The 144179-nt window shown below is 37.0% G+C and overlaps 3 protein-coding genes across 9 annotated transcripts in view; 2 read left to right on the top strand and 1 right to left on the bottom strand.

Annotated features, from left to right (window-relative positions):
* Window positions 1-21020: 21020 nt before the first annotated feature.
* On the bottom strand, window positions 21021-64197 carry pdgfc (platelet derived growth factor C). The gene is made up of 6 exons (XM_014469348.2): window positions 63297-64197; window positions 34335-34527; window positions 30306-30486; window positions 22971-23178; window positions 22532-22749; window positions 21021-22078 (listed from the first exon to the last, which is right to left on the bottom strand). The coding sequence occupies exons 1-6, from the start codon at window positions 63466-63468 to the stop codon at window positions 21965-21967; spliced, it is 1086 nt and encodes a 361-aa protein (XP_014324834.1). The 5' UTR covers window positions 63469-64197; the 3' UTR covers window positions 21021-21964.
* A 9334-nt stretch (window positions 64198-73531) lies between these two features.
* Window positions 73532-97745, top strand: glrb (glycine receptor beta). The gene is made up of 10 exons (XM_005800589.2): window positions 73532-73937; window positions 77670-77801; window positions 80135-80241; window positions 83882-83949; window positions 87166-87392; window positions 87726-87808; window positions 87990-88130; window positions 89341-89493; window positions 94931-95223; window positions 96721-97745. The coding sequence occupies exons 2-10, from the start codon at window positions 77680-77682 to the stop codon at window positions 97012-97014; spliced, it is 1488 nt and encodes a 495-aa protein (XP_005800646.1). The 5' UTR covers window positions 73532-73937; window positions 77670-77679; the 3' UTR covers window positions 97015-97745.
* A 9171-nt stretch (window positions 97746-106916) lies between these two features.
* gria2 (glutamate ionotropic receptor AMPA type subunit 2) overlaps window positions 106917-144179 on the top strand; it is a 49536-nt gene continuing 12273 nt past the window's right edge. For 4 of the 7 annotated variants that reach the window (XM_005800588.2, XM_005800586.2, XM_005800585.2 and 1 more), the window contains exons 1-7: window positions 106918-107404; window positions 107540-107680; window positions 131445-131684; window positions 138789-138985; window positions 140158-140211; window positions 140343-140501; window positions 141753-141920. In XM_005800588.2, the coding sequence (XP_005800645.1) occupies window positions 107320-107404; window positions 107540-107680; window positions 131445-131684; window positions 138789-138985; window positions 140158-140211; window positions 140343-140501; window positions 141753-141920 (1044 nt within the window). In that variant the 5' untranslated portion in view covers window positions 106918-107319. Of the gene's footprint in view, window positions 107405-107539; window positions 107681-131444; window positions 131685-138788; window positions 138986-140157; window positions 140212-140342; window positions 140502-141752; window positions 141921-144179 lie in introns of all 7 variants that reach the window. The other 3 variants (XM_023328657.1, XM_005800584.3, XM_005800583.3) reach the window with 3 other exon arrangements.

A 144179-nucleotide genomic window follows, 5' to 3' on the forward strand; every position in this document is an offset into this window, starting at 1 on the left:
ATTGGTTTCAGAGTCGCTGCAGGAACACGGCCCTGAACACTGACTCTTCACACCTCTCCATGGACATTTTGAATTCAGTAACCAGGTAAACGGAACCACAGCAACAGAAGCAGAAACACCAGACTGGAACAACTTTCTGGCTCAGGCTGGTAAATTCCAAATTTCTTTTAGGATGATGCACTTATCATTATTGCACCGATTTTCTATTTATAATGTATTTAATGATATTAAAAGAAATGTTTTAGAGTCCAGAGAAAACTGTCCTTTTATTGTATATTGCAAAACAATAAAAAACTTTCATACATACACTTTTTTTTCTGTAAATGTTATATTTTTTTAAAACTTGAAAGATGTTCATATCACAAATTATTTGGTCATTATGGGAGGATTAGAAGTCACTTCACCAAAACAAAACATGCAACACAAAAATATTTCTCTGCAAAGGTTTTAGTGACACAAAACAAAAGCTGTGGTAGAAAGCAGATTTACCAACAGCAGACAAAAAGCCAAGTTTTGTTTTTTTGGCTTTATTTCATCCAGCACAAAATGGCTGCAAGAAAAAGAAATTAATAAATGCAGGCTGTTGTGAACAAGTCTACCCTCTAGATGGCAGTATTTCCATTTTAATTTAGCTTTATTCTCTCCTGGTAATGATTGGATGAAAACACATTCCTCATCTCCATCACTGGCACCAGGCTTTATTTTTCACTGGGGACTCGGCAGAACATGACTGTATTAGTATAAATCAAAGTGTTTGGCTCGTTAGGATCATCTGAAAGCTGCTGGTGTCACAAGGAGAACTTAAACTTCAGCTTAAATCATTATTTTAACTCTATTACCCTCTCATGGTGCATCACAGACTTAGTCTGATTTAATAATGGCACATTTAATTGGATATAAATAATGACAACCGCAGTTAAAGGGACCAAGCACTGTCAGTGAGAGCATAAAATCAGCCTTTGATCAGAATGAAAAGCTAAGGTGTTCCCTTGCTGAAGGGCGTGTTAGCAAGACATAAACAAGGTTCCTGTAATGCAGATCATATCTCATCTCCAAAAAGCCATGAGAACATGAAGCTGTAGGCAAAGAAAATCAGCTCTTTCCAGCATTGTTCTTGTTTTATTCAGTAAGGGCAGTTGTTTCACAGAAATTTCACGTTTAAGATAAGCAAACAGGATTATGCTGAACAGCTCCTGGCCAACAGGAAACGAGGAAGGAAATAAAAGCAGCAAGCTCAAAGTGAAGATAAATAATTACAAAGCTTTCCTATAATTAACATAAATATACCTAATTTGGCATGTTTCAATCCACCGCATTGATTAAAACAAGCAAAGCAAAACAAATACAAGCACTTTATATATGATGTGTTATATTGTATTTATAGCTATTGCAACATTAGTTGCAGTTAGTTTGCCAATTCACTGTGAAACTGCAACATTTTCTAAATAAATTGGATCAAAAAATAAATAAAAAAATTGCAGTCGAAATAAACTTTCTAAAATGTAAAGAAAGAAAGTTAGAGCCATGGTGACATTTTCCTCAGAAACAGAAATGCCTTGCATGCCTCCCTGTTGATTTCAGGGAAAATACCATTAATAATTACATTTTATCCCAGGGAGGATTTTTGTGAAGCTCTTTGTTTATTAATTCCAAACAAACCAAAATCACACTGATTGATTAAGTAAACATTTCTTATGATGATTTGGGATTTAAGTGACTTATTTTTGAAAATTTTTTCATCAAACAGTCTTATCTTAGGTTTATTCACAGCTCATTGATCATCACCAACATCTTAAGTCCCCAAGGCAGTGCTGGAACATGTAAATCACTTTTAATATTTAGTTTCATGTTAGTAACACATTTACCTTTAATATGTATAATTTCCATGCAAGAAAGAGAAAAAATTATTACCTTTTACCCAGTTAAGGAATTTGTAATATTTCCAGATTATGATCTGACCCAGGTAAAGGGGTTTCATTTACGAAGATTGTGTCCAAAACTGAAAGTAGTTTCATAGTCCATGATTCAGCGGCATCTGGAGAGGGAGAGGAGGCGACACATGAAGTGAAGGACAAATAGATGAATCTGAAAATATGAAGGATGAATTAAGATGCTGTAGTGTTCCAAAAATTGAATAAAAAAGGTCAGGAAAGTAAGAAATAGACAGTATGTCATAGCTGCTATAAAATATCATAAAAGAGAAGAAAAGTAGCAGTTACTGATGTCATCAGTTCTCTAGAATTAAAGATTTTGTGCAGGAAAATTATTTTTTATTTTCAGTCTGCTGTAAATATCAATTTCAATACTTATTTATTTGATCAGTGATTAGATATTATATTTAAATAAAACATGAAAGCTTCAGATTTAATAATTATTTCACAGCAGTTGTAGCACAGGTGCACCCCCACACACACATGCGCACACACCCCTATATCTCAACATGAACTCTTTCTCTGAGCATGTGAATTACTGTCATGCATAAGAATCACCTTGCTGTTTCTTATGCAAGTAAAATATAATTACACACTGACTTCAGCAACACAAAGCAATCAGTCATGACTACATAAGTGCCACAGGAACACCTACCATTCTGTCATTGCTACTTAGTCTCTGTTTCTCATCTCTCAGGTAATCATTCACCCATGGGTGGAGACATTTATGCTGCATGGTCACTATTTTGCCTGTTGCATAGCTGAGCACAGGTAATCCTTTGATTTGAAACCTTGGGTTTTGGGAAGCGGCTGTGTTCTCAGCATCTTCTCTGCCTCAGGCGGTGCTTGAGTTCTATTATTTATCACTGAGAATGGCGGGGAGCTGAAGGGAAGACGGAGGGGAAAACACGGTTCATACTCACAAAGAAGGCAGAGAATCTGAGAGAATCCAAATGTCAGGTGACTTTTAATTGAAATATCATTCCTTTCCCGTCATTTTGTCTCAAACAGTGCAATTCTTTAAGGGGATCTTAGTTGATATTTAACTACTTGCATTCCAATTTCAAGTGGTACAATGAGATTGTTGTTAAGCACCATAAGGTGCTTTATTTAGCTGTGGTAGATTACAGAATATTCTGAATGTAATCAATTATTTTCCCTCCGTTTATTAACTTGTGTTAAGAAATTTAGTAATCCCATGCCCAGCAGTGTTCCCCAAATAAAGCTGTTTTTCTTGTTTTGAAGGGCAGTTACTGATTGATGCCCTAAAAGTGGAGCTGTTAGATCACACCTTCACAATGCCAGTCGCACGCTGATGACATCAGGCCATGTCTCACTCAAAACCCTTTCTGCTTACCTTTCATTTTGGTTTTCTTCAAATATTTGTTGGATTAAACTGTCAGCATAACTGATGAATTGCAATGTTTTTTAAAATACTCTTTCTAAAAGGATTATTGTAACTGATGAAAAATTTCAAAAGAAAAATGGTTATAATGAATTCAGAATTCCAAACCTCTCTCCAGACGCTGGACTGAACTGAACTGGTCCAAAGGTCAAATTCCTCCAACTAGACTTTTAACCCTGGATCATCCATGTTCTTGGAAATTAATACATACCATGTCCTTATGTAAACTGAAAATAATAATAATGTTTGCTTGCATTGTAAAACCTTAAAAGCAAACAAATCAAAATATTATTTGCAAAAAATCCACAGGTCTGTAATTCTCCAGGGCTGAACAAATGCAGACCTGCATGCTCTATCATGTATTTCCTGTCTACAGGAAACCAAAGATTTGCTACTTAATTAATTTTAAATTGTGATATACATGCCCTGGATGCCAGTTCCTAATTGTTGTAGAAAAAACTATAGGAAACATAAATGTGACTCAGTCCATTAGTATCAGCATCTTTCTCCTGAAACACAAGTAATTAACTAATTACCTCCTAATTTCCAACAGAATCTGAGGCAGAAGAGTTTGTTGACTAATTGAAACTGCTTTGTGCCTAAATAAAAGTTAAATGATAAACTATTGATTTTACAACCTGACTGTACATGTGAATATTATCAGAATGCTTGCTAGGAGAATCAATGCGCTGTCTAACTTAACCATGCTGCCTGCACCTCTGCATGTCAGCCTCCACCCACACTAAAGTATAATAAGCATGGGTCTCTTGTCTCTGAGCTGAAGTTAAACTGAATCTATCCCTCACTCTGACCCCCATGTTGATTGTGCTATTTCCTCCCTGGTAGCCTAAAAATGTATGAGCAAATTGCAAAATAAGTTTAGTACTTTTAAGTAAGTGAACAAATAGAAAAACCACCAGCTGTAAATGCATTCTGTAATCCATATGCATCCAGGTATAATTATTCTCCAGAGTCGGCAGTAATGACTCGGGTTTAGAACGTAAATAAGTCTTGCGGTGTGCTGACAAAGACAAATGACACAGTCTTTATCCAACTCTTAGCCCTTATGCTTTGTTCCTCTGTTCTCCTCTGGGTCTCCAGCTGAGCCACTACATTATATTTTCTCAAGCTCAAGTCCAAGATTTCTGTCTGGAGCCTGTGATAGAGGAGAGGCAAAGAGAGCTCACAGAGAAAAAAGCTGCTCTAATTGTCTAATTGGCCTCTTGTGTTCTCCAGTGTGTGGAAATATCCTGGTAAGATCTTGGTTTCTCTCACACAGGTGCTCCCCCAGCGGAATGAAGGAACTTCATCTTAGTTTTCCTTCAGAGGTCATTTGTGTTTTCCTCTTATATTAAGCTTTAAATCTTGCCCAAGTGGTTTTTGCTGTTGCTTCGCTTTAATTAGAATAACATCGTTCTATCATAATTTTAATAACGTATGTCAAACTTAACACTGTTTGATTTCTGTTATTCAATTAAAGCACAATTTTTTAAACAACCCTTAGGCCCCGTCTACACAGAGATAATTTTAGTTGTAACGTTTTTTTAATCTGAATCTTCACAGATTCATCGTCATAAGGGAACAAAAACGTTCGGTCTTGAAATCGGGTTCCATTGTGGATAAATTTCAAAACGCCGGGTTCATGTTCCCTTGTGTTGATGCGAGCCTAGTCTTTTTTATTTGTATTTTTTTTCCACAGAAAAAAAACATATTCAGAAAGCATCTACAAAAATCATAAATGTTATTTACAAGTAGGCAAAATCTGATTGTGATTGTGCATGTACACACATTTTTATTCTACTTTGGTTTGAAAGATGTCTTCATAGTGAGTTTTTATCTGCCAAGTAATACAAGAAAAAGAAGACAGCATAGAATGACAAGTTAAAATGCTCTCAGACATCTCTCAGAAGCTGATGCTCTGGAAGCAGACAGAAATATACTTGAGATGAATATCAATGTGAAGTCAAACAAGTCCTCTGCACTCAGGTGTCAGAGACCTCAACAGATCAGTCAGTTCAGCACAGAGGAGTATGAAACACTGTATAAACTGACAGACTTAATATAAAAATCTGCAACTAAGTAAAATTTGTTTTATTATTACTAATAGATATACAGTAATAGTCAGCCATAAGCTACATAAACAAATTATCTGGGCTCATTTTCTGACAACAGAAGTTTGACTTCACATTAAATGTTACAAGGGGCAATAAGCTTAAAATGTTTAGCAACAAAATTGGTTTGCTGGTCTGAAATGGTTATGAAACTTTTGCAGGGGAGTTTTTTTCTTTTATTGCACATATGTTTTTTCACTTCTGACTAAAATGATTTCAGTAATTGCTAATATGGTTATCTTCCAATTTAAGCTATTTTGTTTTAATAGTTAGTGTTTGTTTGTGTCCTGGGTTATATTTACTAATGTCAATAAACCACTAAAGCACAGACAGCTACTGTATTCTATTAAAAAGTCATACTCATCTCTTTTCTGTGTTGTTAGCCATTTTCCATTTTATTTAACAAGCTTGTTCTGTTAATTAGTCTGCATCCCTCAGTTTCCCTGCTCCTCACTCTTCCTCAGCTTTTCTGCATTCCTCTAACAAGATGCACCTGACTTCATTGCCAGTCTTTATTCTTCAGTATTTAGGGACTTTGGTTTCCATTGTTGACTGCTGGTTTCTTCTGTTGTCTTCACCATGGTTTCATATCCTGTTTTCTTAATGCCAAGATCTGTATTTTTTCTTTAATTTTAAATATTAAGTCTTTCCCTTCACAATGGTTTTCCCAAGTTCTTCTCTGTATTTAGGTTCTGGACCAACACAACACAATTTAACAAATACATTTATGTGTAAAATCTGTAATTTCCAAAGACTTTTAATTGAATCCAACTCAGGTAATTGACTGTGCTGTTCCAGCTGTATTACTTTCTTTGTCTGAAACCGTTTAAGAGGCTGTGTGTTTGGGACTATTTCACAGTCATTTCACCAGCAGATTCTTATGAAGAATGTCTTGGTAAATTTCTCCATTCATCCTTCTTTCAGTTGTATAAAGCCTGACAGAAACAGATGCTATACATCAGCCCAAATCATGATGTTCCCACCTGCTAACAGTGTTCTGTTTTGATCCATTCTTCCTCCAACCACAGTCTCTGTGTGTAACCACACAGAAAAAGGTCAGCTTTGACCTCATTTGACCAGACTATATTCTCCCAGCATTTCATTGGGTTGTCCAAATCTCCCGCAGCAAACTTCAAACAAGCTTCATACTTGTGCAATAAGGATAGAGGCCATTTGTGGTTTAGTTCATTGCTTAGTTTTTCCATGGAAAAAGAGGATCTAATATTTTCAGATCTTCCTGAAAATCCTCTGAGAGTGCTCCTTGGCTCTTGGAAAACTTTTCATTGTCCTTTTGACTCCTGACATAAGTGCCTTATACATGATGAAATGATATTGTTTCAATTCAGGTTCCAGCGGGATTCAGTGGAACATACATAAGTTTAGAAATTCAGCAGGAATCATTGCCATTAGAAGGTTTTGCAGGTTTTTTATGAGGGTCATACTCATAAGCAAATGAGTAAGCAAAGAAGCTTTTGCTTACCTACTGTTGCTGTAGCTGACTGATTTACACATAGCAGAAATGCTTTCAAAGTGCTGACCAATGTCAGCTGGTTTCTTGGTAAAATAGGTTGAAAATGTGCTTCAGACAGTGCTAGCATTATTTGTTTACTGTGTCATTAACTGATCCTTTCTGAAGTGAAGAATTATTCAAGACCTGAGGAAATGTCGCCTTGTGTTTGAGCTTAACAAACTGAGATAACTCACAGCAGGAAGGTTACAGAAGAAGTTCATTACTTTACCGAAAATAAGTCAGTAACACATGATGCATTTTAAAATAATTTTTACTACTTTTTATTTGTGATTTTATGAGCCCTTAGCATCTCCAGCTGTAAGAGTTGTCTCTGTGTACTTTTTAGATTATAAATATTCCACCTCGTTTCAGTCAGACAGGTTACCACAATTTCCAAATTCTCTACTAGCCATAATCCCCCATGGCTATAAACCAGTTGGATTACAGTCAGTTACTGTTGGATTACTTTCTGTTACTGCATAGAGCTCCAAGAATCCTCTACTCATTTAGTATTACTGTTACAGTGTGGCAGAACATCTATTGCTGTGAATGCTTGGAAAACATGCCAAAGTCAGTCTATGTTGCATTTTCTCTGTTCACTGCAGACACTTAGAAAAGGCTCTAACCATTTCTTTAAAGTTTAAGTAATCTGCTGAATCTAAAAACAAAATCCACTGATACATTTAAGACAGCTAGTATATAATTTAAGAGATTACTATAAAAATGTTATTATATAAGTATGCAACAATTTCTTTGTATTAAGTTCAGTCAATATATGACCATCAGCAACACAGAACCAGATCAGTGGCCTGATATCCAATCCAACATCAGTATCGGTTCTGGAGCCAACAATGGACCTGATTGGTTCTGTTACCTGCAAAATAAGAGCACTATTCCATCTTTTTATGACTGTGGCAATCTACTCAGATATGTTAGTGATATCTGTGCAGAAAGAGGGGTTCAGAAGCAAGTAAAAAGACGTGTACATAATGTATCATATCTAAGCTGCTGAAGGCAAAAATATATCATAGATAAAACATCAATGAGCAAGGACTATGAAACTAGTGCATGTAAGTAGACAGACTCTTCCATTTTTAAATGCATTTAGAGTTTCTGAGTTGGTAATGTGAAGGATTAAAAAGGAAAGAGTGAGAGAAGTGCAATAAAGAAATGAACATGAAAAACAGTCTAAATGTGACTGAGTCCAGAAGAGTCCAGTAGGGTGACATAAAAACTCTGCAGCCTTCGGCGTATCTGTAAATCATCTGACTGCTTTTATGCTGAAACCTCTTGGTAAGCACAGCCATAAAGGATCCAAAGAGGAAAATACAGACAGAAAGTTGGTGTGGGAGGAAATTTATCTCCAGACCAGACAGCAGATATTCAACAAGGTCTCAATCACATCCAGGCATTTTAATGGACACAGTCACCCACAGGCAGAACTTTTGTAATGTCAGAGCTTGATGCAGGAGAAAAACTTAAATGTGTGATAGCATCATGCAGATTGAGTAGATTTCTTTTCTGCTGTTTCTCTGGTTGAACTTGTTTTTATTTTTAGCCATGTTTTATGTTTCTTACATGGAATTCCTCATTTTGTTTGGATGGCTTCCTGTTTGATCTCTCTGGGCAGAAAGATATTGTAGAAAAGACATCAGTGCCATTTTCCTCTGGAAAATGTTTCCTCTTGGAGTTTATCTCTATTAAACTGGCTCTCAAATGCTCCAACTCTGGCATATTATATTCACATTACTCCAAAGAGGTTAAAACACACCACTAGTTCAATTCATGCAAAACTGCTTTGATATCCTCATACTTTTAATCCATATCTGCCTTTGGTCTTGTGGTAAATTTGTCAAAGCTGTGGAGAAATGGATTTCAGAGTATTTTAAATAATGTGAATAGTACAGTAGGGTCACATTTAACCTTAAAGTTAAACCATAAAATATCCTCAACCACTATAGACACTGTGTGGTAAAGACAAAATGCTATCTGTCTGTCTGTTCTGTTCTGTCACTTAGTGATCCTGCTAAGCTATGCAATTTCTCTGTCTGCACTGATGAAGTTTCACTCACATCGGCATGCTGAGAGCTTGAAGTGGCCATCACTTCAAGCTACATCAGTAGGGGAGTTGACTGTTTGGTAACTGATTCAACTGTTAAGTGTTAAGCAGAGAACTTCAGCAGATGGAAATTGTTCAATGTCCTGGATAAAAGAGCCAGAACAAATAAGTTTGTTTTTTCCCCAGAGAAATAACATAACTTTCACATTCAACATAGTCTAGCTAAAAACATCCATCAGTTGCCACATACATATTTCATATACATGACAGGATTAACATTATGGAGGATGATATTCCGCAAAATGTTTTTTTAGCTTTTTTCTTATTAAAACTGCTGAAGTTGAAACATTCTTTTACCTTTCCTGAAGTGTTTCATGCTTATTCTGCACTGTGTTTGGCCACTTATTCATCTTCAGTTTCTCTATTCTGCTCTACGCTCCTTAAAAATGAGAGAGGATGTTTAATCCCTTTAGTCGGGTCTTGGGTCATCATTTCACCTGACATGTTTAGTGTTACATATTTTATGGTTTCTTGATGTATGACTTTTTTTTATCCTTTCCAGATGCTACATTCCTAAAAGACAGAAGAAGCCAAGATGTGCTGTTTACTGCTGCATCTTCTCTGTCACCATACCATGAGCTCTAGAGTAAATCCCTCAGTGTATGATGGCAGTGAGATCCCTTCTAACCGCTGCACCTCCAGGCAGCTTTTCTGTCATTTATGCTCCGCCTGTGGGTGATCTTCACATTCACAGACTCTGCTTTTAGAGAGTTTCTCCTTGTGTACTTGCCAGGATGCATATTACCATAGCAACACAATCTCTCACAGAGCCAGAGGAGAGCTTTCAACAAACAAGAAGTCTGTTGCAGCAATCCCTCCAGTCATTTGCAGAAATACCGGATCAGTGGCAGAGAAATCACTTTTTTCGATTATGGGCCTTTAGAAAATGGGGGTGTATATTGTATTACAATACTATATTTAGTTACATAGTTCACTTTTGTGTGAAAGCCTTTAAAAACGTCTTTCCAGCTGAGTTATATAGAAACCATTGAGTCTTATGTGATATATGAAATTAACTGTTTGGAAAAAAAGCATTTCTTTTTGAAATTTTCTCAGCATTAAGAAGGACATTTTTGCTTATTTTCCTTTCAAAGTTGCACAGATGTGGCCATGCAGTGGTCAGCGCTCCAGTGGTCAAAGGTGTGGAAAGAGTTTGTTTTAATATGTCCATTTGGAAAATCCTCGGGGGAAATATCACAGATTCTGCTGCAGATGTTTCACTCTGTTTGTATGCTTGGAATTGGGGTTTGGCCCTTTTGATCTAAGAAAAAAAAAACGTACCGCAGGGGTTTGCTGCACTGATGAGTCAAAGTTCTGTTTGGAGCGAATTAGAAACCCTTCCCACCTCCGGATTTTCCCAGTTTCCCTGCAGAGTGTACCTTCTGTGATCAGGGATGTGGGAATACCGCAGCCCATCGCCTTGATCCATCTCTGTCTTGGCACAACCTGTGACCATTTGGCATCTCCAGTGGAAACACTCTGTCTGTGCCAACAGTGACAGACCACCAACCTGCATGCTTCCTCCCACAGAGTTCATTTTTATTTTGTCTCTGCTCTATAATCAGTCTGTTATGCCTGTGTTGTTTAACCACACACAAAATCTTTAACAATAACAGATCCTTGCATTTCAGGCAATGGATATGAATATCTGTATGAGGGAAATGGGCAGAGAAGCATAAACTGAACACACAAGTTGAACAGATTGGTCAGTTAAAGCTGCAGTATGTAACTTTCAGATTGTTTTTTTATGTATTTGTTGAAACTGTCACTATGTCATGACAATGTAATATGAGACAGATAATCTGTGATATAATCGAGCTCCTTCCGAATTCTCTACTCCAATCAGTCAAAGCCATCAGTCTGAAGCAATCAGTCAAAGCCAGGAGGAGGGTCTTAGTGTTGTCAATCACGCTCATGTACGCAACGCTAACCCCCTTGCTCTCTGCTATGTTACAGCTTCTTCCTGATAGCAGAGTCTGCAGGGAATGGAATGGCTAGTTATCATAGCCAGTGATATGGTGGCTAAAAGGTTTTCCTGGAACAGTAAGTTGTTTCTCTGTCATTAATACATTGGGCAATGCATACACAAGCTTGATAGACAATGCTAAGAACCTCTTGGTGTAACTGCATAGTAAAATGCAGCTACATCAGTTTTCAGAGTTGGGATGTGAACTTCTGGTGTCAAAAATGTGCTGCTGTCCTTTTTTCACACTGGAGAGTCAGAACTGTTTTGAGCATGGCCAAACTTCCAAAGGGAGGTCATGATGGTTTATTATCATGGAGCAGCAGTGGCAGCTTATCCCTCAGGTCTGATGTCTGCACCCTAGCATCACTACAAAACACCTGCACCAAACTTTAAGAGGTTCTTGAAGGTAAGAAAAGTTCCGGCTCTGTTAACTGTTTGAAACGCAGTTATCATAGTGTCACTACAAAAACAGAGCAGACTGACATTCCTTTGTTTGTTAAGAGGGCCTTGCTCAGGAGATATTCCCATGGGAAACTCAGTGATTGAAAAGGAGACCCCACAGGGCACATCTCTCCCGCCTTCAAGGATAATGTCTGCAAAGGAGTGTGTTTGAGATGGTGTGCATAGCAGCATTCACATGCATGCTGCATTATGTTTTCATATCTCCAAGCTTTGAACTTTAGCTTTTTGTAGATGTGTATAACCTTTGCCTCATGAATCTATCGATTTATTGCTGAAAATTACATTTTATTTTAAATCTGTCACTACAACACAAACATTTTCAAGCACTGACCGTGTGAAAGCAATTCACGCTGCAGCTGATTGACTGAGTGAGTCACTGTTTCTCTTCTCACATCTTTAAAAGGCAAACCAGAACTTATCTCATCCATAATATATTTCTTCAGTAAATAAAGCCTCTTACCGCACATCCACTAGGATGTGAATTAGTCTGCCAAGTTGGAACCTTTTTAAATGAAAACTGAAATTACCTTTACCACAGTTATGTTAAGGATGTCTATTAGCAGGGTCTATGTGTGTGAGATACTGAAACCTCAGGCATCATTAGACATTGCAAGGACCCCAAACACATCTGGCGGTAAAGGTTTTATCAGCTACAGAGAATAAATAATTGTTTTGTGGGTAAAATAATTACAAACTGACTCATTCACCACAGAAGCTGAGAGTCCAGACCTCACAAGCTCTTTAACTCTACAGGCCATGGTTGCTTGAGCTAAACCCAGCGTGAGCTTAACACTAAGGAGCCAATAAAAGCAGCCTCATTTAGGCTGCTGCTCTTTGCTGTTCAGTGCACTTGCAGATGAAAATGAGCCTCTCTGCTCTGTCAAAGTTATGTGGTTCTTTGTGACAACCGGCCAGATGAACCTAGAAAAATATATGTTTTTTTTAAAAATTTACATTCCTGCCAATTAAACGGCTTAAAAATACAGTTTACCAACTCCAAGTGTAACCTTTTTTAACCTTATTTTGAAAGTCTCTTAAAGGGGAGCGGCAAAAGTAAATGAGGTGGATTAGCAATGCTGAAAGTAACTTATGGTGTCTTAATGGACAGGCATTGAGCTGTTAGCATGTCACAAGGCTGTCATACAACAACAGTCTTCAGTCAGAGGTCTCTTAGGATTGTTACAAGACTGACTACTACTGGAGAGTCTTCCTTCCCACAACATCGCCATCCTCAATGACTGAAAATGCTTGAATGGTATTAGTTATGACCTTTAATTTCTCATTGAAATAAAATATTAGAATTTTAAGTAGAATTGAAAAGCCTGATCTGAATTTATTTAGCTCAGGATAAAATGTTACAAAGGAGAGGCAGTAAAAGCATCCTGTCATTCTGATTGAATAACAGGATGCTTTAAAAAAAACAGCGGTGCTTGAAATCTTTCTTCTTTTGTCAGTTGTCATCACCACTAAGATTTCATCACTGCTTTTCATCAAAAAGGGTTTTACAGAAAAGAAAATTGCTACTGTTAATGTCACACCCAAATCATTTATTTATCAAATCATCAAGGGTGCCAGAGAAAATCCCAAGACTTTCTCCTTAAGAGGACTCAAAGAGAAAAACAGTACACAGATTGGTCAGGAATGGAAAAAAGTTGGAAATGTGTTGCAAGCGAGCAGTTTGAGATTTTTAGAAGTTGTTCTGGTAGCTGGAAGGACAACAAGAAGCAACTTCTTGGAAAAAACATGGAAGTCTGACATTCTGCAAGACGTACCAGGATTTTACTGCAGATCTGGAAAGAGGAAAGTAGAAAATGAATGCTTGCATGAGTCCAGTGTCAGTGAAGCAGTGTGGGTCTGTTTATTGTTCAAGGAAATGAGTTTGATCTGAAATCTGCATACATTAAGTGCTGCCCATTGAAAGGAGCAGTTTGTGATCCAGAAAGAAAACAGCAATGAACAAAGTATGATGCAGTTCCACGTCTTTCAGCAAAAGTGACCAAATTGTGGCTCATGGAGTAAAACACAGACTTTTCATTAATGTCCTGATAACTTCCTGGTTCACAATCTGTCCAGAAACTGTTGAAGATGCAAAACAAAAAACAACAAAACAAAAGGACAACCTCCAATCAGTGGTAAACCTCCTGTATGAAGATGCATTGGTATGGCAGGGCCTGTTTACTAAAGTAAAAAGTTTACTTTTCTCCTTTTTCTCTACAATCTTTTTCATTGCTTTTTATTTTATTAGAGTGTTAAGATGCTGTTTGTCTGTCTGTTTGTTTGGGCTGCGCTCATTAGCTGTTGTCTTGACTTTAAACACTGTGATTAGGCTCAGCTCCCGAGCTGATATAAGTTTAATGGCCTTTTATACCATCAGCTGTCTACAGCTGGTTGAAAATGGTCTGACTGAATTCATTATAAACAAAATTCTTGTTTTCAAAGATTAGTTGTTTGATGTAACCAACTTCTTGTCTAACAGCAGAAGCACATCACAGAGCTAGAGGTTGTGTTGTACAGCTTGAACCTTTTTTGAGACGATACCTAAGGGAGACTTTTTCAGACAAAAGAGCAAATATGTATCCTTGTCTTTTTGGTGCATTCTCTATTTAAGTATTTTAAAGTTTTATAATATTTGATGTTTTCCAAGTGAATCTTCAAAAGTATTTTATCCAAAAACTTTCTCATGATAAAGTCGAGGCGGACCTTTAGATTCAGGGCCACTGTTATCATTTAAAGATCAAAGATAATTGTACAGCAGAAAGATGTGAAAGCAAACCAGAACACAATGTGATGTGACAAATGTGGCCAAGGAACAAGGAAAGACTGGCCTGGGATGAAAGACTGCATGGAACTACTGACAAAAAAACCCCAAAAAACAGAAAATGATGCAAGTGTTACAGAAACCTTTGCATGAATTGCAGTAACAGAATTTTCTGTTTCATTTGTAGTCTATGTGCTTTGTAATATATTCTGGTCCATTTTACTTAAAAATACTTTAAATGTTGATTTACTGCTTAAGACTCACAATTGACCTTCCTAATAAAGCAAGATATGAGAAGGATCAGCTTGGAGAGCAATTTGGTGCAAGAAGTTAATCTGACAATATTGGGATGAAGATTGCTGGAGTACCTGGTGAACAGCTATGGATGCAAGGAGACAACAGATGAACTCCATGCAGAAAGAGTCCAGGAGCTTCTGGCTGCAAGGCAGCAGTGCTAAGAAGTACCAGGATTGGACTGCAGATCTGGAAAGAGGAAAGTAGAAAATGAATGCTTGCATGAGTCCAGTATCAATGAAGCAGTGTGGGTCTGTGTTTAAAAAATAATTTTTCTCTGAGCATATAGCTGCTAGTTACAGCTGTTGGCTCCTGTCAGGATTAGTCTCTGCAGTGGTACCAAACATTAAAGACAATGGCAAGAATGTGTAAAGCAAGAAGAATAATGCAGATGAAATTCAAAAGATGACAGAGATTTGGCTTGTGTGATTTCCCAGCTTTCATGTTGCTAAGCATCTGATTTTAGAAGAAACATGTTCAAACATTGGTTTTCCTTCCCTTAATGATAGACTATTGTTTGTAAGATTATGTGATTTGAAAGTTTATTTTACCATTACTCAGGATTTATTTAAAATATGTCTAGATTTTTGAGAAGCAACCAGAGAAAAGTCCATTTCCACCTTCCTAAATGAAACTGTCAGTAACAGCTGTCTCTAATAGTTTGTGTTGTTTGCTTGACTGATTTTACTCAAAGCTGTGCTTGAACTCGTGATGTTGGGTGTTCCTCTTTAATGTACCTTGCATAATTATGAGTGATGTTTCTTTTGAGGTTTTCCAGAAACTGAATGACTGGAAAGTGTGCAGGAAAGAAACAGGCTCATGTCATCCTCTGTGGCTGGTTCTCTAAGTTTGCAGACCTCTCTTACTAGTGAGTAAACTGACCCCGGTTGTTGTGATTCCCCCCCCCCCCCATGACCACATCAGTCACACCGATCTTTTAAGATCTACCCCGGCAGCGCCTCGACATGAATGAGACATTTAGTGGAGTCCTGACTGGGACCTGTGTTGAGCCTCCCTTGTGGTCTGTGACCCTCGTTTCAAACGGTGCAGGAAGAAAAGAAAACAGGATGTGTGAACCATTCCACTCAGCCTATTTGTCCGGGTGACTCAAAATGCAGTGATGAGGCAGATGCAGGCTTTCAAAAAGGAGAATAATTTATTAATACCTAAAATATTAGAAATTACCAGGCTTTTATGCAATGTTTTATTTCTTTACCACCTCTTCTTTTCACTAGCACAGTTTCATAATAATACACACCATCAGAAATAACTTCTCTGTCCTCAAAATGATTCAGCGATATTTAATTTTGAAGGGGAAATTATTTATTTAAATTCACAGAATGTTTTTTGGAAAACTTTAAGATAAAATTTCTGACCTATTTGTGTTTTGTAGCTGTCCAGATAACACTGTTTATGTAGCGTTTTTCCCCTATTTTCATCACTTTATATCTGTTTATGCGATAACAATATACTTTTAGCAGTAAGAAAGATTGCAATAATCTTTCTAGGGCAGCTGCACTTTGCTGATAATCCACTTATATCATGGTTTTTCCCCCTGATTGTAATTTTTTCTGCAACTTTTTAGAAAAAGCTACATCAATTTTGCACAGATTGCAACAGATGAGGCTGCAGTCAGCATCATTGTTAAATACACTTTTAACACAAAGAAAGCAAACTTTACTTTCAGACTTAATGAAGACAGAAGGGCTATAAAGTTCTGGAGAACTTTATAGTAAACATTAGACATGGTCAGTTTACTCTGTTTTGTTTTTGTGTCATTTTATCAGTTTTTCTCTGTTTCTCAGTAAGAGCTGGAATTTTCTTTTAATTCATCTTAATTCTTTTTCAAGTGTGCCACTTTGGTCCCATATGAAGTTGCTTTTATAATTAAATCTGAACTGGATTGAATGAAACTGATGAGCAGCTGAAAGACAAGACAAAGCACATCCATGAAGTTCAACACTAAAGACCAACACATGCACCTCAGTTCAACCACTGCTCCTCTGAACTTCAAACTTTTATCTTATGAACTGTTACAAGGTAAGAAGGACAAGTTGCATAGAAATATTCCACGTTTCCATTGTGGTATTTTAAATACTGTTCAATACAAACAGATTAGTTTTCTTTTGGAATTGCCTTAAACATTTTACTTGGTTCTTTCCCATCATTTTCATTGGAAAAAGCTTCAGAGTTTTAAACATCACATTTCAAAATATTAATTGTACTCTTTGTTTTTTCATGTTCAGGATTTATCTAGAGCCCGAATTATAGATGGCAAAGTTTCTTGGCTCCAGAAACCAGAATTTTTCAGTCCAGAATCTTTCAGTCACCATGTTTCCCAAATGTCATAAACAAAATGATAACATGCTGTTTCCATACAAAAACCTCTCATTTAAAACATAAACCTCTGTGGATGATATTTGAGAAACAGACCATGGCGTTCCATTTAAGCAGCTAAAGCAACTCTTAAACTCCAGCCCATTTTCATTCCCAAGGCTTTGCAAGCTACTTATTCTTCAAAGCGAGTAATCTCTGAAACCGCACAGTGTGTCCTTTGGCTCTGAAGACATGATCACATCAGGTGCAGCAACATTTGACATTGATTTAAAATTTTCATTTGGAGGCTGAAGAGCTGGAAGCAAAGTGAATTGCAGGACTTTAATCTTGGATATGGTGAAATGTTCTTGTTTGACTGTCGCTCTCTGGATTTCTATTCCCTTGAAAAATGATAGTTTGTTTCTTCCTTGGAAATGTACGCCAGAAATGTATGGTTCTGCCTCAGAACTGTAGCTGCTTATATTTTGAAAATAAATTCTGCATTACTCATTTTCAAGACTTTAACCTTTTTGTGTCATGAATGCTGTTTAAAATAACTCTACAGAGTAGCAAGTTCCATGGCCATTACAAGTTTAAAACCACACCTTTCTTTATAAGGTAAACAGTTTTGATGAAATAATTATAAGACATTAAATATTGTATACAATTATTCATTTTTATTTCATACAAGGTTCTGGACGGAACCTTTGCATTCTGTTATGCCCGTAACTCTGATGCACAAGCAACATCTACAAAGCTGCTTCTCTTTCCACACTGTAGGTTCATTTTTATTTTTAAAAAAAGAATCTAATTGGACGCTGGAAAGGACTATTGTTGTGTGCAAGTTGTGTAAAAGTACTTAGTCTATCAGCAAAGCTATTCAAACCTAAAATACCATCTCAGTGCAAAACCTGTTGCAGCAGCACAGACGTCCCCAGCACTAATGTCAGCGTCCACAGTCTGCAAAGAAGATTTTTTTTTTTCTAAAATGTTCCATGGATGATCAAGGATTTCCTGAAGGCTGAATGGGTAAAGTAGCACTTTGCACTAATCTGGTGGCTGACTAAACTTAAATAACAGATTAAAAACAATGGTTATCTCCTGTGTTGAGCTCAAATGTTTATTCAAATATTTAGCAGCAAAAAGATTGAGAATGTTGTTTATTTTGTTAATACATGATTTTTGATTAAAATCTGATACAATTAACTGGACTCTAAAATTAACTGGATAAAAAAATTATTTAGTCCTGTAGATTTGATCTAAAGGTTGCCCTCTGAGCTCAATACCACACACAGATGCAAAGACAATAATATTTTAAAGTAGTGATGAAAAGAGTAAAAAGATTTTGTCACTGGTAAAAATAAAATTGCATTTTCTTCGTGACAAATTTGACAGTTTATTGATGATATGAATCATTGCTCTGGATGCTCATCTCCATAAAAAAAATCCACCACAACAATTTCAGCAATTCTATTTAAAATGAAGAGGAGAAAATGAAGAAGAGAAGTTTCCTGACATTCCCATCACCAATGTGTCACAAAGACTGTGGAGAGATACAGTATCTGTCTGTAATCACTGAAGAGTGAGGATCCAAATCTCTTGGGGCCAAAGGAAGCTCAAAGGTGAATGATTATCTACAGATGTCTTAAAGATTATTGTAACATTTTACCTCCTCTGCTCTTCCAGGAAGAAAGAAGGACACACATGCATGTCATCTATGAAGTCAGAACACGTCACTCCTGCCCATGGTGTGTCTATATTAATATGCACGTAATATGCAGAGAATAGATGATTTCCAGAGAGAAATGTATAATAAGTTTCAGTTGTTCTTCAAAGATGTAGCACTTTTAAATGACCTCCAGAGGAGATTGACTCTGAACTTGTTGCCAGTATAAGGAAATTTCTGCAAACACAGGAGAACTGCAGAGACTGTAGTAAAGAGGATTGTGATAATAATTAAACAGCTGAAAGAAAAAGTTGGAGAAATGAAACTAGTAATCCATGTCAATAAGTTTGTATTACAGGTGACTGAATTTGGTCTTCAGGAACAATGGCTCTTGCTCAGGTATTTTGAGCTTTTAAAGTATTAGACCTCAACCACAAAATACGTATTATAGTCATATTTTGCAGTAAAATTTTTCTCCAGTGTAAAAAAACCCTTTTAGGTTCATTTTTGTTTTTTAAAGGAACTTTGTAGTGCATGAAAGAAAACATCTGAAAACGAGTTATTCTTTAATGCTGGTATACTCTGGTGAAAACAATCATCCTACATGATAGTTTTGTTTGTGCAAAATCTTTTGCAGCCTGAGGCAACAGTAGAATTTTATACAGCATCCACTGAGTCATATTTAGAAATATAAAGGACATGATGAATCGATTCCTGTGGGCTATACAGCAGACAGAGATTGGAAGCTTTTTTATCCATACCAGAAATGTTCACACTGAGTGAAAACTAAAGAGCAAACGACAAAATGTTCCATCCACATGAAGCACATGAATTTACACATATGATTTACAGAATGTTGCACCAAAGAACAGGTTTATGTTCTTACTTTATGTTCTTACTGCTTTATAATGGAGTTGCTGCAGATTCAGACCTTCAACTTTGCATAAGTTAATTGTTTCATTTCAGAAGTATTTCTGAGAATCAGTATAGAAATGAAAACATGACTCATCTGTGGAGGAGGCTGGAAGTCCAAGGGCTTTTGCGAAACTTCTTGTTATGTGGCGTTTATAATACCATTAATTAATTCAATGTACCCACTTTAATGACTGCACGCTCCAAAGCATAGTATTTTTTATCCTTGCAGCAAGTCTAAAATGAAAAATGTTCAGAAATATGCAGCATGTGTGTATATTCTAGCCTGCAGCTGATTGGTCCTCAACTGAGAAGCAAAGACAGAGGAAGCCTGGAAGTGTCAACTGTTGGAATACAGCTACAAACTTCCTCACACACTTATAAATCCACAAACACTGTCCAGAGCCAAACCAACTGACCACGAAGTGTCGCATCCTGCGCCAATGCAGTGAGGTTTCCTTTGCAAAGTAACACTGCTGCAGCCAAGGAAGGCCGCCTGTTTAATGTCCGAAAAGCCACAGTGGGAGCCGGCGGGCTTATGCAGTAGCATCTGGCCTCGCCTCAGATGCCTGCCAGGATGGACATTATATGAGAATAATTGGCCAGGACAGCAATGTGTGAGATGGACAAATGAGTACCTCCTCCTGGGTGACCTGATGGCCAAAAGAAAAGGGAGCAACGCTTCTCTGGGTGTTTTAAAGCACTTTAGCAACAGACTGGTTGAATTAACACATACAGAACATTTATAATCATGATTATAAATGTGCAAAAATCTCATCTGATTTTCCGTAGATGTTTCTAAGTATTCGAACAATTCATTCTTTGACTGTTTTTAATTCGAATCATCTGCACAAAGCCATAATTGTTAGCCAAGTCATAAGGTCTACTGAGAATAATGATGACAAAACTCTGCAGTAACACTCAGCTTTTAGTTTTTAGAAGAATGTGAAAACGTACAGCTTGTTCAGGGGTTTCAGAAAACACAGAAATTTTAAACTAATTCAGTCATTAATCACACAATAGAATAAACTTTGTCTCTAAAAAATGCTTTATCTTCCCCTTAAAAAAGGGTCGTACTGAATACACACATGGGAAAGAGAAATTTCTGGACCCTTTGTCCTCTGAGTTCCTAATTGTGAGAATGTTATATTCTCTCATTACAATGCACAGACCTAAACCAAACCCTTTCATTCATAAAGTCCTGAAAAAAAATTACTGGTGTTAAACTTTGGAAATCCTTTATTTTCTTCTGAAACTCATTGACCTTAGTGTTGGAAATTTTGATCCCATATACTATATAATATATTATTAAACATTTTTTGCTATTAAACTCAAGAAAACACAAGCAGAGGTCTCAACAATTGCTTGGATCAGTGAGTGCCTGACAGACTGACTTCAGTTTGGGAAACCGAGGGACTGTGTGTGTAAGCAGGTGATCAGCAGCAGGAGCGCCACAGGGCTCTGTACTCTCACCGTTCCTTTTCACTCCGTACACATTCGACATCCAGCACGAGTCAGACTCCTGTCTGTCTGTTAAAGTTTAATTTAGAGGAGCCACAAGAAGTTCAAATTCAAGCAGAAATTGAAAAATTTATTCTTTAAGCTCAGTATTAGAAAATACACAAACAGTTAAATAATTATGTTGTTCAAATAAAAAACAACCTCAATGAAATTTCAAAGTAAAAATGACTAAAAATAGAAAATGAAAACTAATTCTACTGTACAGCAAAAATGTAGCAAATAAGGCACATTGTATCTAAATTCCCTTTCATTAGAAATAAATATTTATTATCAACAATCAGCAAAAACAACAAAATGCAATATATTCCTCAAGCAAGCAGAGTTGATATCGCTGATATGGATCACAGAAATGTTTCTAGACAATGTCCAGCTGGTTCAAAATTCGCAACAATCCGTCCTGGAAAATCTTTGGTATAAAAAACAAAACTGAAAAAATATTTACACATAATGTGATTGTATGACACTGCAGTTTGCCACTGACAAATCTGTAGCAAAGCTCAACGATAGTAAAGGAAAGTAGCCAGACACAACCGCTTCTCTTTGACTCAATGGTGAAAAACATGAACCATGAAACTGTGGGAGTTAAGCAGCTGGAGGAAGCTCACTTACAGAGACTAGAAGCCCTTAAAGAAGACGCTCCCGTAAATGTAACAGTCCACACTGAACGAAAACTTTTTCCGGATGAGTAGACAACGTCTCTGAGTTATCTCCGTCTCTGGAACTGTTTGGTAATAGTCCACCTTTGCTCCAGTGATTTTCCTTTCCGCTAAAATACAATCAGAGCACACTATTTGTATTCCCCAATGGTCACATCCATACCAAAGATTTATTAGATTCCAGTCTGTTCTGCTTCATCCAATTAGTGAAAGGACAAGCGTATGAAAGAAGAATCTTGTTAGCTCCCCAGTGGAAGTGGATGAGATTCAGAACGGCTGCAGAGTTCATGTCTGATGTCCTGGTGCTGCTGTTGGCAGCTTCTATTCAGATCTGAGGTCAGTCCTGGTCGTCTTTACAGACACAGGAACACTCTTCATGATGCTCCAAGGCCACATCCGTCATGGACTTCTGCAGGCTTCTCCCTCCGCCTCGATGTCTCAACAGAAGAACCTGTTGAGAAGACGGCGCATGAGCTGATCAGTGCAGAAAACCTTTCTTTTTTTATCCACTTACAAATATGTACATAATCATTTCTAAACCATATGGAGTGAATAAAATACATATCATTTCAGAGAAAAACAATGGTGGATAAATAAATTCCTTTCCTTCATTTTGGATTTTCTTACTGTACTAAAAAAAAAGATTACAAACTTAGATTTGATTATTGATCAGAGGTGCTTTAGTTGAATACAATTAAAAACATGAATTGAAAATGAAAAAAATTGGTTGAATAAGTTGGCACATAAAAAATTATCAATAAGAGTTTTCTTGTATGCAGCTTTGACTTGATCAATGTTGTTATTCTGGTACGGTGTGTGAACCATCCCATACATTCCTTTTTGGTTCACAAGATTAAAAAAAGGTGGATAAGTTTTAAAGTTTAATCTCTGAAGTGATGATTACCTCATGGTATTTCTTTGTGACCCTTGCTGGCACGCACTGGCAGTCTACACAGCGATGAGAGCAGCAGGCACAGTTTCCACCACAGCGCTTTACAAGGAGGCAGCTGGGCCAGAAAATGACATCTGTCCTTTTCAGCTCCTCTCGCAAAGACACTGAGTAGTTGCGTGGTGTGCAGCTGTACAGCCGAACTTCCTCCCTCAGCAGATTGAGATCAGCTCCTTCTCAATGACACAGAAGAAGTTCAGAATTACCTCAGTGCCAAATATTTATCTTTATAGTTTTAAAGCAGAGTGGAAACTTATGGTAAAGTTTACAGAGCTTACATTCAGTTCCTGTTTTAGTTTTTGTTCTTTTCACGTATTTATTTAGTTTTATTTTATCAAGCTTTTAAACATGTTTCTAGAGCAGAAATTGAAATCTAGAAGATGAAGTGCTCTACCTCTGGCCTTCCTGTTGAGGATGAACGACTTCCCCAACACGTGCCACGTGGGTTTGTACAGCTCCTCCATATCCAGCTGCCATCGCTCCGGTTCCAGATACTTCATGACGTCCTCCACTGTGCTGAGCACCGCCACCGCCTCCAACAGCTCCTCAACACCCTGCAGGGACGGAGGGGGCTGCGTGGTGGCCTCTGGCTCTGATGCAGTCTGCACAAAGAATAATAAAATAAATCAGTCTACTCCATATCCATGATGACTCAGTGACAATCTTTAACAGGTAAAACAATCTCACCCCACCTTCTATAAGTTGTCTACCAAATATGATTATCCTTTCATGTAAAAATTAATAAAAATGTGAAAAGCATTAAAAATTTTGATATTTTAGTATTTGTCAATTGTTGTCATTGTCAGTTCCTTTACGATTGCTTTTATTTTATCCTGGTCAGAATATTCCGTTATTGGTTCCTTGTTCCTAACTCGTGTGTATTATGTATTACTAGTCCTGAGTTTTTTAAAGCTTTTAAATCACTTTTTTAAGTGAAACTGTTGATTTTCACCCACCTGCCTTTGGGTTCTGCTCATCCCTGTTCTATGACATCAACACAAATTGATGTTTCTTGGTTTTTACAAATCTGAAAATGTTTTATGATTGAGAATTAATTTTCTTTTCATGAAGTCAGTGAAAAGCAAGTAATACTGTGAGGTGAACTTATGCTGCAATTTACTCAGTTTGTGCTAGCAAAACTGCATAAAACGTAAAGATAATTTATATAATTTTGTGTCAGTGACATCACCATCAGTCCCTGAGCAATACATTTTCTGCTTCTTGCACTCAGAAAGGTTATAGATGCAGAAGCAAGAATGGGAAAGAATGTGTTGTGAAGGATTCTGTATACTCTAATCAAACACGTTAGAGGTCTGAAGGAATGTAAAATTTCTCTACAAATCATAACTGTTGTTGCTTCACATTAGATACAAATGTGAAGAACTTCAAATGAAAAGCAGAGAGAATTTAAACATAAATCTCTGATTCGTCTGTTTCCCTTTGAATTAATACATGAGGTCGAGATCTGAAGAGTTTTCTCTGGCATGTAGAAACCTGATGTTTTGGATATCTAAGAGAAAATGGGAGAATAAAATAGTGTTCAAAATAGAAAAATATGTTTGCTGTGAAAAATCCACAGCAAGGTGCTGATTTAAATGACATTTAAACATATATGTATGTTTAATGTTTAACATATATTTTTAAACATAAAAGTATGTTTAATGTTTCCTTTAAATATTAAACAAAGATGTGTTTAATGTTTCCTTTAAACTCTAAACATAGAGATGTTTAATGTTTAAAAACAGAAACTCAATATAACCTAAACCCAAAAAGTTACACAATCTTTGTGAGTCACACATTTTAATAAACAAAAGTTCTGCTGTGATACTTTATACTTTTATACAACTTCATCAGACCTACTGTTTTGGTTAACTTTTTACTAGATTATCACGTGTAATGTCCACCTTAAAATATAATTTTAGAAAATGATTGTAAAGCATTAAAATGTAAATCATTAAATGGCTATTTTTTTCATAAGACCACAGATATTATTTATCAGAGCTTCAGATGATTTTTTTTCTTCTTTTATTAGCACTTATTCTGTGGTTAAAAAAAAAATCTAAAAGTTTCTGTGACTAAAATTAGCAACCAGTCAGAACTGGTACAGATTATTCAGAAACAGACATTGTGGAAGTTTTTTTCTTTTTTAAGGTTTTGTTGGCTCTAGTGGCCTTTATTTTTGAAAGTAGTTTGACAGGAAAGAGGGAGAAGACATGCAGCAAATGTCGAACCTGCGACCACCGGCACGAGGACTAAGGCCTCAGGATGTGGGTGGTGCGATGCCCCTGCGCCACCACAGGATATTGTGGACCTTTAAACAAGTTTTCCAGCTATAAAGAAACTTTCTGACTGGAATATTTCTCAGCCAGGTTCATTTTGAAGTCTGAAACATTTGAATATTTGACAGAGGCAGTCTCATCATTATCTCTCACAGAATTGGTCATTTTATAAACCTTTTTATGTCATGTGTTTACAAAACATACAAGAACTTTCCCCTTGATAATTGAGGAACTTTATATTCTTAACACTTTATTTTTATCTGATTATTGGATATTAAATATTATTTATTTCACAAGTTACATTCTCCCTGACAAAAAAGACATTCAGAATATTTCTAGTAGATGCTTATAGTTGTGACTATATTCAAAATACTGTAACCTCCGAAGACAGGACAGCAATATGAAATAACGGCAGACTTTTATTAAGCTGTCAAATGTCATTACATCTCTTTCACCTCCTCTGCCCACTTTGCATAGCAGCTTGTTGTTGTGCCTCTGAATGGATGACAGTGTTATTTGTTTCCAGCTCTCAGTTCTCCTGGCTGCAACACTCTCACACAAAAGATTGATAAAGTGGCTTTGGTCCTCCCACAACAGAAGAGACTGATTTCAGTCCTGTTCAAGCAAAATGTCAAATCGCTGGCTTCTTTTCTCTTATCTGACTGACATCTAAAAGGAAACATTGTCACAAGTACTTAAGACACTCCTTGCAGCTGTGCCTAAAAGCTTTTGGAAAGGAAAGGAAAAAAAAAATCTTTTAAGGGGATTGAAAAGACATTTCTGGGAACCAATATGCCCTCTAAATAATTCATACAGTTAAATTAGTAATGAAGAAATGCTGCTTGGAGATGTACAAGTTTAAAATAAAAAAGTGTAGATATTTGTGGATTTATCTCTATTCAATATGAAAATTACAAACTAATACTTGAGTCAGTCTAGGCATGAAATAAAAAAAACCCAGTGTGTTCAGTCAGAGGTTTCTTTAAGACCTCTGTAATGCTGGTAGCTACAGGAGCTTTTAGAGATTAACAAAATATTGCAGAATTGAACTGGATTAAGTTGAAATACATAAGACTTATTAAAAAAAACACTGCATGAGAATTTTGCACTATAAACTGTATTTATGCTAAAATTGTATTTGTATTTTTCTGTCTTCTGGGAAAAGAACTTGTGATATGACATGACAAGTAGTAACAAGTAAGGAAGGGCTAAGGCCATCTGCAGCTTGTGAATGGCAATGATGCAACCACAGCATGCTCCAGGATTAGCTTCAGAGAGCGGTCCTTTAAAAAACGTCAGTTTCATTAGAAAATCAAAAGACGCATTTGATAAATTTGAAATGCCTCATTTTCAGCTATGACCTTTAAAATCAGTCAGTGTTGCATCTATGGGAACAACAGAAAATTAAAATCAAGACAAAAAGCAACACAAGACAAACAGTACAGACTGAAGTAAGGTGAGTGAAATAACCTTTAACTTTGGCTTGGAGCAGATTCAAAAACAGCAAGCTGATTTGACTTTACAAGCAGAGGTGACAGATGTACACGGACCCACTGGCCCAGCAGTCAGCTGAGGGTGTCAAAGGTCAAATGAAATACAGACTAAACTCAATGGAAGAACATGCTTGCTTAATTTTGTCAAAAGAAGACACTTTAGATATAAAAGTCTTGGAGTAACCAATCAGGTATATTATATTACTAATTCAATTAGATTGGCCCATTTCACAACAAATGTTTCCTTGAGGCTTTTAAAAAATAATAATTTGATGTTTCGTAATCTGCCAGTGTAATAAATCGGTACTAAAAAGCCTTAAAGACTGATAGCAGGGATATTTTTGTGGTTTAGTTTGTGTGTGTTGGTTGTAAAAAGTGGAATGTTTTCTTTTATCGGGCCAGAATGAAAGTGGAACAGTTTGCCCCCTGTCCCCACAGAACAGGCCCGTTTCCAAGTGGTGTTGCACACTCAGTGTTCTTCTCACGCGAAAGCACATAATCGTATTCCTGGTAGCTAAAATGAAAGGTTCAACTGACCATGTTGAGATGACAATTCTGAAATAGCATCCTGGGAGAGCTCTTCAAAACAATATATTCTTCTTTCACATGCAGCTGCAAACCACTTCCTTGCACAAGAAAACTTTGAGTAAGCATCAAGGTTTTCTGTGCACGAAAAAGTATTTTACTTTCATTCACTACACATAATTAACTGCAATTAAGGTCAGTGTAAAAACAGACCTTAGTTTAATCATGGCAAAGAAGACTCCTGCATTGATTTTTAACCAAGATTCACTTCAGCTTCTCCGAAAGCTTCTGTGTTTGTTTTTTTACTCGAGTATAGATCTTATGAGCCCTGCGCAGCATGCGTCGCTTTTTAAACAAACATGAGTTTGTTCCGTCTCTGCTGCGTACAACTGCTTTCTATCCTTTAAAAAACAAGCCAGTTGAGTGATCTTTTGGGCCAGCGGATCAGTGCTGCTCAGTTCTGGATTGAGACCTCAGCACCCCAAGACAATGATGTATATTTTGTTTGCTCCCTTAACCCACAACGCCCACCACTCAGCGCCCGTCACGCTCCATTCAACAGGCCCCTTCTCCTCTGTGTTTTAACAACCTTTTCGCCTCGACTGTTTCTTTTTCTTCTTAAAATCTCTTCCTGCGGATTACAGACTGGGTTTTATTTTTTCCCCTCTTCTCATTCCATGGAAGTGGTAGGGTGGAATCATTGCTTGTTTAAATATAAACTACAGAGCTGGCCTCTGCATGGCATGAGGTTCCAGTAGCTGCTGGTTGACCACAGAGGAAACACAGAGAGCTGCTGTTCAGTGAGCTCCTCCTCTGTCGGACACGGGTTCAAAGGCGAGACAAACTGAGCATTCGAAGCCCAAAGCTTTCCTTTTCTCCCAAATGGTTTCCTGCACCTTTAACGGTTTGACTGTGAAAGAAAAACTTTGTCCCAAATGACGGAGCTATTCACTATTTTAATGCCATTTTACTAATGGAGATAAATCATTTGAAATTGTCCATAGATTGTTCGTGTAGCTGTTATTTTGGTTTTTTTTGTTGAAGATTTTGGTGAATCATTTTGATGAATAATTTTTACGTGGCTCTAAGCATGAAGAAAGGAAGCAGATTTTGTAAAGCATCAGGTCCAATCATGCAAAATGTTAAAGGTTTAAAAACATGGATGTTTTATTCATTTTTGCTTTTAGTAATTGCTTTGAACCATTCTGTTTTGATACAAAAGATAATAAAACATCTAGTGAATTTTAAAAGCAAAAGGTGGAATTTAGTGGGGATATTCTCTAATCCACTCAGGTTTATAGTTATACAACTTTTAACCATACTTAATAAATTTTCAGTGGGGTTGAGTGAATAGAGAAGCTGAATATTTGTCTGTTTTATCTATTCCAAAACCAGCTTTGATGCCTGTTTAGGATCATTTATGTGGAGGAAAAATCAACTACATCCAAGTTCAAACTATCTTGGTGCTCAGGTGGATGGAAGAAGAAAAGATGAGTTCATCTGATGACAGAATACATGTTCACATCCTACATTTGCATCTTTGATTCTTTTTGCATATTTAATAATTTGCTTGGACGTTTATTGCTCTGTACACCGTCTTTGAGTGCCACTTGATTCACTGAAGGAATCAGAAAATAGTTCAGACTTTTCTGAACTATTTTCAGAAATAGTTCAGATGATGATTTTGGTGCTTTATCACCAAAATCATTCCACATGCTGAGGTAAATGAGTCTTCGTCCCAGCAGAGTTCCTTGTGTGACTCTGGATGAGTTTGATTAATGTTCTGATATTACTGAGATTTGAGTTGCACCTGCTATAGCTGTGTTGCAGGTTTTGTCTTTTCAGATCATAATTCTGCCACAAAAATCTGCAATCATGAATAACTTATTTTGATTAATACATCAACTTTCTGTAGAGCTTGAAAGCAGTGAGAAGTACATTTCTGGATTAATTCTCAAGTGCTCAAACTTTTGACCCAACAAACAGGCAAGTCCATCAAAAGATAGTCTGTTACTAAATCCTCACTGTAGCAAGAAGTAACAGTGCAGGTTTTTATCTTTTTCTGCTGAAAGTTTCAATTCCCTGCACTTTTATCAGTGTGAAGTACACCATGACCTCTGTATCTTTTTTATAATATCCACAAATTCCTTCTTAGTTCATGTTCCTGTTATAAATCTTGATGTGGGATTTAATGTAGAAAGACTGCTGAGGCGACAATAAAAGAAATCATAAGAAGCAGAATAAAAGTTACATAAGTATTAAAATGCACTTCCAGTAACCCTATCTACTTATGCTTGATTCAACCAATAGGGATTAATGCATAACTTTATTTACATAAAGCAGGTAAACAGAGCAGAACAGGTTGAAACGTGGCCGTTGTCTCTTAGGTTTATCTCTGGGTTTAAACCGGGACAAAAGGACCTAGAGCATGCATCGATGTGTGTGGTCTGCAGTACGGAGGGAAAACAAATTGCAGAGGAACAAAAATAAATGCAAAGATGATAGATGAAGACAAAAATCAATTGATCACTCAAAATGTTCAAATTGTGTCTAATGTTTTCTTCTTTTTTTCATTTTATTTAAACATTTTTACATTCTTTGTGAAATTACAAAGTAAAATTCACACACCCACTACCCACTTTAAAAGTGGGCATGTGCACCCCGACCGAGTTCACAAACTCAAATTAACTGAGTTTGTCAGATAGTTTGAATTGTATGAAATATAAAGTATTTCACCAAAGGGGTGAATTACTTTGTATTCAACTTTGACAAAGGCTACGATAATAGAGTAAATGTAATTTCTCTTCAGTAAAATTACATATGGATAAAACGTATAACACCCAATACCTTTTATTTCAGTCCGCTGGATAAATTCCCCCAAGAGTCTATGACTTGCATCAGAATTTGTTTTGTTAAAAGAAATCCTTGATAAAGTTGTTGACTCTGCTTTCAAAACTATGCAGTAGACCAAAACAACATAAACTTCAGCGTATTAGTCATATAGGTAATTTCAGGGTCTAGCATCTAAAAACCAATTGTCAAGTAAATTGTTATCACTAATTGCCTTGCAGCCATTGTTGGCATTGTTTTATTTATTTAACTGTGCTTCTGTAAATGTGTGTGCAGTGCTGTGCAGTCTGGTAATCTTTACAGCTGTAATAAATGGAAGTACATGTACCAGATGTTGCTACATTCCAACATAACTTAAACATAATTTCTCCCCAATGATACATAAAACCTTGGGACCAGAGAGTCAGAAATAGATTATTGCAAATCAAGGCACCATTTGGGGTATACCAAGCAGATGATTTTTCACTGTGCATACACAGAGTGACATCGCTTATTGTCAGGTGAATTCCCCGTCTGGGCATAAACGGTTTAGGTGCCCACAATGATCATTCTTCAACTCCTGTTCACTAATATTTTACCTACCACAGGGAGTAGAGAGTAGTGGAGGCAGAATCCAGGCTCAGAGGGGAAGTATTCATCTGATATGAAACGAACAATAACTTGGCTGCCTTTGGATTTTTGACTTGATGGTGCAGATTGTGACCCACACCAACGACCCAGGATCGTCTTCTCAGTGGGATCCTCTATTTCCACAAAGTCATACCTAGGAGAGTGGGGCAGAAAATAGTAGAAAGTCATAATACTGTTCTTGACAATAACCAGTAAGTTCAGGAAATATAACAAATCAGTTCCATCAAAGTTCCAGAAATGTCCCAGGAAAGTTCTAGAAAAGTTTGCAGTAGGTTCTGGAAATAGACTGGCGTGTTCTGAAAAGTAACCTTTTAAGTTCTGTGGCAGCACATATGAAGTTAAAACTGTCTAGAAATGTTCAGGAAGGTTCCAAGAAAGTACATGGTAAGTTTCAAAGTACCTAATAAAGTCCCCAAAAATATCTTTCTTTTCAGTTTGGATAAATTTCAACAAAGTTACACAAAGTATCTGGTAACTTTGGGAAAGGCTCTGTAGAATAACCTCAAGGCTCCCGGAAAGCATTGACTGTTTTGGTATTTTGGGTAGCATCAATAAAAAAAGATTTTTTTGTTTGTTTGTTTGTTTGATGAATTGCTTTGATTCATTGGAACTTGATTAATAAGTGCTGGCAAATTTGACATTTTCTTTAAACAAAAACTAAGCTAAAAGTATTTCAGTAATAAATTCAGTAATAAAGGTTGCTTTTTACTTAAAGTGAAACATAACTTCTACAAAGTGAGGACTATTATGTAGTCCTCACTAGAGGTTGAACCAACATTTGGCGTCAAACAAAGTCCTGTACACAGACAAATATATATATAGATATATCTATCTATATAGATAGATATATCTATATATATATAGATATATACTGTATATATATGATGTAAGTAAAACATCTCTTGGAATTTTTGAATGCCAAAAGATGGCATTCAAAAATTCTAGAGCAACCAAGGAAAGCAGGATTTCCTTGGTTGCTCTGTAAAACTTTGTCACCTTGTATTTTTTACAGAGATTTCTCTCCACTGGCCAACCTGTCAAACCCATAAATCCATTAAAAATTATAAGGTGCAGATGCTCTTAGCCCCAGTCCAGTTTCCTTTGTTGTGTTAGTGCCAATACTGAGTGTTTCCAGTTTTTGTAAACTGCAGTTCAGGAGTTCAGCATTTTATTATTTATACGCGTGTGGAGGTTGCACTGCCTCCACTTCAGCCGTCTCTGACTCCTAATCACTTTGCCATTTGCATCAACAGAAGCGCTAACCTCTCATTTACTGCTGCCAATTTGGATGTTTAGATTTCAGGAACACTGTTTATTTTTCCAGCAGGTTGACGGTTCAGTTCAAAATTATTTTTACAAAGAAACTTGTTCTGACATGAGCAAAGCTGTAACTGAGTTTTCTTTGAAGGTGAATGTTTTAATTTCCACTTTTTTAGCTGAGGATTTGCATATACTGCAAGCTGTTGTCTGAACAAACAAAACTATCAGAAAAACTCATGTTGCAAATGATCCTTTGCAAAATATATACATTTTCACATAATCTGAAATCCATCAATTTATGCTTTTTTCCGTTTTATACATTGTGAGAGGTTCCTGAAGGAAAGCTTTTCTCTAAAATTTGCCACTCTGACAAATCCATGGTTCTGACAGATGGCTTATCAATTATGCAGAATTGCCTGATCATTACACATCGCCATGTGTTCAGACTCACCATGTTAAACAGTAGTTTTTTCTCAAATTAACTAGAGCACTGACAAACTGTATATACCAAACTTCATAAACTCTTGAGAACCAAAAAATCTATTAAATTGAAATTTAAAATGAAAACTATGCTTTATGTACACAGCAGTGTGCAATAAACTGTACTTAATATTCAAAAAGCTTTCTCCTACACTGTTTTCACCTTGTCAATTATTAATAGACAAAATATCCACCATGGCAATGACGCAGAACATTAGCAGAACAAACACATTTTTTTTAGTCCTCTCTTTTCAGACTGAAGACAGAGGGCACAAATGCATTTCTGGAAACAGTCGTGTCTGGGAGCTGACAAGCACGACTCTGCTGCCATGCCAACCAGCAGCGAGAGCAATCCCTCTTCAATATGCCTCTCCTCCAGTGGATTTGGTAAGAATGCTTTTCATCTCGCCACAGACAAACAGAATAGCAGATGAGGATCTCAACTATACAGCCCCTCTCTCACATCTTAACACAGAGATCTTGCTCCAGGCTTGCAACCAGAGCTGAACACGTCTCCCACTGCTTGTTTGCTTTAGCCCTGTCATTGCTGTGGATCACTGCATAGGACACAGCACGCTTGTTTATTTGAATCACAGAGCAGTGACACGAAGGTAAATGCCTGGCATGAATAGCTTTGTGTTAGTTTTTTGTTTTTTTTTTCACTGACAGCCGTGTTAGGAATGTCTGAGGGGAAAAAAATGTGAATTAATTTTTAAACACAGATATAAAAGAAGAAACGGCCAGGAGGATATATTTGTGTGTATGTTTGAGTGTGGGGTAGAAATGAAGAGTGTTTAAGGAGAAAAACTGAGCGAATGTAAGAAAAAACGCACTGATATATGTTTGCAAATGTACATCCTTTCCTGTACATTCATTAAGTCTGCCAACGCTGCCAGGAGTCTGCATCTTGAAATCTGTCAAAAACCTGTTGGGTTGAGGGGGAGAAAGGTGAAAAATTCTCCACCTGATAGTGAGGTCCTGACTTCTCTGGACTTGGAAAAGGATGTTATTGTCTCTTACAATGGTCTCCAAAATCTATGACATGTTCAGGGACAGCACAAAAGCTGTTAGTCTGCACTCTGAATCATGGAGCAACTTTCACTCTCAGGGATTTGACGGCAAGGCTGATGTCTTGTGTAAACAGAGACTCAGAACTACACAGGTGTGTGGATACAGAGCTGTGCGGGTTCCTTCAGTCAGCAGCAAATAAACACATAAAAATGCAAAGTGATGTTGAGCTAAAGGCTGAGTCCACAGTGAAATCTCGCAGCAAATTTAACAAGACTGGATCAAGACCAGAACGGGAATAAAAAACACCTCCTCTTATCGGCTATATTTTGAGGACATGCTTTTTTAAAGCTTCATAGTATTTATTTCACCTTGGTGAATTGCTTTATTATAGGACCTGACAACTTTTAAAGCTCTGAGGGAAGCAGTAGTTCCATTTATCATCCATTAGAGGGCTCTCCAGGTATTTTAACAGAGCTCTCCATCCTCCTGTCGTCTGCTCCTTTCCTTAACTGACCTCCACTTCTCCAACCAGTGATTTACAGACATCCTGGCACTGAGTATTATGCAGACCAAATAAATCGATCATTAGGAATTGGGAAGTCCATTTAAACTGAATGGCAACAGAGGTGAAGCCCACCAATAATTGAAAGTCAATAAAGCGGATGATATACTGTGGTATGTAGTTGTGTAATTGTGTTTATATGTTTTCATTCAGAGGGAAGGGCATGTCATTCAAACTATTTAGTAAGCAGCTGAAACTATCAACCTCATCATGTGAAATATGATGGTCTGATCAACGTCATCGTGGGTTTCGGGCAAAACAAATCACTCTGCTGTGGGAGTTTTTGATATTCAGGACCCGATGTGGCAGGCCAAAGGCAATTTCACAAATGGCCACACACCAACTTTAAATCTTTAAAGATGGACAACAATCCAGATGGGACATGCTTCTCTTTTTTTCACCAACCAACATGCATCTGACATGCCTTTGGGGAAAGCCACTATGTGATGGTCGCTGACCAAAACTGTTAATTTTTTATTAACAGATGTGTCATGTGGTCTTTTATGTTAAGAATAGCTATATTTATTATTATTTTTTCTTAAAGATTGATGGTAAAGATTAAAGTTTCAATTTTGAACTCAGAAGTAACATCATTGGATGGATTATTTGATGTAAAGTTCAGGGACCCTTTTAAATATCACATCATGCAGATGTCTTTATTGTCTTACTTGCATATTCCATCTTCAGGATCCTCCAGACCAAAGTTTTCATCAAATGTGAGCTGGATCCTCATGTTGTCGGCCGCCACCAGTCTCCAGACCAGCATGGTATCCCTGGGATACGTGTGTGGGAAGTCTGGGCTGTGGATCATTCCCTCTCCAGACACAGTTAAGACTTTTTCCTGAACGGACTCCTGAACTCCTGAAATGGAAAGCAAATATTTGATTTATGTTGGCTTTTAACAAATTCTGGTTTGACTGACAGATCAGATCAGATAACAGGGAACCTCTGCTACCATCATGTATGGTGCCCTGTAAAGTATTCACACTCTTAAACCCTTATAAAGACAAACTTCGGTGAATTTTAGTCACTGTAAGTGACAGAGCAAATAAAACGCTACCAAGTGTGAGATCCATACTTGAATAAATATGCAAACTGTACTTTTCCGATTGTTTACTTAAAAAAGTATCTTATTTTCATTTATTTTATTTCTATTTTATATCTCACCTGCTATTGATTGTGACTCCCTTGATAATGTATTTTTAAATTTGCATATTTTATTATAACTCAAACATGTTAATATGTTTCTCAACCCTCCCTCAGGAAGCCCAGAATATTAACTAAAATACGTGTTTCTCATATTAAACTATGCAAGCACAGACACCATGAAATTATTGGTGGCTTACATGTATGTTTGTCTTTAACCATACATTATTAGCAAATTACTTGGCTACTTAGTAAATTAAATGTAGCATAGTCTGCTGGATTTAATAAAGCATACTTTATCTGCTGTGGGCTTTTAATCACTCAGTCTGCCAGGGATTCATAGCAAAGCAGCTGAAAGGATATTTCCATCTGAAAGCCCTGCTGGTAGAAACACAACTGCACTGATAAAATTGAGTTTGTATGTAGTGTCCGTGTGGGTTTCTTTCAAGGAGCCCAAGAAAAGCACGTGGGTGTGTGTGTGTGTGTGTGTGTTTTATCTCTTTACTATGGACCTTTTATGTGTCTGGAAAAAAGATATGATGATGAAGAAGATAATGATAATGAAGATTATGATGATATTAATTAAATTCATTGTGAGTGTAATTATGTCCTGTTGTCTGTCTCCTTTGCGTTAGAAGTTAACTTAAGAGAGTGGAAATTTTCTTGTATCTGTTAAGATGAACTTATTTAATCTTATGAATGGCATGGCATGTTGAAGACATATATACAGTATGTACAAACCAGAGAAAATGGAAGTCATGGAGGAAATGTGTTACTAATTAAATGTTCACAAAAACTTTCATTTAAAACAGCTGAAGAATTAAATAAAGCTTGTCTGTTGCTCCTGTGTTATAGGAAACATTACAGGCACAACAAAATAAATGTAATAAATTAAAGATTGTGAGATTCCACTGCTTCCATAAATGATAAATTGATTTGTAGTTTTTTTTAACACATCTTTAAGTTTAGAGGGTGGTATAACTGATTATTATGTGAAATGCACATAATCCGTTTTAAAGTTGACTATTATTTGAAGTTTTGGTGATTATAGAAAGACTATTATTTTAATTTTTAGCACCTTTGTCCAAAAACTCTGGTGAAATTAGCATGAAGAACAATAATTGATCACGTTCTAATAATAATGTTGTTAAATGTAGTTTATAAGAAAAATCTGGTCAGTAAAGCAATGTTAAATTTCCATTTGAATTACTTTATTTAGATTTTCTACTGCTGTAAAAAGTTGTATCTATGTCCCTCAAACAGTTGTCAATTTAGCTTAAAAATAAAAGCTATTTTTTTCACTGGTTGCTGCTTTTATTAAAGAAGTTGTTTACTTGCTTTATGTATGACAGATCCCTGTTAAGATGAATGTGTTGTGTGTCTCTAATGAGCGTTCAGTATTCTCCCAGGAGTCTAATACATGAGATGATCAGGAGGACCAGGAGGAGGTTAATGGGCTCAAGCGAGGGATTGTTCTCCTGGACAGTTGACAGCATAATAAATGGATGAGTAACCTTTTCCCCCTGTGCAATAAAGACACTTTTTGCTCGAGATGCATATTGAGACCAGTCTGTCTTTAATTTAATATGAACTTGATGTTGTTACTTATAAGAGAATTAAAAACACATTCAGGTTCGGTTTTCTAAATATTTTATATACCATTTTGTTGGATAATTCAAAGCACAACAGAAATTTAAACTTATTTAGTGTTCCTAACAATTTACGCTTTTATTTAAACAACTTGAAACAGTTATGAGAAAAATGAAAACTTAAACTTCAACAGGAAAACAGATGAAGTGTGATTACTACTATTTGTAGATCTATCAAGAAAATATGACAGTAATATCTGAGTTCATATTAAAAGATCTGTTTGTTTTGTTCACTTGAGCTCTTGTCTGTGTTGTTCTAGTCCTAATCTAAAATTGAAAGATCAGCCATTCACTGATTAAACAGTTCTCCTAAAAACACTAACTCTAGATCCCACTAGCTTCTCTTTGCATCACATCTTCTCCCAGATGTCACAGGCGTAGATTTTACCAAATGAGAAATGCTCAATCAAATGTCATCAATCTAAATGGACAAATACTGAACATACTGCGAATTAAATATATGTTTGCCTTACATATTGTTTTAGTCATAAGAGAAAAAGATTATGCTGAAACATATCTGTTATCACCCTGTTTCTCATCTTGCTCCTTATGTTAACAAATTTAAAAAGGCATCTAAGAGGGTCTTGAATGGGTCAATGAAATGAAATACATTTTGTGGAACATCAAGTCCAGTCATGTTTTTGACATGTTTGTCCTATGATCCACCTTGATTCTGGGATGAATGGTGTATGGCATAAAGCAGGCTTCTTACTTTTTTAATACATATTAATCTGGAGGTGAATGTTCAATGCCTTAACAAGAGTCTAATAATGTCTCCAATTGGTTAAAAATATTAGTGTAAATAGAACGTGGGCCAGTTTGAGCTGCTCTGGACATTCAGCATGCCGAGGTGAGCAACTCCTACACAGGTGGTCTTTATGCAATATGATGAGATTAGTTGGCATTTGCATTGATTTTATAGGAGTAGTGCAGGACTTATGGCATCAAAACTTTTCAACTGGTTGAGATTTTTCATAGTCAGGGATAACCTGATCACCAGAAACTAAAAGTCCAATCCAATTAATAGAATACACTTTCTACAAATGCTCCCAAATGATCAAATAGTCATTAGTTTAATTAACCACAAATTATGGTACAGTGGGTTAACTGGGGCTTCACCAAGCATTAACATGCCAACGTGAGTATTGGTGTGATGTGACAAAATGTCTGTGATGTGGTCAGATGTCTAAAGCATTCTGTACAACCTGCAGACGATCCAGTAATGCTTTAGCAGGAGAAAAATAAATCACAGTAATCTAATCTTGAAGAAACCAGTGCATAGATAAGAATTTCAATCTTGTGTTGTCAGATATTAAGGAGCTTAGCAATTTTTCACAACTGATAAAAATTCATGACTAGAGACTGAAAATAACCAGATAAAGTTAAACCAGTCTAATTTTCATCCAGGCTCCTAATGGAAGATTTTGCAAAAGAGGCTGAAGGACCAAGAGTCACATTATGTTTTTCTGGAGCATAAAGAAGAATTTCAGATTTGTCTTCTTTTAGTTGGGAGAAAAGATAACCATATAACATTTTACACAGTCTAAACACTTGTGTGTTTTTTAAAGCCTACAGTTTTGATGCCTACAGGAGTTGTACAGTTGAATATCATCTGCATAGCAGGATATGAGAAGATTACTGGTGAAACACTAGAGTCACTCAGGCGGTTTCTGAGAATCAGTAAACAGACTTTGTAGGAAATGCAAAACAGAGAATTCTGATGGTTTTGAAACTGTAACTGTTTAACAACTTGGCTTGGTATACCTGAGAAATAAAAAATATATAAATTAAAAGATAAACTAATGCTTTGTCGAGTCAGCAACATTCAAAGCTCTTAAACTGGAGTGTTACAGCGATCTGTGGACAATATCTTGATTTATGAAGAAATTCCCAAAAACCTGTATTAACCTGTTACAGTCGGTAAAGAAGAAATCAACATTCAGCAAAGGGATTATAGAGACAGATATGGGTAATTAAAAGTAAATATGAAGTATATTTTATATTATTTCAAGCTTTATTTTAAGAGTACAACAAACAGTCTTATAACTAAATTTCATACAGTGACTTTGACTGAAATGATGAAGCTCTTTTTGATCCTCACTTGGAATTTCTTCTGACATTTTTGAGAAAAAAAAAGTGAGATAGCTGAGGCATGAAATAAATGATTCCTGAAAAATGAACCAATTCTTCTTTATTGAAAGTATATCTTTGATGTTTTCATTTGTTTGGTGATGATCCAGGAGGGAACAAGCTGAATGTGCCAGATGCAGAGAAAAACAAAGCCCAGGCATGACTTCTCAATGAACAGGCTCTTTCATAACTGTGAGGAGTTTGGTCTGTAGTACAAAAGGTCTCACCAAATACACGCTACCATTTTGTGCAGAAGAACAAGCTTACCTCTAGGCTACAAAATAGATATCCAATAGCTTTTTTTTTTAAAATCCCACTTTGTCTATCAAAGATGCTGCAATTTTTTATGCTGTTAATGTATTTATTGATGCAGTGATGGTAAAAGGATTCTGTTAAAATGTAATTTTTAAAAAACATATTTTTTGACTATGGTGCATAAACTTTCAACATAAAAAAAATTGATTGACAGTTTTTACACGCTTTGCTGGATGAGGAGGAAAGAAGCCGATAGCTTTCATGTGATTAAAGCTTGGCCCTCCATCACAGCGACATGTTTTTAATTACATCTTTATTACGGTTGGCCCTAGCAAACAATCTCCCTATGAATAATGTGAAAAGTATATGATTCTTTAATGTGTGACTCCAGAGACAGATGGTATGAATAAAAAGGAGGTGGGAATTCCTTGTATCATTCTGAAAACATGCAGGACATTATTCCTTATTTGGCAAAATGATAAATGCTGACCAGAAAGTCTGTTTTATAAGATTCTAAAAGAGCCATGAAGTGAAACACTTAGGACACTGTTGAAGAGGAAAAAGAATGCATTATGTCTCAATGAATAGACATTCCAGGCTACTTTATGGATGAAGCAATGCCTAATCCAAAAGTTCTGTTAGTGTGCAGCATAATCCCCACAAGCTTAACACAAATAGTTACATTAGCTTCGTCTTTGCCATTGATCATTCAGCACAAATCTCAAGAATATCTTCCAACAGATTTCTCATGGTGGATCTTTTGTTCACCTTCATCAAAGCAGAAAGTTCTTAAAAGTGACCTTCATCTGAGCACAGCGGCGGAAAACAAACACTGATTAAAGCTGGAGGTTGAAATAAACTTCTGATTTCTTGTAAGCATTAATCATGTCTTTCTTTTCAAGCTGTTCTTCTCACTGATCGCCTTCGTTTGATTTATTCTGTACACGATAAAATGTCTCAGACACGCTACCAGTCAGGAAGGATTCTGGGTGTAACATTGCCTTGAATATGACCTCACTCTTAGGGTTAACCAGTGTCATCTAATGATCACAGAAGCAGTCCCCTCGAGTGAATTACCTCAAACATGACTTTTCCTTGACCTACTTTCTTCCCCTGTCAGGAAAGTCGAGCCGACTATTGAGGGAGGAAGTGACTCTGAATAAATACGAGCCTATACAGTGCAGCCATTGTGCTTTGTTCACACGTTAGTGGCTGAACCAACCATGCTGTTAAACATTAACCTTTCCCCTGCCAAAACTAAACAGGGATGTGTATGCAGAGAGCCACAGATTGGTGACTATACCGTTGCCCAACAATCACGCATGCTCACCCCGACTCACAGGTCTGACCCAAACACAGTGATTTGTTTTCCTGCGTACCTGAACTTTAATAAATGGTCAAATAGCTTTAAGCAAAGATTAACTGATTCTGACCTCTTTGTCCAGACAGCTCCTAAACAACTCAAGGGAGAAATAACAACCTTTCCGAATGGCACTCATTAGACTCAGGAAATTCACAATGTGTTTCATGCACTGTGGCTGACAACATTGATTCACAGGTTTATGGTTTATCCAGCACTGAAGAACGTAATAAAGAAAACAATAGAATCTATTTCTGAATGGTAGAAATATGAGGATCCACTAATTAGCATTGTTATTATTAGCAAGTTTATAAAATTGATTTTGCGCATTACGAGGTTAATATTTGCCCATCTAATACACCAGGTTTTCTCACCAGCCTCGCCGATCAAACATAAGAGCTTCTGACAGCTATTTCCTGTTCTGTAATTGACAACCAGGTCAGTGTGACACCAAATCCAAATTGCTTTTAATTTCAGGCTCGTACTCCCTCATCAAACTGAATGGGAAACTCAGAGCGGTTTATGGCTGAAAGAGCTCTGCTCAGGTGGTGAAACTGTACCTAACAAAGAATTTCCTTCTTTTAAGAGTGTGTATTTGGGCCTTCATTCAAGTGCCCCGCCATCTGCAGCTTATTAAGACCATGCAGTGGATACTGCAGGTGCAGTAAATTCCCAACCATGCTTAGGATATTTATTGCTTTTAGGTTTACAGTAGGTCAGGCAAGGAAGGGAGCTGAAACACACCAGAGGAATTCTATACCATTAAAAAATAATTTGGCTGCATGGGAGCCTTTCAGTTGCTCTTTGATCTGCTGAGCATATGGTGCTGCATGTTTGACCAAAGAAGGAGTGGTTGGGAATACAAATGCTGGGTGATGTTGCCAATAATGGAAAACAAAAACAAAAGAATGTAATGAATTGTTGTTTGAAGAAGAGAGAATAAAGCAAAATATCCTCAAGATGCTTCACGTCTGGGCAGAAATTAGATGTCATCAGAACATTAACCGATGATATTGTTCTCCATATTTCACAGCAGCCTAAAACGCTGCACAGATTCTGCTCTGATCGTGATACAAAAGTAAAAATACGTATGTTCATTTTCTATATTAAAGAATTGTCTGATTTAATATAGAGCTCCTTCACTATTATAGAGGTTCAGTAAAGGTTCACCATCCCTTCCTATTGATTTGGTTTAAAGGTATGTTAGTTTTCAATATTAGAAAAAGAAAATAGTGAGAATAAATCTTATCAGTCAGTCACAGGTTTACCACGGCTCCCAAGATTCACAAATAAAATGACTCCACAGAGGTGTAACATCTCAGGGAGCAGCAGACCCTGCATGCATTTAGCCATGAGACATTCCAGTTAGTAACAAAAACTGGAAAACTAAAAGTTCTGTCATTTATTTTTGAGGTCCAAGTTCTCCTTGTCATGCGTGACTCTGCCCCTTATTGTTACCGTCCCTTATGGAGATAGACTTTGAGATAAACCTGTAATAGTTGGAGCTAATTTAATGTTCAGATACATTCCATGAACATATTGTGAAACTCTGACCTCATTTTGACAAAAATGTCAATGGTAGTGACATTTTTTAAAAGATCTAATGTCATGGTTAGTTTTATATTCCTAAGCAATACCCACTTTAACATTCAACACCACCCTGAAGACATGGCCTTTAGGGTATTACTGTGATTACACAGAGATAAGCAGGTAAAATAAGTATTAAACACATCAACCTCTTGGGTTAAATGTTTCTAATGTGAACATTGACATGAAATGTATACCAGATGTCTATAGCAAGCCAAATAATTAACACACACACACACAAATTAAGCAAAGTAGTCCACAGATGACGTGGGTAAAATAAATTGGATTAGAACAGAGTAAATATTTAAAAAATGAAGAAAATTATGTGCAAGGTTGTGTAAAACACCAAGACGCCAGCAGAAATCTGGTACAACCAAGAACTGTACCAAACAAGTCCTTGCTTGAATCCTGTATTTATGACGGTTTTAATAGATGAACTAATCAGAGGAGATATACCACAGCTGTGGTATTGAGAAAGAAAATAAATATTTAGATTTTTTAAGGGAGATTTTACATTAAAAAAAGAATGATTTTTTATTTTTCTTGACAAAAATCTGTAAAAAAAAAAAAAAAAAGCTGAGCTTATGAAAGTGAGAACAGTTTGACAAAGAGAGGAAAAATACACTGAAACTTGAAGTTTTCTTTGGTACTATTATCCAAGAAAAATATTTCTGAATGATTTCCCTTAATGTTTAAAAATTTAAATCTAAAACTCTCCCAATACTCCTGATCATTTTCTATATGCAACTAATACCTCTGATAGAATCATTTTAAAAGTCAACTCTGCCTAAGTGATTACATGAAGCTTTTTTGTTTGTTTCTTGCAGTAACATAAAAATAAAACACTTTATTAATCCAAGTTCATCACCTACTCAGAGTGGTGAAGGGACTGACGTCATTCAGTCCATCACAGGGTAACTCAGATACACTCACATGTCTAAATGCCATTTTAGACCTAAAAGTATTAATCCTTCATTTCCCTGATGCACAACTTTTAGAAAAACCTTGATAGTAATTCTAAACCCACTGGGGGCATGAGACGTTGTTGGGGGAGGGACTGAAAGAGTCATCTGGTCCAAGGTCTCCATGGTCTAACCAAAGGGTCAACTTCCACCATGAGAAGAAGAGAAACATCTGTCAGCACCTGCTGCAGAGGTCACATCAGACATCTGTCCATCATATCATATGACCCAACCTGATACACCTCATGTTCGTAAATCTGTCTGCAGAACAAAAATCTGAGTAATGTTCTTCAGAACAATCTATAATGCATGTTTGTATGCTTAGTATATTGCTAAACAGTGTTAAGACAACCATTTTCTGCAACAGGAAGCACATTCAATTTATAAATCTTAGAAAAAAAATGTAACATAACTCAAAGATCACAGTGTCTAGATATGAAAATGCTACAGTTTCCAGTGAACTGAAAATAGCCCATGTTTACAGTCAGGTGGAAAGAAAAAGAAGCCCTCAAGCCATGATGGATACAACTGCAGTAACAACTATGAAACATTTCCGAAATGAGATGTACAAAGTGTTATTGCAGAGGCAATTACAAATTGCGATAATGTTTTCCAAAGTCACAGCTGCAGGCTGCTAATGATAGGAAAGGCACAGAAATGTATGTGCACATGTGATGTGTGAAAAACTCAGACACCAAAGCTATGCTGAAGTTTCATTTTTTTAACACCCCAGGCTTCGGCTCCATCCTGCACAGAGACAGAAACACACATAAGACCTCTCCTCATATTACAATGCCTCCTCACCCCTCAGTGATTCTGTTTAGTCTCTAATTAGTGTCCTCAGTTGTGTTTGGCATCCAGGAAATGTAAGATTAAGTGTCACTCTCAACTGCAGCCGTCTATTTGTGTTGACCCTCTAAAAGTCTGAGTGTTTAACTCAGCTTCTAGACACAATATCAGGCAAAAAAATCTGTTTATTTAATTTATAAAGGTAAAAAAGACAAAATCGATTTTGGATTAGTTTTTCATAGGGACCACATGCTATTTGCAATAACTGCAGAGACTTTCCTCGCAAATGACCTACTATATATTGCTGAACTCCAAGGTCCTGTAATGAAACTAATCCAATAAGAATAAGCATCTCTGTGAGTTGGACAGAAATGGGAGGGATCCGAAATTTAACTGGGCCATTTTTGTTTTTATTTGCTTTTGGTCTAAGAATGGGAGAGGATTGTAAACTTTCAGGTCCCAGGCCAGCAAACCCCCATTTGACTTGTAACATACAACATCAAAAAGAAAAAGCTGAAGAGAAGGATGCAAATGGTGGCTCACATCATGCATTGCTCTGTTCGGTAAGAATCATTTTCTTCTGTTTGTAGCCTCCTGCTATACAGCTGGCTTGTGCACTGAGCTCTGGCCTGCAGCCAGAAAAAGTAGATTTAACATAAACTCATCATTCCTTGAGTCAACGCGAAACAGCATATCCACATCATATCTGGAAGATGACCATACATTTCAGCAGAGTCTGAGGCTTCGGTTATTCCGCCACATTGGGGAGTAATTTATTTATTACACGGCGCCCCTAGATGATGCCCATCCCCTGCAAATAGAGCTAAAGTTGGCATCATTAGTTTTTGCTTTTCCCGGAGAACAAAGCAAAACACCAGAAGAGATCCAAATTAAAATTCAAAAATGTTGACGCAAATGCCAGCAGCAAATAGAAGAAGAAGGAAAGTAAAGGCTGGAAAACATTTCATCCAGTCAATTCCAGCCTCCCCTTCTGGCTGGAGACCATGTGTTGACAGATGAACCACGTCTATTTCAAACTCCTCCTCACAGCTGTGGACGGCAGCTCCAGGCCGCTTTGTAGTCACATCTGTATGCTGGACAGCTGGATATTTGGAGAAAATTACAGTTTGATCTGTGGCAAGCCAGACTGGAGAACATATTCAAACACTGCAATTAGGACTGATCAAAGATCCATTTTTTGCTCTAAACATCTACAAGGATTGGTAGCTGATCACGAAGCAGCAGCTGAATCGCTCCAAGACAGAATCAGTGAAATTAGCCAGAAAAGGCTCAGAAGAGTTTGTCACTGTTTGTGAGGAATTATCTCTAAAATTACTGCAGACCCCATGTATTTGAAATCACACTATAATTTGTACAATTACTAAGATTAGTCTGAATTTGTCCTCACAAATTTTACCCTTTAATTTGCTTAAAGTTATATAAAATCATTAAACACTCAAATAGAATAGCAGCACCTGAGCAGAACAAAAAATATATAAAAATATATAATAGTTCAAGTGATAAATTTGCTGATCGTGACCTTTTTATATGACTGGTACATTTGAAAGTCAAATCCTGATATCAACAGTTGGCCTCTCATTCTTGATGATGTCAGTTCGGTTTTGCACCATCAATATTTAACAATCACAGCAGATTTTCATATGCTCAGCTAATAAGCCTGGATGACAGCTTGTGTACATTAGTTTGTTGACTAAATCTGAGCCATTTTCTTCTTCTCAAGGACAGAATGGAAATGTCTTAACCTTGTTTCCATTTCACTAAAAGATGAGTTGTCAAATTAAAAGACGAAGAAGAAAGGCTAAAAAAAATACAAACTGATACAATTATGAAAGAAAATTTCCACCTAGTACTTTAGCTATGCTTATGCTTAAGTAACTCAGATTGGTTTTGAGGACAAAAAATCCTGATCAGGATATTCCAAGTTTAGGGAGAAAAGAGAATCTCCTACAAACCTCATTATACTTGGACAAAAGCTAAAAATGTGAATTTAAACCAATGAAGCAGGGGACAAATATTCTTTTGAACTTTTATACACATTTTTATAGAGCAGACCAACATAAAGACCGAATCATCTGATCGTTTTTTGCAACGTAATGCAAATGCAAACCTGTTGTTTCCTTGAGCAGTCAAACCAAAACTCTGCAAAAATGCAAACTGATGAAGCCCCTCGAGCCCCCCGGTCAAAACCTCACTGTGCTAACAATTTAAGTACTAGTCCAGAGCTTTGAGAACAGATACTTGCCAAGGGGCTGGCTGTGCTAAACTAAGCAAGTATAGGCTAGAAGTTCACATGAGTGCCAATTTGAGGATTAGAGAAAATTGACATTTTTGGGGGGAAGGGGTGCTGTCTGCAAATAAAGCAGTGTCTTAAAGCTGGCAGGTTCATTCCCAGCACTGTCAGAATCACAGACTAAAGACTGACTGATTCAGGCATCATTTTTATTATGGAAATCACTATGAAAATGTGAAAATACTCTAAAGTAATAAAGGTTATTAATCACAGGCTTGCTCTCAAAACTGCTTTAATCTTGGCACATGTAGTGGTATAGTGATCACTTCTGATCACTATGAAGGCTTATAAATTGCACCATATAAGTTTTAATCATAGTTTTGTGTTTTTATCTCTTATCAAACATTTGACATCATAACTTCGTTTGAGCTCAAGTTAAAGCGTAAACAGTGTAAATTGCTTAAAATAACAGAGAAAATATTGATATGTCAAATTATTGCATGATGATGACTTGCATGCAACATGCAATTAACATGCAATTTTCACAAACAATTTAATTATTTATAGTTATTGAATAACGTAAGGATCCTGCACACATTTATGGATTTAAAAAAAAACTCATTTCCAGACATCTAATTACATAAAAATGTATTTAAAATAATAAAATAAAAAGACTTGTAGGAAACAGTGTAACTCTGGTTAGAAGGACTTTGCTGTGGGAAAAGTTCTAACAAGGTCAAATATAAACTTTTATAGATTAATGTCTAAAATGTTCCATTAACTTCTTCAGGCAATTTCTGTTGAAACTTTTAACTTGAATTATGAATGAATTTGGTTGGCATATAAATGTGTTAGAGGAGGAAATATAATTTAATATTCTCCTTATGATTTCATAAGGGAAAACAGTTGAGTACCTGAGTTATGTCGTTCTGATACACTCATTAAACACAGAATCAAGACGTGAATTAAATTTTTAAATTAATTCTCATTTGAAGCCACGGCTCTCTGTGAACACGACTGCTGTCACTGAAAAGATCATTTAAACATATTCCTTTAAAAGTTGGTAAGTTTATGTTTATTGCATATAGTTATTTATTTATTAGGGAGAGATTTGATGAATCTCCCTTCATAGGGAACTGTTTGTAATTGTTGTTCACTCCAGTAATTTTACATCCTCCTACATACAAAGTCTCAATGACTAACATCTGGTGAGACGTTATTAAACTCAGCGGGTCCCTTGTTAAGGTGCATAGTATAAACATTAACACCCCTTGAACTTCAAACTTCATCATATTAAATTCACAGACCTGAATGAATTTTAGGGACTTTATGTGATAAAGCAACAGAGAGGAGCAGGTCATCATGAAGTGGAAGGAAAAATGATTTATGGTTTTATATTCTCCTTTGGTAAACAGCTGAAGATCAGTCAGATTTGACAGAAAACATCTGTGAACATGGATTTTCCAGTCTTGCTGCTGGTTCTGTCTTGGATTTTGATCTGTACTTTGACTATGCCATTCTAAGACATTGATACATGCTTTCATCTAAACCAGAGGTCTGCCACTGTCCTGTAGCTTTTGGTTGCATTCCAGCTCCAACACACCAGAATCAAAAGGTTGATTTACCCAATTGGCATGTCAGCCATTCGTTTGATTCAGGTGTGTTAGTGCATAGTTGCATCCAAAAGGTGCAAAATAGTGGCACTTGAAGACTTGAGTTGCAGATTGTTGATCTAAAAAGTACTATTGTAGCTCCAGCAGTATGCTTGAGGTTCTGATTCTCCTGGAAGATGAACCTTTGCCTCCATTTCAAGTGTTTCAAACTCTAATCGGTTAATTCTAAACTAGAGACCTGCCACTGTTTTTAGCTCCACACATCTTTTCATAAACTCGCTACTGAAGGAGTCATTAGCATGATGCTACCACCACCATGTTACACAGTGGGAAGATTGTTGTGTAACATTGATTAGCATGTAAGCCACAAACTTCAGCACCTCCTTTTACCTGATTTCTGTGCATCTCACATGACTTGTGGAAAACTTCAAAAGAAATGAAGATGTTATAAAAAAATCTTTTTTATAACATCTTTTCTTTTTCTAATAACTCTTCTTTAACGGTCAGATTTGTGGAGTGCAAGACTCCCCGTTGTCCGACCTGCAGACTCCACCACTTTAGCTGTGGATCTCTGCAGCTTCTGCAGAGTCAACATGCATCTTTTAGCTTTTTTACCTCTTAAAATTTCTCCTTGCCCATCAGTCAAAGTGGACGGTCATGACCTGATAAATTTGGCCTTGAGTCAAAATCTCACAGAGTTCTGGTGATTAACAGAACTCTGTGAGACGTTCAAAGCTCAGGATATTGTTTTAGAACTCAGCCCTGCTTTAAACGTCTCTGTCTGTCGTGTTCCTTTGTATTTATGATGCTGTTTGTCTTCTATTGTATAATGTCATTTGTGTTTATGTAAAATTAAGGGAATCAATTGTAAATGCAGGCCACACCTTTCAGATTTGTAGCTGTAAAAAACAAAAGCAAAATGTTAAAAATTTCCTGTGGCTTGAATACTTTTGCATTGCTCTGTGATTATTTTTGGAAGTAGTTTAGAACTGGATGAAGAAATGGAGTCAAAACACTTTACCTGTTTAATATCCACACAGGTTGTTGGCTTCCTGCTGTCTGACAAAATGACTGCTCTCTGGCTCGCTCTGCTCATTAAAGATACTCTCAATCATCATTATCCACTTATTCTTCAACAACACCTTTTGGTTCACTAGCAACTTATAGCAGAAGCATATGTGAGAGCTGTAAGCACACTGCAGAACTTTCTATTTCACTTCTGGACCCAATGAGTGGTAGCAAAGCTTAAATCAGGGAACAGTAGCTGCTTCATTACCTCCTGAGATAAAAGTTCACAAAACAGATGCCATTCTCCACAGTGTGTGCACCCAGAAAATACTGCCTCCAAAACAATGACATTTCATTTTCTCTAGTGTCTAATTAATAGACATGATTGAATCAAACAATGAGAGTTTGAATGTGCTGATGACAACATTTAAAATAATATCAAAAATAAAATCATTGTTACTGCTGATTGGCTGAACAAGACATGGTCAGAGAAGCAGCAAAGAGGCTCATGCTAGCTCAAGATGAGCAGCAGACAAGATTACATTTAGTTTATTAATCCACAAATCTGGCCTTAATGAAAGAGTAGTAAGAAGAAGCCATTGCTGAAATAAATGAACTGCATCCAGGCGGCAAAGCAAACAAGTGGAAGAAGGTGTTGTGGCCAGAAAAGAGCAAAATATTTGGCCTAAAAGAGCCTATCACTAAGCAATCCAAACCTGAGAAACATGGTGGTGGCAGCATCATGCTGCATCAGAGTTTGTTAATGGCTGCAAAACAGTAGAGAATCGGGGAGAGTTTAAAATTCCAGCAGGACAATTACACTAAGCATACTGCCAGAGTTCCAATGGGACAGCTTAGGTCAAACAAATTCATGTTACAATGACCTAGTCAAAGCCTAGACCTACATCCAACAAAGTGCATATCAAAAGACTCTAAGATTGCTTTATATTGATGCTCTCCATCTGACTGAGCCTGAGGTATTTTGTGAAGACAATTGGGCAAAACTTTTAGCTGGTAGAGAAGCAACTCTAAAAGAGATGCAGGCCTAACAGTAGCACAGACAGTTTTTCAAACTATTGATGAAAAGAGAATAAATACTTATACATTGCATACTTTTTCTGTTTCTTTATGTAAAAAATGTCAAAATAATGTATAATTTTACTTTCTGTTTGTACATCACAATGTATACAATTGAAATAAAAAGGTTTGTGGTTGTAATTTGACAAAATCTGAAAATGTTTGAGGGGTCTGAATACTTTTGCGAGACCTTCATCAGCAATAACACCAGGGAGCCTCTCTCACCACTATTTACACTTTATTCATAATTTTTGAGTTTGCAAACGTGTGTGACATCCTTGGACGTCACCACCATACCTCTGCAACAGCAGATACATTTATACCAAACAGACAAGCCAGAGCAGTGACCTGCCTCAAACTGCAGCTAAGGCCTGCCGACAGACAGCGTGTTGAACAAACATTGCTGTCAAGGCAGAAAATGAAAGACAGAATTTGACAAATGGAGTTGGGCATGAAAGGTCTGCCTCGTCAGTGGTGTCTCATTAACTGCATGGGTCATTTTTATCTGTTGTCTAGGAAACTCTTAATTAGACGTAGATGAAGAAACATGAAGTCAAGAAACGGGAGAGGGGGAGTGAGGAAAGAGAGTCTTTCCAAGAAACTTCCCTCAACCCAAATAGTCTCTCTCTGTATTGTTAACGTCGGTTTATCTACTTCAGTTCAATTCAGTTTATTTACATAGCACCAATCACATAACAAGGCACCTTACAAAAAAGGCATTTCAGTCCAATCACACATACATTCAAACTGATCCTAGTTATCGAACAGTGCAGTCAAGTTTAGCTTATTATTAAAATGACCCTGTGGATTGTAGTGAGTCATTTTATTTTGTTTCAACTCAAACACCTTAAATGTATTTTATTTTTGGTTTACGTAGAAATGTATAAATTTTACATACCGTAAATTAAAAAACACCTTATGTGACTGAAGTCTGCAGAATGGCAACTTCAAAATACTCATGTTTGAAAAGATGTAAATGTCCAAACTAAATCCTCAGAATTTGCTCCATGAAGAATAAACATGGAGCAATATGACTTAAAAGGAGGAGCAAAGCTGGAAATATGCCTGTATCTCCATTTCTTGCTGAACAATGAATATCATTTCCCCTTTTTATACTAGTGAAAAACTACAAAATTACAACAAAGAAATCTGAATTAGCTTACATTGGGAAACAGTATAAAAAAGTTGTTTCATCACATAAGGAATGAAAAAATATACACTTTTGAATTCAAACTAACTGGAAGATGGGGAAGGAATGTAACGATTGTAATGTCTCACAAGAAAGTTCAAAGTTTGTTGATTAAAAATTACCCAGACTGAAACACAAACTCAGACTGAACCTTCTTTAAAAGCAATAATGATAAAAAAAAAATCTGACTGTGCTGCCTCTTTCACAGTTGATACAATCTCTGACCTAATGGCTGCTGGAAAATAGCTGCCAGGATCTCTGCAACCCTGCATAGACAGGTTGACTGAATAACAGCAATAAAAGGCATGCTTTGGGTATTTTGATTATTCCTTTGTGTTTACTACTTCAGCACTAACCCTGGGTTGCCAGGATAAAAAGGCTCAACCACCTGATGAAGAAGGCCGGCTCTGTTCTGGGAACGACTGTGGATCAAATGGAGATGATGGTGCAAAGAAGGATTCTTCATAACATGAAAAACAGGACATACAACCCTGACTATCCTTTTCATGAGGCCCTTATATAGTATCACAGCAGTGTCTTCAGTCAGAGGCCTTTTCAGAAGTGCTGTAATACAGACCCCTACAGGAGATCCTTCCTGCCACCGCCATCTGCTTCTAAAACTATTTGAAGAACTTTAATCTTAACCCTAACATAGTTAAAACATTTAATTTTTCTTTAAGTTCAAAAACATTTTTCTGAACTACATTGAATTGAAACAGAAATTTCACCCTTTCAGTAGTGGAAACATATTGCTTCAATTTTCTATTTTCCCAAAACTCATATTAGTCAGGTATGAGTAACGTGTCTACAACCAAGGTTATTAGTCAGTGAGTATTTTTATTGCCCTAAAAGCCTCAAAATGTTTTTCAAACCCATCATTGTCCTAACAAATTGATTTCTGAACATTGTGATGATTGATGCAACATAAAGTTGTTAAGGTAATTCTGAGCAAATGAATCCTCCAATTAAACAGCAACTTTTATTTTCTAATATTTAATTTAGACTTTTTTTTTTCTGTTCACCTTTCCATTACCGCTTAATACTGCAATGTGTTGCAATTTTAAAGATGTCACAAGCAAAGAGGAACTCAATGTGCACAATGTCACATAAAAAAATAACAGTAATTATATCAATAAACTGGATTCCATGTAACAAAACCACATAGGGAGGAAAAACTGAAGGCTTGTCCCTAACTTACTGGAAGTGAGAAGGGGTGAATGAGTAAAATGCATTCTTCCAGTAAGTAAAGGACTCCTGCCAAGTAATATGGTATATTGTACAAGGACATCAACTCTCATGAAACAACACAGTGACAGTTTAATACTCTTCATAAGTTTATTCAGTCTCCAACTGTGAATAGAGAAGATGAACCTCAAAGCAAAATACCCTCTATACAATACATAAATGTTTATTATGCTTTTGAAGAACAGCTTAAGATATGTGAGATCATTGTCTCTAGAGTCCTTGCTTTATTTTGTTTCTGAAGAAGTGAAGATAATCAGCTCCAGAGGTGACTCAGAACAGTTCTGGAATCACTGCTTAAAAAGTATCACTAACCTTGTTTATCAAATAGAGATTTTTCAGTATTATTCTATGTTCAGGCAGCTACAGATAAAGTCTGAATGCTTGCACAGTGGGCATAGTAACTCCAGTCTGTCATAAGGCCTAATAGCTAATGTGCAATTTTATTCCAGCTGGGCTGTAGAAATGGATACCCTCCCAGGGGGATCTAAGTGTAAGCATGCTATGGCAGAGCATATCCAGAAACCTATTTGTGCTTTGGGAAAAGCCATACATTCTGAAAATAGTGTGCGTTATTGGGTTACAGGCTATGTGTGCCACTGTCATAGTGTCATATATCACATCTCACCATGTGCTAGGTGACATAATCCAACCATCACGAGAAAGCGAACTGCAGATGATTACTGTGGCAGGTGTGCGTTTGTGTGTTTTATTTTGACCCTAAATAATATCATGGGTAATATATTTCACATTTACATTCAATACTTTCTGGTTCTTTTCTCTCTCTACCACCACTGACACTTTCAGATGATACAGTGTTGTTGTTACCATCTTCCTGTTGGAATGACATCATATCTCACATCCTAATAGCTGGTGATGAGAAATGAAAGCAAGCAAAGCGCAACAATAGAACCTTGATGGAGATTAATATTTGCATGATTGATCCTGTTATTCTTTGCACTGCTAAGAATCAGTAGAGCTTATTGATATTGCTGGGTTTCCTGAAACAGAACCTCCTTTTCAGCACAATCTGCACACTTAATAGAGCTGAGGTCAGGAATACTGCAAGACCTTAATATGAACCACCTTTATCCATTCCAGTACCAGGTTTGATGAGTGTCTGGGATCTCTGCTGCTGGAATGACCCCGATTTCAACACTAATAAAAAGGCATGGCAATGACTGTGCTTAAGCAATATATCTAACCTTAACCCTAAATCCTTTCAATAAGACATACTGTTCCTGATAAGAGAAGTGGTCAAATAGTTAGACAGAAATTTATTCTAGGCTTTTGTTCTTGGCTTCAGAAATCCTGTGGTCTCTCTGGAACTTGCTAAGGGACATGCGTCATAATGTGAGAGAGTCTGTATCATATATATATATGTATATATACAGTACAGACCAAAAGTTTGGAAACACCTTTCTAATTCTATGGGTTTTCTTAATTTTCATGACTATTTATAAGGTAAGAAATCCCCCTTATTAACCTGACAGGGCACAGCTATGAAGTGAAAACCATTTCAGGTGACTACCTCTTGAAGCTCATCAAGAAAATGCAGAGTGTGTGCAAAGCAGTAATCACAGCAAAAGGTTGCTACTCTGAAGAAACTAGAATATAAGGGGTATTTTTAGTTGTTTTACACTTTTTTGTTTAGTGCATATTTCCACATGTGTTATTCATAGTTTTGATGCCTTCAGTGTGAATCTACAATGTCAATAGTCATGAAAATAAAGGAAACTCACTGAATTAAAAGGTGTGTCCAAACTTTCGGTCTGTACTATATATATATATATATATATATATATATATATATATATATATATATATATATATATATATATATATATATATATATATATATATATACAGTATATATATTTAACATTACTGAAGTTGTTTACTGTATTATGAATCCTCTTAGCAATACATACTGTTTAAAATAAAAGCTTTAAAGCCAAACTTGAATATAAGTGTACACAAGGGTGCATAAGTTCAGATTTGCCTAAATTAGCTTTAGTAAGTTTAGTGCACATTCAACTTCTATGAAAGTATTCATTTACATTTAAAGATAACATTAATTCAAAAAGATTCTTGATAAACAATAAAAAAAATAAAACAAAATTAACTCAATGTACTAAGCAAACAAGAAACATGAAATGTTTAAAGTAGCTGTAAAAAAAACAAAAACTTTCAATATATGCATATTACAATAAGCAGCAAACTGCTGAAACACCCAGTGGATTGTGATTTTTTCATAAATAGTTAAATGATAACATAAACACAAAGCACTTTAAGTGACAGCTAATCAAGTGCAAGCAGCATGTCGAATACTGATGAGCCTTCATGCTACTAATGTCCCCATTAAGGCATTTAGCTCCCCTTCAATCTGTCAACTAATAAAAAAAATCTAATCAGTCAACCAGAAATAATATTTGCACAATGAATAGCATTTAGCACAACAGGCCCAGAAAAAAAATGTCTGCATTTGACCTGACAAACAAACCTGGTACTATATTGTAGCTACACTGCAAACAGTCAGACAGCAGCAATCTGAGTAAGAGTGCAGGAGTAGTTCACTGGATTTGTGTTTTATTGCTACCAAATGTAAAACATAGTTGAAAACTGTGGTATCTATTAAGACCCATCCCAAGGAGCAATCAGTACCAACACTCAGGTCATCTCATTTACTGCCCAAACCTGTTCTGGACTGTAGCTATGTGTGTATGTAAACAGCATGAGGCTGTTCACACATACTTAATGTTTGCTGATGCGTTCTAAAATTAGACCGCTTAATGATGGAGCGTGATAACCATGAAATGCCTCTGCCGCATCAGATGTACTAAGTGGTTTGGTTTTACACATGATGGGTCCTGCAGATCATTACAGGAAGGAAGAGAGGAAAGGAAGGTGAAAAGCGTTCAGCATTGTGAGCTCAGACACGCTGGTCATCAAGCACTGCAGATTCAGTATTTATAAAACATTTAGGTAAAAAGGGGGAGAATGAGATGTAAAATAAACTTTTTTGAGCTGTAGTCTCCAGCTGAGCTCTCGCCCCAGAGACTCTCTCCTCAACCCCTTCAGACTAGCGGCAGCAGCAATTAGCAAACACGTGATGGAACTAATTCTTGCTGGTAACAAACCAACTTTCCATGTTGAAGTTCTGACCTCATGTGGTGTTTCAGTTGTTCTTCCAACTTAGATCTGGAAAATTTCAACTTCCAAGTGTAGAGCACAGCATGATCCTCATAAATGTAGTTGTTAGGAAAATATAACAACTTGAGTGTTGCAATGAACAGAGTTTCTATAATTACCGTGATCTGTCGTTGTAATTTTGTTGTTTGTATGATAACCCCTGCTGAGGTTACCATACAAACTTCTTCTCAGCCCAACGCTCCTAGGAGCAGCTGTAAACGGCATAATGGAAAGACAAATTGTGATGACAAGCTGAAGGCGGTGTGTTGAAAGAGTAGGAGCTTCCTAAAGAGACAAAGGTGAAATTTCAAGGGTTCAAACTGCAGTCATTTCTTTTAACATATGTTTGATATAGGCACCATTTTTGTAACAACTGAAAGCAACAAGGTTACTTGATTGTGCTATAAAATGGCACAATCATCAAATTTTTGATGAGGGAAAAACATTATAACATGATGTAAAGTTGAAAAAAAAAGATTTACATAAACTCCTCCTCCTTTTTTAAAAATAAAAGTTTGCTGATGTGTCAGATTGTTGAAAGGGAATACTTTTAAATTTTTTGCACTTCGATTAACTTGGGATAGGTTGGGATATTTGGGAAAGAATGTGAGGAATGCACCGAGTTAAATAATGCTTTATCAACAGTATGCAGCAAGCAGTCTGTGACAAATTAACACAGAGTGTGCAACTAATTCAACAGAATGTAGAAGATGTTCATAAATCATACCCTGTTTTTAACTGTATTCCTTATCTAGCTTTTGAATAAATGCTATTTTCATCTGAATGCAAATTTCACCATAAAAGCATTTTTCAGAAATTTGTTTTTGGCTTCAACTCCATGTTACTCCAACACAAGGTCACTGAGTTACAGCACAAAACCCTTGAAAAAAATCTCTCTACTAGAACATTTTTTCATTTTAAGTTGACCATCTCAAATTCTGGCAGCCAAAAGATCCCAAGTGATTATGAAGCTACTAAGCTCTGCATAAAGGCGCACCGGATGAGTTTCTTAAAGCCCTAAGATGGTTGTACTGTTTAAACAGTGGAAGCAAGATTTGTCAAGATCCTGTTTTATAGGAAGCAAGATCTGTTGCAGCAAGAAAGATAATTATTCTAGTCATCAATTAAGGATCATTAAAAATCCCTGCCTTCTCTCTGAGCTCATATTTCAGATTTTATCATTTTTGTTTATATTCTACAGTACATATGATTAATCATTGGAGGACAGCACATTTTCCTGTTCTGTCTGAGCTTGTCCTGTCATCATTTGGAAAATTGCAACTAGGTGAAGATTACAATAAATAGAGAATCACTGTTCATTGCAACCCTGAGGCCGATTTATTTTCCAAACAACAAAATTTATGAGGCTCAGGTTGTGCTCTGCACTCGGAAGTTGGAATTTCCCGGATCCAAGATGGAAAAACAACTGAAACTCCTCCTGAGGTCGGAATTTCAACATGGAAAGCTGGAGGTTTCTTACCAGCAACAATTTCAAACTCCACAATGGTGATATGCATCTAACATGATGAAAGCTGCTAAAGTGAACAGTTTTATGTAGACTTCTGGGTTTACATCTCATTACACCAGTACTGTCCTTCGTGTATTTGTAAAAATGTTTCCCTCGCGTTTGAATGCATATTTGCTTATGGTAGCTAGTTTGGTCACTGATCACCATAATCAGATGCAACAAGTACTCTAATGACTGAAATAATCAGTCAGCGGAACTTGTAATTTTTTATATACCAAAATTAAAAGAGTTATTTACTTAAAACAAGCTTCTATAGTTTGCTCTTTTTTCATTTGCACCAGAAACTAGACTGAAAATACTTGGCAAGATTGTGTGTTTTTGCAGTGTGGTCAAAGTGGAAGACATGGGCATACCTTGTTAGAAAAGTGACTATTTAAGAACTAATTTTTCCTGACCCTGCTGCTGCTTTTAGTAAAACCATTTAACAAGCGACATTTTTAAAAAGCTATGAATTGGAAGTTATTTGTAATATTTCAGAAAGTGAAGCACGGAAAACACCAGCACACTGCTTTCAAAGAAAAATAAATGGTCAAAGCTTGAGATGTCCTAATCCAATCCGTCTCTATCATGATAGCAGAAATGCTGGAATTAGCCTAGCCAAACGCACCGCACAGTAACACCAGGACTAAGACCTGAGTTAGTTGAAAACAATAGCTCTATATAATTTTAGTACGAGGCAGAGTATAAACAAAGTTTATGTTCTGTGTCTTACTAAAATTAGAGAGCATTGTTTCCGTCAGCCAATGCACCTTCCTGGTTCTGATTATGGGTCATCCAACCACGATTCATAACAGCATAGTTTTGTTTGCATGCTGTTCTGCCAACTTTTAGCAACATACATAAATTAAGAACTTTAAACTGTTTTCTTATTGGAGACCAGAGTATTTCCATTTGATGTTTATCTTCAGACAACCATTACTGGCTAAAGCCTGGCCTAACCACACACAGCTTGACAAACATTAATTTACTATGGCACAGGAAAGTTTGTGTGGACCTTTTTCTGACAGTACAAGTTAAACATTTTTTTTGAAAACTCCTGACTTTGGGACAGCTGGAGTGCGGGCTCCCTGAAATGACAAACAGCAGGCACGCATTGGCATGCTTTGCTTGCCAAATACAGCATTGCATGTTCAAATAGTGCTGACAGGGAAAACTTAGACACTTTTATACATGGTCTTCCAGTGAGGTTTCATGAAAAAATACATCAACAGAGCTGTCTGCATTCGGTAGTCTCTGAAAATTGCTGGCAGTAGTATAAAGATTTACTAAAAGGATTTTCATTTGCACTCAGATTAACTTTTATAGGATAATTATTATGTTTGGGATATCCATGAAAGTAAAAGTAGAAAGAATAATCTTCATAAGCCGGAATATATGTTATTTTTTCTGGATGTTTTTGTGTTTGACCCGTCTTTGGGTATGTGGTTTTTATCTGACAACCATTCTAAGTGGTCTCGCTGTTGCCCTTTTCGCCTTTCAATGATTTCATTGAACATTGAAACCATTCATGTTCCTAGATGGCTTTAATTTAAAGGAAGTTTTCCCACTGATATAAACCCAACACAGCGATGAACTGCATAGTGCTTCATTCATTCAAGCATCAAAGTGGAGACTATTCTAAGCGTTTCCATTATGCTGAAGAAGCATCTGACCTGTGTTAAATAATGAATGGAGACACGCATTTTTATTTCACTAGTTTAAGAGTCATATCGTAATTTAAAAGTTAGGCACAATGGAGGAAACCCTTAAAATGCCATCGAGGAAATCTGAATGCCAGCTGGCTTCACTTCTAGAAGCTGGCAGAAGGGGTTTGACTCTACATAAATCACTATGTCTGCTCTGGACAGGACAAATTTTGTAATAGTTGGCTAAGAAAGAAACAATAACATTATTTTGTATGCATCAACTGGGCAGCTTATGTTGAAGTGATGAATAAGTGTGTTCATTTATAAGAGAGAATTAGTTTCTTTCGATCTAGAAAATCATGGCTGAGTTGGAGGATCTCCAAAACTGCAACTTGGATGTTTCTGGTCTGCAGTCATGTGAAAATGAACAGAGTTCACCAGACATGGATAACCGTGTTATCCATGATAAGGTTTATTGATGGACAGGAGAGAAATTCAATGGTGTCAGAATGAAGAGAATCAGTTTGTTGGGTATGGGGCTGCAAAGCTGCAGTCCAGTCAGCACACCCTACTGCCATTAGTGCCAAAGCTATGTAGGTGAGCATCAAAGCTGCACTGCAGAGCAGAGGATGGAGGAAAGCTGGTCTTACAAATCCTGTTTTATTTTGTATCACATTAATGGAGAGGCGCATGTGCCAGGTTACCTCAGAAGCACATGCCAGCCTGATGCAGTATAGAAAAAAGATCAAATACTTTGATTTCCTCCATATGGATTTTACTTTGACATGTACAACCTTTCAAAGCATTATCGCAGGTATTCCCTCTTCAGTATATATAAAAATGCCATATATATCAAACATAGCTTAAAAAAAATTTAACTTTCCAATTCAATGCCTTGAAATTGAGCCAGTGTCTCTTTAAGAAGCTCCTGTTCTTTTCGACATTCTGCCTTCAGCATGTCATCGCAACGTTTCGCCATTAAGCCGTTTATAAATGTTCTTATCAATTTTGGAAGACGAAGTAGTTCATATGCTAAGCTTCACAGTTCCACCAGATTTTTGCCATTTGCAGCTGTCACTAGTCTGGGGGAACTGAGTGGGGGAGTTGAGAGAGAGAGATGGAAATTGTGAGTGTGAGGTTCTCTGTAAAGAGGAAGGTCAACTTGGAGTTTGCAACTCCGAGGAGATGGGTTATAATGATTCCTCAAACATGCATAAAAGGATCAAAGCAACACTCCAGGTATGTTTGTGATGGAGGAATAAAAACTTAGATTTTACATTATACCCTACCGTTTAAGTGGGCTGTTCATGTCAATGAATGACTGATTGTTCCTGTTTGTTAAAAAAATACCCACTGAAAATATCTTACTTGTTTATATCCTAGCATGTAAAGCACCTCTGCCCTGAAAGTATGCATATGTGGGACAGTGCACATGTTCCCCATAGGCCTGTGACCCCCTTAACCTTTGTCCTCCTCCCTAATCTCATAATCTTTAGAGGAACAGCAGTCCCTGTGATCACTGGCTGGTCCAGTGGGGTGCATACATTCCTCTGATGGTTCAGGGTGTACCGTATCAGAATATCACAGGTAATCCTTATCTCCTACAAATATCTCCTGCTAGATTCTTCTGATGAGATCTGGGCCTGTGCTGATGGCAGAGTGAGGCAGGGATGAAAACAAACCTTCCACAGTAAACACAAGAGAAACCACTTAACTCAGAGAGGTGATATGAGGAGGCGCCCTCTGAGATGACCTGTCTGATTGGGAAGCTGAGATGCATTCTCTGCTGGATGTGCAGTCTTGACAACTGGAGTCTCGGCCAGCAAATCATAGCTTACGGTAATGTTAGAGGGCACAGTGAACTCTACAGCATTAAAAAAGCCATCATAGCTTAATAGCACAAGTTCAAACAGGCCAGGAAGTAATAAACAGAAGTCAGGGTGAAGTGTAGCTTTATAAAAACTCTATTTGCAAAGCATTGATTTACCTCAGCACAGCATTTTAATGATCAAAATATAAATGTCTATCATTTTCCTTGTCTAATATAAAATACATTTTATAGAAACACTAAAAGTAGATTCCCTTTAACTGGCTATAGAAAATAAATAATGTATCTCCTGAGGCTTTAATAAAGGGCCAAAGTTGTATTTTTTACAGCTGTAGGGAAACGCACCCACAGAAATTATGGTTTAACAGAGCAATCCTTTCCAGTTCTTAAGGGAATCCTTGAATAATTAGCTTTCAAATAAAGTCATAGAACAACATGTTACTATTACTAACCTCTCTTTGGTGATAAATGTAGGTATATTTGCTGTGATTTGATCAAACTGGTGGCTGGGTGTCTGAAAGCCAGTGAGTAAACATTACACTTATGTTTTTCAGACTCATCTAAAAAACGCCACTTTCCATGTCCCTGCTGAGGAAGAGCTATCCCACAGCATGATGCTGCTACTACCATATTTCACAGAGGAGATGGTGTGTCCAGGGCAGAGATGTTCCCAAATCATTTTTTCTAAGTCCCAATCAAGTCTCAAGTCTTTTGCTCTGATTCAAAGTCAAGTGTCAATTCTCTAATGACTGAAAAAACGTCCAGGTCACTTCTAACCCTGGATTAGCTCCTTCTAATCCAGGTTCAAAATCCAAACCTGTCCCTTTTGTCCTTAGGCCTTAATTACATGAGACAAGTAACTTTTAGTCTTTTTATGTGCATTCACAGCAATATGTTTATTATTTCACATTTAATTTACTATCCAAATATATGTTTGACTGTTTTATATTATTTTCAAAATTGTTCAAATATAACATCTGCCAATTTGAAAATATAAATAGACATTTGAAATAGATTAAAATAGGTTTATGTTCAACTTCTTAATGAATCAAAAAAGTCTGTGTTTCTATGTCATAACTAATTTAGCAGCTGTTTTCCAACTACTTGTCTATATTTAATAATCTAGCTTGGAACATTTTCTTCTCCTCACTCTAAGCTGTAAAAGTTTTAATATCCGGGACGATTAAAACCTTCAGTTTTTCAAAGTTTTTTTTAAACTCAGTTTGCTTAGCTTACTTTTCAAAAGCCTTTTAAAATATAGGTTTGGACGTTTTGGTTTTTTTTTTTAAAGGGACAGAATCTTTTATTCACAAAAGCATGAAATCCAGGAAGTGAAATGATATGTTGATCTGGCCAGACGACTTTTAACCCTTTTTCAGTTTGCAAACTGTACACAGCTGAGCTGCTCTTCTAAATGAGATATCTCTACTGTAGTTTTTAATCTGTAAGCATTAGGCATGCAGGTAACACACGGAAATGTCGAGAGCAATATTAAATTTCCAGGGAGGGAGGAAGATAAATGTTAATTCATGAGGACGAGATGAAATATTTAGACTGCGGTGTTGGAACCCTTTTCTTTCTTGAGTTCTGTCAAAATCATTTACTGTGACTGATGGATATCTACACAGCACTCGCTCACAGCTGGAGAAGTTCCCATCTGATATCTTATGGAGTCATCAGCAGCCACTTGCCAAGTTTAATACGACTGGGGACAGTAATTCTCAAAGCAACTACTACTAAACATGCCAGACAGGTTTGGCTCTCTCCCCACAATCCAATCGATATCACATTGTGTGTCAAAGCGTCAGAAATCAAGTGGGGCAGCACAGTGAGCATTCAGACACCAGTGAAAGGTCACAGGCTGCTTGACCATCGTCTCCTCTCTCATCTTTGCTGTGCTTCCCTCCTCAGTTGTCCTGATTAAACCTGGAAGTCCCATTGAGGGGCTCTGATTTCCCAGCCCTGACTGTTACTGTAGTGAAGTCACTGTTGCATGTCCTCCTCCCGACTGATAAATGGATTTTGACACATCTACTGAAACTTACAACAAATACATCTTCTTCTTCATCCTACACATAATGTCATGAAAACCTCTAATACTACATTGTTGATTTCACTCGTTAAGATTATTTTTAACCCTTTAGTATGTAGCCACAGGAATTTGCAAACTTTCGGTTGAAAAGTTTTGAAATTGTGGAGCACACGACTTGCTCACAGATTAGAAGCACTCTGTAGTCAAAAGAAGAAAAAACTTAACTTACCAATAATGATTAATTTATTATGTCATTTGGTGAATTCTGAACTAGATGAATAAGGAGAGTGTAATGCCTGAGTCCCACATTTCTCACCCCACCGAACATCTAATTCCTGCCCTGGTGATGGGGTCTGTTAATGATCTCAGTAAAACAGTACAATTTTACACATTACTGGTTATTAATTGTTTACTTTATTAACTCTACAACCGCAGATGCTAATGACTTCTTAAAATTACTTAATTGTTTTTTTGTTCCAGCAACATGGCATGATTGATTGCTTCATCCTGCTTTCAGCTTTTAGACATGCGCACTACACCATAGAAAGTTTTAAGAGGGTACCTTTAATCAAAGGTCATAACTGTCAGTCATACAATGGCATGATGAGAGCTTAAGAACTTTTGATTAAGGTCTGAAAGATACCACTGTCTGCAGCCAGTGCTGCACACTCCCAACTCCCCAAACAACAAAGAACTCGGTTGTCAGAAATCCCATGATGACAAAAATACACGCTTCCAGCTAGAGATAAACTTGCCCTTAACATGAGATGAACATAAAACATAAGAAAACATCATTTCTGAATTAATGCGCTTGATCCCAGTCAGTTCAGTAGGTAAGTAAATTACATGGCCTGGAGCAATTTCTGTTGGATGAATGGAGCCTTTTTATCCTCACAAGGAAAACTTTTCCCCAGGGAGGCAGAATTTCAGGAGGGTTTCCCCTCCTATGTATACATACAAGGGTAAACTTTAAAGGTAAGAGGTAATTTGCAACTTCTCAACCTGAGTAATGCTGTTTGAACTAACTGAAATGCAACCTATCACACAATTTCACATGCACTTTTAGGAGTGACTTAAAGCCAAGTAAGAAGGAATCTTTTGCTATGTCCGTGTGAGAAAGTTACAAGGCAATGTGCACTTTAATAACTTTAAGAAAGACAGGCTTACCGTTTGGCTCCTTTATACTTGAAAGTTGTAATTTGCTGACATCACTGGATTCGGCTTCTGTGCCATATTGTTGGAGAAGCGATGCAAGAAGGAATATTAATAAAAGGATCATTTGGATGAGTGGTAGTTGGCGATCACAAAGCTGGACTCTGGTCTGGATCACCACAAACATGCGGGACACAAGTGTAGTTTTGGGCACATCTGGAGAGTACAAGCAGTGAGTAAAATCCACATAATCTTAATCATAAATTCTTCCTCATAACACGAGAAAACATGTAACTGATGAATGAGAATCTTCTCCAAGGCGTTCAAACTTGTTTCTGCTGCGCAGTGCGGGTGCGCACCTGTTGGCTCTGAGGAAAGTCGAATATTTGTGCTGAAGAAAGTTTAAGCAATTAAAATCCCAGCAACATGGTTTGAAAATCGCCTTTATGCACGCGTATCATCTATGGCACAGGGCGATCAAAAATACACAGATGCATTTCGGCTCAATTGCGCGCTCATGGTGCATTCCACACTTCGTCATATAAATCCCGTCAGATCTTTACGCATAAGAACCAAAGCTCTCACACAGAGAGAGACTGCGAGGGAGTCCAGCAACCTGATACAGTCCGAGCAGAGAAAGCTATCCGGAACTCCGAGACGAGATCTGTTGTCTGGCGCAGTCAAGAGTCATAACTTGTAGACTGAGATAAAATATCGCTGCGCTGACGGGGTTGGGTTTTTGGAGACTGGCAACTGAAGGCACAACAGGTGCTGCGCATAAAGCACAACTTTCCAACCAAGGGAACTCCCCTGGATGTTAACCATTACGTTGCTGTCTGGGTCTATGATGTCCTTTGCCGTCCCATTCTGTCCTCCAATGACTTTCTTCCACTGTTTTCAAGCTTCAGGATTCAAAAAGAGAAAAAAAACACGTCAGCTTGGCTCGCAAGACGAAGACGGGATCAAGTAATAGCTTTGCAGAAGCCTCTAAAGAAAGAAATGACACGTGGTCCAATTAGTTAATAACAGTAGAACTACATAAATTAACCAAAAACTACTAAATAAAAAAGTATAAAACTAAGATAACGAATGGTTTTTTTTTGGTTTATCCCTCTGTGTGAGAGAAATAAGCTTTGTTGTTGTTGTTGTAGTAATAGTAGGAACAACCATTATTTGCTAATTTAATCCACTTCATTAGGATTTATGATATCTGTAATCTTGAACATTTGATTGGAATAATATGAAAATATTTATTATGCAAAGTTATCTTCTGATAACTTTGCATCATATCGCAAAGATACTCATAGGAGTATGCTTTATACTTCCTCACTGAGGAAACTGAATTATCCATAAAAGCACATTTTAAAAAATATTTTTAACAAGCTACTTTAACTTCTCAGTACAGTGAATTGAAGTCAAAAAATGTCCAATTGGACACTAAATTCTTTTATCATTCATGTTTCTGAGGAAGGAAATGTTAAAGGGCTTCCCAATTTGTTATATCAAAGCAGAGTTGCTGCTTGGAACAATACTCCCTCCTGTTCCCAATTTCCTTTTCTCTCCAGCACGGTGCACTGCCTCATCAACTGTGTTTCATGTGGTTCCTCCCACCCCACTGTTGGCTAAACCCACCAGTATCCCCACGCTGTAGGTTAAATCTGCTGCAGCACAGACACAACAATCAAAGGAGTTCTGGAGACATATTGAACCTATTGAGTTAGACGCATGATGCAATGCTGCAGCAATTTACCCCCAGTCTCGCATAGCTCAGAACTACACAGCACTACCACCTCAAAGAGAGCAAAGAGCAGCCTTCTCTGTAGCACCAAGTTTAAGGGAGAGTCTTTTGTGCTTTTAATCTAAGTGAACTGCTTAAAGAAAAAAGCATGGCACATTGATGCAGTCATTTCATAATTGTATTGCCCCTGTGGAGGGGGGCAAATGGAGGTCTTCATGTGTTTTCTGCAAGGGCCAAGGCCCTTTTGTGTAAAGGAGAGTATCACATTCCAGCTCTGCAAGGGCCTGCAGCAGATGTCAGCACTTCACTTTGTGGAATCCCTCTCTTTTACACACACATACACATGCACCCCCCCACACACACACATTTATGTGCACAGTCTTTCACCCCACGAGGTTCTGTCTGAAAAGTTTAGTATTTTGTCTCTTTTTCCACATTTGATCATCACTTCCAGGGTGGTCTTGCAAAATGCACAGGCTTTGATACCAAGAAATAAAATAAACAGAGGAAATTAGGGACAAGGTAAACCATTTGGATCACAGCTTATGGGCAGAGACATGTCTATTACACACACCATGTGTGTGTGTAATATGTGTGTCTCTATTACACACACCATGTGTGTGTAATAGACAAATCAGTTATCACCTCTCATATGAATATCGCTGGGTTTGCTTGATTACTTTGGATCCAATAACTTCTTATTAAATACTAGATTAAATATTACAGAAAATGGAAGTTTAGTTCCAAGAGTAGTAAAATAATTACTAAAGCAGTTAGTGTTTATTCCAAAATAGTTATGCTCAGGGGGGCAAAACTTTTGAGATTACTAACATTCCAAGATTTTGTTCATATAAAAGTTTTATTCCCATCCTTATATCATAAAAATCAACAAAGAGGGGCATATAATAATAATAGTTGGTCATGTAGCCACTTTATTATATCAGTGAATCTCTGATGAACTCTCTTGCTTATGAATGAACCTTAGAAAACATGCCCCACTTTGTTATCAATTGCCCCAAGCTGCACTTGGCTTTGAAACCAGAGCCCCCTGGTGGTGCCCCTTGGGGCTACAGACAAGCACTGGCCCTTTCAGTATATGAACTTCTTCCAGTTCTTGGTTTTTCTATTGTTGGTAAGGAAATGTCAAGTGTTGTTTTCGACTAAATACTCTAATTTATTGCAATAAAATAATCCTATTTTCTAATATGCCTCTCTTGTTTAAGGTTAGGGGAGCTGTCATTTCAGCATATTTGATTTAATTCTTTGCAAAACACTCAGTACAAATTCAGATTATGCAAGTTATTTTCAACTTTTTGAATTGTTTTGTCTTGTTTTTATTAAAGAGTCAAATTAAGGCTTTAAGTCAACTGGATTAATAACTAGTTGTTTTTTGTTTTTTTTTAGTGTTACATGTAGAGCAGGGGTCTCAAACTCCAGGCCTCGAGGGCCGCTGTCCTGCAGTTTTTAGATGTGCCACAGGTACAAAACACTGGAATGAAATGACTTGATGACCTCCTTGTGTAGATCAGTTTTCCAGAGCCTTAATGACCTAATTATTCTATTCAGGTGTGGTGCAGCAGAGGCACATCTAAAAGTTGCAGGACTGCGGCCCTCGAGGACTGGAGTTTGAGACCCCTGATGTAGAGGCTCTTCCAATCAAATAAAGAGCAATTCAAATTAATCTGCTTGCATTTGAAAACTAGAGCTGGCAAATATGCTTTACAAACAGATTAAACAACTAGAATGAACCTGTACTAATAAAACTGTAAAACAACACTAATAAAAGAAATACAAGCACACATTTAGGCAAAAAACTCACTCAAGTTTGAAAGCTACAGAATAGAAACAAGCCTTTAAGTGGGAATTAAATATTTGACAGAGGGTCTATTTGATGTGCCAGTCCATTTCATGCCTGTAAAACAAGACATTTGAATCAGTTCTAAAATAGACAGGAAGTTAGTGCAGGGAAAGTAAAACAGGAGCGATACGATCACATTTACGTGTGGCTGTCAGAAGTCATTAGGCAACATTTTTAACCAGCTGCAGATGAGAGAGCGAGGAATGGCTCCTACAAAAGTAATCTGTACTGCTGCAATAATCAAGTCTGAAGATGAAGGCTTATATCACTCAAACTCTGGGAACAAAAGAGGTCTCGACCTTCACGAAAGGCCTAAACTTAAAAAAAAAAAAAAAAAAAACAGTGATGACTGCTTGTGTTGGTTTTTCTGAAGATCATGAAAGATTACACCAAATGGTTTTCTGAAGGTGTCAAAAGGTGGATTTGAGTCATAACATTGGCAGAACATCTGAACTTGTCTGAGATGGAAATGAAGGGATTTGATAATCCAATAGATGTACAAAACATCCATTCACTTTACCACTGATTTGATCAAATCTCTTTCAAATTATGAATATATTGCGGTTTTACAAATTAGTTTTTCCCCGCCTCCTTTAGAACAACTTGCCAGATTTGGTTTCAATAAATATTTTCATTTGGATCAGATGGTTTATTATTTTCATCTAATTTATGTGTGAAGTTTCTGCACTGATTTACAAGTTTTGCTCCAGATATCCAAAAAGCTCAAAGTCACTTGGTGGTTCTGACAAAGTGAACCGTCTCTTCTGAGCCACATCTTTTCCTGTTCTTTGCTTGATGTTCTGATTCATGGATTTCCAGGAGGTCAAAATATGAAATCAGACTTATACTTAAATGCTTTACATTTAGACATTTTATATGAAGTCACTAAGAAAATATTGAACCAAAGTACAACCAACAGAACCAACAGAAACAGCCAATAAAAGAAAAGAAACTAAGGCACACAGAAATGATCAAAACCGAAAACAACCCAAGATCTTGACATCTGGAAACATTGTTTTAAAATAAGACGATGTGATAGAGTAATTTTATTTTGAAAAGTTAAATTATTCATTTTGTCATTTAATTTTTTATCCTGCTTTTAATGCATTTTACCTCTGTCAGTAATACAGTTCACCTAAAGCATTATCCATGTATTTTGATGTCCTAATATTCACAATTCAGTTAAAAAGAATTTAAACTGAAATGAGAATTTTTTTTTTTTTTTTTTACCAAATCATTCTTGGCTGAATGTTGAAGTCTCTGTTTACACTTGTTAGATTTTAGGACTGTCATTCTTATTTTTTACCCTCAATTTTTCTATAAAGTAAAAACTTGTCCCCACAAAGTAACCTCCAGACTCAGATTTCTGGCTCTGTGCCTCTAATGTCATTTTAGTTAGTGTTGTACTCATGAGGAGACATAAGCTGATGGGGAAGACCCAGCTTCCATTAAAAAAAAATCTGCTTATTTAATGTTTGAAAGGTCAGATGCACTGCTCTGCCAAATTTAATTATTCCGAGAACCTGCACTCTGCAAATGAGAAATCTTATAATCAGAATGCCTGTACATAACAGATTGGAAGTGAGGGAATGTGCTTATATTTGTGTGTGTATTTTTTTAACAAGATCATAATTACCCAAGCATTATTTGAGCATATATGCTATGAGTTTGGGGTTACTTACAGGACACATGAAACCTTCAGGCCAAATGGACAACTATAACCCATTCATAGGGCACTCAGAAATATGTTCAATTTCAAAATGTCTACCTCAAACTGTAATTGGAAGGTTCAAATGACACCTTCAGATTTTTGATTTGAGGCAGAAATTCAAGGGTAAAAAAGTTAGACGATGTCAGGTTGGTAAGCAAAGATCTCACTATCGGCGCCGATGGTTCAGGACAATCTTATCTTTACCGCTTTAAGCTGATCAGAGTTCCTAAGAATGTCTACCTTCACAAAAACTGAGTGGGTTTGAATCAAAGGATTAGTAAATGTAAAGGCACTTAATCCCCACAGTAAACTAATGTTGTGAGCCTGCTTTTCTTCCAAAGACCATCTGGACCTTGTCAGAAGAATTGCATCAACTTTTTGAATTTCTAGAAGAGTTGAGATAAATCTGACAGACTTTCAGAAAATCATAGAAGAGACCCCAGAACTCTGTAACATAGAAAGATTGTGCAAAGAGCAATGATCAAAGCTACAGCTCTCTGTATGCTTCAGAAGTGCAAGATGCTGCAGGAGAAGATAAAATGCTGTTCAGTCGGCAAAAGGGGTCATTCTTTTGGGCCAGATTCTGGTACAGGGAGAAATTATAGACAGCAAAAGAGGTTAATGCAAAAATGATTTATCAAAAAAGTGAATATGCAGTGATGATGACAGGTGGGTTCTTGGGACAGAGTTCCAGCAGGACACTAGTAAGCCCTCCCCATATCCCCAACAATTTGATTTGGAGCCTGTTCTGGTCCCCAAAATAACGTCTTGCCTCAAAAAAAGAAGTTCAAATGCGTAAACAGTAGTTTAAAACGTTCACTGCAGAATAACAGTTTTTTCTGTGCCATTTCCACTACTGCTTAGTTAACACACCGTTTGAAGTAGTTACCTTTTCTGTTTTATGACATCAGTCTCTCTATTATGTGCAGTAAGAGTGAGTTGAAAGGTCTGTGGATTGCTGATCAAGGGGAAGATATGTAAAAACATATCTTCAAAACATTGTTACTACGTTCTCCTGCCGCATTGTGCAACACCCACTGGTGATGCATCCTGGGTTCCCCAAAATGGTCACAACAGGCGTTGGCCTTTAACAAGGTCCTGAACCAAACCAGCTCAAGGATTAGAGTTTTCTTGGAGGAAAAGGTCTATGGCAGAAGCAGTAAGTGATCAGTTTTTGGTTTGGACATTATAATAACTATTATTATAACTACTATTATAATTATTCAATAATTAGGAATGGCAGAAGTTCCAGGAGGAGGCAAGTGAACCCACAGACCTGAGGTTGGCAGGTGTTTGATCATTGATGGTCCAATGATGGGTTGTTTCCTCTGTCCTGGTTGGAGCTGATGAGTAATAATAAGGCAGGTGAGTATCACGGTGGAACAGGTGAGGAACCAAGGGAGCAGCTGTCTGGGGAAAGATTAAGGTAGGAGATCTTCACACAGATGCTAGGACTTAGCAAGCAGCTTGTTTGAGTCCTGAACTCTAACAAGCTACATAAACAGAGGAATACAGTTTCTATCAGTGGAGACAAGAAAGGCTCAAGTCAGGACTGCAGGGATCCTGGAACTGAAAAATTAGAGGCCCAATTACAACTCTGGTGAGCAAAACAACCTGGCAGCTGGTTCTTCTTCTTCTTCTTGTTTTATGGCGGTTGGCAAACAACTTGTAGGTGCATTACCGCCACCTTCCAGACTGGAGTATGAACCAGATGCAAACCCACTATAATCTTCCCATAATTCCTGTCCTCCTAAGAAAACTAAAAATGCTGCTGAACACTACATCCTCAGACGATTTTTGCAGCAAATTTCTAATATCTAATTTATTTTTGTTTCTATTTAACTCTCTGATTAACACCTCTCTTTCCTGATTATATTTATTACATTCTAGAAAAATATGCTGTATTGTTTCTGACTCTCCACAATATCTACACAAACCTGTACTATGTTTGTTGATTATTTTTAGAGTACTATTTAACCCCGTATGCCCAAACCTTAATCTGGATAAACATCCTCTTCTTTTTTATTCCTATTACCTTTCCTACATTCTCCAACTTTTTTGTGAATGCTATAAAAACATCTTGCATTGTCTTCTCTATCCCATTGCTCCTGCCATTTCTTTTTAATATATGATTTACTTATACTTTTGACCTCATTTTTGCTTATTTTGGCATTAAGCTCAACATTATTGGCAGCTGGTTCAGGGAGCCAACTCCTCTTTAAGCACCTGCTGATGAACCTTAATGAGCTGCAGCTGTGGACTTGCACCTGCGGTCACACCCTGGAGAGAAGAATGAGAGAAACAACAAACAGCTCTCAGGATCTGACTAAAGACAGTTGTGCAAAGTATTAATCCAGGGTACCAATAACTGCACAACAAGGTATTTTCTTATACACTATTATTAACACATTCGTTTTCACATCAAGACAACCTGTAAGCAAATTATAAACAATAACCAATTTGAAATTGTTTTACAGATTCCAACAGACTCTCTGCTTTTTGATGTAACTTCTCCTGTAAGTTGAGCTTCTTTATCTTCCAACTCCTGTGATAAATGTTAAAGTTTTATCCACTAAGCCTCTCTGGGTTTAGTCAAAGATCCACACCTCACTTCTAAAATAAAAACAGACACAGTACCAAGAAGTTCATAGACAATTAGACATGCGTCTGATGACACCAGTGTCTCCAGAAGTGAAGTAGTAGCACAGGGGGATTTGCATGCCAGAAATTATTAGATCGAATTAGACTGCATCAATCCAGCCTGACACATTCCTGGATCTGCACCCTGTTGTGCAGCACACCCAGCTTTAAGAGCCAGATTTTACACAAACTCTTTGAGTTTAACTAATTGTAACAAAACCATGACTTGGGTCATGGATTAATTATCCATATGCATGTGGATTTGATCAACTTATTTATGTAAATAAAGCCAGAAGATGTGGGACCATGAGAATCACTGTGAATTAAAATTGTGGGTTAAATTATTTCTGTTTTGGTTTCCAAAATGTTTCATTTTCACTGATGAGGTAAAAGGTCAGACTTGTATGTTTCTTCTCATAATTGAAAAATAACACAAAGCCTTCTGGGTAATAAAACACATTTTCTGGGTAGAAAAGTTATGACTGCAAATAATATCCAGAGAATTTTTGTGTTGATGAAAAGGATTTAAAAAGATTTGAAACAGATGAAAATCTTCCAGAAAATCATAATCAATCTTCATCAAATAAGTTTTATTTATGAAGACTGACTCAGATTTCTTCATTTCATCCAACACTTTACTATAAAACATTTTCTTGGTTGCGAGTCAAATTAGTCCAAAGTGAACATTTATAAATGGTGCTTGTGATTTAAATTAAATGGCATTGTGTTGGAAAATAAATTTATATTTGTAAAAATATTTTAGAGTCACACTGTGGGAAGATCATCCACACAACAAACTTTTGAAAGATTGATGTTATAAGTAGCAAACCCTGTCCACACTGTGCTGCCCTCAGCTTCCTGCTTGTTCTGCATTTGGTCCTCAGTTCTACTGCAAACATAAAATTCTCTTTAAAACTTGAATTCAATTATTTATTTGATATGTTCTTAATGTGATGTAGTATAATTGTGAAATATATTTTGTGAAAAAATCAAGCACCAGAATTCTTCTGTTCATCTATTTCACCATAAAAATAATAAAATCAAAGCTTATTTCTACATTCAGTTGCTTAATTTCAGTCATATAAAAATGAATAATAACACACTGGATATCTTGTATATACTTTTTCAAGTTCATACTGATAACTGTGTGGAGGAATATGATGACAATAATCTAAAGGTGTTTTTCTGTTTTATTCCCAGGAGTTTAGTGAGCTGAGAGATCTCTTTATGTTTCCACAGATATAAAACTCTGCTCAGCACAGAATGCTCTTCAGTTTGAACAAATATTAATTTTATATCGGATAAAAGTGTTGTGCAGTATATGATCAATGAAATGACTTTATACACAATATCTTTTCACTGACGGAATGTAAAAATCAATAGTATTAAAATGTTAGGTGAATGCTTTTTATTTTTAGAACGATTTGATCTCTTGCCAAAACTTCTATCTTCAAAAATAAAGGATAGTAAGTCGTCAGTGCATCTATTGTTTACAGTTACTTGGAGGGCAATTATATTCCTCTGATACCAAAATAACATCCTACTCTCCTCTAACTCGGACATGTAATTTAATAGACAGACTAAGGACTCAGAGGACCTCTGACTCATTTTACAGTGGTGATGTGTTCAGGATGATCTTAGTTTTCAGCAACAGATGGCGTTTTACATCTGTTTTAGTTTCTTTTTACCAGAGTACTTTATGATAAGGAAGAAAGTACTTACTTTAATCACTCTTCCATAAAGGCCAGGTTGCTAAAATGGGCAACTAATATTTGCCCTGCAGATAGATTCACCATGACCAAATTCATAATTTGATTTTAGAGGGATCAGCTGAAATGAAATGTTTGCAATATTTTTATATATTTAGTTGTGAAAACATGTGAAAGCCATTTATTGCATTTTCCGCACTTCACAATTATTCACTACTCTATGGTAGTCTATCACGTAAAATCCCAATGAAATACAATGAAGTGTGTGGTGCTAGTGGGGTTCGAAGAGTATGAATACTGCAATACGTAATTTAATTTTGGAACATGCTTGCATCTATCTGACGATATTAGGTCATACATTTTCTGAATGGCATTCATTTATTGTCTCATTTTAATCCTATAAATAATTTGATATTAATGGTTTGTCCGCCTTTTGGGATCCGATCTGCAAACTGGAATAGAGTTGAATCCATGTTCTCGGAGACATGTTCATTCCGTGGGTCTGATCACGTCCGTGGATTTCTCACAGAAGCTGCTACAGATAGTGAAGCATCACGTGTGTGACAGCATCTCGCTCAGCTGGCGTCACGCAGCCGCCGCCGCCGCCGACCAGGGGGCGGGGAGGCGGCTGTCCGTGGTGCTGATGGCAGTGATGCGCTCCAGCTCCACGCTGCCGCTACTGCGCATGTTGCATGACAGGTACACGCAAGCCTCCATCTTGGGCATCCCGAGCTGAGGCGAAAGGGCAGCAGCCATATACACTCTGATTCCAAAATAACAACAAGCGGGAGCGGGGGAAATAAGCACAAAAATTGGCAAATTGCCGAGATGTAACTTTTCTTCCCTGAAAATATTCGCTCAACAATTTGCTTCTCGGAGGTGAGCGGAGAACAGGATGGGAAAGAAAGACAGCGACTGGTCTGCAAGGCTCTGATAGGGTTTTATTTTTTTAACAGTCAGCTGTTCTGGATTTATCTTTGACAACAGGGAAACCAGAACGGTGAGTGGAGCTGTGCATGTTCAGTGATTAACGGCTAACATGTTTTTTATATGCTCATAGCATGACGTGACATCACACCATCGCCTTCACATGCACTGGCATCTCCTTCCTGCGACCCCCGTCATGATGGTCGCTGTTTGCTGTTTAGTTCACACTCTTGTCCGTGTCTCCCCGCCCTGATGCTCAGAGCGAAAGCCTCCTACTTTTCTCTTGTTAGAAAAGGGCTGGAGGCGATGAGCAGCTACAGGTTGGGAGAGCTCCGGGTTGCTTGTCTTTTTTTATATATATATATATATACCTTTGTTGCATGTCGATATGAGCAGAAGACACGCCTTTGGCCAAAAAGACTTTTGTGCATTGGAATGTTCCAAACGAGGATTTTGTCATTTCAAATGTTATGAAAGATATGTTTTTGGTTTTAGACGCAAAGAAGTCACTGGTAAATTATTTTGAACGTTTACAGGTTCATGTTTCAGGTGCCAAATCAAAATTTCATGAACAATTAAAAAATGAACAATTAAAAAGCAATTTTGTATTTCTCTTCTTTTAAAATGTTGGAAATGTTTTATTATATGCAATAATCTGTAACCAAATATTGAAAAGTCAAGTTCAACTAGGAAAAGAGACCAAAGCTCTCAGATTTAGCCATAATATCAACATTTAGCCTTGGCAGAAAAAGGGTTAATTGCATTTATGTTTTAAGACTGTGGATATCTGGACCTGAACATGAGTTGGACATAACAGTTGTGCTATTGGGCAATCAATGTGAGTCACTGTGTGACACAACCTCTGTATGTTTAAAATTGCTAGTAGTACAACAGAGCTGGATAAGCCTAAGTCTGCTGCATGGCCATGGTTGAGTAAAGTCTTTTAAACCAAGACATATCTCTGTTGGGATGTATTCATACGTCCATGTTGAACATAAAAATACAGAGGTGTCCTTTTTAGCACTGTCCAAGCTCAGGGTCTTCCTGTTTGGGGTGGTCATGATGTCCTTGTCCCTTTTCTCATTGGTCCTCTGCTTTCCTCAGACCAGCCAAAAACATGATGTCAGGTTAACTGGAGAACTTAAATTGTCCTTCGGTGTATCATTATGTTACTCTGACGGATTAGTGACATGACCAGCATGTCACTAATCCGCTGGCCACTGAATGAGTGCTGAGGTTATATGGATAAGTAGGTAGAGAAAGAGGAAGGATAGATTCTAAATAACCGTTAGGTACAAATATGTGTATGAATGGTTGTTTGCCTTGCATCCCTAGTTTTCCCTGTGATTGGCTGTGATTGGCTGGAGAGCTTCCGCTTTCTTCTTCTCTTATCTATTAAAAACTGGAACAGGGCTATGAAAACAAATGGAAAATAGCAATCCACTAAAACTGTGTGTTTTACCAAGTTTTTTTGCCAGCTTATTAGTAGCTTGTAGTAGTTCAAGCTAATTTGTTGTTGAACATAAGACACTTGTCGGGGCTCACAGACAGCCGTATTTACAAAGGTTTGAAATAGCTAACTTAAAAACCGACCCGTAACTCCTGATGTGTTGATCAAATTGCCGACTTGGCCAGACTTCATTCCACTTCATTTAAATCAATATGTCATAAATAGCATTACACCGGAGAAACCTCAAAAACGTACAAAGGCTAGATGCTAACCAGTTAGCAACATGTTAGGCAACATGATGGCGGGGCATTTTCTACATGGTTACTAACGGTTAGACATAATGCAATATTTTATAGCTTTCTAATCACACTTAACTTATAAAGTTTATGAACCTTAATCTTCTTACCTTATAAAAAGAGCTAACAAGTTTTATAAGGTAAAAAGTGCTACCTACACCGAGGGTGCCAATCAATCAATCAATCAGTCAATCAATCAATCAGTCAATCAGTCCCTCGGATTCAAGGCCATATTTCCTCATAAAAGTTGCACAATAAAATGACAAGATTGGTTTTCACCCTTGTCTGTTTATGCAGCTGACCGCGCAGCATCCTGTGACCATTTTTAAATGAAAGCGATATTAATAGGCTAACAGGTGTCTGTTTTTTGACAGGCTTTACAAGAGCGCATAAGTTGTTTTGACTTCTGTCATGGGGGAGTGGGCGGAGTAATGGGGGACGTGACGTCACAGGTGAAAGGCCATAAACTCCGCCCACAATAAGACAAAAAAAAAACTACCTATAATTCAAGTAAACTATAATCAAAGTATACTAAATAAATAAAAATAATCATAACACACAAACAACGTATGACTATAAACACAATACTCTAATAAAAAAAAAACTCAATAAAGACGTCCTCATGACGTCATCACGTGACTCCCTCTCGTTCTGAACCGGGAAAATGTTTGACAATGAAAATTACAAGCTAGCTAGGATGGATATGGCAGCTGAGGCAGGAACTTCCACGACGAACCGCGTCAGTTTGTGCTGAAACCAAAAAGTAAGTCATGTCCGGTGTGAATGCGACTTTACTGTACTGTGTACCAGCTCGGGACGGCTCATCCTTCACAAACTGATTTAAAAAACGTGTTGTACAAATATGAACAACACAAAAATCAATACCAGCTTAATTATTACATTGACTAACGCACCAAATATAACTAAGAGTTTAAAGAGAAGACTCTTCCACCTACAGTCCTATTGAATCTCGGTAACCTCCTTCCCCCTCCCCAATTTTGGATTAGCTCTTATTAAAGTCTTCAGAAATTACAATAAATGTTTGATGCTTGTATTTAATTAATTTGATAAACCTTTATAAACTTAGCATCATTTACCTGACTTTCCTTTTGTTTGTTGTTGATCTGTGGAGGTGAATCTTTTCTTCAAGTCAAACATTGACTTGCTGCTGCCACCCAACATTTGACTGATAACATAGTTGGCCAGAAAGTTTCATTGTTGTATTTTATCTGCCTGATAAAGTGTTGTTTACTTCATATGGTCAATAGGAAATATTTGCATTCAGAGCAAAGAAACTCAATAGATTTGAGAAAAAACATTTCTCCAACATAAACTAATAATCCATGTGCAGGCCAGGAGCAGACAGGGACCTAAATAGCCAAGGCATTGAGGAGGAAAGAGTACGTCTCTGTCTAGACACTAAACTGCTTCAGTTAATATACAGTCTGGCTGGCAGAGTGTGTGTTTGGGGTTGGAGGCGAGACTGCTGGCTTCTCTGTTTGTCTCCAGTGTCGCTATGCAATAAAAGGGCACAGCTTTCTAATACAGGGCATGAATCATATAGGTACCCTGGTTGTTCTCTGATTAATGGCTTCTGTAAAGGAAAAATGCACCGTGCATGGATGAGAGCATTTCTGCCCACATCATTTTTTGTAGTTTTGTTTTTGTCATCATAAGACCCATAAACCATCTATTTAGCATATGGTGAGCTTTATCTCACTACAACAACTATAAATCAAAGCAAATTTCAAAGAGCTTTAATGCAATATATTTTCTTCTTGCTGCAGTTTTTCTTAGTTATGCTAGTCAGATATGAATGTGTGTGATCTGAAAAGACGAAGTCCATGTTTCATTTAAATCTCATTGTAAAAGTGTATATTAACAATGAATTCATTCATTCAAAGAAACAATAGCAAAGGAAACAAGGGAAATCTATCCAGTTAGGACAAGTAACTCCTAACCTAAAATGAAAATAACATTACAATATTTTAAGTCATATTCCTGCCTGAACAATTTTTAATCTGCCTTCTCTGTACTTAAATTGCTTTGTCCTCCACAGGCCGCACAGAATGGCGATGAAGAAGCTTGCAATCTTCCTCTTAGTCCTCTCTCTGTGTCTAGAGGGAGGCTCTGCTAAAGAAAAAGGAACTAAGAAGGGAAAAAAGAAAGGGAAGCAGGTTTACTGTCCATCGTAAGTACAAGATAAACACCACATCTGTTATACTGTTCAGGGTAACATCCTTCAGCAGAATCAAGGGTGTTTTTCACTGGGTTAGAAACACAAATATTATTGGGAATGTATGTGTGTATGTGAGTCTTTATTTATAGTTTTCACCATGTGAAAAAAGTGTAAAATTGGTCAACCATGGGAAAATTGCTCATTATCATGCCACTTATGCCAAAGATGAGTGCATATAAACTTCTGACTTAAAATGTAAATCCTTTTGCACACCAATATTATCTAGAAAGCTCATTCTAATTCAGTATATTCCAATTAAATATAATTGTAATTCAGTTCAGCAGAACAGGGTAAATTATTTTTCATAAAATTCTTGTTTGAGAATAAGTAACAGTTCTGAATCTTTTATCTGTTGTGTTATTAAGCAGCCTACTGAAAATGTTAAAAAGTAATTTAAGAGGCAATACATCAATAGTAATTATTCATCATTTATCATTAATATAGATTGGATAAAAGAATCATGACTTGAGGTATGCCTCATTTATTAAACATTGAGAATATCTGTCAGTCATCATGGTGGGGATCAAATGTAGAAAATGCAACAATTTAAGTGTTAAAACTAAAGCAAATAAAAACTCATCTTTACATTGGATTGTCCAAACAGTTAGAATTCTCATGACTCAGTTTACCCCCAGTCTATCCCAAACATACTGTGCTTTTGTTTTTATTGATTAAGTTGTACTGAAATTGGCCCCAGATTTGAACCTGACCTGAGGTCTTTCTGCATGGAGTTTGCATGTTCTGCCCATGAATGCATCGGTTCTCTCTGTATGCTCTGGATTTCTCCCACAGTTCAAAAACATGACTTTTAGGTTGATTGGTCTCTCTGAATTGCCTTTAGGAGTGAGGTTGTGTGGGCATGGTTGTTTGTCCTGTGTTGCCCTGGCGACCTGTTCAGGGTGTACCCACCCTGTAACCCTTTGACTGCTGAAGAAAGTCACCCGCGTCCCCCCCGCCGACCCTGTACAGACGAACAGATATAGACTTGGATAGATGGATGGGTTTGATAAATTCTACTGGTTTTATTTTATCAGCATATCAGACTATTTTAAAGCTTAATTCATTATTCATCTTCCAAAGAAAGAAACAGGCTTTTTGAAATCTGAGAAATGTGCATTCAAAATCCAAACTCAAAGAAATCTGATTTAGATCTTATTGATAAATTACAGACCTGATGAATAGTCTCTGAACAGAATCTCTTACTCCTTTGGCATATCCATTTTTCTTTCCACAGAGAAACTGCTCTGTCTGTTCCCTTAAATGGTAACAATTGAATCCACACTGAAGCTTCCTGAAATGAGAAGTAGACTGTTTGATGTGGTTCATGCGCTGGCATGTGCAGGCTGCATGACATATTTTGTGTTTAATGCTGTGGATGCCACTGTGGATCAAGAAAACCACTTGGTTCTAGCTAAGCTCTGGTGCTTGAGGCTGTCAGAAGAGCTGGTTAAAGTAGAAAAGGGAGAAAGGGAGGTTTTGTGGGTGGGAATTGTGTGTTTCACTTTGATCAAGGAAACAGCATAACATACACACTGTAGATCATTCCTGTGAAAGACTTTGAATCATCCTCAGAGCATAAAGTTTACTTCTTGATATGTAAAGTGCTTTTGAGAGGGGTAAATTCTTTGCCACCCATGAAGAGGCTTTTCTCCTGTCTCCCCTGCCAGATCCTGCTCAGTCTTTGTTTTTGTCACATACCTCTGTAATATTTAAGATGTAGAAACAGAATATGTTTGGCTGGATGTCAATGAAATCCCCTACTTTGCTAGAGCGCTCACATTTAGGAGACTCTTTGTTTTTACTACTTTTGGTTTAGGGTGGTTGAAAAGAAAATTCTCAAGTTGGTTAGGATAGAAATAGGAAAAAAGTATGGCATTATGATCTTTAAAACAAGTGGAAAATTGATGTTAGGAATATTACATGTATCAAAGCAGTGGATGGACTGATTTGGTGGCAAGATTACCATTTTAATGAGTATTTGTTGTAAAAGTCCTGATTATTTCTATTTGTCCCAGATGATCACAAAACACCATGCATCAATCCAAGGCTAAGTCAGGATCTGGGAACAACTCAGATCCCGTTTTTAAAGATTGCTTCACTCTAACATTTGTTGGGTGGTCCAAATTTTAAAAGCCAATTTAATCCCAAAGTGGTTCCTCTCTCGGCATGTAGTTTAATCAAAAAGTACACAAAGCGGCTAGAAGTGGGCGCGCTGTCCATTTGTGTTGTTCATCTGCCAGGAATTTGACCTGCTAAACTTCCCTCTCCGCCTTCTTTGTTTGCAGACAGCTGTCGTCTGAGGATCTGGCTCGAGTCCCTGCAAACTCAACCAGTAACATCTTGAACAGGTTACTGATCAGCTACGATCCCAGAATAAGACCCAACTTCAAAGGCAAGTCCTGTCACATCTATAACCAGCCTGCTTTGGATTTTATTTACAATTTAACTGAGTTTCTGGTATGCTAATTACAAATATGCACATTTAGTCTGTTTTGTATATAGTTCTGTTGGAAGTGTCTTAAAAATGTAAAGGAACAGAGAAAGTGCTGTTTCTGTTTTGCAAATGTACAATGTCCAACACATACCAGAAATGCTCAAATGGATTACGTTCTGGGGAATTTAAGAGCAAATTCAGAACCTCAATTTGTGGTTGTGATCTCTAAAACATTGCTTGATAACTGTTGCTTTAAAATTGTGATGCATCATATCAAGCCACTTTCTTCTGTTGGTGCTTTTGGTGGTGAAAAACCAAACTGGTCTACTGAGAGGTACTGGGTATTCTGAGATCCTTTTGTCCAAAAAAAACAACATTGAATGGGTGGGTTAATGTATTTCCAGGCACATAGTGCCATTTGATAGCATAATCAAGTAGTTTCCTTCAGTTGTTATAAAAATGGTGTATATATCAAACATGACTTAAAAGAAATTAAATTTTGTAAGTTGACATCTTGAAATTGGGCCTCTGTCTCTTTAAAAATCTCCTACTCTTTCTGATTTTACATAATATCCCATTTTACAATAATTGTCCTTTAAATGCTCAGCAGTTTGAGCTTCAGTAGCTCATTTGGGTCAGAATCAGATCGGTCGTCCTTCGCTCAAGATATCAATCAGTTAGCCTTGTTTATTTCTGATGCTGTTTCTAACTCCCCAATGTTTCAGGCTTGAATCACTTTTGACAGAAGCTGATCAACACAGATCAGGTACACCTCACCAGAGCTGCAGTTTCAGAGATGCTCTCACCTGATCATCAGGATTTGGCCATTTCCAAATTCACTCAGATCCTTATGCCTGCTAATTTATTCTACTTCTAATTTTAGTTTTGTTTTTTTTGTTTTGTTTTATTCTTTGAAATACCAGATTTTCCTCATGACTTTATTGTTTTGTCTCGAGAATAAGAAGCACTGTGAAACTATTCATAAATGGGAGTAGTAATGCAACTAGTTACCAACCACCTCTGCTAATAGGTGTTAAACACATTATTTATTTTTTTCACTTAAACTGTCAGTGGTCATAATGCTGTGCTTGATTAGTTTACATTTATATTGAGAATTGGAGAACTCAAAGTTACAATTAGAAAACATATGTATTCCATTCCTAAATAAATGATATGTGTGGGAAATGGAGCTAAAGTGAACCCTTTAATCCTAATGTGTGCCAGTTTTAGTTTCAGTTCTTACTCAACAGGAAGCAGCTGTCTCCAGTGTTTATATTCTACTGTTCATATCACAGAGATGTTTGACCCTACTTCACCCTCCCAGACACGGCTATAAGAACAAGAGAGGAGTGACTATTGACTGTTTCGTCTGTCTGTCTGATGGTTTTGTCGTTCTTCAAGTGGATTGCAAACAGTTTCCATTCTCTGGCATTTGGCAGAGCTGAATCTGAGGCTGTTTTGGATATGTAGCGAGCAGACGGTCTCCCTCCCTGATCGCCTCTAACTAGTCCAGCAGCTAGACATCTGCTCTTGATTTCAGAGCTGAAAGCTCCCTGTCCATTAACAGCCATGTCTTAATCTCCCACATTAATATCTAAGCTGCACATTGGGCATTGCTTTGTCAGCGGCTTTAAAATGGCGAGCTGCTTTTACATACTCTATAGAGAATATGTGAGGAAATACAAAATGTGCTTTATGGAATATTAATTAGCTCAATTTGTTTAATAAATGCAAGATAGATACGAGCCCTGTGCCGCCTCCGCTTTATGTGCATTAATTTTAGGGAAAAGTTTGTTCTTTGACGCATATAGTGAACACCTCAAAAGAAATTATTTATTCAAAGCTGGGTGAGGAGTCAGCGTTTATGAGAAGTTTTATTAGTTTATGCAAAATGGTAAAGCAGAGCGAGATTCCAGCCCAAACATTTAGAGGTTTAGTGTCACAAACGGATGGGTGGCTCATGCAAATAGATGTATATTTGTTTTTTATGGTTTAGTCTTCCACCTTATCAGGCAGGAAACTACCTAAAAATCTGAAGCAATTCTTTTAGGTGTTTAATCAAAAAAAGGGATTTATTTCTCAGCATTATAACTGCATTCAAAAAGTGCATCTCAATAAATTAGAGTATACTTGATCAGTTTTTTTTTGTTTGCCTCAGGAATTCAAATTAAAATCTGAGAGCTATATTTCAAACATTTATTTCTGCCAATTCACTTAAGTTCAGTGCCTTAGAAAGCTGTAATATTTCATAGAACCAATAAAAGAATCCGGGGGAACACTGCTGACCTCAGTCCGACAGAACTGATACCTTCCAAAAAGAAGCTAAGGTTGTTGCTGAAGAAGCTGGCTGCTCACAGGGCACTTTACTCAAGGATATTAATGTAAATTGTGTAGAAGCAAAAATGAAGACAGGAAAAGACATGGATAACCACAATCTTAAGAGGACTGAAAAGCAAAGTCATGTGAGGAGCTTGGACTGCAGCTGGACTCAGTGCTTGGAGTTGAGACACATAGATGTATCCAGATATGTGAAGTCACTCCTGAACCAGATGGCCTCGTTTGGTCCTGGTATCAACATGTTTTTTTTTTTTGTTTGTTTTTAGAACTGTGGATTCCAGCAAATAAAACTTTTATCTAAAAATATATATATTTGAAGTATTTCAGATAGCTGTTTAAGTGCGTTAGATGAGTGGACAGCAAAGTACTTTGCTGCTTGAGCCGAGTTTCAATGTCACTCGGCACGGACTGTGTTCATATTCAGATTAATACAAGCAAGTGTCCAAGCCACTTGTGAAGGATGAAAAACGTCATCAATATGTACAAAGTGCTTTCACATCTCTATTGACCGCATCAGATAATTGGATGACTCAGGATGTTGGTGAGGAAACATCATGAGAACCTAATGTGGGCTAAGGAGAAAAAAAAACCCAAAATCCTCCATTCAAATGAAAATACATGTATAGAGAGAGTTTCCTCCCTCAGTGATGGCTCGGGGAGCCGTGTAATCTGCTGTGGTTTATCAAATCCAAACTCAGCTCAGCTGGGTACCTGGAAATTTCAGAGCACTTCATGCTTGATTCTGCTGAAAAGCTTGATAGCGCTGCTGATTTCATTTTGCAGAAGGGGTTGGTAGTGGCCCACAAAGCCAAGAATAACAATGCCTGCTTTAGTCACCATGGTTTCACTGTGATTGGCCAGCAAAGTGGCCCGAGCTAGACTTTATAGAGAATCTGTGAAGTATTTTTGATAGAACCACAGGCTGATCGCCTCCCTGCTGTGCTGCACTGATGCATTTATCCATGCAAAAGGAGCCCAGCCCAAGTGTTTAGAGCATCTACATTAAGTTGTTTAATACAGACACTGGTCTTGTGTAGAATTCAACTTATTAGTATAAATACATTTGTCACTTAGTATGTAATGAACTTGTTTAATTGAATTAGGAGTTAAAGTTTTCAAACTAAATCACTAAACTTTTTGATGACATTCAAAGTTTTTGAGTTGTAGCTGAACGCATGGTGCTTCAGTCATACTTCCAACCAGCAGTGATCAAAGATGACACTGAATGTTAAAATGTCTTCTTCTGTCTTTCTGAATCCAGGGATTCCTGTGGAGGACAGAGTGAACATTTTCATCAACAGCTTTGGCTCAATTCAGGAAACAACCATGGTGAGAATCCGCTCTGCTTCCACTGTAGTCAGATTATAATGATGATCCATACTTCTGCTGGTCAAAAAGAAGCTTTAAAACTACTCTAATGTGGGTGTCTTAGAAAGAAAGAAGTGATTCCTGACATGTTTTAGAACCGTTAGAAATAAATCATGATTGAAAAGGCAAGTTTTCAAGCCTCATTAATCTGATGGCTTAAATGCAGATAAAGAAGCGCAGTTTGAATGCTAACCACCAGATTAAACTCAAGGACGTTGCAGGGCCAACTTCTGAACAGTCGGAAACATTTAAGAACGCTTTCTAGATTCCAGAAGGCCACCTGATTTGTATGATTTCTTAAAACTGCTGGGAGAAAAGCAGTGCTTATTTATAAGGTTATTTCAAGCTTGGCAGCTCAGTAACGTACAGTTAATCCCCCATTTGGCTCAGTTCTGTGAAGTATAATTTAGATTATATTTGCAAAGTTCTTCCTTCGTGTTTCTTAAAGAATTGTTTTATCTCACATGCAGTTTTAGGAATTCAGTATTATGGAGATGGAGTTTTATAGATGACTGCAGGGAGAAAACACACATGTGCATCCTGAACAGTAGTCTTTTGTGAGATGTGATGTGCAAGTTCTTGCATTCCTGCACATTTTGATATTAACATCAGTGATGGATTGCATGCAAGCTTTCCTGATTGTGATTGATGGCTTCCCCATCTGGCAAGGAGGATGTAAAACAGGAAGAAAGAACAATAAAGTCAGGAATGGGAGGAGACATGTCGGTGCAATGTGTTTTATCACGAGGCTCAATGTGATAAAAAGAGATTTATTGTGAACGTCTCACTAAGAATAAGGTGTGAGGTATAAGCCAAAGTGCCCCAATCTACTAAATTTAGAAATAATTCAATATTTGGTTACCAATGTGATTAAAAATTACAAATAAACACATAAACTTAATAAAAGAGAGGGGGAGGAAACAAGATATTATATGTTCTACCTGCTCGTTTTCAAACAATTGGTGCAAATTTGGCACTTTGTTATATTATCCTTTTCTGTTTTTATTTTTTATTGCCTGTTTGACATGAATGAATACATACTTTTAAATGTGATTTTTAAAAATTATTTAAAGAACTAAATAAACAAATTTTTTTTCAGTATTTATTTAACCATGTGTCCCATTATGAAACCTGTGGCTCGTTAAGATTACTTCTGTCTAATTGTTGTGTTGCCAGGTTTCTCTGTTTATTAAAACAGAGCAACCAGGATAAATAGTTTATCTATTTTTTATTAAAAAATGATTGATCACTTGCTTTCTTGAGTTGTGGATCTCTCTTCATCGTGGATTTGTTGGATTTGGCAGTAGAGACGGAGTAAGACTAGTAATAAGGAAACTGAGCAGAGAGGAGTAATGTAACAGGAAATGTGAAAATATGTTTACATTTCCTGGGAGAAAGTCATGAAAATCAAAGCAACATACTGAAGTATCTACGCAAAGCAAGATGAGGGGAAGACAAAAAAAGAAAAGGACAGGTGTTGAAAATAGAAACATGAGCCAAGAAAATGGCAATGAAGGATAATAAGACCGAAGTCCCAAAGGTCTTCTCTCTCTCCGCTGGGTTTCCCAAGACGCTGAAAGTTAAGAAGGTTTGAAACGATTCATTGAGGAGAAGGAAACAACAGCTGGTCCCCTCTGCCCCCTCAATTTATCACTCTGTGGGGTGTTTGATCTCTGAAAGCCATCCCTCATCATTTACACCTTCCTCAGGCTAACCTGCAGTACACGTCTGCAGTATTTAACGCACCAATTTTCACTTGAAGATTGTGTACACCTCTGTAGAAAATGATGTTGTTGAGACAGAATAAATTGCAGCTATGTTTTTACTGCCTCCCAGCTTGAGTTTTCCTTGCTGATTACAACACACAGCCGTGTTAAATCTCCCTGGAATCGAATGTCGCACTGGCAGCTTGATACCGAGCCAGAAGGAAGATATATTTCCTTGTCTGGTTTTCAGGAAGGATAAGGTGTGGGAATTGGCTTGCATCTCAGACAGGGAAAAAAAATCCAACAGAGGCTGTTTGTGGAACTGGACAGACACTGGAGACTAAAATTGGGGCGGTGCACAAATGACAGTCTGTTTTCTAACTGTGGAGCAAATGGAAAAAAGGCTCCCATTGTAATGTTGAATATTAATGGATAGTCAGGCTGTATTTATTAAAACTGCAGTATAAAACAAACAAAAAAAATACTTTTTTGGATATTTGTTAAAACTGTCACTATATTGTAACAGAATGAGACAGATTATCTGTGAAAGGATAGTGCTGACTATCATCCTTTTGTATGTACTGCTAAATGTACTAATGACAGAGGAACAACTCACCAATGACAGCAGAAAACTGTTTATCTGCTCTCATTGGTGGCTGTTCTAACTAGCCTTAGCTTTTATGACAGGCTGCGATCAGAAAGAAGTTGTAGCTCAGCAGAAAGCATTTACACGAGCATGATTAACATCGCTAAGACCCTCCTCTCGCCACCGATTGGTTGTTTCTAGTTAGCACTGGGAGATGACATAGTGAAAGTTTCTTAAAATATGTTTTGTAAAAGTGTTTTATAAAACATTATCAACAAGTGATACTGAAATAATATAAACAAAGGTAAAATATGTTTATATTTTAAATATATATTTTTTACCAATATGTTGAAAGTTCTATGAAATTTTGACATTTCATCCATCTTCACCTTCACCTTCAAAACAGCCTAATTTAGCACAAGACCAGCAGGAATGTGGAGATTTAATCATTAAGCTCCTTAATGGCGTCAGCAGTGTTAGTGTCCTGATAACCTCTGACCTCTGGGCTTTGCAGCTTTTTACATGTCATTATGTTTGAGCTTCAGTCGTAAAAACTGGCTTTGCATCTTGGCTTGTTTTAGTTCTGCTTCAGAAAAAATTTAATAGTAGATGCACAATCAGAAGAAGGCATTTTTTAAATCAAATGTTACAAAAAAATGTTTAAAATGCTTTTATTTCAAGATGAATAAACCTCTGTGCATTGTCACAGTCATGAAGTTGTTAAACACCTTCTTGTTCAAAGCTTCAGAGCAAATGTTCCAGTTTTCTGATGTGGAAAAGTGACTCATTAGCTGAGTTATGTGTCTGAAAGTAACCAGCCTGTGTCTAGAAGAGTTTACTGGAAATGCAGCCATGTTTGAACTTGTCTGGTGTCAAACCTGACAGGATTACAGGGTGAACATCTTCCTGCGGCAGCGCTGGAATGACCCCAGGCTCAAGTTACCACAGGACTTCAAGTCAGAATCGCTCACTGTTGATCCCAAGATGTTCAAATGTCTCTGGAAGCCTGACCTGTTCTTTGCTAATGAGAAGAGTGCAAACTTTCACGATGTGACCCAAGAGAACATCCTCCTCTTCATATTCCGTAATGGAGATGTCCTCATTAGCATGAGGTACTTTTACTTACTGATTTACTTGTCTATTTGTTTGTTACATTTCCTTTTTACAATATTTTTCAAAAGGCCTTTTACAAAAAATACATCCGTAAACCAATGTTTTTTATTTATCTGTTATAACTGAGTCTGGAGGACCCAGAAACCAAAAAAACTGTTGGAAAGCTTGGCATTTGTATGGTGTTTTAAAGAGACCTGTGATGTAATTCAGTGAAAGCTTTTTAAATGCCAAAGTTTACACCAGTGTTATACAACCAAAGTTTGTATGTAGACATACAGCGAGGCAGACGAAGCTCGTCGAACTAAAATCTGCTGCTTTTCATCTCCTTCCAGGTTGTCCATCACCCTTTCTTGCCCGTTGGATCTGACCTTGTTTCCAATGGATACGCAGAGGTGTAAAATGCAACTTGAAAGCTGTACGTTTAGAAAAATACCTCACGATGTTACTTCTTATAGCCTGCAGGCACTTATATCACTCATATAGACATTATATTGATAGAATATTGTTCCTTCTTATAGCTAGACTTTCATTTTATTTTTTAACATGCATCTGTATGTTTTCATATCTGTGTATTTGCCTTTAATTTGATTTTTTAGTTGGGTACACAACAGATGACCTGCAGTTCATGTGGCAGACAGGAGATCCTGTCCAAATGGATGCTATTGCTCTTCCACAGTTTGACATCAGACAAGAAGACATTGATTATGGAAACTGCACCAAATTCTATGAAGGAACAGGTGATGGATTTATATTAACAAAGTGTTTTTCATATACAAAAAAGAGAGAAAACACATGCAGTCTGTAAACATATTCATCTGAGCTCTGTAAGTTACAAATGTCAGATTTGTCTGATTTAATAGAAATAAATTCAATAAATTCCGTATAGAAATGAAATGAAGGTGCTGCCACAAACCTTTTATTACATATTTGATCATTTTTTGCATGTCTTAGCCTGAGAGATAAGTTTGTTTTTCAGGTGAGCATCATATATCTCACATTAATGGTAGAACAAAACCGGAAATGATTATCATTATCTCTGTATTTTATGTCTGAAAACCTGGAGTTTTAATGGTTTGTAGCCTTAAAGAGTCTCTGAACAAAAAAACCCTTTATAGCCTAAAATTTGTGGAAGCAAAGTCATAATCTAAAGCTAATTGAATCATTTTTGCTACTTGTGTCTTATTTCAGATAATATTTTTGTTCAATCAGTAGATCAACAGGTTGTGGCTTTGGTAGAAGCATTGCTTTTCTTCTGAATATTGAAAGTACAGTGTGAGAAAACAACTCAGTTTCAATAAATGAATCCTTGTTTTCTTTAAAATGATGCAGTAGTTTATCAACCATTGCATGTAAGGCTGAACTTCCTTACTGATTTCCTACTGACAGGCCCTGCTCCAGTTGAGTCAGGTTTTTACCTGGTTACCATGGCTACCTATAAAGATTGTCTCTGCGTTCAGCTGGTTTGAGCCTGCTTCACGACCCTGTCAGGCTTTATGTAAAAGATGGAGAGAATCCTGAGTTTTTAAAACATTACTTCAGCTCAACCATTCCCACTGGACCAACCAGAGGGTCTCCTTAATTCAGCCTCGTAGCTCCGAGGCTAAAAGACACAGATAAAGTAGAAGATTTGAGACAGCATCTCCCTTTTAATGACCAATGTACATTTAATGGATAGAATAGTTCATAATGCTGTGTATTATTTACACAATTGGATCTTTTTAAAGTTACAAATGTCAAAATGGACTAAAATTGTGATTTAATTTACAGATATGTCCCATTATGAAAGCTGTCAGTTTTTACATAAGGATCACCTTTATTTTCTGAGGTCCCAGTCTGAACGATACTCTCTGCCTCGCTTCACTGTTTACTATGCATTTTTAAATCATTATGTCTCTTATGTTTCAATGAAGTCCTTGTGATGTTTGGGTTTTCTTCTTCCTCATGTAGGGTATTACACTTGTGTAGAGGTTATCTTCACCCTACGGAGACAAGTTGGCTTCTACATGATGGGTGTTTATGCCCCCACGCTGCTCATAGTGGTTCTTTCCTGGCTGTCTTTCTGGATCAACCCTGATGCGAGTGCTGCAAGGGTTCCTTTGGGTAAGACTAATTTTACCAACTATAACATATTCCACTTCTATTTACAAGGACATAAACACTGCAAGCACCCTTCCTGCTCTTTTAGCTAGTGTTACTGCAGTGAGAAGGCATTCACAGGTCCACCTCAGTAATAAATCATCAAAAAGTCATATTGGTTCTTTAATTCGGTGTAAAAAATGAAGCATAATATTATAGAAACTCATAAAACATTGGAGGTATTAATCTGGACTTCCTTTGCATTAGCTGTAGTCATCAAACCTAAAAGCAGGAAATGCTCCCTATATGTAATGACTCATTATGAAATTAATTAAAGTTTTTGAATTTTATTACTGATACAAATCAACGTTCTGATGAGATTGGCCAGTATATTCTGAATGAGTTTACTGTTCAAATCTTCATTTAGGAGGAATGTTATGAAGAGAAACAGACACATAAACAGAAAGCACTCTAAAGGTTTCAGGGATTACTCACACTGTAACCTCCAATCATTACCATCATGACATCATCAGTCACTTTGACACCGTGAAGAACTTTGCGTGTGAAGCATGGCTCCCTGTCCAGTGTTTGTGGTGAATAATAAATCACTAAATGTGGCTGTAATTGACAGAGGGGGCCCACTCAGTGATGCATTTATCTAGACTAGTCTTAAAAACAAATGATTTCACATCTGAAGTGCAATAATAATCATTATTTATTTATTTGTTAGGATGAATTTAAATAAATAAATTATTTTTTCTTTGGCTTTTGACACAGCTTGAGGTGTTGGCTTTAATGTTTTGTTGCTTTGTTTTTGGTTTTATGTCTGTTTTATTTGCTTTAGTGTACAACAGTGTTGTTTTAAAGTGCATCACAAATGAAATTATATTGTAAATGACAGCCAGGAGTTCCTATGCTTTGTACTAAATTTAAATTATGATACATTTTAATACCGAATCAAAAAAGAAAGAGCAGTGACCAGGATGATGGAGAATATACACAGGTAAAATTAGATTTCAACTGAATTATTCAGGATTTTTTGGTCATTCGCCTGTTTTTAAAATGAAATCAATAATTTCTCAGGTTTGACTGATCAGCACTTCAAACTGTTTGTGTAAATCAGAAACCTCCTGGCGCCAGAAGTCTTGTCCCCTGCTAAAAGACAGTGCAGGCTTGGGACATGTCAATGTCTGTTGAGCAGATGGATATTAGTCCTAAGTGTGTAAAACAATAGATTTCTACATGTATCAATAATCTCTCATTCATATAGTGACATGCAATAACTAAATGATGCTTTTGGATCAGTTCATCTGCAGAATCCTCCTGCAGAACTTGGATCAAATAGATAACTTGGCTTTGTTAGTGTGATAAATTCTCTAAATTTTTCATAATTTTTTTTCTCATCCTGAAAATATCTTGAGGGAAGCCAAGTGTGTGGGCCTCCTCTACATAATTTGACTAATAAGATCAAAACACATACTGAAAGCAACTTTTACTCAGAGAAAATAATTAAATACACATTCTGTTCTTGAATTTAAGAAGAAAATCAATTGGTGACCTTCTTCACATTTTCATCTAAACCATCTGCTGAAGTCTTGTTAGAAAGGTGTGAAATATTTTGAGCACATAGGAGAGCAAATGAGTTTCATTTTGATCTTGCACTAAACTGTCAAATAAAGCATTTTCCAGCCAACATTTTAATGCATTTGTTGATATTTTACACCAGTAAGGAGAGCACCTGTCATACAGATTCCTCCTTTTGTTTTTGATAGAGAAAATGCTGCTGAGAGAATGACTGGTTAGCCTTAATGTTGTGACCTGGTTTCATCTACAATTTATACAATCATACACAAAGCATATTTCTATCGTGACAAAACAGAGAGCATCATGACTCGGTGAACACAGTTTATTATTTATCAGATATTTAATAACTCAAACTGATGGGTGTGGTAAGAGAGAAGCTTGATTCTGAAATAAAGGAAAAATTGGATGCTAACAGGAAGTGCACCCTTAAATCAGGGAGGATCTGTTAGAACGAGAATGGTGGAGATGGTTTTATACTGCTCTGACTGCTGGAACCAACATGGAGTGAAATGCAATCATGTAGGCTCATGATGCAACCTCATATAACACAGATCAAAGATTAAACAGGTAAATCTTAAAATACTAAGAGGAACAAGACTGGAAAACATGATCATTCCAGAGCAAACAATTCAGATTATTTTTGCTTTATAAACAGTGTAAGTAAACAGTAAACCACTAAAGTGTTTTCAATTCAGGTTTGGACCTCTGATCTGATTTGATTTGGGTTTCAAATCTGCCTAAAACATCTACAGTAAAAATATAATCACTGCAGATATGAAAATGTAAAAAAAATGCATTTTCACAGATTATATGTAATTAACAGGATTTTTAATGTTTAATTTGATATTTGTGTCAATGTTATTTTTTTTATTAAAAGTCAAACAAGAAAAAGATGAAATCACAGCAGTATACACTTTAAAAAGCAAGGAATTAAAACACCATAAACTTCATTTAAGTACAAAAGAGAAATATATTTTAAGAGAACATAGAATAAAATAATTTAAGAATTTAAAGATTAACAATTACACTCTTCTGTTATAGAGTTTTTAAGACAAGTTTTAGATTCATTCATGGGAATAAGTTGCTGGAGTCTTAATGGCTTCTGCAAATTATTCTAGAACCAGGGTGAAGGATTAAAAAAATAAATAAATAAACTTTTTTATTCTGATCAGATGTGATGATCAGGTTTTGTGTTCACTAAATACCAGAGACATGAGACGAAGCAAAGATGGGGGTAGCTTGGCAGGGCAGCCTTAGAAGTAAATACAAGGCAGTGTTGGACATGTTTAAAGACATATTTCAAATATATATATAGTTTCCAGGAATTTTCTGCTTGTAAAGAAGGCTGGCCTGAGAAGTTTGAGATATGCTTCCTAATACATGATCCTATCTTTCCAAAGTATATCCACTACAGCCTGGCAATAGCTATAAAAACATATTTACTCCTCTTCCACACCATAGCCCACATATAATAAGTCCGTATCATCCTCATATGTCAGTATCACCCTCATATATTATTGCCTATTACCCTTGTGTGTCTGCACAGGACTGCCTGGATAAGAAAATCCATTGTTATCCCACCTCATTCATCCACTGCCTCCTTTTTGCTCCATCTTCATTCCAGCTGTTTATCACCACTTTCATTCCTTCATCACTTCAAACCTTCCTGGAGGCCTGCTCTGACTTCTCTGTGAATAAGATGGTTCCAGGTCAGTCAGCACCCTGATGTGTTTGTGGGTTTGTATTCCTGCTCATTTTTGTGTCAAATTACATGCACAAAGAGGACAAACTTACTGGATCCGGTATAAATATGTATAGTATAAAAATTCTTAAAATAGTCTGTACTGCGGCAAGATAGGAACACACTGTAAAAATGTCAAAAAATAAAAACTTTTGGTGAAGTTTTGGGCCATTATTCATAATTCTACACAGCATGTTTTTCATTTATGATGGTACGACAAAAAATATCTGTCATTACACCCAAATAATATGTTGAAATTGTTGGTTAATGGTAGTCATGGAGATTTGGTGACAACACTGTGCCTCTTTTTGCTGCAGTTCTCCAACAGTGAACCATGCATCCAACAATAGTTTTGTTAAACACTGTTATCTTTTCCTACGTTGAATGAATGTAATTAATTTAAACATTGGATTTCTTTGCATTTTGAGTGTGGGATTATTTTGGATCAATTAACAGTGAATTTGTTTTGAGACATTTTTTCAGCATCTTTTCTGGGGGTGTCCACATCTATGTGTTGTTTATCAGACCTTTGTTGCAAGCTTCTCTTTGGTTGAATGATCTTAATTAAGTCTGAGAGCAGCAGCTATTAATCATTTGAATGTACTAAAAGTTACTGTAAAGGCACATTAGCAGCAAAAAGTGAGATGTTAAGAAAAGAAGTCTGCAGAGCCTTTCATTGACGTTGGAATAACCTCTTAACGTTGGTCGTAATTGCTGTTTCCACTTCGGCCCAGAAGATTTGCTGCTATTTAGGGGAGATCACTAACCTGTAATGATGTAAGCTTTGAGAGATAAAAACTCTTTGGAATTACGTACTCATTAGAGGCTGTCTGTGCTTTTAACAAAAGGAAAACAAATCAGCTTTGAATGCTGATTTCATTGATGTTCTCAGAAACCTTTTGTACCCGTTTGATTAGAGCTTTTTGTGCTGACAGGAAGGATGTTTTTAATTTTTCTTCACAGATAATTGACTTCAAATGGTTCCTGAGTGGAAACAAACATCAAGTCTCTATCATTCTACATGTCCTATTTTATGTTATAACAATGGGAGCATTTGTTTTTTAATACTTTCCATCTGAAGAGCCAGTCGTTCCTGTAATCTTTGAAAGATTAATTGTTTAACCTTAATTGTTATCCAGATTTTTGGAAGTGGATTTTATTTTCTGATATCTTTTTTTTGATTGTCTGTCAAGTGGTTGCATCACAGCTTATTATAGAGCCTGTGCAAAAAAATAAAAGGTTAAGTCAAGGACAGAAGGAGTATGAGGCCTAAACATGATCAGTGATGAACTGTTATCTGACTGTAATGTATTTTAGAAATACAGAAAGTGCAGCAAATGTGTGACAAAGTACCTGAGAAATGCATTATCTATCCTCTGATTCACTCATTATGCGGTTTTGTGAAAAACTACTTTCTCCCTTACAGATTCCCACCCAGCAATGTGTCTTGGTGATACTTTCTCCTTCTGGTTTTTGCTTTTTTACAGTGAGATATTTAACCATTGAAAAAAATGTCCATATCAGATGATAACTGCAGTTGGTATTAAATGAAAAGATACTATCTACTATCTAAGCTTAGTGGCAGGTTGTGCCACCTTTAGTATTTGGAGTATCTACATCTTTTACATCATTGTAGAGGAATGTTGACTCACTGATCTTTGCAGAATTGTTTTAAATCAGCCAAAGCTCTACATGATGCAGCAGCCTCTTAGATGTAAGTCTGCAGTTTGACCAAATCACTCGATCTGTTTCTTTAGGAATCCAAAGATGAACCTGCTTGTATGCTTTAGATTATTGCATTTGAAGTGCTCTGATCGTGAAAATATTTTGTATGCTGGTCATCAATGGGGTGAAAGTCACAGTGTCCTGCTGCGTCACGGTAGGGTCTGTGTCTTCTGTCACATCACTGTTGAAACAACTATTCTCCTTTATCAGTGTATGAGTTGTGGTGGCAGAATTTTCCAACATATTTCCAGTCATTGTTTGACCTTATTGATATGAATAAATATCTGTTTATATTGTTTCTATCCAGTACATCATAATAATGTAACTATTACCTTCCTTCTAAAGAGAGTTATTCTTCATTTTCATGCACATTTCTGACTGACAAGGTCATCTGTGCTCCCCGGTATGCAGGGATCCTCTCGGTGCTCTCCCTGTCTTCTGAATGCACCTCGTTAGCTTCAGAGCTGCCCAAAGTGTCCTACGTCAAGGCTATTGACATCTGGCTCATTGCATGCCTGCTGTTCGGCTTTGCCTCGCTGGTGGAGTACGCTGTGGTTCAAGTGATGCTCAACAGCCCAAAGCACATTGAGGCAGAGAAGGCCAAGATAGCTTCCAAGGAGAAGGCTGCAGGGAAGAGTCCTGGTGTGAGGAACAACACCATCAACGGGACCGGAGGGACGCCTCTGCACGTCAGCACCTTGCACGTTAGTGGCTGGCTTTGATACCATAAGAGAGTGTGTTAGAAAAGCATTAAGATATAACCACTAACAATTTTTATTTTTAAACCCTAGAATTAAGGCTTTTTAAAACATTTATCTCACAATTCTGGTTTAATTTGAAAGTCTGAAGTTGTATTTCTTTTAGTTGTGAGATCTTGAAGTGATTGGAAATTACAATATTATGTACATTTTTGCAGAAATCAAGATCTTCAAAATTAATTCTGCAAACTACAAACCTGAAATACCCTCAGATCGCTTTCCATTTTAATATCAAATTTCATGCAGACGCCCACACTCAGTAACATACAGTCAAATGAAGCCCAGACTGCAGATCCGACACCTTCAAGCTGTTTTGTTGCAAAGATCAAATCTAAATGCAAATCAGGAAAATATATTCATTAAAATGTTTTTGTCCCAATGCAAATAACTGTGGGGTCAAAGTGCAGCTTGAACATTTGTAGCAGTTTCCTTAGAAATCCACAACATTGATGTACAGAAATGATTTTACATCAGGGTCTGCGTCGCAGCGTTACTCCTTTGAGGTTGAAGTCTGTTTTCTCATGAAACGGAAATTAAAATAACAAAGCTTTAATTATTTTAATGACTTCAGTCTGATTAGATCCTGTCCACCCTGCAGGCTGTCAGCAAAGCAAAAAGGATTTCTTTCAGGTGACCTCAACCTAAAAAAACAGTTTCGTAAAATAGCAGGGGTTAAAAGACCCCTGTGATTAGGTAATGTTATGGAGAACAAAGAAAGTCTTTTTGTTGACTCCAAACATTCATGTTCTCTTAAAATAGCAGCAGGTGATTTATCAGTGGGAGGTTTGTCCAAGTTTCCTGATCAAGCGGCTCATTTACTGCATTCTCAAAGTGTTTGCAGTCGAGTCAAAACATTTTTAAAAGCCTCAGATAAATGATTCCTTCAGTTTCTGGAGCAATGCGGTATAGATGTTGGATAATAGCTGGAGTTTATACACAGATTATTGTGTAGTTGGCAAATGCTAGCCCAACATTTAGTAATACCAATTAATTCACATATTTATTAGAACAAATGCATAATTGTACCTATTACGAGTAAACTTTTCAGAATCACAAGCTAACAGAATGCTTTGTACCGACTAAATAAACTGAGGGCTTGTTTAGGACTTTGGGTCAATGCATGGAGTCACTAACCACTAACTTGTTTTTTGCCATTGAAGTCACAAAAAGCTTCTGCCTCCTTCTATCGCCTGCCATTTGTTGTATCTTTTGTTCCTATAGTAATGTGATGTGAAAATGGTTAAAACAGTTTTCTCAATCACTTTACTGGTGATGGAACATCGGAGTTTGGCTTGTAATTCTGCAATAGTGAGTTGTCCAGATGGTTCTTTTTCAGCAGTTGTTTCATAACCTGTTATGTTTCAGAGAAAAAATGAAAAAGTGCAACATCTCTATATCATACAGAATAATATGTTTTTCTTTTTGTCTCTTGCTGTCTCTCAGGTGGGTGAGACCCGCTGTAAAAAGGTGTGCACATCCAAATCAGACCTGCGGACCAACGACTTCAGCATCGTGGGATCTCTCCCACGGGACTTTGAACTGTCAAACTTTGACTGCTACGGGAAACCGATTGACACCGGCTCTGCTCTCGGTAAATCCCAGGCAAAGAACAAGAAACCGCCTCCTCCAAAACCAGTCATCCCCTCCGCTGCCAAAAGAGTCGACCTGTACTCCAGAGCCCTGTTCCCTTTCTCTTTTCTCTTCTTTAATGTGATTTACTGGTCCATATACTTGTGATTATCTGGAATTATTATCCCAATGCGATAGTTTCATGAGTTCTTTATTGACTGGCTTGTATAAAAAAAGACTTGTGTTTCCAATTGAGAAGTGAGAAATGGGAACCTGGCCCCTACAGAACTGGTGCTGTGAAGGAAGTAAAAATACTATTTGAATGCTATTTCTATATGAGATATAAAAAGTTATTTTATTTTTTTTTAGAATAAAGATAAAGAATCTTATAAGTTTGCTTTATGCATTGAATTATACTTAAAGGATGATTGCTGAAATAAAATAGTCTTGGTGAAACAGAATTTTTAAGAGGGGAACTGAAAATTCAAAGCTGATTTGCTAATCACGGTTTTATTTCTCTCTGCTTTGTTTATGTAAAGTTTATTGGTTAAAGCATTTTATTTTAGCTTCATTGCAAAGTGTTGCATTGTAATTATCTTGCATGTTATAAATATTGCATGTATATGAAGAGAAAATCTAAAAAGATATATCAAATGTTTATGAAATAATATTCCAATGATTTACTTTTGAGAAAATTTGTGGATATGTGAAGCACTCTTTCCTGCCAGATGGTCATGTGACACTGCCACTCCTACAACTAATACAACACTTGACTCATCCAACCTGTAGCCTGTGTAAACGGGTCACTACTGAGCTGTGACCATATATTTGTGCAATTTTCAAGCAAAGAAAATAAATGATCAAATGACTTTCCACCATTTGATGTTATTAAAAATAAGAACAAGAAACTTGGCTGTGGGTCTCATTAATAAATAATTGTAGAACACCTTACGTTGGCACAAGTAAGGGAAGACAATGTACTTTACATCAGAACAAATAGACCAAACAATGCCAAAAACACAAGTATCCATTAGCTCCTGCTGTAGTGCGTTAATACATATTGAGATATATTTAGTGTTTGAAGTTTTGAAATAGGCAGATATAAGTGTTTTATAGGGGGGCTCAAGTATTTGCAGGCTTCGGCTACTAATGGGAGGTTGTATTCTCTAACTGTTGTGAATATGTCCAAAGTATGTAAATACAAAGTAAAAACAGTCAAATCTACATCAAATTCCAATAACCAATTTGAATGATAACAGTAACAGTGTCAAATAACATAAAGTAAAATAAAATTATAGACACAATGAGTTGAGTTAAAAACTAAGACTAAATTATGTGAATCACTGAAACGCTGTTCTCCAGATAAGGGGAATAATAGTTTATTTCTCTCTTCATGTTCTGCATGTTTGTCCATTTATCTCTCCATATCTTTCAGCACAACCGCTGCTTGACCTCTGATAATTTGCCAAATCATTTATTTTGCAAACCTTAAGAAATCATTCCTGATTATCAGTGTGAAGCTTCACATATGAAACTCATTTCTAGCCTAATGAGCCAAAATAGATGCTGACTTTCTGTCAAAGCACAAAGTGTCTATTTATGAATATTGAAGTAATTTAGTCAAAGTCTGATCAGTGATGAAAAAAAGAAAATAAAAAGCTCAATATTATAATCTGTTTTTCTTTTATGGATTGGTTTGAAATGAGAAAACAAGACTTGTATCTCTCTCTGCAGCTGCCATGGTTACAGACAGCGAGGAGAATTTTTGTCTGACTGGCCAATAATCACACAGGGACACAAAATAGAAGTTCCATGAAGGCGAGAATCATTTTGGAGAAAAGGTGTCTATAATCAAAGAGGAAACATGCGTCATACTGACAAGTGTATGTTATGCAGATCTGCGAAATTCAAATCAATTGGTGGTTATTTTTGACTGCTCTAAACACTTGAGGTCTGACTCAGACGCTAACAACAAAGAATTTGCATTGCAGTGCCCCCCTATGGCGACATTCATGCAGCGATGAAGATAGAAAATGTTGTCCTGGGATTTTAGCAGATGTGACGTCTGCTTAACAAGTTCTTCTTTACGGAGCTTAGAACTCGAAGGCAAATCTAATGGTGAGGTTTTCTTGTAGTGATTCTGAATATTAATGAAAGTTATTGAAAAACACAAAGCTATCTAAGGAGGTGAGTAAATTGTTATCTTTAATGTTCCCTCTCAGGTTTTAACATGACAAACTGTTTTATGTTATGAATATTTTGTGATTAGTGATGGTGAGGAGCAATGTGATTACATTTGCAGCATCATAATTAAAAATCAGTAACAGGTATGACTCATGATGGCATGTGCGCGCGCGGGGTGTGTGTGCGTTTGTGTGTGTGTGTGTGTGTGTGCTCCACCCACACACCACAGCACCCTGCTAGTGCCACAGTGCAGTAACCTATATCAAACAGGTTCTTTCTAATCCAACCAGACCTCTCACCAGGCTCCCACCCAACTCACCGAGAAAAGCACCATGACAGTCAAAGCGATGATTAGTGAAGGCGCTGTGGGGGAGGACGTGCTACTGGGCTCACTGCAGGCCCATTTATGGTGGACAAGGTCCACACATCAATGTTGTGAATAATTTCCCTGACTTATTTTCCTCTGAATATAAAATGTGGATTTGAGTACAAAAATTATAAATTTTACAACAACCTGTAATGCTTATGGGAAATAATGGCCCTAGCGGTTTTATTCACACTTCGTTAGAAAATTGTGATTTTCTTTATCTACTTTATTAAAGAAAATTTTATTTTGAGATCTTGTGAGCACATGAGGATCTTTGTACATTTTTCAAATTAAACAAAATTACTCAAATGATAAAAATTTCATAATCATCCAGAAGCTCCTGATAGTCTTCATCTCTCTCAAACTTTTTCACATTTGATCACCTCAAACCACATGTTTTTAATTGTGATTTTATCTGATACAACACAAAGTGCATGACTGAAATGAAAATGCAGTTCTAAACAGCATTCAACATTTTTACGAATCAAATCAAAATCTGAAAAGTGACTCATGCATTTGTATTGTTTTATGATTGTGGGTGTAGCTGTGAAACACTTTGATCGGCTGACGTGGCTTTTATATGTGCTAAATAAATAAATTTGACATTGACAAGTGTTTTAGGTTCAGCTGAACCAGTTTTTTCACTCGATATTGACAGGTGACTAACATTTTTTTAAATTAGCTACAAAATATTATAGAACAAGTTAGAGAAAAACAGGAAAGCATCCAACTAACTGCAAGCTAATCGTGACAGAAACACACATAACTTTATTTAAAGGGTATCAGATTAAAAGGAGACTGAATATGTATGTATGCACAAAACACCTTTTAGATTATTGTTTGTAAAAAACATATGAAAACTATGTTTCCTCTGCTTGACACTCCACAACAGTGTCAAGAAGACACTGTGTTGCTTGTGTTGCTCTATCAAATAAAATACACTAAAGTTTGTGGTAAAATGACAAGATGTGAAAACATTTATGTGACATTTACCAAGCTGTTTACTGCTAAAAGTATTCAATAATTGTGGCCTTACTATTGCAGTGAATGAAGAATTGTGCCTCAAGTTCTAAGACAATAACTATGTGACAACATCACTCTGGCTAACAATGGAAAACATCTTCTGGTTGCCTGTTACTTAACCCACTAGTGGTGTGTCATTGTATTCATCAAGGCTCTCCGTATCGTTCTACTTGTGGGACAGTTATCTTAATCTTCCATTTTCATGTGTGCTAAGTGAACCAAAGGCTTTACATTTGGGACAGTATTGAAGCAATTTTGCAGGTTTTGTCTCATCGCTTGATTGGAAATCATATCAGGAAATTCACATCTCTTCCTTTGCAGTACTAATCATATCAAGAACATGGCAGACTTGTATTTCAGGCACGGAACAAAATGAATTTCTAAATCAGACATGAGAATGTTTTTAAGGCTGAGGTCTTAAATTCATAAATGTAGAAACACGTTTTGCCAACAGCAAAACCACATTCCTGCTGAAAAACCAGGACTGAAATCATGAGGTCATGGCCTCAGAAAACCAGAAAACCACAATGCTGTCAGTTCAAAGTGTATAAACATCAAAAATTCAAGAACTCATCCTTCAAGAAGGCAGATGAACATCTACAAACCACAACTTAGCAACAAAGTAAAAGATTTAAACATTGACTGAAACTCAGCTGGCACTCAGTTTTTTTTTTTTCTTTTACTTTAGAGGAAACATGTCAACACTTAAATCATTTTTGTTTCTCACCAGAAATGACCTGAAGAATTTTTTTTAGTTTGAATTTAATGTTTTTAAAATAATTTGAATGAACTTTGCTGAAAAAATCAATTAGACTATTTCAGTCTAATTGATTGGGAATAATGGGAATAATTATTATTTATTCCCATTATTCTCAATGGGAATAAATAAAACCCATTGAGAATAACATTGATCAGTTGCAGGAATAAAATCATGTTAAAGTAAAAGCATAATCACTTGTCACATCCCTTATTCTTGTGTTTGCCCATCAAACAACAGGGTTTGGTTGATGTGCTATTCACTGAATGCATTTCAAGAAAAGAGCTTCAGGTAAATAAGAAACCTGAAAGTTTAAACACTCATTTTTAGATTCTGATGATGAATCTGCATCAAAATGTATTTGATTCACACCTCATTGTTGTGAGTTAGTTATGTGAACTGACACAGAAAGTTTCGTTATGACATACTGCCATTTTGGCTCGAAAAAAGTAATGTGGGCCTTCAAGATTTATCACCGTTAAATTATATTACAGGCTGCATATTTAGAACACCTGTGAATGCACTGTAAGATAATCAAAGTGAAATTGTTTTTCTGTGTAATAGCAGGAACTCCAAAAGAGTGAATCAAAGCATGCTAAACCTTCAGAAAAGGTTAAAGGGCAAAGAGTTTGCTTTCTTTTTCTGCTAAGAGGAGCATAAGCCTCAGAGAGAGAGAGTTTCTATAAAGGAGAGAGAAAAAGAACCCAAAACGTCACAGCAGAGAGGATCTTCAGCAACCCGTTTTCATATAACAAACTATAGAAGCCATTTTCATATGGTTTAAGATAGTGGTTCCAAACGTTTGGGTGGGCACACTTCTGTAGGTAAATCAACAAAATCAAAACTCCTGAGATCATCACTAGAAATGCTGTCAGGTTAGAAAACCTGTTTTCAATAAATAGTATTTCCAAAAAGCATTGGTGTATGTACACTGTGATAATGTATTATTATTTTTTATTTTTTTTACTGTGATTACAATCATCACCCAGCAATGTGTCTTGGTGATCCTGAAAGGGTCTTTGTTCTTCTGCAAGGTGAATGTCATCCATAGTTTGGAGACTTTTACATCCTCTAACAACTTATTCATGTTTGTCTCATATTTTTCATCCATAATTCCATCAACTTTGACCACCTTTGTAGGTTGCAGCTGTCATAGTGTTTACATTTTCTGAAAACTGACTAAACAATGTTTTACAAAATACTCAAAGGTTTGGATATTGTTTTATTCTTGTTCCAGGTTTTTCAACAACTTCATCCCTGACCTGTCTCCTTTATTTCTTGGTTTTTGTTTTTGTTAATGTTTTCTAACAAACATTTGATATCTTTATAACTGCATTTACACTGACATGATTCACACAATAAAGGATCTTTTTAATAAATTACTTTTGCAGTTGGTTGCACTAGGCTTTGTTTAGGAGCACTAGGGTGAACATAGCCAAAAACAAATGCAATCAATGTTCCTTTATATTGTGTCTACAAGCTACATTGTGCTGGTCTCTCTAATAAAATTCCAATAAAACACATTAAAATTTGGGGCTGCAATGCAACAAAACGCAAAAAACAAAGAATATGAAACTCAGGATTTTGCGGTGATGTATTCTAAAAATTACTTATTAAATGTTTTGAATCAATATTCATGAAAACTGGCCATAATAAAACTATTTTGTTGCATGCTAAACTCATCCTTTCCTCAGACTTTCTGTGATCCACTCAACAGGAGCCTCACTTTTGTATGTAATGTGCTGTCCAAGGTGCTGAAATCTGACAAAACGTTTCTGTTTGGCCATTAATGGCCAGCAGCTGCATTAGTTTGTTTCCAGATAGAATACAGACATGATTAATGTGAATCTCTTGGTTCACACTGAGGGTTACATTATATAAAACCACAACAGAAAATTGGCACTTGTTTTCTGATGGCTGTCAGGGACACTTTGCCTCACCTAGAATAAGTATAATGGCACTTTGGGGCAGATATAGAAATTTGAAAAGGATTGGTACGCAAAGGTGAAGATAGATTAAAGTTAAAGAGGTGATTTATTTGATAGCTATCCCTGACATGTGCAACAACCCGCTTGTTGCACAGAGCTGCTTGCGCTATTTTCCACTCTCCCTCCGCCCCTTCCGTCCTGTCACAGTTTCAGACACGCCCCTAACCACGCCCAGTTTTCCCCTGAGCTCACCTGATTGGTCCGCTATTCAGGCTGGTTCTTTTCCGGTTTGTAACGTTGGCAGGTTCCCTCCAGAAATAGAATTTAATGGATGTAAGGTAATGTTGCTACACACTCGTGTAGCAGTAGGTGGCGGTATGCATATGAAAGTTGCTTGTGATCTCCCATGATAGAAAAGAAGAAGAACTTTCCCTCCAAACTCAAACCGGGTGTTAGGAAACACCGCCGCCCGCCACCATTCCGCCCGCGCTGCCGCCCCTAACAGGAACTATTACCGTAAAAACCAAGACTGTTCAAACCCTGGCCTGTTCCTAATAGCATCACTGTCATGCTGAGAAGCTAAAATCGTCCTGGACCGATAAAAACAAACAAACAAAAAACAAACAAACAAACAAAAAAACGTCTACTTATTTGTGCCAGACTTTCCGACGTGGCAAGCCGGAAGTCTTGAAAGCGTGTGACGTCACCGAGTTAAAAGTTACTCGTAAGTCATAAATTCAATATAATTTGTGCTCCATAATGAAATTAAACGGTTGTATTTGTCCAGTGCAGATGAAAAGAATGGATTTCTGGTTCTGCTATTTGTGAGACTAACAGTGACCTGTAAGTCTATTCATCATTTGTTTGTGTGTGGTATTAGTAATTGTGAGCATTTAAATAGTATATGGGGCTTATTTATATTGTGTTCTGTTTATTCATGTTGCTGTAGGGTAAAAAAATAAATAAATCAAAATCTTTGCCTGCATATGAACTTTGGAAAAGAATTATGGACACTTTTTTGTAGAGAAGGGATTTGTGCTTATTTTGCTTATCGACATTTAAAAATACAAAACTAAGAAAAAAATGTAATTACGATGAATTATTTTTTTGTTTTTGTTTGTAAAGAAAAATGCTTTTTGTCATTAACTGTACTAAATGGTCAACACCTTTTGAAGTGTCCTTCTGTGATCAGTTACAAAAAGTACAAAAGTAAAATAACTTTGCAAATCCTAGTTGTCAGGAGGAGTCCTTGGCTGGCACCCCGTTAAAAAATAAATAACCTTGTAAACTGTCACATTGTGAGACAAAGTTTTCTTGAAATGCACACCTTGTATTAAAGGGGTTTGGATTTTCAAAATAGAAGTAATGTCAGAATAGATACAAAAAGCAGTTTTGAAATATTGTTTTAACAGGTGACTGTAAAAAGCTGACGAAACCAAATTGTTTCAACAAGAAGAAGGATTTGCTGCACTTGTTAAAACAATTTTTGGAAGGGTGAATTCAGCTTCACTAGCCGTGTTCAGGCCTGGTTACTGTCAGACCAGTAGCATGAAGAAATCACTTTAATATGACCTTCTGTAACTGACAGCATAAACGGAGCATAAAAAGGACATCTGGCCATTGGTTTGTGATCTTAAGCTCAGTGAACTGGGCTTATATAGAAGGACAGCAAGTCTACTTTTCACTGCCTAAAACAATTAAGGTTTTGAGGTGACAAAGTCAAAAGTTAGATTAAAATCTGTTTGAGATGCTCTAGCTTTTTGTTGGTTCTCATTTGAAAACCCTCCAACGTGGCTGAATTAAGATGATTCTGCAAAAAACAGTGGGTCAAAATTTCTCCACAGCAATTGTCATTTGTAAATACTTGATGGCAGTTGTTGCTGTGGCTCAACCAGTTAGCAGGGCATTGAATTCCATAATAAGGCTCGGGTAGGTTAACACTGAACAGCCACTGTGACAAGAGCAGTCTCAGTACTGTGTTGAGCTCATAACTGGACTGAAAGCTGTCAGTGTTCAGAGGCGTCAGCAGAAATGCAGACTGGAAGAACCACAATGCTGCTGTTTTTGGGTTCAGCGCAGCATTCAACACTGTTGACCATGGATTATTACTGGAGCGACTGAAGAACTGGGTTGAACTTTCTGGTACAGTAGTCAACTGGTTTGAGTCCAGAGCAGGGCTGTCATGATAGTGGGGTGTTTGGATTTTGGTTTTCTTCTGTTTGCATTTTGCCAGTTTCCTTCTTTATTTACTTTCGTATTTTCTGAATTCATTGTTGCTCAAAAGTCTTGCCATATTTAGTTTATTACTATTGCTGTATAGGTTGGTTCCTTTCTTAGTGAGTCTAAATGTTTTCTTTATTGTGTTCTGCATTTAAATTTAGTTTTCATAGATTAGTGCTAGCCTTCTCTTGGTTTATAGTTTGTCCTTTTTGGCTTCTCTTGTGTTCATTGTTCATGTTTCCTCATTATGCTTGCTTGGCTTCTCTCACAGCTGCACCCCATTTTCATTCAACCACTTGTGTCTTGTCAGTAATCAAGCTTTATGTCTCGTTTGCCTCCTGTGGTTTTGTAAGTCTCCATTTTATTCATCATTAAAATTCTCAGTTGTCTTCCAGCCAGTTTCCACACTTAGATCCTATAACATGCAAGAACTTGTTTGTGTCAGTGGGTAACTTTTGGCATTGGCAAATAAAAAAAAAGAAGAAAAATCACATGTTGAGTTTCCCAAAGTTCCTTCCTGGGATTCTTCTTATTTAATATTGACATGCTTCTGCTAGATAAGATTATAGCAAATAACATAAGTTACTGGGCTGCACAATGGAGCAGCAAGAAGGTCCTGGGTTTGAATCTCAGCCTGGGGTCTTTCTGGAGTTTGCATGTTCTCCCTGTGCATGCGGCTTCCTCCCACAATCCAAAAACATGGCTGTCAGGTTGATTGGTCTCCATAAATTCTCCTTAGGTGTGAGTGTGTGATGCACTGATGACCTGTCCAGGGTGTACCTCACCTGTTGACCGCTTGAAGATAGGCACCAACACCCCTCACAACCCCAGGAGGGATAAGTGCGGTTATGATTTGCAAAAATCACGGATGATTTTTGCAAATTAAGCATGGTTTGCTTGCATGGATGTGCCATAACTGTTTTTAATTAGAATAAAAAGGAAAAAAACTGAAGCTATTATCTTTGGACTAAAGGAGGAACGATCAACAGTCAGCAAACTGCTGATTACAACTGGAAACTGGTAATCAGGCCTGAAATTTGAGTATAATGATGGACTCGGATTCATCATTATATAAAGTTCTTTTATATGAACTTTCAGACATGAAATTACAAAGTCGGTCTTCTATCAATTAATTCTGGCTCCCAGTAGGCCAGAGAATAGATTTTGAAATACTTCTGTCAGTGTAGAAATCACTGATTGGCTGAACAAAAAATACTGTGGTGTTTTGTGTGATTTTGTGTGAAAACAAAATCAGTTGTGATTTTGTTTTCACACCTCTGCATGTTGCAAATAACTGCAAGTAAATCCCCTCGGGATATCGCCTCAGAACAGGAAATTGTGATAACGGCTTTATAAAAACACTCAGTCGACTCGAAAATGAAAAATTTCTTCATATTTTTAAAGAGTGTCTTATTTAAGGGTCCAGTTGTCTGATGAAAACAAATAAATATGATTTAACTTCCCTTAATGACGCTATAGTGTCATGACTGAACAATGTTCACCGATCTCCTGTGTGATCATGTGCACTGAAACCCAGAGGCGAAAACAAAAACTGAATTGCTTGAGCAGGAGCTTCCGTTCCCATTTATTCAGAGGTCGGCGTGTTGTTTGGTCTCCATGTGGCTGACTTTCGGATCTTTTCGTGTCTGTCCGCCTTCTCATTAACATTCCTCAGTTGTGGGTGTGATACCGAGAAGATCTCCGACGCGCGGAGCGGAGACGCGCACCGGCTCCGTGCGTTCAGAAGAGGCGCAGCTGCCGGTGGAAGGGGAGTGACGAGGAGGAGCGGAAAAAGAGACAGCAGAACCTCACCGCCGGCGACCATTCCTCTACTGGTGTCATTTACCTGCTACAAAACGCACATTTCAGGAAGACTTCCTCTTATTTTCTCTCCGAGGCTAAAGGTTCTTAATATGTTCTGGATCTAACGCCTCCAAAGAGAAACAAGGGAAGACCAGACTCATCTGGTGGATGTGGACACCTGAACTGTAGACATGGGAAATATAGTGAATTTATTTGTTTCTATTCTTCTGATTTTATGGGTCTGCGCTTTTGGGGGCTCGCCCAGTGTTCAAATTGGTGAGTCTCTAACTCATTCAGACAAAAGAAAATTGGGTTAAATAATTTTGCATAAAATAAAATTATGAATTTTGGTCGCTAAATCTGTCATGTTGTTTTTGTGGAAGTGTAACAGGCTTTTTGTCATAATTTCAGGGGGACTTTTTCCAAGGGGCGCAGATCAAGAGTACAGCGCGTTTCGGATAGGAATGGTTCAATTTGGAACCTCGGAATTCAGACTGACACCCCATATTGACAATCTGGAGGTTGCCAACAGTTTCGCTGTGACCAACTGTTGTAAGTAAAAATATCTTTAGTCTTATTATTTTTTTACTAAAATCTAGTGGGAGTATGACACTCACAAAACTATTATGGTCATTCTTCAGAACATCATAGTTTTCAATATTCTAAATTAATAAGAGATTGTCAAAGCTTTCTTATCTATATTCTGTCTGCAAACACGCTGAGCCTGTGAGCTGGGGAGTTGAGGATGAACAGCGCTGAGTAGCCAGGGGAAAGTTGGTTTCCACAGTAACCGTCACATCAATACCATTTTCAGTCTTTCACGTTCATTAGAAGAGGCTACACAATAAAAAAATGCCAATCATAAAAGTTCTGTTATTCAGGTTTAAAACATCTTAGCAGTCCTTTTCAAAGGCTAATCAATATTTTCTAGATACATTTGATTCTCTATTAATCTTTTCATTTTGCATAATTAAAAACGGGACATCTTGCATTTTTACACCATCTCCCAACTTTAACAACGTCTTCTGTCATGTTTCAGGACAGGAATCTGAGGTAAAAAGTTACTGAGGCAGATTTTTTTCTCCCTCATGTCTTTTCTCAGCTCAGGAGGAGCGCTGTTCACCCAGGGTTGGAGAACAGCCCACATGCACAGATAGAGACAGACATTCTCGGTGCCTGTGACACACTCTGACACGGCTAATGAGGGCTGATATGAAGCGATTAATTAAAAGCCGATGCACTGAAGGATTTCCTATGCATTGCTTAATTGCCAGAACGGCCATTAGTCTGATTTGAATCCCTACTTTTGGTCCAAACGAAGGTTTCCAGTCACAATTTAAGCTGTGACTTCACTTTGAGACATTTCCTCCTCAGAGTTTATGTAAGAATCGGCTCTGTTCTCCTGACAGATTTATTTTAAACTGCTGCAGCAAATAGGTCGCTATATTTCGTACATTCATTAGGTGGTTGCCAAGCGACTGCTGCTCTCAACAGTCCCTTAAACATAAATCAAAGGCTTCTCATTGGTGCGAGCACTGGTCCAATCGATCCCATTTCCATATAAAACCTTCCTGCTTGAAGATGCTCAGTGCGTCCAACAGATCACAGCGAGAGTCGTGTGTTTTGTGCTCAGATGATTTCTTCTTGTTGGTTACAAGAACTTGACAGCATTGCCTTTTCTGATGGGTGGGAACCAGCTCTGAGTCTATGCTTTAAGAGTTAGAAATATGTATTATTAGGTACTGTTGGGTGTTTATAGTAGTGGGAGGAGATTACATAAGAGAATATGGTGTTAATATGCATTTCTAAGTCATATATAACAATTTATGTAAAACATCAGGTATATTTGTGGATGTTTTTCAACTTTTCCCTTCTCAACAGGTGTGTTTTGGGGAGAAATGACTCATGAACAGAAAAGATGGAAATCTTAAAAGTTTCTTACAATAACCATAATATTATCAATTATGATTGAACTTAGGACATTCTCATTTATCAAAATGACATTAATAGCTTTAGTCTTGAGTTTCATTTTTGTTGCTTTACCAGAATATCATCTTCAATTTCTTTCTGTTCTTATTGATGAAACTTATTTAAGGGTTAAATCATCCGACTAGAAAACACTAGCGGTCTCTGGTGACAAACTGCAGGACTGGTTCATCTCAGCATCAGCAGCTGCTGCTTATAAATGCAGACATGGACGAAATGAGTGGATTGATGTTGATCATGTGATGTTGAGCTGATTTACAGGCTGTCACCTGGTCTGACAGTCAGTAGAAGCATTGTTTGAGTCCCCATGGATTTATTTGGTGGCTTTTTGTGAACTCTGTCTTCATATTAATTGAGTTCTTGAGTGGGAGTTGAGAAGAGGAGGGGTGATGCTGGCTGTGGTGAGGAGGTGTGCATGCAGGGAGGGGGCGTGTGGGGAGGTTTTAAAAGCCAGTAGATGGCAGTCTGCCTCACCATCCATGGTGGACTGTGAATTACAGCACTTAAACACCACCGCTTCGCCTTTTGTTCAAATGTGCTCCACAAAACTGCATTTAGGTGAGAATAAAGGGAGAAATATGAAGCTGTAAAAGCAACGACATGTTCTGATAGGCTTTCTGTTACGTAATAGCACACTTCAAACCACAGGGAAGAGAGGTACTTTGGCATTCATTAATCAGCCTACGATAAAGGAAGATATTAAATGGCAGAAAAGGTACAACTTTATATCAGTGTTTTAAACTCATGATAAAATTTGCTCAACATATAAACTTATGAACAACAATGATCATAAACAGTGCCACACAATGCTTCAGATTTCCTCTTAATCTAACCAAAAACATTTTAATACCAACGATAACCTGTCTAAATTCAAAAAGCAGTTTTTGAACAGTTTATTTAGAGATAAAAGCTATCTGAATTAGCATGCCCTAATGTGGGGAAAGTAATTGCCCCCTAGACCTAACAGCTGTTTGTATCACTCTTTGTTATGGCAAATGTCCCCAAAAATGTTTATGATGGTGGAATGTTGTCTCATGTTTCTATGCAGTATTGCTTTAATTCAGCCATGTTGGAGGGTTGTCTAACATGAACAGTCTGTTTAAGGTCATACTACAACATCGAAATGAGATTTTTAGCCCCTTTTCTACCTAAAGAGGACCGGATGCTGATATGTTTTTGAAATTTGTCTTGATGCACAACCAAAGTGGGTCTAAGTTTAAGGACACAAGCTGATTGCTGGATTTTCTCATTGAATATGTTTTACCAACAAGCAGGACTTTGGTCATGTGAGATGGGTATCTGTGTTATTTTTGGCCTTGGGCCTGTCCCATACTGGTAATTTCTGCTAAGTTTCATTTGTTATTGTCCAATCATGAACTCTGACCTTAGTTGAGGCAAGTGTGGCCTGCATGCTGCAAAAACATAAAATATCACCAAGTAGTTTTGGTCTAGTTTCTAGTTTGTTGGGGGGGGTTTCACTTGAAATAAGAGAAAATTAACTTACAAATAGTTTTTCAGAAAGATATAGGAGCTTGTTTTAAGTAGATAATTTCTTAATCTTTATGGAAAAGGAGAAATTTTACTGGCAGATTATTTCACTTATAAGAAAAAGGCTTGTTTTAAAAAAAGCAGTGCAGTGCTTTAGACGTTGTTCTGGGTTAGTTTTTGGCCTTTTGGACGAGCCACTGATAAGTTATTGGAGTAATTTTTGAGGCCAGCCACTTCTGGGAAGGTTCTGTATTTAAACATAATGGCTCTTTCTCTGATTCATTGAAGATCCACAGCAGATGTCAGTTGGTTTGCTTCTCATTTGTTCTTGATGTTCTTTAAATTGGTGCTTTTCTTTCCATTAGCCTACTTCATGTTCTACTTAAATGATCTGTTCATTGTACAAGTCTGGAACCGGACCCAACTTTACAAAAAACATAGCTAAACACAGATGATTTATTATGTAAATCTTCATTTGAAATTGACATTTTGTATTTACGATGGTTATCTTTGTCTTTTGTTGAAATTTGTTAGATCTGAAATTCCTATGACCCAAAAATATGGGAAAAAAATGCAGTACTTCAGTACTGTAAGAATGAGGCATGTGTAATATGATTTGATTTTTTTACCTGTTTATATTGTGAAAGCTGCTGACTTATTTCAGCTTTTAATTAACTATAGTCTTTTATTTCACAGCGTAACTGTCTGAGTTCCTTTCAGACTTATGAAACTCTCGCTGCTCTATGCCTGTGCAGAAGCATACTTCATCAACACAATGTGTCAGAGACAGTGGGTGGCAGAATGACACATTTCTCCATCAATAACAGTTCATCTGGGCAGCCCTGCATCTGCTGCCAGCACCAGGGGAGTCATTCTGACCATGTATATATGTGTGTATGTGCAGTACTGTTGATGCACTTTCCCCCTAAAGCAATAAATCTAAAGACTTCCTGGATTAGAGCCACCTCTTAATCCTGAAAATGACATGAACAACCTAAAGCTGCTTTTCACTGTTGTGGGGGAGCAGGATAGCCACATTTTTTTTTAATGTTTCGTCTTGTTTCCTTGAACTTTTCCATTAACTAATTTTTAAACAGTTGTGGTAGTTCAACTTAGAATACAGGGATATGGCTCAACACAGTGCAAACCTGGAACAAAACTTGTTAGACCTGAGACTGGAAGAGGTTCACCTTCCAGCAAGATAACAAAATACAAAATGTATCCAAAACGGCAAAGGAATATCAAGCATATCAGGATTTTTAACGGTATAGTCAAAGTCCAGGGCCAAAGCCAATTTATTGTAATTTGAAAAGGAAATAAAAAAATAATAATTCTTGATGAGTCGGGCTGATAGAAATGTCCAAAAAAACCTGCAGCTATAATTGGCCAAAAGGGTAAATCCTGACTGACTGCACACTTTTTAGTTCAAAAATTGTTAAAATATAAGGCCATATACTGTACCACTCCTCTATGTTGGTCCAGTGTTAGTTTATTTATTCATATTTCTTAAGTTTGAATGTTTTCTTGTTAAATTTAGTAAATATATTGTGTGTAATGTTGAGGATAGAACATTAGCAGTGACGTACATTTCTGGTTTAACCAGTTGTCTCCATGTTTTTTTTTCTGACTAATAATGTTTTCAGCTTACATTTTTAAATAAGCTTAATCAGTTTGAGAAGATTTAAAATTTTGGATAAAAACACAATAAATATAAAAATGATTATGATGTAGTTTCTGAATGGTGGTGGGAATTTGAAACTGAGACCCTGAAAACCTTTATTATGGAAAGTTGTACAAAGGTTTTCATCCATTCACCTTCTGTTATTATTTAAATTAAAAGTCTACAAAATGAAATTACTTACTGAACTTTTCAAATGAATCCTCTTCAATGAAAAGTAAGGGAACACAAGCAAACTAAGGCCTGAACACTTAGTAAATCTTGCACTCTCTGGCATGCAGTCACAATTTGAAAATGTTTCTCTGAAAGTGGGAACAATCAAATTTTTTATTACCTAAGCAGATACCAGAAGTGTTATTTTGTAATTTTCTTCCATTTCTTTGTCTTATTGGACAACTGATGTGAAACAATTGCAGCAGGATATTTCTGATATTGAATATTGGGAGCATGGGAAATTGCTAAAAGTTTTCCTTTGTAAAACTGTACAAATTGATAGTAAAGCAGCAAAGCGTGAAAACAATTCTTTGCAGGTTCTGGGGTAATTCTTCTATTGTTGGAGCTGGATGATCACCTAAATCCATTTTAAGGGGTTAGGTGTGATGAGGTGTTCTAAACTGCACAGTTTAAAAGCCTGCAACCTGAAAAAGTGAAAGAGTGGAAAACGAAGCTGAAAACATGAATCCAAAGTCTCTGATAAAAATATTTCATTCTCATTTCATATTTTAGGAGGATCACTTGTTGAACCTAAAATTTTGAAAATATTTCATTATAAGTTTTGTTAAAGATCACAAGAAATCAATACCAAACAGTTATCAGAAAGCCAACAGATTTTAATCTTTCTCAGTAGGTCCCTTTCCCAATTCTATGTTCTCTCTACTCCTCTCATCCTGAAGAAACAGAAGGATTTTACAGTGCATATGTTTGCTTTTGCATTTGTTTGCCATATAAACTGGGAGTCTATGTGCTGCAACAGCAAGTCTCAGTGCCTTCATTCCTGACATTCATCTTTACTGAGGCCAAGTGAGGGCAAAGAGGTCTTTGACAGCCAGCTGCCCATTTAACACTTCAAAGTTCCTGTTTGTCATGGCTGAATCATGTCACACTGCAATTTCATACATTTGAATGCACATAGCCTTTCATGAACGCATGATTTCAGGGACCTGGTCAAATGATCAAAAGGAGAAACCTTCCTTATATGCGCTACCGGGAATTGGTTAAAGCCAATTTATTGTTCACACCTAATTAAGAGCATCTCCGCCATTTCACAGAGAGTGTTGAAATGGTAAATGAGCCTAGCAGCTGGCTGGTCAAAAAAATAAAAAGAGGCCAAAAAGCCTCTGCGGATCTTGGCTTGCCCTGAATACAGCCCCCCAACCGAGCCTTTATCGCTGTGTCCTTCAAAAGTTCCAGCTAAGGATACAGGAAGATTCAGAGGTCTACATTTATATCTACATTTTCTCAGTATGGAAATGCCTTTGCTGTTTGCTGTTTGGGAATATATGTTGTATTTGATTTAGTGGAAGTAGCCAGAACTTATGAACACTTCTAGTTTACACAAACTACGTCTAAAACTAGAGAAGGGGGCTTTTGAATGTATGATTTATGATGGCAAACACAGTGATAAGATAAGACATTTAGGTGTTGTGGTATATTACCTTGTAAGGGAAATTTAAAATTTTACAGTGTGATGCTCAGAAAAAACCCAACAAAAAAACCAACATCTTTATCCTGAGGTTTGTACCGGAAATATAATAAATATCTATAAAAGTTTATATTGTTTCCATAAAACATCCTTAAACCTCCCAAGATACTACATTTCTATTGATTGTGGTTCTGATTATGATTTGGATCAGCTACTTTATTGAGATATGAGAGATGATGACCTCTGATCCAATCAAAATGACTCTAAATGACCTCTTGCAGGTGGATAAAATCGACACACATTTCCTTAAAACAGATGATGAAACAAATTGACACTTGGTTTATATTAAATGTCCAATGACTCATTTTTGTTACTAAAAGAGACAAAACAGACTAAAAACAGGCAAAAATGCATAGTGTAAATGGTAAAATGAATGTTGGAGTTATTGTATGATTATCCAGCATTCAGTACCTGCAGCAGCACAGTCACACAGAAGTCAAAATTTGATTTAATTTGGTTTTTAATGAACCCCAGCTTACAAAAAAAGCTGATTGTGTTTAATTTGAACCTGAGCCTACACACGCTGCTGCTGGCAATAAAGAGAAGGAGTTTCCTTTAACAAGGAGAGGCCTGGAGCCAAGCTGAAGGATGATTGTTGCAATCAATTCAGTTTTACTGGTTGAATCTTTCCTCCAATGAAAAATGTGAGGAATGATATTGTCAAATATCATATGTCATCACCAGACTGATTACACATGTTGAATAAGTATATAAAACAAAAATATGAGTTACTTCTCTGAATATCTTTATTTTGAGAGAGAAAATAACTCCATGTTCAGAATGATGTCATTTCCTGTTAATGATCTATCTCAGCATCTGCCTTAAAGCACAAAGATAAAGACTGAGCACAGACTTGGAATGTAAAAGTTTAAATCTTTACCCTTGCATCTCCTCCATTGCAACTATGATCTAAAAGATAAAATCTCATTTAGTTCAACTGTAAAATGATACAAAACAGGATTTATTCTAACCTTCTCAAAGGGGTTAAATACAGCAGATCATTTGTCAGAAATGAAGATGTTAGGCTAGTTGCTGCTGACATGCCAAGTTCATCTATTAATAATAAAGATTATCCTTTTATAAAGTCCTCATTTTTACTTGTGTTTAGAGAACAAGAATAAATATTCACATGTTTAAGGCCTTTATGGAATATTTAACAACTGTTGATCTTTCAGTCATCTTGAAAATTATTTTCAGTTCTTTTATTTTTATTTTTTCATAATTTAAGACAGAAACTGAGGGATTCTCATTGGCATTCAGAGAGGAGATTCTGTCCTTATCATGCTGGTGATTAAGATTTCATTTTGTTGTGTTCTTGGGGTGTTCCTGTCAAACCTGGCTGCACTTTATGATGCTTTCTTGTTTGCTTGGCTGCAAATGTATAAGCAGAGTTGAGTGGATCGACAAAGGAGAGATGTAAAAATTATGGGGTGGAAGGGTTGTAAAGTTTTATCTACTAGCAAAACTTAAACACTAAGCAAATCTAAGAAGTTTTTAAGAGGAGTTTGTTTTACAAACGGCAGCATGATGCAGGATAAATGTGGAGGAAACCAGATAACTAAGATAGTTATAATGCTAACCCTAAAAAGGACAGAAAAACAAACAATTCACACATTATTAAACAATAGTACAGAAAAATTGTATCATGACTGCTTAGCAAAGACACTCATCACTACTTTTCACAAGGATGGTAGGAAACAAAAATGTTATCTTTTTATAGAGTGGTGTATCCAGTCTCATTGATGAAAAACTTGGTGGAAGGAAAAAGTGTGCCAGATGAGCTGCAAGAATTTTAAAGGTTTCAGAGAAATTCCCAAGGTATGGACTGCAGCCGGTCAGGCTACCACACAAATGTACTAATGACATGTTTTACATCTGTCACATCCATCATGCTGAGCCACTGCTGAACCTGATAAAATGCCTGATGCGTTTGTTGCATGGACTCTGGTTGCAGTCCAAGCCAAATTATTGAATGAGCTCTGCTTCAGTCCTCTGAATTTGGAGGTTAGCTCTCCTGCTTGGGCATCACTTTGTGCTGCTCTCTGCCAGCTGTTTTTAATAGACCTTATTTGTTGTTTTAGATGTATGAGAAATTGGACTTTGTTTGTTCATTAACTGCAAGACATAATAAGAAGTCAGGTGTAAGAAAAGAATGGTTGAAAGTTTTAATTCTGTGTGTAATTCATTCAAATGTGTTAATTTTTATGATGTTCTAACTAATATAGATGTGTAATTGATTTCCATCTATTCACAGATATTTCTGAAGAACTCAGTTTGCCTGTTTGCAGATTTTTTTTTATTGATCACATCTAAGAAATGCAGCTTGGGAAGCTCAAAAACACCTCGACTCAATCCCACTTGACATTCTATTAGCTGGCCTTTGCAACGAAGGAAAACTGAAGATGTTGGCTTCTTTGGTTTGGCCAAAATGGTTTCTACTTTTAATGCATATTAGGATCAATTTGGTGTTTGGAAATGTTAAAATAGGCACTTAGACATGTCTTTAGAGGGTGGTAGTCTATGTTAGAAAATATTATCACGTGGCACTAATTAGCGTTGCAAATACCAACTGTTCTTATTTTTAGAGTAAGGTGAACAGTTCCTCCTCTATCTGATTCTCTGCAGGTTTGACTTTTGTTAGCTTTGCTAGCATAGATGTTCTTTAAAATAATTGCATCTGTCTCCTCCAAACATGCTAGGCAACTTAAATAGAATACTGATGGGAAGATTTCCTCTCTGGTTGACACTTTTTCTACAGAGCCTTATTTAACCAGCTCATTTAAAGCTTTGATCCATTTGCAGCGTTTCCTTGTGGTGTCAGCGGTTCTGTTAGCTAGCCTCGTGTCAGCTTGGTAGACACTTGCATTGTTCTTTTGTAACAACCTTCTTTCCCTGATGGTCTTTGTTTGAACAAAATGTTTCATCTGGACTGTAGCCAACACATCCCGGATGCTTTTGTCATGTCACTTAGCTTTTCCACAAACATGCAGACTTTGTGAGCATGTTTCAAAACTTGACACCAATGTACACAGCCCTCGTTGGACATTTTCTCTGTCTTAAATTGGGGTTTTACAGAAACTGATTTCTTTGTTTTTCTGTTTGCATACATTATATATTTATGCTTGCACAAATCCTGCAAATTAGAAACAGCAGTACATTATTCTCTTGTTACTTTCTTACAATATAGTTGATTAATATTAAACGTGTGTGCATGCTTCTGTCGTCAGTTTTTGGAGTTTTAGGTGATTAGGAGGCTTTTTTAGACATGCTCCTGCACTGATGCTCAGCTGCTTTGATCTGCCAGAGTGTTTGTCTTCATTCAACGAAGCTCATGTGTTTTTCCTGGTGCCCTGTAAAGTCAGGGACTGTAAGTGGTTTCTTTGAAATTCTCAGACAGACATGAATTCAACTGAGGAAAGAAGATTAGGAACCTTTCAGAGCACAGAGTTTTGTTTTTTAATGAAAAGTGCATATTTATGTTTTTATACCAAGACGTCTTCTCTCTGGTTGTTTAAAATTTTCTCTGTTTTGTTGAATCTTTCTGAGACTAAAACTCCCTCATCAGATTTTAGTCTTTCAAAATTAATATTATACTCTATAATTTATAATATACTTTCCGTTTTTAAAATATGTATTTTACGTGGAGTTTCCTCTGATCTACTCCTAGTTAAAGGTATATACAACTTCAATCACCACTGCTAGTGTCTGCAGTTTGTCTCTATCAGGACACTTCTAGGATATTTCTCCCCAGATATTTGACCACTGTTCTAATCAAAGTTGATGTTTCAGTTTTAGTGTCATTGACCCATTGGGACACCCATTGTTTCCCCTGTTTGGCTGACATCAAGTCAGACAATCACCATAATTCTGTGACCATTGTGCTGGACAGTATGTGCAGTGTACATAGGTTTGAAAACTTTACCTTGATTCCTCCAAACTATTTTTACATTGCTGTTGTGAAACATCTCAATCTCTGCAAATTTTGACCTTACAATATTTCTCCATAAGGTAATTGACTTTCCATGAAGATATGTACATTTCAGATGCTTTGAAGATTTTAACTTTAAAGAAAGAGAGGAGAGAAGAAAGACATTTCAGTTTGTGATAGGCTTGACCTTAACTGTTTCCAGGATATTCCTGAGAATCCTGAGAAGTTTTATTTGGTCAGACACTTCAGACTTTTACATAACTGATTCTCTCAAAGGACAATGACCCGAAACACACATCATAGTTGGTATTGGAATGGATGAAGAAGGCTCACATTAATATTTACTGTGATGCTGAGCCCAACTGTTTTGAAAATTTATAAACTTTGCTTAAAAGCTTGATTAAGGAAACATCATCCTTATATAAGCTCCACTGATTATGTCCTATTGAGTGGTAAATATCCAATCAGAATCCTGCCACACCTTTGCTCATAGATAGTTGTGTTTTCTTTGCAGCTTATTAAATAACACATAACCAAAAGTAGTCGAACTCAATGTATGTTTGTGGCTGAGTGTAGATTAGAAAAAAAAAACCATTTACAGTCCTATTTTAGAAACTCTTGTTATGACACTGTACTCTTCCTTATTAAAATCTAAAAATGGTTGTATTTTAATAAATGACCTGTCTCTCCTAATTTCTAAGACCCATTTGGAAGTATGTTGTGTCTAAATGGCATCTTGTTGCCAGTCAGTCACATGTGTGAACTGGAAATTTCCAATGGATGAGCCTTGATAAAATGAGACTCACCTTGAGCCTTTTATAAGGACTCCTTATGACAGGCATACAGTGTGCTGGTGAGATGAAAGACCAAGACGTGCCCATGTGGAGACAGTACGACACGTTCTCATTTCACAAATACAATGCTGAACTACTTTTGGCAGTTATGGCCATCAAACCTGGGACCATAGTGTTCATAGATAATATCTGTAAAATATTGTGTTGCTGATCAGTGACTTTTCCATTTGCTGATTTTTCTTCTGTATGTAAGTGATTTCTTTATGTGTTGGCTCACCGCCTCCGGGAGCTGCAGCTCCTATTGGAGCCAGAAGCACCAAGCTGCAATGCAAAAACTGATTTCAAGTAAATAAATTGGTTGCTAAACAAAAAACCTGTGGTGCCATGGGAAGATCAAACTCCTAAAGAAAAATATGGAATAAAAATGAGAGGTCAGCACTAGCAGCATGCAAGAATGTAATATGGCAAGGATAAAATCATTAAATCCACAATGACATTGACAATTAGAGGCCGATAAGAAAGCAAATAGAACAGAAACATGACAAGGCAAAGAGAGATAGGGTTTCCGCCAACAGCTGCGTCAACAATAGCCAGGTCGGCACCCATGTCCCCTGGCAGGAGGAATTGCTGTGTATTGGACTGGGAGAAAGAAACAGATGCTTACATGCACACAAACAGGATGGAAATATTCAGCCCAATACACACTGAGCTGGTAGGGCTGCAGAGAGTGACAAGTTACAGCAGGCAAGAGACAGCGTCAGACTCCTGCTGGCTGTCAGCTCCCATTTTAACTTAGTGGAAGTTAATGAGAGTGGGTCAAAGATGGTGAGTGGTTACAGATAGAGCCTGAGTCTAGATGATATAGCTTTAAGGTAGTTTAATTTGACAGGTATAGTCTTTTCAGCAGCAAAAAAAAAAAAAATGTCTCCCACATTTGTTGGCAGCTCCAGTCGCCTGCAGTGACAGAACAGCAGGAAGTACAGCGAGAAAAGTTGGCTTGTCAGATGCATTAACTCATATCAGATGAACAAAATATAATCAGATTCTCATCCCAAATTTTTGTCTGATTTAAAAAATGACATTTCCAGATTTGTTTTTAACTCTGTTAAAATACTTAATTTAGTTTAACATTGACGTCATGTAGTGTATATGAAATATCAGCCTGAATCGTGTCAGGACAACAAGAGGAGGAGATTTTTCTCTGTTGTGAAAGCAGACCCGTCCAACAGAGGAGCTTAATCATCCAAAAGTTGACATTAATTTCTATGGTCATACAGATCACAACAATTCATATTTACTCTAATAACTCACAGGTCATAAGCCACACAATCTGCAGGGCAAGTCACCATCAACACAACAAAGAGGGAAATCATTGTTACAAATAAAATTTAGATTTGATCTGTTAATAAAAAATAAACAATACAGACATGTACCTTGCTATTTGTTGTAAAAGTGAAATATATAGAGAAAATTATATTCTTTGCAATGTCATCCACTGACCATCCATCCATCCATCCATACATCCATCTTCTTCCGCTTATCCGAGGTCGGGTCGCGGGGGTAGCAGCTTCAGAAGGGAGGCCCAGACTTCCCTCTCCCCAGCCACTTCTTCTAGCTCCTCCGGGGGAATCCCGAGGCGTTCCCAGGCCAGCCGAGAGACATAGTCCCTCCAGCGTGTCCTGGGTCTTCCCCGGGGCCTCCTCCCGGTGGGACGTGCCCGGAACACCTCACCAGGGAGGCGTCCAGGAGGCATCCTGACCAGATGCCCGAGCCACCTCAACTGGCTCCTCTCGATGTGAAGGAGCAGCGGCTCTACTCTGAGTCCCTCCCGGATGACTGAGCTTCTCACCCTATCTCTAAGGAAGAGCCCAGCCACCCTACGGAGAAAACCCATTTCGGCCGCTTGTATCCGCGATCTCGTTCTTTTGGTCATGACCCAAAGCTCATGACCATAGATGAGGGTGGGAACGTAGATCGACCGGTAAATCGAAAGCTTCGCTTTTTGGCTCAGCTCTCTCTTCACCACGACGGACCGGTACAGCGCCCGCTTGACAGCAGACGCTGCGCCAATCCGCCTGTCGAGCTACCGCTCCCTTCTTCCCTCATTCGTGAACAAGATCCCGAGATACTTGAACTCCTCCACCTGGGGCAGGACACCCCCCTTGACCCGAAGAAGGCACTCTACCCTTTTCCGGCTCAAGACCATGGCCTCGGATTTGGAGGCACTGATCCCCATCCCGGCCGCTTCACACTCGGCTGCGAACCGCTCCAGCGAGAGCTGCAGATCATGACCTGATGAGGCCAGTAGGACCACATCGTCTGCAAAAAGCAGAGACGAGATCCTAAGGCCACCAAATCGGATCCCCTCAACACCTTGGCTGCGCCTAGAAATTCTGTCCATGAAAGTAATGAACAGAATCGGTGACAAAGGGCAGCCCTGGCGGAGTCCAACTCTCACCGGAAACGAGCCCGACTTACTGCCGGCAATGCGGACCAGACTCTGACACCGGTCATACAGGGACCTGACAGCCCGTATCAAAGGGCCCGGTACCCCATACTCCCGGAGAACCCCCCACAGGGCTCCCCGAGGGACACGGTCGAACGCCTTCTCCAAGTCCACAAAACACATGTAGACTGGTTGGGCGAACTCCCATGCACCCTCCAGGACCCTGCCGAGGGTGTAGAGCTGGTCCAGTGTTCCACGACCAGGACGAAAACCACACTGCTCTTCCTGGATCCGAGGTTCGACTATCCGACGGACCCTCCTCTCCAGGACCCCTGAATAGACCTTGCCAGGGAGGCTTAAGAGTGTGACCCCTCTATAATTGAAGCACACCCTCCGGTCTCCCTTTTTGAACAGGGGGACCACCACCCCAGTCTGCCAGTCCAGGGGAACTGCCCCCGATGTCAATGCGATATTGCAGAGTCGCGTCAGCCAACACAACCCTACAACATCCAGAGCCTTAAGGAACTCCGGGCGGATCTCATCCACCCCCGGAGCCCTGCCACCGAGGAGCTTCTCAACCACCTCGGCGACCTCGTCCCCAGAGATTGGAGAGCCCAACCCAGAGTCCCCAGGCTCAGCTTCTTCAATAGAAGGCATGTTGGTGGGATTGAGGAGGTCTTCGAAGTACTCTGCCCACCGACCCACAACGTCCCGAGTAGATGTCAGCAGCACACCATCCCCACTATAAACAGTGTTGGTGCCGTACTGCATCCACTGACCAACTAAAATCAATAAGAAAGTCACAAATATGTAGGCAGTAAAAAAATGGTTAAATGTTTAATTGTGAGATATTTATGTGCAGTTTTGGCATTTCCTTTCTGTTTACTTGTTTTCAGTCTACTTTGTTCATTTTCTTGTCCACAACAAATATAAAAATGACATTTTATACAGGTACAATTCTCTTGTTAATTTTAGGATAAATGTTAAACTATTTATTGCACAACATCAATTCAGTGAAACTTTATTTGTCAATGAAATTGATGCAAAGGGACAAAAAATATTTTTTGTCATATAGGCAGAATAAAAAGCAGATGAAGAACAAATTAACCCTTTCAGGTTAAGCAAGTCCACTATTGAAATTTATAAACAATGTCATTTTTTGTTACGATGACAATAGTTCTGTTCAAGAGTAAACAGATGTATTGCTAACTGGATTTATTTTTCTTTTTTGGAATAATGATTATTGATCTATTCACATTTTTATGAATTATTCTAAATAGATCTCAGTTTACGCTAGATCAGCTGATTCTTTCACATGATAAGGTAGATTCATTCTGCAGCAATGGGACGTTAAAGTTGCAGCAGATAGTTTGTACAGTTCATTTTGAAATCCTAATGCAAGCTTCTTCCACTTTCATTTTTAATGAATACATTGACGTGATTAAAAAATTAGCTGGAATATGTTCATCCATTTACTACACTTTCCTTTCCCTATTCAGGGTCACAGGTTAACCTGGAATCAGAAATCCATAAATATTTTATATCTAACAAACTGGTGTTTAAATCTCTTGGGGGAATCCATGCCATAACAATTATACCCATAATAAATTATGACTGACAGAATTTACATAGCTGTGACACATATGTTTTTTATAACCATTATTAGTAATGTTTAAGTGTTCTCTCACCATTCCAGGTTCCTCTTTGTGTTCTGACTTAACCATGAAGCAGTGATCTGTGTTTTACTCTGTCAAAAGCAGTCAAATTTACATGAAAATCCCCCAAAGTGAGGAAGACATCAAATGCCATGAAAGAACTGCAGCTGCAGACCCACTTTACTTTTTAATGCTCTCTTTGCTGCTGAAAGCTGAGGCCTCCAGAAGGTCACAACTTAAGCTGGCTTCCGCTTGACGATGGAATATTGTATAAATCTTTTTCTGCGGGACGCGGTGCTGGCACCGTTTCAAAGTGTGTGGGCTCTGGAAAAGACACTATGTCAGGAGTGTTCTCTAAGCAGCTCAGGGGAGCACTAGATAAAAAATGAGGCAATTCTCAGGAGCTCCACTATTTCACTCAGTAAACTTTTCACTGCAAATGAAAATGATGTGCATCTCATTTCAATTTCATAAATGTGCAAATATGATGTCTCTGTCTCTGTCATTAGCCTCACTTATGGTATTACCACAAAATAATAATGCATAGTTTTAAGTGAAAATTTTTAGATTATATGCAAGAGTGTCCAGATCTGCTTAGGTAAAGTACTCAAGCAGCTAATTGGACATTTCTTGGAAGGCTTTCAAGTCAGATACTAGAGAATTTAAAATAAATTGGTTTCTTGAACAGCTCACTGTACTCCTGCTGCCTCCACAGTTAATATATCTCAACCCACAAGAGCATGTTTTGAATGCACATCAACATCATTGACATACAGGTGATAAATGTGCAGCAAAATTAGTTGACCTTGTCACAAAAAGTAGGTCCAAGGGATTAAGTGAATACACAAGGTGTACCGAAAAAGTGAAATAAATATTAGTTTCATTGTCTTGTTTACTAAAAACGCTAAATACAAATTGAAAATGGATAAGAAATCAGAAGAAGCTTTTGTTATAGCTGGAGTTAGTGATAGCAGACGCACAATCACATGTTTTTATGTCTATTTGCTTCCCTGCGAGTGTTCCTGCTTATCTTCAGCAAACACTGAGTAACTGGTTGCTGTGGGAGACGTTCCTTCAGGTCCTGATTAAAGCTGTGTTTCCATTGATGCCCCTCATTTTGTTTCTGGCAGTTTCCAAGATCATTAGAACGCAGAACAGCAGATCCAAAGTCTGCGCTGGTATTTCCACTAAAGGTCAGTGGATATATGATATGCTTTATAACAGGAGAAAGATGAAATGGGAACAAAGCCACGGTGTGTGATGAATGGGCTTGTTTTGCAGGATCAATCTGGTCAAAGAAATCTGCAATGAGCTTAGTGGGACAGATTGGCTCACCAACAGAGCACAGAGCGTTTGTTTGTTGTAGTCTTCCAGATATCCTTCCTAAAGTTCAGCATCTTAGAATCCAGGAACGCTTTTCACAAAGAAATGTTTGTTTTTATTCTTCTGAAAGACTGATCAAATCATGCAAGACTGTTCTTAAGAATAGCTGATTCATCTGCTTGACCTTAAAATAGATGAGAAATAAAAACTATTGTGAAAAGAGAAGTTTTTCTGGTTTTAGTGAATTTGTGTGGATTTTAAATGACGTTTTCAGGATGCAGGGACATTTCTCAGCTAAGACGGAGCTTGAAACGAATATCAGCCATGCACACAGATACTCTCAAGGTCAAGTCCATTAATTAACCCCACATTCATGCTTTTGCACCATGAGGAAACTGGAGTATCCAGAAGAGAAAAAAAACAACAAAAAAACAAGTAATCTGAAACACAATAGCTACCATAAATCAAGAAATCCAAAGATGTATTACTTTCTGAAATGTACGTAGTTTAAATCTGTCCTTGCTTTATCCAATCTTAATTGTTTCAGTGTTTGGTTACCTTTACACAGGTAAATCCACACATTTACCTGTGTGGATTAAACCACACAGGTTAATGCTTTACAGTTAATCACATCTAGATTTCAAATTTTACTCCCAAAAAATTACAAACAATTCAAGAAATTAATATTAATGAAATTATTCAGCAGTATTCCATTTTATTATACGCTCACCTTGTTCTTATAACCAGTAATTAAAAGACAGAATTTAATTTTCTCAAAAATCATAATCAATAAATTAATAATAATGTTAAATGGACTGGACCAAAAACAACTAATCCCCCCTCCCCTCCCATAAGCGAGCACCTACATTCATGGACATAAATTTTAAGTCATAAGCAGGACGAGTTGAGATAAAATATTTTAGTTTAGAAATCAATGATATGCTGTTCTATCAACCTTTCATACCACTCAGGTTCTGGGTCCAGTTTGCTCTGCATCCCCAGTACCAGACATGGAGAAACAGCTTTCAGCTTCTATGTACCTTTAATCTGGAACAAATTTCTAGAAAACCGGAAGTTTTTCAGTGAGCAGCCGAAATACTGAATACCTTTAAATCCATCAAAACACAAATCTAAGAAAATGCATTTGCTTAGATCAGCCTTTGGTTAACAATAACTAGAACATTAATTTATTTTAGTCTTCAATATGTTGCCATTATACTGAGAATATACTGTCTTATTTTTTCACTGTTTAAAATCACACCAAAGGTGTTTTACAAATAAATTTGTAGATTTTTTTTTTAAATAAATAAATCTTCAACTTCTTCTTAAAAAGATCAAGACAGCAGAAACATGGAGGCAAGTTATTCTACAAGCTTGTGGCCACAGCTCTGACCTCTCCGGTGGTGAAATGTGTTTGTGGAAGCTTTAACAGCCTTCGACTGGAAGACCTCAAACTGTGAGAAAAGTTGCAGCGCTCTGGAAGGTCAGAGATATTAAGCGGGGACCTGACCACTCAGGGCTCTAAAAGTAAAAGTAAAAAAAAAAGAGAATACAAACTCCATGTTGTCTCTCCACCAACCTGACAAGAAAAACCTGCCCATGAAAAAATATATATTTTATATAGATTCAACCAAACATTAGAAGTTTTATTATTTTAAAAACATCTGAATTTGTTTCATGATGGTTTGGAGTTTCTGCTCTGAAAGTTTATTTTTCCTGCATCAATGAGCAAGTAGCTTTTCTGAGGCTCAGCTTCCAGGTCCATCTAAATCCTTGTAAAGGCATACTTTATAGAAAAGTTTAAACACAAAAACACATTTAGAAGATTGAAGCTGAATCTAAAATGTTAATTCTGACGTTTTGAATGCATGTGCATTCAGCAAACTGTGTTTTGGTAGAATTGAAATCCTCCACTATGAAGAAGCCTCCTGGAAACAGGTCAGTGAATAAACGCAGGGGGGGGAGAAAAGGGAGAAAGACTCAGAGGAAAATGGAATGAGAAATGAGAGAAGTGCAGCTCAGAAGGTGATAAAAACTGGGCCGCTGTAAACGAACAGCTGGAAGAACTGCTCAAGGGTGCACAAAAAAACCTTTCACAGTCCAGTCAGCCATTCAGATGCATGACAGGGCTGTTGCTCCAATGCTTTGCTGCTTGTGCTTCAGACATAAATGCCTGCATTTCACAATCATGTCATTAGTCTATATAGTTAAAAAAAAAACCTGCCGTAGGTCCACATTTAAGAAGTACTTTCAACTGTGACATTTAAAGCTGCATAAAGGAAATCAATAACGATAACAGAAGAAAGTTAAAACGCAGTCTGCTGATTCTAGTCTTCAGATAAATGACATTTCCAAGCCTCAACATTTGCAGTTATGTGACACAGGTGAACAGTTTCCTCTGTGCAGAAAGAACGTTACTAAAATAGACGTGGGCAGCAGTCCCCCGACAGAACGAGACCACATCATGCTGCAGAGTTAGCTTGAGACAAAACGCAGTCGATAAATCATATACACTGCTTATGCAGTTAAAAGTGAAAGTTTACATAAACCAAAAAAAAAAAAAACACATGGACTTTTCTTTTCTTAATGACTGAAGCAAAATCAGACCAAAGTTCTCTTGTTTCAGGTCTGTTAAAACTACAAAAATGATTTCTATTTGCTAATTACCACAACAATGAAAAAAGGAATATGCAAGTGATCGATTTACTTATCAGAAGTTTACTTACATTTCCTCTGCGTTACTTTTGAACTAGATGACTGGGGTCACATGTTTTAAGTATTTTTGTTTCTAAACTATCTCACTGTGACTCTAGCTTCATGTTTAGGGAAGATGGACTCGAGCCCCCAGCCTCTAACAAGTTTTCTTCCTGTATTTTGTCCCGTATTTAAGCTCCATCCTTACTTTCATTGACTCTTATCTGCTTCTCTGTCCCAGCTGAGGAAAAACCTTCATGTCCTACTTAGAGAGTAGTGACGCTGCATGACCAAGAAATCTGATCTAGACCAAGCAGCTTTAATACTGCAAGAGAAACTACATGAAAAAGTGCCTTGCTGAAAAAATCTGGTTAAAATATTAAAAAAGAGAGAAAAAGAACAGTTTTTACTCATGAAATCCAGCTTTTACATCGAGGTGACAGGACTGCTCAGCTATGTTTTTGAAGTGCTCCCTTCCTTTAGATTTTCAAGGTTAAAATTTGCTTGTTCAACAATTATAGTTGTGACAAATCTGCTCAGGCTATAGCATGACAGAAAGGCTGGTGGCTTTAAGCTGCCGCACCAACTGGTGACAGATCAGTTTTACATAAAACGCCCCAAAGTCTCGAGGCGTTTCCTCTTGGTGAGAACGCTGCTGCTGGGGAGGATGAGATATGTAACAGTCACGTTCTGCTAGCTGTGACTGGACTGCTGATGATCATCACCACAGAGACACGTGGAGCGTGTGAATGCAAGTTTGTGTTGCACACTGATTCATTGTTTTACTGATGCACTGGGCTTCCGAGTTCCTTCTGTATTACCTATACGTTGCATAAAAATAAACAAAAGTATTTTACTTGAACCACATCTTTTGCCTTGTATTTCAATAGGAAGACTAGTGTAAATGTTTGTTTTCCAAAAAAAAATAATGAAAACACGCAGCAAAGGTTTAAAGCTCCACATCTAGTTTGGCACTGAGCAGTCTTTCATCCTCTCATATAAAGTTTGGGATGTCAGCCGGGAGCAAATATCAGCTGAATTTGCAGTTAAGTGTCTTTCATTCTTGCTGATATTTAACACAAGCTGGTTTTATTAACAGCTAATTGGTGCAGGTTTAATCTTTGATCAGTAATGGAGCCCCCATGTAAACAGTGGAAAAGCAGTGGAGCAATAATGGTGAAAATGAGGTCATCTAATTGGGACAGCTAAATATATTTAGCAGGGCACACCCTCTCCTTGGGTGGTGATACTCGGTGCAGGAGTCACTGCTGCAACAGATTTAGAAAGCTCAGTGTAATGAGTTCATTACAACTTTGTGATGACCACAGACTTTGGGTTTATTGCTGACGCCACAATAGTTTAATAAAATTAATGACCCAATGCTTAGGTGGTCAGACAAATGTTCAGACAAATCAAGACAAACAAATGAAACGTGGCTTTATTTGTTCACCGTAGCTCCGTATCGACTCAAGATGCAGGGTCAGCATATGGATTTTGGCTTGTTCACAAAGATGTCAGACTCTTAAAGATTTCTAGCCATATTTTTTGACACTCCTCATAAAGATGCATAAAAGTTGTTAAAACAAATTAAATTTTTATTGCAGCAACATAATATAATGTAATAAAAGCTTAATTACCTAATCTGAAGGTAGGATTTCAGAATAATCTTACCGTGAATTTCAGCATGTTCATGTTTGGAAAATGTTCTTACTCTTTTTATACATATAGTTTTGACATGTAGGACAGCACTTTGTCTTTTTCTGAAGCATTTCCCAAATTTGAAGTCAAAGGGATCTGTGAACATTCTGCTTTACACAATCTCTTGGACTTCATTCTACAGCTTCTCTACAAAATTTGGGTTAGGATTGGTAGGCCATAGAAAAATGTATATGAGCAAATTAATGCATTCATGTAATCATTACCTTACTAAAAGATCATTATCTTTTTAGTAATCACTAATCATTAAATTACTTGAAATATCCAGTAATTTCACTTTTACTGGTTAACTTCTCCAGAATTATATTCCATGCCGATTTCATGTTTCATGCACAGACAAACTTCCCATGGCCTTTAAACAGAAAAAGCCCACAGCATCACAGATCTTTCACCGTACTCATTAGGCATAAGGTCATTATCCAGATGTTTATCCTTTGTTAGAGGCCAGATGCCTGGATTGTGGTTTGCGAAAAAGCTCAATCTTAGTTTTATAACCAAAGGAACACTGTCCTAGTCCAAGTCCCAGTAGACTGTAGGACACTTCTTCACACCTTTGGGATAGAACAGAAAAAGCTTTTTTCTGGTTTCAGTCTCAACACTTTGCTATTGTAAAGGTCTCATCTAATGACTGCTAATGTTGACCTTTTGACCCCAGAATTTCACTTTTTGCTGTAGTTCTTCAGCAAAAATTAAATGTACTGCAATCAAAGATACAAAGAAGATAAATAAAGATAAATTATAAAGATCTTAGTACTCTTTAATAGGGGTGCCAATAAATATGAACAGCAGAATATAATCTTACTTCATTGCATACATAAGGTGGTTATTTTGTTGTAGTTATTTGCTTTGTTCTAGATGACACTGGAAGGTAGATTTAAAAAAACATAAAATAAATATGAAGCATATTTTTTTATTTTATGTGAATTTACATAATTGTAGGCTTGCTTTTTTTAAATGCATGAAAAAATAACAAAATATAACTGCAATATTGTATTTGTATTTTTGGGGGATTACAAATTAAATTATCTTCCTTCCACATTTTCCCTAAACAATTGGATTTTTTTATCTTTAGAGCAGAGACTGAAAAACAGCCTCTTTGTTGCAATTAACAGACCCAGGAGAGTGAAAGTCTGTTTTCAGCAGTTTGCTCTTGGTGCCTAATTAGGGTGACCTCTTCAGCAGGAGAAACAGAGATTTAGCCAGTCTCTTATTTGTTCTCTGTTTGGAGTGAGATTTCTAAGAATGAATATTGAGTTTTAGTGAAAAGCAGTCAGATGTAACAGACGCTTAATGGCTTTTCTGCAGTCTTCACTGTTCCCAGGATTTACTGTTTGTGCTTGGCTTTTCTTCTTTAATTAGAAGTTTTTGAATTTGTCATTGACAAAGCATACATAGAAGTCTTTGACATTCTACTTCAGACTCAGTCAGACCTAGAAAGACCACCAGAACCCTTGCTGCATGAACATATTGATTATGAATGTGAAATTCCATGTTTGGTCATAAAGTGAAATGTCAGTTTGCTCTGGCATAAGCTGCAGCATAGTCGTGGGGATATGCAGTCTCTAAGCATGAGATTAGAGAGTTTTAATCCTGGGCAAAGCCAGGAAGCAAACCAGCAAAAGTGTCATCAGAGAAAGTTCTCTCAATATCGATGGACAGCAATGGCATGGCAACACCATCTTTTTGAATTTTCTAGTAATTAGTAAAACATTTTTGTTTTAGTTTGTAATAAACTCAACCAAATAAGTCGAGCTAGAACAAAGTTAGATCTTACTGCAGGATTTTCACCTTAAAAACCAGAAATAAAATTTAATCAGCTGCTACTACATTAAGCCTAAAAGGTAAGAATAAAACCGCTTGACTAAAGAAAATTTGAGAAAAATACTTTACAATGATGCTAAGAGACATCCATCCATTTTCTATACCTGCTTTTAAATCTTGAAGGGTCACAGTCAGTTCACCACAGCACATTACTACCTTACCTGAACTAAAAGATCACTTCCAGTTTCTTAAAACATTCATTCTTGACAAGAAATTTGAAAACTTAAACCTTCATGTCATTTACTTTCTCTATTTCCATTGCCAGCAATCTTCTCTGCACCATTGATAGAGGAAAGTACTCATTAGATTGATTACCCAGCAAGACACACATGTCTACATCAATAACACTAACTTATTCCAGATTTGATCAATATACATTTGCAGGCAGCATACCAATTTACAGGGCAGAGTGCAGTGTTGAAGAAGCTGCAATCTCTGGATTACTCAGAAGATCAGTTTATTCTTAACATGAGTTTAAATGAGCAATTTATTGTCTTTACATGATAAATTCCAGTGGCCAGAAAAGTTATACTGTGGTTTTTATCCCTGAGTGGATTTTGGTAGGTCACCAGAATGACAATCTGGTAATAATGACATGAAAAGCAAGACAGAATAAATATTGGGTGGGTGCACTAAAAGTCCTTACAGAAAAGAGAGCACAGTTTCATTGTCTTCAGAGATGTGCTAAAGACTATATTTAACACACTTTGGCACAATCACTTTGCACATTTAGTGGTGAGAAGGTTAGAATTAACTAGATTATTGTTAAAAAAATCTTGAGTCAGATGATTTTGGTTTTGTGAAGAAAAAGGTAAAAATGTATCCATTAATCAGCTGCAATAAGTGTCCCTTAATATTTCACTTTCATGTGTAGTAGTCATAATAAAGGTCTTGGATTTATTATGTAAATCATTTTGAGTTACAGCAGGAATTAAATTGATCAGTTTGCTTAAAAATGCACAAAAAAGGAAAACATTTCTGTGAGTTTGGCACTGAAGCTCAAATAAGCTCCACAACAATTTAAGATTTAAATGACTTCAATCACAATCCAAGCTTTAAGTCTTAGCATGTTTTGTTTTTTTCAGTTTGTTCACAGTTCTCAAGAGGAGTCTACGCCATCTTTGGATTTTATGATAAGAAGTCTGTCAACACCATCACGTCGTTTTGTGGCACACTACATGTGTCCTTCATAACGCCCAGCTTCCCTCTGGACGGAAACCAGCAGTTCGTCATCCAGATGCGGCCTGATATCAAGGGGCCCCTCCTCAGCCTGATCGAGTACTACAAGTGGGACAAGTTCGCCTATCTGTATGACAGCGATCGAGGTAAGTCCCAAACAAAAACTCTTAAAGAACATTTTGAGGGATTTATTTCAGAATTGTTTTTGGTTTAAGGCTTGAACCAGTTCAACGACTGGAATTTGCTGCAATGATCATATTCACAGAGTTCAGCTGCTGAACAAAACACTTAAGAATCCAGCAAACACTGTAAGTGTGAAGCTAAAGGGCATGTTGGATCATGACAATCAGCTTGTCAACTGTAATCAGCTACAGCAAGTCATGTGTTTTAGGGTGTTTTTATGTAACGTGGATTTATTTGCATAATATTCCTCTTTGTTTGTCCCCTCTCTGATCCGTTCTCTCACCTCAATGGAAATCTGTCTGAGTTCTTATACATCTGGATGTGAAGCATCTGTTCACTCAGTCCAACTCAGCATGCTTGAATATTACATGTACTGTCCTACAAGGCTCAGTACTGGGTCCTAGCTGTTTATTATGTGTATTAATGACTTGAGTACCATTTATTGATGTCACAGGAATAACTGAACATGATATTTTCAGGTCTCTCTTAAGATCTGTGTGTGTCTCGGACAAGTCTTTTGATTATTCTTTCAAATCCTTTGTCAGAAAATCATTTGAGAAGCTCTTGGCTTTGGTTTGGTGAAATTTCTTCTTCGTTTTAGTTTTCAGTGGCCTTCACTGGAACGTTTTGGTGTTTAGAAAATCAGCAGTAAACATTATCATTACCATGCTTTTTAAAATCATTTTTAGAAGTTTTTTTATCTTAACTTTTCACTGTAAACTTTTTTGTGGATTATTAATATTAAACCAGCTGACATTGATTTGCACTTGGCAGCATTGATTCTTTCAAACTACTGCCTGATGTCAGCTGATTTCTTGGCTTTATAAACATTTTTACACATCTTTTTTACCTTAAAATTAATTTGTGTATTACTTTGTGTTTGTATGAGTGATTTTCTTGGATTGTTGCTGACAGTCTGGTGTGAATTACTGTATATCCCAACAGCTTATGTAAAGTGGTAGATTAAAATAGTTATACACAATATTCAAACAAAACCAAAAAAAAATCAATATTTATGAATGAAACTACTGCCATCAGAAGCAGGTGTACCTGAGGTTACTGACCTGAATAAGATCATAGATTGAATTTCTAAAGTAGATGAAATGAAATCTACCTTCAAACTAATATCCAGAGTTATTTGATATATAAATCAAATTTGACACTATTCTTTGATCCTTTTCATCAGAGGTTCATTTCTATTTCACACTGATTGTGTCAAAATCTGAAAGTAAGATTAGATTTCTTTGAACACTCTTTGAAAGGTTTAACAGACAGAGCAGGCTTTTGTAGGCTGAAGAGACTGAACCTTTTTTAAACCCACTAGAAATAAGATATAATACAAAGAAGACAAGGGAATACAAAAAGTGAATGGATACGAAGGCTGCCCATAATAACCTGTAATAAAGATGACAGAAAAATTGCTTCTAGTAAGTTATCTCACTTTACTGCGTCATGCAACTCATTTTCTGCTGCCATCTACTAATTCTTCTGCAGAAAAATGCATTCTTCTCCAGTAAAGAGTTACTAGCCTGTAATAAAAAGCGAAACTCATTTGCATACATAGTGTCATTTTTTGACAGTGCCATTGTGATAAGAAACATTGAATAAAGACTTAATTTATGCTCTGTTCTTGTGGAGAACATTGAGTTTTAGTTTCTTTACGCTTTTCTTTTTCAGTTTTCTTCATTTTTTTCCAGGTTTTGTGCTTCTTCTACAGAGATGAAATTGGTTATTTTTAGTTTTTTAGAAAAATGTTTCAGGATTGTTTTTGAAAAAATGCATATCTTACAATATGCATTTTGTAAGATATGCAACATGCGTATCTTACAAAAATCCTTCTTAATAAATGAAGGTGGATTTATTTGGCTGTAAGTTTGCCGTTACAGACCTTGCTGCAAACTTACAGCAAGGTCTGCAAGGTCTCAAAACTCAGGTTTTGTAAATTTGCAAACCTGAGTTTGCACATGCTTCCGATTCAGAAATATGACATAAAGACAGATCTGTTCTGAAAAGCACTTCATGCGCCATTCAGTCCACATTTAAATGGCTCCATAACTGTTCTCTAAAGACCTGGGATCAATATCAGCAATGATTTAACACAGAAACCAGTTGGTGATGGGAATATTCATTCATCGATATGGTTCTCCTTTATGTTAGTAATTGTAGACTGAGATTTTGATATTGAATTTAACGCTATAATCATTATTATCTAAAGTTTTCTTTTATGAAATTCCATTCTGTGTAGTGAAATGATTAATTGGAGAGTGAATCCGGAATAAAGCACAACAGTTCAGATGTGTGAAGCCAAGATGTGGAGCAAATAGTAAAATTGCTGTCTCGATTACACCAGAGCTGATGTCAGACACATCGGCACCCCACAGCTTCTCATAAAGGAAATCAATTGTAATCATGCACCCGTGTCTCTTTTCTAATAATTACAACTCTGCAAGTTTTAATGTTTGGAGTGTATTTGTACCAACAGCTATATAAGAATTTTACAATCTGAACCAATCAATGCTTTTTATCTCCATATGAATCAGGTAAGGAGATGCATCCATCCAGTGTTTTACAATGTGCAACCTCATTGATTTAAAAACAGTGTCGCGACATTACTCCCAAGGTTTACAGGAAATTATGTTTGGATCAGAGGCTGGAATTCTGATCACTTTTTAGATTCCTTTCATTTTGTGCTCGAATTTTTTCCCTTAAACACATATAAAAAAACCTCTATAAAATCTAATATTTCAGCATATTTTTAAATGTTTTCATGTAATTATGCATTATCACTCATTATACAGGAAGGCTGTCAAATAATTGCATTAATTTTAACCCCTTTATTGTATATAATATTCACCTGGTGAATATTTTGATGGGACTTTAGCAAAATAATTAAAAATAGATATTAGATTGCAAGAGTAAACTTCTGAAATGAATATCACAAAAATACAGATGAAACAATAAATATTCTAGTTTAAAATGCATATAAAAGTTTTTATAGAAAGTAAATATTACAATAAAAATGTTCAAAATTCACAGAGCCAATATTTCTTTCAAAGCAAAGTCAATATCATGCAATAATAATAATAATAGCCTAAAAATCCTGAGTGGATTATTACAATTAAAAAGAAAATGTTTTATCACCTCTGCATGTGTGTTTGTAGAGTAGGGTAGAACTATGACCTCGTAATTTACACTAATTGCTCCCATCTGCTCGTTATTAGTGCAAACTGCTTTGTGAATCCTTCGCACAAATAAAGCAACGGATTCAGAAAAACATCAACAGAAATGCAGGTGATGTCCCTGCTTTCTGAATTCCCTGCTTAAGGTAAGTTTAGGAAAATCAGCTCTCACAACTTGTATTGCTACATGTGCAGACTGAATGGAGTTCACTGAACTGCAGACAGATTAGGAGGGATCAACCTACAATCTTTATCATTTACATCACTTAAATTCTCCCACTGAGCCGTATCGCCTTAGAGACTTTGAGTTCCCTTTATTGAACATAGTAAAGCCCTTTTGTTTCCTAACCTGTGCTTGTTGTCTAGTCTCTCTGGTACTTTTCCTCCTCTGTTCTCATTGAGTGTCTTCCCTGGCAGCCTACCTTCCACTTAACAGAGGATCACACACAGCTTCTCTCTAAAATCAGAGGAACAAGCAGTTTTAGATCATCCCCAAGCTGATGCTAGCAATGACCTGATCTCCCTACTGTATGTCCAGGGAAGCACCAAGGAGCCTGTTGTGCATATTTCATCATTGCATGTCTGTCTAATTAGGTCAGTGTGATCCTCTCATTCCCATGGCAACCAAAGTGTAGAAAGAGAGGAGGAGAGAGAACGACAGAGGGAGATTGTATGTGCCTGAGCCGGCTGGTAAATGGGGTGAGCGTGTCTGTGTGTGGGTGTTCCTCAAGAAAAAAGTGAGGAGGCATTGGAGTTACTAAAGGTCATGATGAATCTGATTAGCACTTTCTAACTAATGGGTGAACTAAATCATTTTTGCTTTGGGGTTTATTTCTAAATTTCTTTAACTCTCAAACAACCATATATAGAGGTAACCCCGTCTGCAAAAGCATTCCAGTAAACTGGTGTAAAAATTAGGAGTTGGATAAACTTATAATTCAGTTTTATTGATGGTTTATCAACCATCTCTTAATAAATTCATGGTTTTTACTGCTATTGAGTGAAGTTGCAGTTTGTTCTTGTTCCCAGGTCATTAAGCAGTACTGCTTTGCAAAAGCTGGAAGAACAAAAGAAATATGCACAAGATGTCACTATGCATATGCCTAATACCTATTACTTTACTTTTTGATATAGGAAAAAACATGGCTTTATCAAACTGGGATATGGTTGTTTGAGAGTTTTTATCAGTACATCAACTGCTAATTTGGGGATGGATTATATTACTCTAAATATTAACATTGCAAAAGAATATTTGGTAAAATATTTTAACAGTCTAGATTTTCATTATTAAATAATGCCTAGTTTGCATAGCAAGATTTTTGTGCCAGTTTTCCTTTCTGATAATCTTAAGGGTGTCCTGATTCCTGCGATGCTTGATATGTTGTCAGATGATGTCAGTGATCTGGTCTGTTTGGACCGACGTTGAAATAGAGAATATCCAACATGCTGGATTGTCTTGGCTTGATGTGTGGTGATCTCCAAAGACAAATGTAACAATATATTGAAATGTTGCTTCTTCTCAGTCAGCCATGTTTGTTTACTCTGAACTCACATTTGGTTTCGAGAAGTTTTGCTCGGTTTCCCGTCTGACATCTGAATGTTTTAAAGTGAAATTGGTTCTGATGTGGTGTGTTGCTCCTGCTGTGTTAATCAACTCCACATAGAGAGGTGTAACAGTAGAGGGTTGACTGTAACCCTCCCTGATACGTCAGTCCTTTCAAAAATCACACATCAATAGTTTGAAGTTGACCAGCTCCTGGTTTGAAGTGTTTTTATGAAACTGGCTGGAGTGTCTTCAGCCATTTCGTTGAGTTACAAAGAGTTTCATTCATTAAATCAAAGGATTAAAATTTAAAATATTTGGAGTTATAAAGTACTGACATTTGTCTTTGAGGTATTTTCATACAAGTAACTAAAATATTTTATTTATGCAAAATACTGTACAGCATTGTGTGGGAATATGCAACGAAGACATTTCAGTTTTTCTATAAATAATATTTACGACGCTCTGTGAAGGAGTGGCGAGCTGTCCAGGGTGTACTTCGCCTTTCTCAATCCCGCTCACAACATTTATCTGAAATTACAATCCTGGTTTAATGTGGTGTTAGACCTTTGCTAATATCTTGTTTTTATTATTTTTTCTGTAACTCATTCTGAGCTGCAATTACCACATTTTTTAAGCTTTAATAAAAGAGTCAAATTTAACTACACCATGATGACCTCGCAGTAACCATGATGTACCACCCTCTTAGATAAAACTGCAAGCCTCCGTTTTCCTCACTAATGCCACACTTTTATGGCTGTATTGCATGAAATTGATTACATCTGTATTTCACCTCACCATAGTGAGTTGGAGTGAAACGGCCAAGCTCTTTATCAAACCTCTCTCTGACTGCTCCCTGTTGGCCAGGAATCAATATCAGCAAAGATTTACCAAGGAAACTAGCTGTTGATAGGAATATATGGTCATGAATTCTGAATGTATACTGCAATTAAGTTTTTTTTATTATTTTGATTATACATATATCACTAAACAGTTATTTTTTAGGTTACAATAATGAAATTCCTCTTTTGCTGTGAAATGATTGCGTGGATCAGAAATGAAGTGGTTTCATTTTTAAGAAGTCTCTGAGGTGAAATCACAGGGAATGAGTTGATCCTCTGGGATTCATTTAGCATACATTACACAGTCAAATAAACTGTTAAGCAACTAATTTCAAAACAAATAAAGAAAAAACATACTGCCTTATTAGACATCAGCAGTACTGATGTAGTTGAGTGCATTGTTTGCTGCAGCCATTTTCCTCCCACATGTTTTTCAGGTACATGCAGAACAACTGTGACTCATCATACAGAGCCATTTACATAAGTTAGGAAGTGACTGTAAAACATCAACAGCCATTTTATTCAGTACTTTTTTTTTATTTATGAAAATCTTAATGTTATATTTCACATAAAGATAAAAAGGGTGTATCACTATATATTTTTTAAGAAAGTCTTGTTGATGGTTGTAGTTAATGATGCATAATGTTTATTATCTGATTGTCTGTGTGGCAAAATGTACAAGAAGCAAGAAAAGTCCCAGAAGAGTCGCTACGTTGTGAGATGTTGGCCTTCAAATGCTGAACTCAGGCATCAACGCATAACATAACATCCATAAAAAGAACAAAAGGAACCATTGCAAAATCTCCAGCTTAACGTTGAGTTCATACTGTGAATAATTACAGTTATTTATCCAGTGAGGAGTAGGACTTGAGTAGAACTGTGTCTGACTGCAGAAGATAGAATCCCATAGGGCGTTTTAGAAGTGATGAACCAAGTCTCTCTCTATATATATTTGCCATCTTGTACAAGTCCACTTGTGACAAATACTGTAGTGCAAAACACTGAAGCATTCAGGATACTGCGTTGTTTCTGATCAGCATTGTTTCTGAGTTTATTTCATGGACCATGCAGTGATGGTGTTTGGAAAACCTCTATATCTCTGTATACACTTTATTTTGTCAGTTGCTCTAAAAAGTCTGGTGCTACACATGTGGTGGATAGAAGGGAAATTAAAATCCTCAGAATTCAGCTGCAGTCAGATGTTCTCTCTTCATCTGCCGTGTTTGGGTGAAGTTGTGGACGCAAATGATACCCGAACGTGGTACTTTAGAATCCAACTGCAGTGGCCACCGTTCAACCCCAGGAGGGCAGCACTGAGATGGCTTTAGGCAAAATATTGCAGAACTAAACAAATTTACACAAAAATGTTAGAATTTGTACAAACATATTAAGATAGAACACTTACAAGTCAATTTAGACAATTTACAATTTTTGGATGGTTGTTTAATGTTTCTGTCACAGCCTGAAGTTTATTAAATATTCCTCTGTTAATTCTATCTCCAGGCCTGACAACTCTGCAGGTTGTTCTGGACATCGCAGCAATAAAGGAGTGGCATGTGACTGCCATCAATGTGGGAAACCTCAAAGATGAGAAGAAGGACGAAGCTTACCGCTCACTCTTCCAAGATCTGGAGAGCAAGAAAGAGAGGAGGGTGATCCTGGACTGCGAGCAGGACAAAGTGAAAGACATCATGGAGCAGGTGCTACATGCTGTGCAGTTTTCTAAATGTGCTCTGTGGACAGACGAATGTGTGCGATAGGTTTGAACAGCGTGTGGTATAATCATGAGTTGTGTAGCGATTCTTATTTATGAGTCCACCAAAACGTTTGCATGCTGGTTCTTTGTTGCTTGCTGTTTAATAATGAATTTCAACCTGTTTAAGTGAATTTCAACCTTCCATTTAATTAAAATATTCCAGTAATGTGGAAATGGATGCAATAATTAAAACAAGTAGGGAAAAAACTTGAAAGCAAGGAACAATAACAACTCAATTATAGCAGAATTACCCAGTAGACCAGAAATTACATTCAGTTATAATAAACCATTTAGAAAAAATAATTCCTGATGAACTAGAACATTCCACTGATTTAAATTTGAACCAGAATAATTATACTGATTGCATGTTTAGTCTGTAAACAAAACTTCAATTAAAGGTGATACAAATGACGATGAACAAGGTGTTTTTAATTAAATTTTTACTCATTATAAAATTTAATTCTATAATGAGTTTTGATGAAAATCACTGGCTCAAGTGTCTGCAGCCAGTCGCCTCTTTAGAGAAACTCTTCAGGCAAAAATTGTATTTATTTTAGATGTCACTTTGTAGTCTCCAAGTTGCAGTTTTTCTGCTTTTTACTGATTCATCAATCAATGAATATTTAATTTTTTGCCTGTTCAATAATTTTCCCTTTTGTTATTTTCCATTATTAGGCATAGCTTAATTTCTGAACCTACTTGTTTTGACTGTTTTTTTTTTTACTTTATGTATGGATTAGTTTGGTTATTACACCTGGTGAAATTTATTGTCAATTAAACCTTTACAAATATTTTTACAATTAAAAATGGTGATTGGTTCAATACTTATTTTACCTGCTGTACATCAGTGTCTAGAAATATGTGTATTTCATTACTGTAGGTATGTAGTGTTTTATATTTGACATGATTTACGTCTGTTTTTTGTGAATCAATTGTTTTATGATGAAAAGTAGCCATTTAATACAGAAATAATAGTTCCATTATTTAAAAATGTTACTTTGTATTTACTGTTTAGTTACAACAAATTCTCCTATTATCCTACATAAAGTCATAGTTACTGTAATAATATGATTTTCTGAATTCTTCCATATAATATGTATGTTTATAATCCCGCAGGTCATCAAAATTGGCCAACATATTAAAGGTTATCACTACATCATTGCTAATCTGGTGAGTTTAAACATGTTTATCCAGTTTGTATAATGTTCCTCCTTTATATTACCGCATAGTTTTCTAAATCAATGTGTTTCCCTACATTTAGACAACAATCCCAGAATAAATAATTTCCATTCTGCTTTCAGGGTTTTGTTGACGGAGACCTTTCCAAAATTCAGTATGGTGGAGCAAATGTGTCAGGCTTCCAGATTGTTGATTTCGAAGAGCCTTTGGTCTCAAAGTTTAACCAACGATGGGAAGCACTGGAGGAGAAGGAATATCCTGGAGCAGACAGCAAAATACGGGTGAGCTTAAACATTTGACTGTTTTATTTGATCTGATTTCATTGTTCTTTTAAAGGATTCTATTGAAATGTATTTTTTGACAAAATTTCTCTTAATTTTTACTTTTTGTACATTTGAAAAGTCTTCTCTACAAATGGAACAAATAAATAATAATACAAAATTATTGAATAATAAAATAACATAACAGGGTCTAGTAAATGTTGGCACACAGGCAAACCAAGATAATCTGCCAGTTAAAGGAAATTATAAAGGCTCATTATGTGAAAAAAATAAAATAAAACGTTATCTTTTTTCTAATTATGACAATAATACATATTAGAAAGATGATGAGATAGAGCAGCTTCAGGTTTGAGGACAATGAAACCTTGGGAAGAAAATATTTATTTTGGTTAAAGTGTTTCATAATGGCCATCATGTGTTAATGTATCACAGTTCCAAAAAGAAACTGTCCGATTATTCTGTCAGGGAAAACAAGTTGACTTTGGAATTCAAAATGTGGGATCTACGTATATATATTAGAGCAACATTCAGTAGTTAAATATCAAAGGGAAATGGAGTGGAAAGAATCTAGTTTACACAAAAATGATAATGCAGGGAACAAAACTGCAAACTTAAGTTTTATCATTTGTCATTTCTCCACTACTTTAACCAGTTCTGCCCCAGTCTGTCCTGCTGACAGTCTGAAACTGCCGCATTTTACGACCTGCTCCCGTATTTGTATTTTCTCATAAATTTTCCATATAATAATAACTTCGTCGCTGATGACACTCCGAGCTGCAGTAGAACCGTTAATCTTGACAATGGAGAGGCAGTTATTGTTAAAATCACATTCTATTTTAGTCTGTATGCTTTGTTGCAAACCAAACCATTCCAGCACAGAAACAGATTTTATTTTATTAATATATCAATGTTCTGCATGGTGACTCAGTTGCACTGTGCTCCTGCATGCATGGCTTCTTTCTCGGTTCTCCAACTTTTTCCTACAGTTCAGCCTTTGCCAAATGACAAAGATGAATTGTTCTCTCTAAATTACCTGTAGGAGTGAGTGTCTGCATGGCTGAATATCTGTGTTGTCCTGTGACGGACTGGTGACCTTTCCAGGGTCTCTGGCCCATTGACTGCAGGAGATGTAGCTTAGAATTAGAATCAGGTTTACTTATTTGTGGGGTGTCTGTTAGTTTAATGTTGGCCTGGGAGTTCTAAGCATTTTGTAAAGAAATCTATAATCATGTCCTATTTTTTCCGTTTTAGTACACATCAGCGCTGACCTACGATGCTGTTCAGGTGATGACAGAAGCCTTCAGATACCTTCACAAGCAGCGCGTTGACTTTACAAGGAGGGCCAACACAGGGGACTGTCTGGCTAATCCAGCTGTGCCTTGGGCTCAGGGAGTGGAAATTGAGCGAGCGCTGAAACAGGTAACTGTCCTCCTACAGGTTCCTGTCATAACTTGAACAAAATTAAAATGCATTCAGAAATGACATCCATCATTTTGGATGCTTTGGATTATTTTCTAAATTAATGATTTACATTTGCAGATCATTTGTTTCCTGTATTCAGTTGATGTTGCCAATTAGCTCTCATACATGCACCTTCTAATCAGAGTTCAGAGTGAGTAATAATGACCTTGCGTACTTGCACATTTCCAATAAATGGCAGTATACAAGGGAAAACTAAAGCGTTGTAAGAGCTATTTAGAATAGTATTTACCGTTTACCAGTCAGATATGCACAAGCAGGATACTCCAGAATATAGACCCAAATTTCAGCTATAAATGACATCCTCTTGCAATTTTTGTTGAAAATTGCTGACTCACTGACTGGAAATCACTGACTCAGTACTTCAATACACATGTAAGCACTGCCTGCAGCTGTGACCATAGTCTTGTTTAACAGAAAGTACGCTCTGTCAGTTTGATGGTTGTTTACATATAAACCATCTGGACTTATTTATATCTAATTTCAACTGTTTGTTAAACCCGATATTTACAAAATGTGTAGAACTTTAGAATCTGAAGGGGGTCCTACCTTCCTTACTCATGTACACACAGACACGAACTGAGACCTTCATAAGAAGTTTGTGTATAAAACCAAAAACCAGCGAATTTTGGTTTTTAGGTGGACCCAAAATTCGCTTTTTTGATTCACAACATAGTTGCACATTTACACTTCCACAAATAATCTGGACTTTCTAATCAAATAAACCAGACAGAGTTTGATTAAGCAAGGCTGGCGTGAATGCACAGTTGTAAGGGGGAGAAGTACTTTTTCTCAGCATTTCAGTATTTATCTGAATGGTGATGAATCCTTTACATTTTAATGTGTCGGTTACATACACCAACTCTTAAACTAACCATTTGGTTAGTGTGAATACATCCAGCAGTGACCACACACTGACACATGCAGGAATCAAGCTACCATCAGAAGTGTCTTTTCTAAATACTCTGTCCATTTCCGAATGGGCAGCGCATGACAGGGAGAGAATCCCAACAAGAGGCATAGTATTATTCATCTCATGCTCTGTGATGCCAAAATGCATTCACAACAAGGCTCACCAGTTAAACTGGTGAGGACCTGTTGCCGTGGTAACAGGAGCTCTCCCTTAGAAAGTGCGCCCAAAAAAATCAGAAATTATTCCAAAGACAGAGATTGATCAAAGACTGAGGTTTTTAGCTTGCATTATTCATGTGTGTTTACTGAGAATAATGCTTTGTTTAGTATTTCTTTGAAATACAAAACAAAGCATTCTGCTGAAACATTTACGTATATAAAATAGGTTTGATAGATAACGTAGTGCCAATATGTCTTCTTTTCTCTGACATGTTTTCCATTTTGTGGCATTAATAACATGCCAAACTGTGCAGATTCAAAAGAAAACAGATTAATCAAATAACATGGGGAACAAAAGTCATCTGAAGATACAGTTACTGTCTAAATGGGGATAAGTGCTTTAAAGGCATATTTCTGAAGTCTTTGAATGTTAAATTAGGCTGATCTTTCAATTAAAATATTGATCTAAACTTCACTTTACCTAATTGCCTCTTTCCACTATTATTTTCCAAACTCCTCTTAATGTCATTGACATCTTTAAAGTATATATTTGAAATGATATTTCTCTTCCTCATTATTGATCAGGTATTTTTCTTTGTCAGCCTCTTTTCTCTTCAGAGAAGCAACACCTGGCCCAGCATTTCTGTTTAGCCATGACACCTTCCTGAAAGTGGCAGAGCTTTTGCTCCCAATAATCCCATGTTATATTTCTACAGATGATAAACAATGTCTTTCTCCTAGATACAGCAACTGAAGGCTTGTTGTGACTACTTATGTACTTTGCAAACCTTTTCTGTGCTGCAAATAAGCAGCTACACATACTGTAAGTTCAGCATATTTACTTTAAAAAGGTCTGCTTAGTTGGTAAAACTACCAGCAGTCACCATACAACACAACCCTCATGTATGGTGCTAGCGTATCTCCAAATGCTCTGCTGTATCAAAGGAAGGTTTAGGTTTTCCTCTTTGCATCAAAATAAAAACACTTGCAATGTTAATTAAGAAATATTTCTGAGGGTTTCTTGGATTAAAATATGATGAAAATCAGCTTTTTAAAAGGTTATCAAGCGATAAACACAGGAATGACAAATGTCACCATTCGTTTGAGATGTTAAACAGAAGGGACACG

The sequence above is a fragment of the Xiphophorus maculatus genome, chromosome 23 (assembly GCF_002775205.1).
Source record: "Xiphophorus maculatus strain JP 163 A chromosome 23, X_maculatus-5.0-male, whole genome shotgun sequence".
Taxonomy (NCBI): domain Eukaryota; kingdom Metazoa; phylum Chordata; class Actinopteri; order Cyprinodontiformes; family Poeciliidae; genus Xiphophorus; species Xiphophorus maculatus.

Bases quoted from the DNA above. Each gene is read 5' to 3' on its own strand.
- pdgfc (XM_014469348.2), bottom strand. From the start codon at position 63,468: ATGTTTGTGGTGATCCAGACCAGAGTCCAGCTTTGTGATCGCCAACTA. The intron at 34,528-63,296 runs GTAAGCCTGTCT...TTTCCATTTCAG, and splicing joins AAGTATAAAGGAGCCAAACG to GAGTTCAGGAGTCCGTTCAG. The intron at 30,487-34,334 runs GTAAGACAATAA...CCACTCTCCTAG, and splicing joins CCTGAAGATGGAATATGCAA to GTATGACTTTGTGGAAATAG.
- glrb (XM_005800589.2), top strand. From the start codon at position 77,680: ATGGCGATGAAGAAGCTTGCAATCTTCCTCTTAGTCCTCTCTCTGTGT. The intron at 80,242-83,881 runs GCAAGTCCTGTC...TTCTGAATCCAG, and splicing joins AATAAGACCCAACTTCAAAG to GGATTCCTGTGGAGGACAGA. The intron at 83,950-87,165 runs GTGAGAATCCGC...CAAACCTGACAG, and splicing joins CAATTCAGGAAACAACCATG to GATTACAGGGTGAACATCTT.